Below are 121,896 nucleotides of genomic sequence, written 5' to 3'. Positions count from 1 at the left end.
CTTTGGCCTCCCACCGGCAGGTGGCACTGTGTCAGGCGGAGTGTGAATTTAGCCTCCCACCGGCAGGTGGCACTGTGCCAGGCGGGGTGTGAATTTGGCCTCCCACCGGCAGGTGGCACTGTACCAGGCGGAGTGTGACATTGGCCTCCCACCGGCAGGTGGCACTGTGCCAGGCGGAGTGTGAATTTGGCCTCCCACCGGCAGTGGTGCGACAGGCGCTGGTCTGGCCTCCGGCCGGCTGGGGGCGCTGCGTTTGGAGGGAAACTGCCGCGTCTGGAGACTGGGCCCGGGCCTCGGCCTGTGAGTCGGTGCTGGGCCCGAGAGAGAGAGAGAGCCCGGCCCCGAGAGAGAGAGAGAGCCCAGCCATGGCTCAACGGTTCCAGGCGCTGAGATGCTGCTTCTGCAAAACTTACCAGGTCCACCAGGTAAAGGGGGAGAGAGAAAGAGAGACTGGGGGAGAGAGAGAGAGAGAGGGGGGGAGCGGACGGAGAGAGGGAGGAGTGGATGGAGAGAGGGTAGCCAGATAGCCAGACAGAGTGAATACACACGCTGAAGATGGGCTGCTGAATTTTTAGTGTTTTTAGTGTTTAAAGTGGGGGAAAAAAAGGTTCATTTCAAGTTTAAAAAGGTTTTAAAGTTAAATTTAGTTCTAGTTAAGTTAGTTTAGTTTGTTTAGTTAAGTTTAAGTTTAGTTTAGTCTAGATTAAGTAAGGAAGGAAAAGACCACCAAAGAGACCACCAAAGGAAAAAAAAAACCAGAGGAAATTAGAAAAAAAAAGCCAAAGAAATAAGGGAAAAAAATAAATAAATATACAAACCAAAGAACAGCGGCCGCACGGGGCCACAGCAGCAGCAGAAGCGAGGTGACTCGGCCGCATCGGGAACCGAGGCGTGAAGGCCGCACGGAGACGCAGCGGCAGCTGGAGCGAGGAGACTCGGGGAGGCCGCTTCGGGAAACGAGGCGAATCGGGGAGGCTGCACGGAGACGCAGCGGCAGCCGGAATGAGGTGACTCGGGGAGCCCGAGCGGCGAACGACACACGGCCCGATCAGCGGCCGCAGTCCAGCACCCGAGCGACGACCGCAGTCCAGCACCCGAGCGACAGCCGCAGTCCAGCACCCGAACGGCGAACAAGGCACAGCCCGAGCGGCGGCTGGGCTAGAAAGCCGGGGAAAGGCCCGAGGAGCCAGGCCCAGAGACCTCTGAGGAGAAGGGGAGCAACCAGAAGGCTTCCAGAAGCAAACCAAGACTGTGAGTACAGGGCCCAGGGAGGGAGACTGAAGCCAGGGAAAGGCCCGAGGAGCCAGGCCGAGACAGAGGCACAGAGACCTCTGAGGGGGAGGGGAACAGCCCGAAGGCACCGGGAAACAGCGGCTCACAGACCCAGACCTGAGAAGGGTGAACCCAGAAGCCGAGGCCCAGGGACCACGGGGTCGGAGAGGGGGACCGGGAAAGTTCGCGAACAGGGAGAGGGAAACACCAAACCCGGGGCCCCAGAAAAGCTTATTCTAAGATCAACAATACTTTACCAAAAATTAGCGAATCAGAAGATCCACAACAGCCCCGCTTCCAGATTCCCCCCAACACCGCAAAAAAAGCTATAAAAGCGATCAAGCATGAGCAGATGAGAGAAAAACCAGAAACTCTTTTTGCTGACTGTTACAACAATGGGACAAAAAGTAACCTCATTTTCTACTCAGATCAGCCAGTGGCTTGGATCACAGCAATAAAATCACACTATACCAGTGTTAAGCTAGAAAATACCGCAAATGGGTCCATAACGAAAATGAACACACCAGGAGACAGTTCAACTACGACGGTCACCGCGTACAACACCGGAACAATATTAGTGCAAGGCAACCTCGACAAATTTGCAACGGCCTTCAGGACACTGAAAAAATTAACTAAGGGGGGAAGGAACAGCCCCAGAGTGGCCCGCACTCCCCCCAACATTGACAACTTACCAGGAGAAAATCTGCCTGGTCAGGAGGTGAACGAGCCACACAGTTCAAACCAGACACTAACCCCGGGGAACCACAGCCACATCGATACAACTGACAAACCCCAGCATAACTACCAGGGAGGAAGCCACACATAGTCCCCCTACCATTCCCAGCTCACCAAGAGAAGAGCAGCATAGCCAGGAAGTGAGTGAGCCCTCCAGGGCCGACCAGCCTAGCCAGGAAGTGAGTGAGCCTTCCAGGGCCGACCAGACACATACCCCGGGATCACACAGCCAGATACAACCAAAAGATAAATTTAATCAATTAGAGATAGAGATGGTTAAACTTAGAGAGGACTTCCTCAAAATGAATGACGATCAAAATCAGGAGAGGGAGAGACACAAGAGAGAGCTGAAGCTACTTGAGAAACAGGTGAATCTACTTAGGAATCAGGTGAAAGAGCTGCAGGAAAAAGAAGAGAGCCATAGAGGAGAGATAACACCATTAGACCAGCAACCAGAGGCTAGAGATAAGACAAGACAGAGCCGGACGGAACGGCTGCACTCCCACACGGAACAAAAGCAACAGACACACAATACAAGGGGTGCCACACAGACTGATCAGCATACTGATTCGCAATCTTCCCCCACCACCGTGGAACCACAAGCGGGCCGCTCACAAGAGGTATGCACACACCAGACACCCCAGCCCAGCACACACACTATGAGTCCAAGCGAAAGCCACCAGACAGTAAACACAAACAAGGCTGACGTCGTAATACTCATAGACTCAAATGGGAAATTTCTATGGGAAAAAAACGCTATTCCCTAGAAGTAAAGTAGAAAAGATCTGGTGCCCAACAACAAACAGAGCCATGGGATGGCTGACCAAAGCCAGATTAGGCTCCCCCCAACACATAATAATACACACGGGCACAAATGACCTAAAGACCCAACAGAAAGAAGTAGCAACATCGCTCAGAGCAATGATTAGGAAAGCAAGCAGTACATTTCCAAACACTAGAATCACTGTTTCCACAATATTGCCGAGAACAGACTTCAACAACAACACAATTCATGAGATAAATGCCAGCATAGCAAGAGACTGCGAATCAAACCACAACGTACACCTGGCCCAACACCCCACCCTCGATGAGGAATGTCTTTACGACCACGTCCACATCCAAAGGCAAAGAATATCGATCTTTGCTAAAGCCCTGAAGGACGTCGCTTTTAACCGGGTCCATACCCAGACTCCAAGAGGACCCCCCCCCCGACCACCAGAGATCAGCGGGGTACATATCAGGAACACTACAAGGACCACCAACACACCAACCGAGACCAGAGAGGATCCCCATGCAAAACAACAATACCAGACCTGCACCACTCCTGTCCCACAGGGGAATAGGACCGCTCCCAGCCAGACAGAGGGAGAGATGCACAGGACGTACGCAATACCTCAGACAGAAACAATCCATTAAGAGACAATAAGCAGATGTGCAGCAGCATCTACTTCCGCCTTATGGATCAAGGACTAATTAATAGAAAGAACTGTAACCAAATTGTATTAACTTTTATGGACAACTGAGGTGATTTTTTTTCCCCCACACTTAGACACGACAAACACGTACCACTCTTTAACCTATCATAGTAAAAGATCAAACTTAACATGAAATCCTTATATATTTCGACCTGGAATATCCAAGGTCTACGCTCTTCACTGCGAGAAGTGAAAAGTAGGACCCCAGAGTTCATAGATGAAACTAAAGACCTAGATATTATCATTTTACAGGAAACTTGGTATAAAGGAAAAGGACACACTGGCTGTCCCCAAGGGTACACTGAGCTAGTGGTCCCCTCCAATAAATTACCAAGTGTAACCCAAGGCAGAGACTCCGGAGGCATACTGATCTGGTTTAAAACAGAACTTAAGAATTACATCAAATTTATAAAAAAGGGCGAAAACCATATGTGGCTCAAACTTGAGAGGGAGATTATCTCAAACACCCAAGATGTTTACATTTGCGCACTTTATATCCCTCCAATCGATTCCCCGTACTTTAAAGAGGACACCTTCTCCAACATGGAGGGGGAAATTATCCAATACCAGGCCCAGGGGAACGTGTTGATCTGTGGGGACCTCAATTCAAGAACGGGCGAAGAACCAGACTTCACCAATAATCAGGGAAACAATTATGTTTTCGGGAATAACCACTTTGACATCCCTTCCCTTCCATACAGGCATAACTGCGACAAGCAGTCAAATACCAACGGAAAACAGCTACTACAGCTCTGTCGAAACCTGGGTCTGTACATTGTCAATGGTAGGTTCATAGGAGACCTCCTAGGAAGATCGACCTATTGCTCACCTCTTGGCTGCAGCACAGTAGACTATATGATTACAGACTTAGACCCATCCTCTTTCAGAGCATTCACAGTCAAACCACAAACAACACTGTCAGATCACAATCAAATTACTATGTTCCTCAAAAAGACAGAAACAAACAACATAGAAACACAACCCAGTAAACTGTACAACACCAAAAAATCGTACAGATGGGCCAAAAACGACACGGAAAAATACCAGAAAACAATTAGCAATGCATCAACTCAAGCTCTCTTAGACACACTTTCTGGATAACATATACACTCACAATAAAGAAGGCGTAAACCGGGCAGTTAGTAAACTAAACAATATTTTTGATAATTTGGCAACAAATGCAAACTTGAAAGCTCGCAAGAACAAACCAAAACAAAAAACTATGAAAAATGGTTTGACCGAGATTGCACATAACATGAGGAAAAAAACTTAGAAAAGTATCAACACCAAAAACACAGACATCCAGAAAACGAGGAACTACGCCTTACTTATTGTCAGACACTAACACAATACAGAAACACACTCAGAACCAAAAAAGAGCAATATATTAAGAATACACTCAGCTCCATGGAGGAATCCATTGATTCCAATTGTTTCTGGGAAAACTTGAAAACACTACACAAAAAACAACACGACGATTTGGCCATTCAAAATGGGGACACATGGGTAAACCACTTTGAAAAATTATACCAGAAAAACACACTAAGACCAGAGCAACACCAAATATGCAAAAAACTGGAAAAGCTAGAAATGGCCATAAAAGATAACCAAAACCCGCTGGACGCCATAATAACAGAAAAAGAACTTCTTGAAAAACTCAAGGACTGCGACCAGGAAAAGCCTGCGGGACAGACGGCATACTAAAACGAGATGATTAAACACACAGACAACACAAATGAAACTGGCTTATCCTAAAACTCTTCAACTTGGTTCTGAGTGTCGGTTATTTCCCTGACATCTGGAACAAAGGACTCATAACGCCCATATACAAAAGTGGGGACAAAATCGACCCAAACAACTATCGAGGCATCTGTGTAAACAGTAACCTGGGGAAGGTATTCTGTAGCATCATAAACAAAAGACTTATAAACTTCCTTGAGGAGCACAATGTCTTGAGTAAAAGCCAAATTGGATTCCTGCCAAACTATAGAACATCCGATCATATCTTCACCCTACAGACCCTAATTGACAAACACGTTCACCATAACAAAAGCAAAATCTACGCATGCTTTGTAGATTTCCAGAAGGCTTTCGACTCCATCTGGCAGGACGGTTTATTCCTGAAACTTATCGAAAGCGGGGTAGGAGGGAAAACATATGATGTAATTTAAATCAAGTGTATACAAACAATAAATGTGCAGTTAAAATTGGAGACAAACAAACAAAATACTTCCCACAGGGGCGGGGGGTGACGCAGGGCTCGCCAAATCTCACCGACACTCTCTAATATTTACATAAATGGATTGGCAAAACTACTTGAACAAGTCTACAGCACCCGGCCTCACCCTATATGAATCCAAGGTTAAATTCCTCCTCTATGCAGACGACCTGGTTCTAGCTGTCACCTACTAAAGAGGGGCTACAGCAAAACCTGGACCTGCTGGAGTCGTACTGCCAGACTTGGGCCCTGACAATAAATCCCCAAAAAACCAAAGTCCTTGTGTTCCAGCAAAGATCCAAACATCAGGGACCCAAAATAAATTTCACAGTAGGAACAACCAAAACTTGAACAAACCACTAACTACACCTACTTGGGCTTAAAAATCAGTTCTACGGGAAACTTCAAACTGGCTGTGAATGAACTGAAAGAGAAAGGAAGAAGGGCTTTCTATGCCATCAAAAAATCAATCCAAATAGAAATCCCAATTAGCATTTGGCTCAAAATTTTCAAATCAGTAATTGAACCAATTGCACTCTATGGCAGTGAGGTATGGGGACCGCTAACAAAACAAGAATTTGCAAAATGGGACAAACACCCAATTGAGATCCTACATGCAGAATTCTGTAAAAGTATCCTCCGGACTCAAAGGAAAACAGTAAACAATGCATGCAGGGCGGAACTAGGCCAATATCCATTAATAATCACTATCCAAAAAAGAGCCACCAAATTTTGAATCACCTACAAATGAGCAATCCCCAATGCTATCACTACGACGCCCTGAAATGCCAAGAACTGACCATAAAGAAGAATACCCTCAGTCAACTAGTCCTGGGACTCAGTGAAGTAACTACTAACAATACCCAGCCCCAGGACAGTGACAGGGTAACACAAAGAATTCGACCCAACACAATCGTCGCTAAGCAAAAGGAAAAATATCTGACATATTGGGCAGAAACAACAAAAACCCAAAGCAAACTCAATTGCTACTTGGCCCTAAACAGACAATACAACATAGCTGATTACCTGACCATGGGTAAAGGATAACAAACTGAGAAGAACCATGACAAGGTACAGACTTAGCGAACATAGCCTAGCGATCGAAAAAGGCAGACACAGGCAGACCAGGCTACCAAGAGAAGACAGGATATGCTCTCACTGCAGTCAGGGAGTAGTGGAGACAGAGATGCACTTCCTCACAGCCTGTGGAAAATATCAGGGCATCAGGGAGAATTTCTACCAAAAATTCTCACAAATATGCCCTGATTTCAGAAATCTGAATGACAACCAAAAACTCCCATTCCTACTGGGCGAGGAGAGGAGCTGTATAACACTGGCGGCACACTATGTTACAGCTTGCCATGAACAGAGGGACAACCAGTAAACTAAGAAAAGAATATATATAAACAATGCGAATGTATATTTATACACTCAGGGATATACCTGTTTATACACTGTATGAATAGAACTGCGTTTATGTGCTAAACCATAAATGTATTTTGATGCTTTGGCAACATAAGATGTAACTTATCATGCCAATAAAGCGATTTGAATTGTGAATAGTGGATGGAGAGAGGAGCTGGGAGCGGGGCAATGGATGGGGAGGGGGGAATGAATGGAGACGGGCAGAGCAGGGCTTTAGGGGACAGGGGGAGGAGCTATATGGGAATAGTGGGGCGACAGAGAACGGTGGATCGTGCTCCTTTTTCTCTCTTGCATTTGTCTACCCCTTCCCTTCTCACCCCCCCTTCCCTTCTCACCCCCCCTTCCCTTCTCACCCCCCCCTTCCCTTCTCACCCCCCCTTCCCCTTCTCACACCCCCCCTTCCCTTCTCACCCCCCCTTCCCTTCTCACCCCCCCCTTCCCTTCTCACCCCCCCTTCCCTTCTCACCCCCCCTTCCCACCCCCCTTCCCTTCTCACCCCCCCTTCCCTTCTCACCCCCCCTTTCCCTTCTCACCCCCCTTCCCTTCTCACCCCCCTTCCCTTCTCACCCCCCCTTCCCTTCTCACCCCCCTTCCCTTCTCACCCCCCCTTCCCTTCTCACCCCCCCTTCCCTTCTCACCCCCCCTTCCCTTCTCACCCCCCCTTCCCTTCTCACCCCCCCTTCCCTTCTCACCCCCCCTTCCCTTCTCACCCCCCCTTCCTTCTCACCCCCCCCTTCCCTTCTCACCCCCCCTTCCCTTCTCACCCCCCTCCCTTCTCACCCCCCCCTTCCTTCTCACCCCCCCTTCCCTTCTCACCCCCCCCTTCCCTTCTCACCCCCCCTTCCCTTCTCACCCCCCCTTCCCTTCTCACCCCCCCCTTCCCTTCTCACCCCCCCTTCCCTTCTCACCCCCCCTTCCCTTCTCACCCCCCCTCTCCCCCCTTCCCTCACCCCCCTTCCTTCTCACCCCCCCTTCCCTTCTCACCCCCCCCTTCCCTTCTCACCCCCCCTTCCCTTCTCACCCCCCTTCCCCTTCACCCCCTTCCCTTCTCCCCCTCTTCCTTCTCACCCCCCCTTCCCTTCTCACCCCCCCTTCCCTTCTCACCCCCCTTCCCTTCTCACCCCCCCTTCCCTTCTCACCCCCCCTTCCCTTCTCACCCCCCCTTCCCTTCTCACCCCCCCCTTCCCTTCTCACCCCCCTTTCCCTTTCTCACCCCCCCTTCCTTCTCACCCCCCCTTCCCTTCTCACCCCCCCTTCCCTTTCTCACCCCTCCCTCTCCCCCTTCTCACCCCCCCTTCCCCTTCTCACCCCCCCTTCCCTACCCCCTTCTCTCACCCCCCCTTCCCCTTCTCACCCCCCCTTCCCCTTCTCACCCCCCCTTCCCCTTCTCACCCCCCCTTCCCCTTCTCACCCCCCCTTCCCCTTCTCACCCCCCCTTCCCTTCTCACCCCCCCTTCCCTTCTCACCCCCCTTCCCTTCTCACCCCCCCTTCCCTTCTCACCCCCCCTTCCCTTCTCACCCCCCCTTCCCTTCTCACCCCCCTTCCCTTCTCACCCCCCCTTCCCTTCTCACCCCCCCCTTCCCTTCTAACCCCCCCTTCCCTTCCCTTCTAACCCACAATTCACAATTCAAATCGCTTTATTGGCATGATAAGGTACATCTTATGTTGCCAAAGCATCAAAATACATTTATGGTTGAACACATAAACGCGGTTCTATTCATACAGTTTATAAATATACATTCGCCTTGTTTGTATATATTCTTGTCTTAGTTTACTGGTTGTCCCTCTGTTCATGGCAAGCTGTAACATAGTGTGCCGCCAGTGTTACACAGCTTCTCTCCTCCCCCAGTAGGAAAGGGAGTTTTTGGTTGTCATTCAGATTTCTGAATTCAGGGCATATTTGGGAGAATTTTTGGTAGAAATTCTCCCTGATGTCCTGATATTTTCCACAGGCTGTGAGGAAGTGCATCTCTGTCTCAACTACTCCCAGACTGCAGTGAGAGCATATCCTGTCTTCTCTTGGCAGCCTGGTTTGCCTGTGTCTGCCTTTTTCGATCGCTAGGCTATGTTCGCTAAGTCTGTACCTTGTCAAGGTTCTTCTCAGTTTGTTATCCTTTACCATGGTCAGGTAATCAGCTATGTTGTATTGTCTGTTTAGGGCCAAGTAGCAATTGAGTTTGCTTTGGGTTTTTGTTGTTTCTGCCCAATATGTCAGATATTTTTCCTTTTGCTTAGCGACGATTGTGTTGGGTCGAATTCTTTGTGTTACCCTGTCACTGTCCTGGGACTGGTTATTGTTAGTGTTGTTAGTAGTTACTTCACTGAGTCCCAGGACTAGTTGACTGAGGGTATTTTTCTTTATGGTCAGCTCTTGGCATTTCAGGGCGTCGTAGTGATAGCATTGGGGGTTGCTCATTTGTAGGTGATTCCAAAATTTGGTGGCTCTTTTTTGGATAGTGATTATTAATGGATATTGGCCTAGTTCCGCCCTGCATGCATTGTTTACTGTTTTCCTTTGAGTCCGGAGGATACTTTTACAGAATTCTGCATGTAGAATCTCAATTGGGTGTTTGTCCCATTTTGCAAAATCTTAACATAGTAACATAGAGATAGGAACAGGAGTAGGCCATTCGGCCCTTCGAGCCTGCTCCGCCATTCAATGAGATCATGGCTGATCCTCGTCTGAGATCATAGCTGATCTTACCAGTTCAGTACCCCGTCCCCGCCTTTTCTCCGTAACCCTTAATCCCCTTAGCCTTCAGAAATATATCCAATTCTCTCTTGAAAATATTTATTGAATTAGCCTTCACAGCCCTCTGTGGCAGGGAATTCCACAGGCTCACCACTCTTTGAGTGAAGAAATTCTTCCTCATCTCTGTTTTAAATGATTTGCCTGCTATTTTTAGACTGTGGCCCCTGGTTCTGTGCTCCCTGGCCATTGGAAACATTCTCTCTGAATTCAGCCTGTCCAGGCCTGCCATAATTTTATATGTTTCGATGAGATCCCCTCTCAATCTTCTAAACTCCAGTGAGTACAAGCCCAAACTATTTAATCTCTCTTCGTAGGTCATTCCCGCCATTCCAGGTATCAGCCTGGTGAATCGCCGTTGCACTCTTTCCATGGCAAGAACATCCTTCCGCAGATGGGGCGACCAAAACTGTACACAATACTCCAGATGCGGTCTCACCAGCACCTTGTACAGCTGTAGTAAGGTATCCCTATTCCTATACTCGAACCCCCTTGATATGAAGGCCAACATACCATTTGCCTTCTTAATCGCCTGTTGCACCTGCATGCTCTCCTTCAGTGACTGGTGCACAAGAACACCCAGGTCCCTCTGCACTTCCCCATCTCCCAATCTATTGCCATTTAGATAATAATCTACCCTCCTGTTTTTACCCCCAAAGTGGATAACCTCGCATTTATCCACATTATAGTGCATCTGCCACGTATCCGCCCATTCCCCCAACCTGTCCAAATCGCACTGTAGCCTCCTGACATCCTCATCAGAGCCCACCCCTCCTCCTAGTTTAGTGTCGTCAGCGAATTTGGAAATATTGCATCCAATTCCCTGATCCAGATCATTTATATATATTGTGAACAGCTGGGGTCCCAGGACAGATCCTTGCGGCACCCCGCTGGTCACTGCCTGCCACTCTGAAAACGAGCCGTTTATTCCAACTCTCTGTTTTCTATCCGCCAGCCAGTTCTCTATCCACGTTAATACTTTGCCCCCAATCCCATGAGCCTTAATTTTGCATGACAATCTTTTGTGTGGAACCTTATCGAAGGCTTTCTGGAAGTCAAGGTACACCACATCCACTGGCTCTCCCCCATCTATTTTACCAGTTACTTCCTCAAAAAATTCCAGCAGATTAGTCAAACACGATTTACCCTTTGTAAATCCATGTTGACTCTGTCCGATCCTTTCCCCATTTGTCAAGTGCTCCGCTATTTTATCCTTAATAATGGACTCTAGCATTTTGCCCACAACCGATGTAAGGCTTACTGGTCTATAATTCCCTGCTTTCTCTCTACCCCCCTTTTTAAATATTGGGGTAACATTAGCTACCCTCCAATCCACGGGTACTGTTCCCGAGTCAATGGAGTTCCGGAAGATGATCCTTAGAGCATCTGCTATCTCCAGGGCCACCTCCTTAAGTACCCTAGGATGTAGTTTATCAGGCCCCGGGGATTTGTCGGCCTTCAGTCCCCTCAACTTACCCAACACCATATCCCTAGAGATACTAATTTCTGTCAGCTCCTCCCTCTCATTAGTCCCTATGTTTGCCGATATTCCTGGGAGGTTATTTGTGTCCTCCTTTGTGAATACAGAACCAAAGTATGAGTTTAATTGGTCTGCCATTTCCTTATTCTCCATTATATATTCTCCCGAATCGGACTGCAGGGGACCGACTTGGGATTTTACCAGTCTTTTCCTCCTGATATACCGATAAAAGCTTTTGCAGTCTGTCTTTATTTTTGCTGCAAGTTTACTTTCGTATTCTATTTTCCCCTTCCTGATTAATCCCTTTGTCCTCTTCTGCTGTATCCTGTACTGCCCCCAATCTTCCGGTCTGGTGCTTTTTTTTGCCAGTTGATATGCCCTTTTTTTTGATTTTATGCTGTCCCTAATTTCCCTCGTTATCCACGGTTGAGTCACCTTTTTAGGTTTATTTTTATGCCAAACCGGTATAAACATGTTCTGGAATTCTTCCATTCTATCTTTGAATGCTTGCCATTGTCTATCCACTGTCAATCCCCCCAGAAACACCACCCAATCAATCTTACCCAATTCCCGTCTCATACCCTCGTAATTCCCTTTATTTAAGTTCTGGACCTTAGTCTCTGATTCAATTTCCTCACTCTCCATCTCGACTGAGAGCGCGATCATATTATGATCGCTCTGACCCAAGGGGCCTCGTACAAGAAGATTGGTGATAAGTCCCTTCTCATTGCACAATACCCAGTCTAAAATGGCCTGATCTCGAGTCGGCTCCTCGACATATTGGTCCAGATAACCGTCCCGAAAACATTCCAGGAATTCCTCCTCCTCAGAATTTTTACTAATTTGGGTAGTCCAATCAATATGTAAATTAAAGTCACCCATGATGACAGCTGTGCTCTTATCGCACGCTTCTCTAATTTCCCTTTTTATGCCTTCCCTCACCTCCATATTACTATTTGGAGGCCTATATATCACACCCACTAACGTTTTTCTCCCCTTGCTATTTCTCATTTCTACCCATACAGATTCCGTTTCATCCGAGTTAATATCCTTCCTTTCCATTGCATTAATCCCCTCCTTTACCAGCAATGCTACCCCACCTCCCCTACCTTTTTGCCGATCCTTCCTAAATATTGTATATCCCTGGATGTTAAGTTCCCAGCCTTGCCCACCCTGCAGCCACGTTTCTGTAATCCCAATCAAATCATACTTGTTTACCTCTATTTCCACAACTAATTCATCCACCTTGTTCCTAATGCTTCTAGCATTAAGATACAAAGCCTTCAGGCTTGCTTTTTTCACACTCTCATTATGAATTAGTTTGGCCCTTTGTGTTTCTCTCCTTTGCTTATTGCTTCTCACCTTTCTACCATCTATTTCTGACTTCATATGACTTCCCTCTTTTCCACTACCTAGGTTCCCATCCCCCTGCCAAATTAGTTTAAATCCTCCCGAACCGTCCTAGAAAATATTACCCCGAGGACATCGGCTCCCTCACAGTTCAGGTGTAGACCGTCCCCTTGGTACAGGTCACTCCTCCCCAAGAACTGGTTCCAATGCCTCAAGAATTTAAATCCCTCTCCCTTGCACCACTGCTCAAGCCACGTATTTAGCTTATCTATCTTACTCTCTCTAATCTTATTAGCTCGTGGCACTGGTAGCAATCCAGAGATTACTACCTTTGAAGTCCTACTTTTCAATTTAGCTCCTAACTCCCTAAATTCAGCTTGTAGGACCTCCTCCCTCTTTTTACCTACATCGTTGGTACCTACATGTACCACGACAACTGGCTGATCCCCCTCCCCCTTCAGAATGCTCTGCACCCGCTCCGAGACATCCTTGACCCTTGCACCAGGGAGGCAACATACCATCTTGGAGTCTCGGTCTCGGCCACAGAAACTCCTATCTATCCCCCTTACAATTGAATCCCCTATCACTATAGCCCTATCCCTCTTTTTCCCTCCTTTCTGTGCAGCAGAGCCAATCATGGTGCCCTGAACCTGGCTGCTGGTGCCTTCCCCTGGTAAGTCATCTCCCCCAACAGTACCCAAAACGGTAAACCTGTTTTGGAGGGAGATGACCACAGGTGACTCCTGCACTACCTTCCTGCTTTTACCCTGCCTTTTGGTCACCCATTTACTGTCTGAGCTAGCCTTTACCTGCGGTGTGACCAACTCACTGAATGTGCTATCCACAACATCCTCAGCATCGCGTATGCTCCAGAGTGAGTCCATTCGCAGCTCCAGCGCCGCCATGCGGTCCGCTAGGAGCTGCAGCTGGACACACTTCCTGCACACATAGTTGTCAGAGACAGTGTCCCTGATTTCCCACATGGCACAGGAGGAGCATGACACGGGTCTGAGCTGCCCTTCCATGACTTAACCCTTACAATACCCTTTTATTTACTACGATTTAGCTTAATTATTGAATTCTACTTAGAATAAGTTTGTGAAAGTACTCACCAACCAGTCACCTACCTGTTTTCTGGTGTTGTATTTTCACTGCCGCCTCCTGTCCTGGAACCTTTTCCACCGAGGTTAGGCTCCTGAAATAAAATAAATTGAACCTACCTTTTCAACTTCCCCTAACCCCTAAAAGGTTAGAGGAGGTGGAAGGGTGGGAGACACTACACTGTAGTGTTTCGGGTTTAGCAACAGCTCCACCTATATAAGAGTTACTGGCCTCCTGCTCTCCCGACTGCACCAGCTGTGAAAGAAAAAGCCCGCGAAAGGTGAGCTTTTAAACTCACCAGTTACTGGCCTCCTGCTCTCCCGACTGCACCAGCTCACTCCCCGCTGCTGAGTTGGTACGCCTCGCCTCTCTCCGGTTTTTATACCGGTCTCACACTGCTCCCGACTGGTCTCGGGCCTCGCTGGTCGCCGGGTTTCCTGCCGAGCTCCTCCTCGCTGCTCCCACTGGTCCCGACTGTTGTGTTAGCGGTCCCCATACCTCACTGCCATAGAGTGCAATTGGTTCAATTACTGATTTGAAAATTTTGAGCCAAATGCTAATTGGGATTTCTATTTGGATTGATTTTTTTGATGGCATAGAAAGCCCTTCTTGCTTTCTCTTTCAGTTCATTCACAGCCAGTTTGAAGTTTCCTGTAGAACTGATTTTTAAGCCCAAGTATGTGTAGTGAGTGGTTTGTTCAATTTTGGTTGTTCCTACTGTGAAATTTATTTTGGGTCCCTGATGTTTGGATCTTTGCTGGAACACAAGGACTTTGGTTTTTTGGGGATTTATTGTCAGGGCCCAAGTCTGGCAGTACGACTCCAGCAGGTCCAGGTTCTGCTGTAGACCCTCCTTAGTTGGTGACAGCAGAACCAGGTCGTCTGCATAGAGGAGGAATTTAACCTTGGATTCATATAGGGTGAGGCCAGGTGCTGTAGATTGTTCAAGTAGTTTTGCCAATCCATTTATGTAAATATTAAAGAGTGTCGGTGAGATTGGCGAGCCCTGCGTCACCCCCCGCCCCTGTGGGAAGTATTTTGTTTGTTTGTCTCCAATTTTAACTGCACATTTATTGTTTGTATACATTGATTTAATTACATCATATGTTTTCCCTCCTACCCCGCTTTCGATAAGTTTCAGGAATAAACCGTCGTGCCAGATGGAGTCGAAAGCCTTCTGGAAATCTACAAAGCATGCGTAGATTTTGCTTTTGTTATGGTGAACGTGTTTGTCAATTAGGGTCTGTAGGGTGAAGATATGATCGGATGTTCTATAGTTTGGCAGGAATCCAATTTGGCTTTTACTCAAGACATTGTGCTCCTCAAGGAAGTTTATAAGTCTTTTGTTTATGATGCTACAGAATACCTTCCCCAGGTTACTGTTTACACAGATGCCTCGATAGTTGTTTGGGTCGATTTTGTCCCCACTTTTGTATCTGGGTGTTATGAGTCCTTTGTTCCAGATGTCAGGGAAATAACCGACACTCAGAACCAAGTTGAAGAGTTTTAGGATAGCTAGTTTCATTTTGTCGTCTGCGTGTTTAATCATCTCGTTTAGTATGCCGTCTGTCCCACAAGCTTTTCCTGGTCGCAGGTCCTTGAGTTTTTCAAGAAGTTCTTTTTCTGTTATTATGGCGTCTAGCGGGTTTTGGTTATCTTTTATGGCCAATTCAAGCTTTTCCAGTTTTTTGCGTATTTGGTGTTGCTCTGGTCTTAGTGTGTTTTTCTGGTATAATTTTTCAAAGTGGTTTACCCATGTGTCCCCATTTTGAATGGACAAATCGTCGTGTTGTTTTTTGTGTAGTGTTTTCAAGTTGTCCCAGAAACAATTGGAATCAATGGATTCCTCCATGGAGCTGAGTGTATTCTTAATATATTGCTCTTTTTTGGTTCTGAGTGTGTTTCTGTATTGTGTTAGTGTCTGACAATAAGTAAGGCGTAATTCCTCGTTTTCTGGATGTCTGTGTTTTTGGTTTGATATTTTTCTAAGTTTTTTCCTCGTTATGGCAATCATGGTCAAACCATTTTTCATAGTTTTTTGTTTTGGGTTTGTTCTTGCGAGCTTTCAAGTTTGCATTTGTTGCCAAATTATCAAAAATATTGTTTAGTTTACTAACTGCCCGGTTTACGCCTTCTTTATTGTGAGTGTATATGTTATCCAGAAAGGTGTCCAAGAGAGCTTGAGTTGATGCATTGCTAATTGTTTTCTGGTATTTTTCCGTGTCATTTTTGGCCTATCTGTACGATTTTTTGGTGTTGTACAGTTTACTGGGTTGTGTTTCTATGTTGTTTGTTTCTGTCTTTTTGAGGAACATAGTAATTTGATTGTGATCTGACAGTGTTGTTTGTGGTTTGACTGAATGCTCTGAAAGAGGATGGGTCTAAGTCTGTAATCATATAGTCTACTGTGCTGCAGCCAAGAGGTGAGCAATAGGTCGATCTTCCTAGGAGGTCTCCTATGAACCTACCATTGACAATGTACAGACCCAGGTTTCGACAGAGCTGTAGTAGTTGTTTTCCATTGGTATTTGACTGCTTGTCGCAGTTATGCCTGTATGGAAGGGAAGGGATGTCAAAGTGGTTATTCCCGAATACGTAATTGTTTCCCTGATTATTGGTGAAGTCTGGTTCTTCGCCCGTTCTTGAATTGAGGTCCCCACAGATCAACACATTCCCCTGGGCCTGGTATTGGATAATTTCCCCCTCCATGTTGGAGAAGGTGTCCTCTTTAAAGTACGGGTGTTTGAGATAATCTCCCTCTCAAGTTTGAGCCACATATGGTTTTCGCCCTTTTTTATAAATTTGATGTAATTCTTAAGTTCTGTTTTAAACCAGATCAGTATGCCTCCGGAGTCTCTGCCTTGGGTTACACTTGGTAATTTATTGGAGGGGACCACTAGCTCAGTGTACCCTTGGGGACAGCCAGTGTGTCCTTTTCCTTTATACCAAGTTTCCTGTAAAATGATAATATCTAGATCTTTAGTTTCTTCTATGAACTCTGTGGTCCTACTCTTCACTCCTAGCACTGAAGAGCGTAGACCTTGGATATTCCAGGTCGAAATATATAAGGATTTCATGTTAAGTTTGATCTTTTACTATGATAGGTTAAAGAGTGGTACGTGTTTGTCGTGTCTAAGTGTGGGGGAAAAAAAATCACCTCAGTTGTCCATAAAAGTTAATACAATTTGGTTACAGTTCTTTCTATTAATTAGTCCTTGATCCATAAGGCGGAAGTAGATGCTGCTGCACATCTGCTTATTGTCTCTTAATGGATTGTTTCTGTCTGAGGTATTGCGTACGTCCTGTGCATCTCTCCCTCTGTCTGGCTGGGGGCGGTCCTATTCCCCTGTGGGACAGGAGTGGTGCAGGTCTGATATTGTTGATCCTCTCTGGTCTCGGTTGGTGTGGTGGTGGTCTTTGTAGTGTTCCTGATATGTACCCCGCTGATCTCAGGTGGTCGGGGGGGGGTCCTCTTGGAGTCTGGGTATGGACCCGGTTAAAAGCGACGTCCTTCAGGGCTTTAGCAAAGATCGATATTCTTTGCCTTTGGATGTGGACGTGGTCGTAAAGACATTCCTCATCGAGGGTGGGGTGTTGGGCCAGGTGTACGTTGTGGTTTGATTTGCAGTCTCTTGCTATGCTGGCATTTATCTCATGAATTGTGTTGTTGTTGAAGTCTGTTCTCGGCAATATTGTGGAAACAGTGATTCTAGTGTTTGGAAATGTACTGCTTGCCTTCCTAATCATTGCTCTGAGCGATGTTGCTACCTCTTTCTGTTGGGTCTTTAGGTCATTTGTGCCCGTGTGTATTATTATGTGTTGGGGGGAGCCTAATCTGGCTTTGGTCAGCCATCCCATGGCTCTGTCTGTTGTTGGGCACCAAATCTTTTCTACTTTACTTCTAGGGAAGAGCTTTTTCCCCCATAGAAATTTCCCATTTGAGTCTGTGAGTATTACGACGTCAGCCTTGTTTGTGTTTACTGTCTGGTGGCTTTCGCCTGGACTCATAGTGTGTGTGCTGGGCTGGGGTGTCTGGTGTGTGCGTACCTCTTGTGAGCGGCTCGCTTGTGGTTCCACGGTGGTGGGGGAAGATTGCGAATCAGCATGCTGGTCGGTCTGTGTGGCACCCCTTGTATTGTGTGTCTGTTGCTTTTGTTCCGTGTGGGAGTGCAGCCGTTCCGTCCGGCTCTGTCTTGTCTTATCTCTAGCCTCTGGTTGCTGGTCTAATGGTGTTATCTCTCCTCTATGGCTCTCTTCTTTTTCCTGCAGCTCTTTCACCTGATTCCTAAGTAGATTCACCTGTTTCTCAAGTAGATTCAGCTCTCTCTTGTGTCTCTCCCTCTCCTGCTTTTGTTCGTCATTCAATTTGAGGAACTCCTCTCTAAGTTTCACCATCTCTATCTCTAATTGATTAAATTTATCTTTTGGTTGTATCTGGCTGTGTGATCCCTGGGTATGTGTCTGGTCGGCCCTGGAAGGCTCACTCACTTCCTGGCTAAGCTGGTCGGCCCTGGAAGGCTCACTCACTTCCTGGCTATGCTGCTCTTCTCTTGGTGAGCTGGGAATGGCAGGGGGACTATGTGTGGCTTCCTCCCTGGTAGTTATGCTGGGGTTTGTCAGTTGTATCGTGTGGCTGTGGTTCCCCGGGGTTAGTGTCTGGTTTGAACTGTGTGGCTCGTTCACCTCCTGACCAGGCAGATTTTCTCCTGGTAAGTTGTCAATGTTGGGGGGAGTGCGGGCCACTCTGAGGTTGTTCTTTCCCCTCGTAGTTAATCTTTTCAGTGCCCTGAAGGCCGTTGCAAATTTGTCGAGGTTGCACTAATATTGTTCCGGTATTGTACGCGTTGACAGTCGTGGTTGAACTGTCTCCTGGTGTGTTAATTTTCATTATGGACCCATTTGCGGTATTTTCTAGCTTAACACTGGTATAGTGTGATTTTATTGCTGTGATCCAAGCCGTTGGCTGATCTGAGTCGAAAATGAGGTTACTTTTTGTCCCATTGTTGTAACAGTCGGCAAAAAGAGTTTCTGGTTTTTCTCTCATCTGCTCATGCTTGATCGCTTTTATAGCTTTTTTTGCGGTGTTGGGGGGAATCTGGAAGCGGGGCTGTTGTGGATCTTCTGATTCGCTAATTTTTGGTAAAGTATTGTTGATCTTAGAATAAGCTTTTCTGGGGCCCCGGGTTTGGTGTTTCCCTCTCCCTGTTCGCGAACTTTCCCGGTCCCCCTCTCCGACCCCGTGGTCCCTGGGCCTCGGCTTCTGGGTTCACCCTTCTCAGGTCTGAGTCTGTGAGCCGCTGTTTCCCGGTGCCTTCGGGCTGTTCCCCTCCCCGCTGTTTCCCGGTGCCTTCGGGCTGTTCCCCTCCCCCTCAGAGGTCTCTGGGCCTCTGTCTCGGCCTGGCTCCTCGGGCCTTTCCCTGGCTTCAGTCTCCCTCCCTGGGCCCTGTACTCACAGTCTTGGTTTGCTTCTGGGAGCCTTCTGGTTGCTCCCCTTCTCCTCAGAGGTCTCTGGGCCTGGCTCCTCGGGCCTTTCCCGGGCTTTCTATCCCAGCCGCCGCTCGGGCTGTGCCTCGTTCGCCGTTCGGGTGCTGGACTGCGGCCGTCGCTCGGGTGCTGGACTGCGGCCGCTGATCGGGCCGTGTCTCGTTCGCCGCTCGGGCTCCCCGAGTCACCTCGCTCCGGCTGCCGCTGCGTCTCCGTGCGGCCTCCCCGATTCGCCTCGCCTCGTTTCCCGAAGCGGCCTCCCCGAGTCACCTCGCTCCGGCTGCGTCTCCGTGCGGCCTCCCCGATTCGCCTCACCTCGTTTCCCGAAGCGGCCTCCCCGAGTCTCCTCGCTCCGGCTGCCGCTGCGTCTCCGTGCGGCCTTCGCCGAGTCACCTCACCTCGGTTCCCGATGCGGCCGAGTCACCTCGCTTCTGCTGCTGCTGCTGTGGCCCCGTGCGGCCGCTGTTCTTTGGTTTGTATATTTCTTCCCTTATTTCTTTTTTGCTTTGGATTATTTTATTTTTTTTTTCTAATTTCCTCTGGTTTTTTTTTTCCTTTGGTGGTCTCTTTGGCGGTCTTTTCCTTCCTTACTTAATCTGGACTAAACTAAACTTAAACTTAACTAAACAAAACTAAACTAACTTAACTAGAACTAAATTTAACTTTAAAACCTTTTTAAACTTGAAATGAACCTTTTTTTCCCCCACTTTAAACACTAAAAACACTAAAAATTCAGCAGCCCATCTTCAGCGTGTGTATTCACTCTGTCTGGCTCCTCACACACCCCCCACTTCCCTTCTAACCCCCCCCTTCCCTTCTAACCCCCCCTTCCCTTCTAACCCCCCCCTTCCCTTCTAACCCCCCCTTCCCTTCTAACCCCCCCTTCCCTTCTAACCCCCCCTTCCCTTCTAACCCCCCCTTCCCTTCTAACCCCCATTCCCTTCTAACCCCCATTCCCTTCAAATCCCCTTCCCTTACACTTATCTATGAAGTGCCTTGGACCATTATTTATGTTAAAGGGGCAGTACAAGTTGCTCTAGTTCCTATCTTGTGTACAGCTCATACTAGGCCCAGGATTCAATAAGAGATTCCATCTCCGTATGGAAAGACCTTTTTATGTGAACGCAAGGCAGACCTGTTGAAGCAAAACACTGGCCGATTATGGAAATGATTCCAACACTGCTTTATTCAGCTTCATAGAATCACACAGCACAGAAGGAGGCTATTCGGCCCATTGTGCCTGTGCCGGCTCTTTGAAAGAGCTCTCCAATTAGTCCCACTCCTCTTCTTTTCCCCAATGCCCTGCAAAAATTTTCGCTTCAATTATTTATCCAGTTCCCTTTTAGGAACATAAGAATTAGGAGCAGGAGTTGGCCATTCGGCCCCTCGAGCAAGAATGGGAGTGTGTTGTGTTGACTTTCTGGCCTGTGGTTATGCCCCAGTTAAGAACAAAGAATATAAGAAATAGAAGCACGAGTAGACCATTCAGCCCCTCGAGCCTTCTCCGCCATTCAATAAGATCATGGCTGATCTTCGACCTCAACTCCACTTTCCCGCCCGATCCCCATATCCCTTGATTCCCCGAGAGTCCAAAAATCTATCGATCTCAGCCTTGAATATCCTCTGAGTGAAGAAATTTCTCCTCATCTCAGTCCTAAATGGCCGACCCCTTATCCTGAGACTGTGACCCCCTAGACCAATGTTCCCTCTATTATTTTGTTGGAGTGCGCGACCATTCAAAATACCGCACAGGCCCTTAACGGATGTGCAGTTTTTCGCATTGAGAACCCGGCTGCGCAGGAGGTGTCGAGAGCTGTACTTCCGCGCAGCTCAAAGGGAGCATTGCCCCAGGCTGTGAGTCTGAAAGTTACTATTGAACCTGCTTCCACCCGTTCAAGCAGTGCATTCCAGATCACAACAACTCGCTGCGTAAAAAAAAATCCCCCCTTTGGTTCTTCTGCCAATTACCTTAAATTCAGAACAAGTTTTTTTGCTTCATTCTCGGGATGTGGGCGTCACTGGCAAGGCCGGCATTTATTGCCCATCCCCAGTTGCCCTTTGAGAAGGGGGTGGTGAACCTCCTTCTCAAACTGCTGCAGTCCGTGTGGTGAAGGTACTCCCACGGTGCTGTTCGAGAGAGTGTGCCAGCATTTTGACCCAGCGACTATGAAGGGACATTGATTGTGGAATAATCAATTCTGATGGGCCAAATCGCCTCTTCTCGCTCAGCACTGTCTTGGCGCATGCCATGGCACAGAACCAACTCCTCGTCCGTTCCAGACCTGCCCTCCTTGTTTGTGGCAGTTCTCTGTCTCATCAGTCTCTGGCAGGGAGAGTGATCACGGCTTCCTACGGATGGAGTAGGGAACCAAATGTCATATTTCCAAGTTTGCTGACGACATGAAACTAGGTGGGATTGTGAGTTGTGAGGAGGATGCAAAGAGGCTTCAAGGCATTATAGAAAAAACAGAAAGGCAGAGTATTATTTAAATGGTGATAGATTGAGAAATGCTGATATACAAAGGGACCTGGGTGTCCTTGTACACCAGTCACTGAAAGCAAACATGCAGGTGCAGCAAACAGTTAGGAAGGTAAATGGTATGTTGGCCTTCATTACAAGAGGATTCGAGTACAGGAGCACGGATGTCTTACTACAGTTATACAGGGCCTTGGTGAGCCCACACCTGGAGTACTGTGTGCAGTTTTGGTCTCCTTACCTAAGAAAGGACATACTTGCCATAGAGGGAGTGCAGCGAAGGTTCACCAGACTGATTCCTGGGATGGCAGGACTGTCGTATGAGGAGAGATTGGGTCGACTAGGCCTGTATTCACTAGAGTTTAGAAGAATGAGAGGGGATCTCATTGAAACGCATAAAATTCTGACAGGGCTAGACAGACTGGATGCAGGGAGGATGTTTCCCCTGGCTGAGGGGTCTAGAACGAGGGGTCTCAGGATACAGGGTAGGACATTTAGGACTGAGATGAGGAGACATTTCTTCACTCAGAGGGTGGTGAACCTGTGGAATTCTCTACCACAGAAGGCTGTGGAGGTCAAGTGACTGAATATATTTAAGAAGGTGATAGATAGATTTCTAGACACACAAGGCATAAACGGGTATGGGGAGAGAGCGGGAATATGGTATTGAGATAGAGGATCAGCCATGATCATATTGAATGGCGGAGCAGGCTCGATGGGCCGAATGGCCGACTCCTGCACCTATTTTTCTATATTTCTATGAGTAGCCTGTAAAGATTGATCGTCACTTGTGGGGATCCAAACAATAGGGCACAAGGGCCTTCGGAACAACATCAAATATCCTGACATTTCAAAACTGTGTCGCAAGTCCTCTTCATTGCTAATTGGGTGGGAGGTCGGAGACAGCATGGATAAAGGGAACGCTCTCTGATTAGTGGGATCAGACTAGTGGTTTTCCCCAGGGATCTGTACTGGGGCCTCAGCTTTTCACCATATATATCATGGAAGGAGTTCAGCGAAGATTCACCAGGCTGATACCTGGGATGGCAGGAATGACGTATGAGGAGAGATTGGGTCGATTGGGTTTGTACTCGCTGGAGTTTAGAAGAATGAGAGGGGATCTCATTGAAACTTATAAAATTCTGACAGGACTGGACAGACTAGATGCAGGAAGGATGTTCCCGATGGCGGGGGAGTCCAGAACCAGGGGTCACAGTCTAAGGATAAGGGGTAAGCCATTTAGGACTGAGATGAGGAGGAATTTCTTCACCCAGAGAGTGGTGAACCTGTGGAATTCTCTACCACAGAAGGCAGTTGAGGCCAATTCATTAAATATATTCAAGAAGGAGTTGGATATATTTCTTAAGGCTAAAGGGATCAAGGGGTATGGGGAGAAAGCAGGGACAGGGTACTGAGTTTGGATGATCAGCCATGATCGCATTGAATGGCGGAGCAGGCTCGAGGGGCCGAATGGCCAACTTCTGCTCCTATCTTCTATGTTTCTATATCAGTGGTGGACGAAGGAACAGAGAGTTGGATATTCAGGTTTCCAGATGACACTGAATGGTTGAGGCGAATACTATAGATACATTTAAGGGGAGGCTAGTTAAGCATGTGAGGGAGAAGGGAATCGAGGGTTACGCTGATAGAGTTAGATGAGGAAAGACGGGAGGAGGCTCGAATGGAGCATAAAGGCCGGCATGGACTGGTTGGGCCGAATGGCCTGTTTCTGTGCCGTATATCCGATGTAATCCTATGAGCTAAGGGGCACAGTAAGTCGTGTGGATGGGAGCAGGAAGGTACAGAGGGATATAGACAGATTCAGTGAGTGCGCAAAATGGAGTTCAGTGTGGGGGAAGTGTGAGGACCTCCACTTTGGATTCAAAAAAGACAAATTGGAATATTTTCGAAATGGTGAGAGACTCGGAGCTGTGGAGGAGCAGAGAGATTTAGGGGTCCCTGTACACAAATCACTAAAGTCTAATGCACAGGTACAAAAAGTAATCAAAAAAGATAATGGAATGTTGGCCTTTATCTCGGGGTCTGGAATCCAGTTGTACAGAGCTCTGGTCAGACCCCCTCTGGAGTAACCACGTTCAGTTCTGGGCCCCGCCCCTCGGGAAGGATATCTCGGCCTCGGAGGGGGAGCAGCGCGGAGTCACCAGAGTGACACCGGGGCTAAAAGGGTTAAATTATGCAGACTGGTTGCACAGACTGAGCTTGTATTCCCATGAGTTTAGAAGATTGAGGGGCGATCTAATCGAGGTGTTTAAGATGATTAAAGGAGTTGATAGGGTAGAGAGAGAAACTATGTCCTCTGACGGGGGGGGTGGGGGGGGGGGGGGGGGGAGTCCAGAACAAGGGGCAGAACCTTAAAATTAGAGCCAGGCCGTTCAGGGGTGATGTCAGGAAGCACTTCTTCACACAAAGGGTGGTGGAAATCTGGAACACTCTCCCCCAAAAAGCTGTGGATTCTGGGGGTCAATTCAAATTTTCAAGCCTGAGGTTGACATTTTTATTAGATAAGGGTATCAAGAGATAGGGATCAAAGGCGGCTAAATTGATTGGACTTACAGATCAGCCATGATCTAATTGAATGCCCTATTCCTGTGAGCAACAGGCATCAGTATCAGGAAAATACTGGCATGGATCTGAAAATATTAATGTACAGCACAGAAACAGGCCATTCGGTCCAACTGCTCCGTGCCGGGGTTTACGCTCCACACCAGCCTCCTCCCACCCCTCTTCATCTCGCCCTATCATCCTCTATACCTTTCTCCCTCGTGTTTATCCAGCTTCCCCTTAAATGCATCTCTGCGATTCGCCTCAACCACTCCCTGTGGTAGCGAGTTCCACAGTCTCGCCGCTCTCTGGGGGAAGAAGTTTCCACAGAAGGAGGCCATTCGGCCCATCGTGCCTGTGCCAGCTCTTTGAAAGAGCTCTCCAATTAGTCCCACTCACCCCCTGCTCTTTCCCCGTAGCCCTGTAAATCTTTCCTTTTTAAGCAGAGATCCAGTTTCTTTTGGAAAGTTACTGTGGAATCTGCTTCCTTTCAGGCAGTGACTTGCTTTTTAACGTGCATTTTACTGACACGTTTAATTGGTATTGTCTGTTTTAGGTTAAAAAGAGCAAGAAGTGGAACTGCAAATTGTGTGGAGAAAAACAGTCAGTGCTGAAGGTGAGATTGCTGATTTTGTAGCACTGGGGCACAGAGTGAAGTAAGAACCTTCTTTGTACCAGAGAGGCTGCGTAATCCACTTTTATTGAAAAGTTTGGGGGAGGGGCGAGGTCCTCTATCAAAATGGCAGGAATGCCTGATTTTTCAATGACAGAATCTGACAGCACAGGAGGAGGCCATTCGGCCCATCGTGCCTGTGCCGGCTCTTTGAAAGAGCTCTCCAATTAGTCCCACTCTCCCTGCTCTTTCCCCACAGCCCTACAAATGTTTCCTTTTCAAGTATTTATCCAATTCCCTTTTGAAAGTTACTATTGAATCTGCTTCCACCGCCCTTTCAGGCAGCGCATTCCAGATCACAACGCCTTACCGTGTAGATTTTGTTTCCTCATCTCGCCTCTGGTTCTTTTGCCAGTCGCCTTAAATCTGTGTCCTCTGGTTATTGACCCTCCTGCCACTGGAAACAGTTTCTCCTTATTTACTCTTATCAAAACTCTTCATGATTTTGAACACCTCTATTAAATCTCCCCTTAACCTTCTCTGCTCTAAGGAGAACAACCCCAGCTTCTCCAGTCTCTCCACATAACTGAAGTCCCTCATCATGTTATTTAGTGGAATGTGATATCACTGGTGGGACTGAGGGGGTAAAACACACTGGGAATAATGAGCCTTCGACATTTCTCAAACAGCTAACGAGCCAGTTAACTCAAGCAAATGATGAAAAAGTTCCATAATCCAGATGGGGAGTGCACGCATTTGTGTGAGCCTCTGAAGAGTGTTCTAGACCTTTTTTCCTTTATTCCGAATGCCGCGAATGGGATCCAGAGACAGCAAATGGGATGATATGTTCCAGAGTGTGTGACATCCATGTCAGCCGTGGCTCAGTGGGTAGCACTCTCGCTTCTGAGTCACAAGGTTGCGGGTTCAAGTCCCACTCCAGACACGTGAGAACATAATCCAGGCTGACACTCCCAGTGCAGTACTGAGGGAGCGCTGCACTGTCGGAGGGTCAGTACTGAGGGAGTGCCGCACTGTCGGAGGGGCGGTACTGAGGGAGCGCTGCACTGTCGGAGGGGCAGTACTGAGGGAGCGCTGCACTGTCGGAGGGGCGGTACTGAGGGAGCGCTGCCCTGTCGGAGGGGCGGGTACTGAGGGAGCGCCGCACTGTCGGAGGGGCAGTACTGAGGGAGCGCCGCCCTGTCGGAGGGGCAGTACTGAGGGAGCGCCGCGCTGTCGGAGGGGCAGTACTGAGGGAGCGCCGCACTGTCGGAGGGGCAGTACTGAGGGAGCGCTGCACTGTCGGAGGGGCCGGATTTTGGATGAGATGTTAAACCGAGGCCTCGCCTGCTCTCTTGGATGGACACAAAAGATCCCACAGCAGTTTTTGAAGAAGAGCAGGGGTGTTCTCCCCAGTGTCCTGGGCCAATATCTTGGGTCAATTGACATCAATATAATAGATGATCTGGTCATTATCACGTTGCTGTTTGTGGGAGCTTGCTGTGCGCAAATTGGCTGCCGCGTTTCCTACATTACAACAGTGACCACACTTCAAAAGTACCTCATTGGCTATAAAACGCTTTGGGATGTCCTGAGGTGGTGAAAGGCGCTATAGAAATGCAGTTTCTCTCTCTCTGATTTTTCCCCATGATTAATGATTTGATGTGACAATCTCCCCAGGTGTATGGCCAGGGCTCGGGAGCTGACTGTCGACAACATGTACAGAAGCTGAACATGCTGCAGGGGGAGAGGATGCAGGCGATGGAAGCTGCTGTTTGGTAACCTCTCGTTATTTTCCGTCTGTCGTCTGGGCTAATTGCATAATTCATAGAATGATACAGCACAGCAGGAGGCCATTCGGCCCATCGTGCCTGTGCCGGCTCTTTGAAAGAGCTCTCCAATTAGTCCCACTCCCCCCTGCTCTTTCCCCAGAGCCCTGTAAATCAGTCCTCTTCATATACATGTCCAATTGCCTGTTGAAAGTTCCTGTGGAATCTGATTCCACCGCCCTTTCAGGCAGCACGTTCCAGATCTTAACAACTCTCTGTGTGAAGAAATTTCTCCTCATTTTCCCGTTAGTTCTTTTGCCAATTATTTTAAATCTATGACCTCTGGTTACCGACCCACTTGCCAGAGGAAATAGTTTCTTCCTACTTGCTCTATCAAAACCCCTCATAATTTTGAACACCTCAATTAAATCTCCCCAGCTTCTCCATTCTCTCCACAAAACTGAACTCCCTCATCCCTGGCATCATTCTGGTAAATCTCCTCCGCACCCTCTCCAAGGCCATGTCGTCCTTCCTAAAGTGTGATGCCCAGAATTGGCCACAATACTCATAGGATTACATAAGTTGGGGCCTAACCAGAAATAATCTTTTTCATTATCAATCTCTTCCAGACATGCTCGGGTCTGACTCCACAGGCATTAGCATCCCTCCCACTACATCCCTCCTTGCTGCGGCTAAGTTTGTTTGACTGTCCTCACCAAATAGCCGCACACCTGCACTGGATTCCAGCAAAGTGACCGGGAACCCTGATAGAGTAGACGAGAAGCATGAGCAGCCCTGACCGGGTAAGGACATAGAAACATAGAAGATAGGAGCAGGAGTAGGCCATTCGGCCCCTCGAGCCTGCTCCGCCATTCAATGCGATCATGGCTGATCATCCAATTTCAGTACCCTGTCCCTGCCTTCTCCCCATATCCCTTGATCCCTTCAGCAATATATCTAACTCCTTCTTGAATATATTTAATGAATTGGCCTCAACTGCCTTCTGTGGTAGAGAATTCCACAGGTTCACCACTCTCTGGGTGAAGAAATTCCTCCTTATCCCTGTCCTAAATGGCTTACCCCTTCTCCTTAGACTGTGACCCCTGGTTCTGGACTCTCCGGCCATCGGGAACATCCTTCCTGCATCTAGTCTTGTCTAGTCCTGTTAGAATTTTATAAGTTTCGATGAGATCCCCTCTCATTCTTCTAAACTCCAGCGAGCATAAGCCCAATCGACCCAATCTCTCCTCATACGTCATTCCTGCCATCCCAGGTATCAGCCTGGTGAATCTTCGCTGAACTCCTTCCATGGCAAGAACATCCTTCCTCTGATAAGGCGACCAAAACTGCACACAATACTCAAGGTGTGGTCTCACCAAGGCCCTGTACAACTGCAGCAAGACATCCTTGTTCCTGTACTCGAACCCTCTCGCTATGAAGGCCAACATACCATTTGCCTTCTTAACCGCCTGCTGCACCTGCATGCTTACCTTCAGCGACTGGTGCACAAGGACACCCGGGTCTCGTTGCACTTCCCCTTTTCCCAATCTATTGCCATTCAGATAATAATCTGCCTTCCAGTTTTTAACGGCAGGTTCCCCTCCTCAAGGACTTGAGTCGGGCTTTTAAAGCCATTTGGCAGCTTTCATGATGCGATAGCAAAATACTGCGGATGCTGGAAATCCGAAATAACAACAGAAAATGCTGGAAAAGCTCAGCAGGCTGGGCAACATCCGTGGAGAGAGAAACAGAGTCAACGTTTCAGGTCGAAACCCTTCGTCAGAACTGAGAGAAAAGGCAAGAAATGAAACAAAAGGCAGTCTGGGGGCTGGGAAATGGGGGAGGGGATGAAAGAAGAGACATAAAGAGATATTCAAGGTGAGACGAGATAGTAATAGGACAGGTAAAGAGACAGACAATGTGTCATGAATCAGTCATTCATGACAGAAAGACTTATGAAATAATACTGAGCGACCTGCGGGTGGCGCTGTCCAGGGAGAGTATAAATACTCGGGCACGGGCCCAGCTTGCGCAGGATATTCTTAACAGGAACTAGTGAAGGACACAACTAGACCTCCATGTTGTAAAACAGTTGATTAAAGCTTTGTTTAACGCTTAGTGCCTAGTAGTTTTCTTACATCACAATGGTTCTAGATGAAGTGTGAAATGCGCTGGCAGAGTGAAAGACAGGAGAGAGAAAAAAAAAGAAAAGTCACAAACCAAAAGTGGATAAAAAACACTTTCATGGTCAGTTTATCTGGTGCTATCCCACAAACTAGAGGGGAGATGAGGGGAAAATGTCACCCAGAGGGTGGTGGGGGTCTGGAACTCACGGCCTGAAAGGGTGTTAGAGGCAGAGACCCTCATCACATTTAGACAGTACTTGGATGTGCACCTGAAGTGCCGTAACCTACAGGGCTACGGACCAAGAGCTGGAAAGTGGGACTAGGCTGGGTAGCTCTTTTCCGACCGGCACGGACACGATGGGCCGAATGGCCTCCTTTTGTGTCGCAATTTTTCTATGAGTCTATGAAATCAGCAGAGTTGGCGAATCCAATTTCACATCTTGCCCTGGTGGGGTTTACACCCATCAGTACCTTTCCTTGTAATGTGGGGATTTTCTCTCTTTCTCGGGCAGGTCCATTGAGGAGCCCGCAGATTCCAATGATGGCTGCGATTCCCGAAGAGTTAATACGGCGAGTGAGCCGGTCAGGGAGATTGAAATGGTGGGACGGTTTCTCATTGACACATTTGCCCTGTTTGTGAGCCTGAGGCGGTATTGGAGCCTCGCAAAACCCACACCCCAGTCACCAATGTTCCCTAATTTCTTTCTTTCGCGTGCGGCCCCTTTAAATTTGTTGCGCGGTATCTTTTCCAGCAGCAACAGCTGGTGAGCGCGGCTGTGCGCCGTTGGGGGGGAACGTTGCCGGTCACTTGTAATTAGTGTTAGGCGTCCATCACTTTGAATATCAGCTGGAGGTATCATAAGAAATAGGAGCGGGTGTCTGCCATACCGCCCCTCGAGCCTGCTCCGCCACAGAGGCAGTTGAGGCCAATTCATTAAATATATTCAAGAAGGAGTTAGAAGGAGCCCTCACAGCGCCAGGGACCCGTGTTCAAATCTGGCCTCGGGCGACTGTCTGTGTGGAGTTTGCACATTCTCCCTGTGTCTGCGTGGGTTTTCTCCGGGTGCTCCGGTTTCCTCCCACAGTCCAAAGATGTGCGGGTTAGGTTGATTTGGCTATGATAAATTGACCCTTAGTGTTAGGGGATTAAATACGTGGGGTTACGGGGATAGGGTGGGATATGTGTCGGTGCAGGCTCGATGGGCCGAAATGGCCTCTATCTGCACTGTGGGGATTCTGTGATTCTGTGATATTTCTTGAGGCTAAAGGGATATGGGGAGAAGGCAGGGACAGGGTACTGAATTTGGATGATCACCCATGATCTCATTGAATGGCAGAGCAGGCTCGAGGGGCCGAATGGCCTACTCCTGCTCCTATCTTCTATGTTTCTATTCAATAAGATCATGGCTGATCTTCGACCTCAACTCCACTTTCCCGCCCAATCCCTATATCCCTTGATACCCCTAGAGTCCAAAAATCTATCGATCTCAGCCTTGAATATACTCAACGACTGAGCCTCCACAGCCCTCTGGGGTAGAGAATTCCACAGATTCACCACCCTCTGAGTGAAGAAATTCCTCCTCATCTCAGTCATAAATGGCCGACCCCTTATCCTGAGACTGTGCCCCCTGGTTCTAGACTCTCCAGCCAGGGGGAAACAACCTCTCAGCATCGACCCTGTCAGTCCCCCTCGGAATCTTGTATCTTGTGTGGAATTATCTACCACAGAAGGCAGTTGAGGCCAATTCATTAAATATATTCAAGAAGGAGTTGGATATATTTCTTAAGGCTAAAGGGATCAAAGGATATGGGGAGAAAGCAGGGACAGGGTACTGAGTTTGGATGATCAGCCATGATCTCATTGAATGGCGGAGCAGGCTCGAGGGGCCGAATGGCCGACTCCTGCTCCTATCTTCTATGTTTCTATGAGATCACCTCTCATTCTTCTAAACTCCAGAGAGTATAGGCTCAGTCTACACAATCTCTCATCATATCGTCCCTCGATGTCTCGGATGGTAAAACTAGAACTAAGCTATACTGAAGGCATTGAGAGTCGACAACATCATGTGGGACTGGCGTCCCGTGTGGGCCAGACTGGCTAAGGAGGCAGATTCCCTTCCCTGAAGGACATTCGTCATCCAGTTGGGTGTTTAATGGCAATCCATCCTTAAATTATCAGATTTATTGAATTCAGTTTCACAACTGGCCGCGCGGGCTTTGAACTCACGATCTAGTCCAGTAGCACAGCCACTAGGCTGCCGTACCCTGGCCGTTGCTGTTTGTGGGACGTTGTGCAAAGTGGCTGCTGTTTTCAGTCAATCACCAGTGCACTCCGAAAACCAAGTCTGACCTTTGAAGCAATTATTATCACGCACTAAGGTGCTTTGTAAATTTCATTATAAAGTGAGAGTATTTGAATTTGGAAATGCAGCGGTGGTTTAATGTCGCTCTTCTAATTTTGTGTCTCGCAAATTGTTTTCTGGCTCAGGCTGAGAGGCCGGCGAGCAGCCGCTGGAGTGTTTATCTGGACCAGAGACCTGTCGAAGAAGCTTCGGAGGAGCAGGGCGGAGACGGAGAGATTGTGTACACGGACAGGCAGCAGTTCCAGGCAGACAGGAGGAACGCCAGCAGGGATCGAAGGTCAGAGGGCGCAGTATCACAGCAGCCCCAGTGGGTCAGTGAGCATTCCGTCACAAGGTGGGAGGAATCGGCCGAGGTCCCTGCTCCTGGTAGCTATGCAGCGAGCCCCAGTTGGTTCTTGGGGTGGGAGCTCACTTAGTTACGATACCCCCACTATTGAGGACCTGCTGGTGTGTGGGAGGACACTAAATGAGGACGGGGGGGTGAAGCGAGGTTAGGTTGGAGTCACTCGGTTCGAAGTCTCAATGAACATAAGAAATAGGAGCAGGATTCGGCCCCTCGAGCCTGCTCCGCCATTCAATAAGATCATGGCTGATCTTCTACCTCAACTCCACTTTCCCGCCCGATCCCCATATCCCTTGATTACCTTAATATTCAAAAATCTATCGATCTCTGTCTTAAATATACTCAATGACTGAGCCTCCACAGCCCTCTGGGGTAGAGAATTCCAAATATTCACCACCCTCTGAGTGAAGAAATTCCTCCTCATCTCAGTCCTAAATGGCCGACCCCTTATTCTGAGATGGTAATCAGCCGGAGGTTTCCTTGCTCATGCTTGACCTGAAGCCTTGAGGACTCCCAGGGCCACTCCTTCCCGACTGTATACCACTGTGCCGCCACCCCTGGTGGGTCTGTCCTGCCGGTGGGACAGGACATACCCAGGGACGGTGGTGGAGGAGTTTGGGACATTGGCTGAAAGGTATGATTCTGTGAGTATGACGATGTCAGGCTGTTGCTTGACTAGTCTGTGGGACAGCTCTCCCAATTTTGGCACAAGTCCCCAGATGTTGGTGAGGAGGACTTTGCAGGGTTGACTGGGCCGGGTGTGCCGTTGCCGTGTCCGTAGCCGGTGCTGAGGTCGATGCCGGGTGGTCCGTCTGGTTTCATTCTCATTATTTTGTTTCGTAGCAGTTAGTTACAACTGAGCGACTTGCTGGGCCATTTCAGAGGGCAGTTAAGAGTCAACCACATTGCTCAAAGACTCAGCATTCACAGCCCTCTGAATTACAAAGATTCACCACCCTCTGAGTGAAGAAATTCCTCCTCATCCCAGTCCTAAATGGCCGACCCCTTATTCTGAGACTGTGACCCCTGGTTCTAGACTCCCCAGCCAGGGGAAACATCTACCCTGTCAAGCCCTGTAAGACTTTTATATGTTTCAAGTGAGGAAAATGAAAAGTACCTTTTGTGTTGGAATATTTTCTCTTATTGTTCCTAGTAAATGTAAAAGAGGATTACATAACGAGTCCAGGCTCCTGGATCCATATGGACACTGCACTGATAGCGATGGAAAGGAACCTGCTCGAAAGAAAATGAGAAGTTATCAGGTGAGAATTCAGCTGTCTGCGATGTGAAAAGCCACGTGATTGTCGCCAGGATGTCTCTGATCTATATTTGTTTAATGAAGTTGGGTCCTCGCTCTTCCTGCCCGCCATTTCAGTTGATCCAGGTGTCAGTCTAAGCCAAGAAACAAGCCCTGATCTCATTGAACAGGCTCGAGGGGCTGAAGAGCCTCCTCCAGATCCTATGTGCCATCATGGCTCAGCTGTTCCACTAGGCGGAGCACCAGACAACAGCCGGACATTCCCTCTCCGCGGCGGAATAGTCCTAAAGCTAACCGTAGGGAGGACACTGGGACCCTCCCGCAGGGATTGAGCTGAGGCCAGCACGGGAGGCTGCAAAAGGAAGTCGCTGTGCTTGGTGTTCAGGATGGGTGAGATCAAATGGGCCAAAGGATCGGCTTCATCTGGACCCACCTGTTGCATGTGATTTCCCTTTATTGCACAACAGCCTGGACCAGGCGAAGAGTGGCCATGTCTGGAGAAACCCGAGCTTGTGTCCCGACATTCTGTGGTGACAAGTGTGCTTTGCCCCTGTGAGGCGAGTGTCCCACCTCCTGACTCCACAAAGCCTTTCCACCATTTACAAGGCACAAGTCAGGAGTGTGATGGAACACTCCCCACGTGCCTGGATGAGTGCAGCTTCAACAACACTCAAGAAGCTCGACACCATCCAGGACAAAGCAGCCTGCTTGATTGGCACCCCATCCACCACCTTAAACATTCACTCCCTCCACCACCGGCACACCGTGGCTGCAGTGTGTACCATCTACAAGATGCACTGCAGCAACTCGCCAAGGCTTCTTCGGCAGCACCTCCCAAACCCGCGACCTCTTCCACCTAGAAGGACAAGGGCAGCAGGCGCATGGGAACACCGCCACCTCCAAGTTCCCCTCCAAGTCACACAGCATCCTGACTTGGAAATATATCGGCCGATCCTTCATCGTCGCTGGGTCAAAATCCTGGCACTCCCTCCCTAACAGCACTGTGGGAGCACCGTCACCACACGGACTGCAGCGGTTCAAGAAGGAGGCTCACCACCACCTTCTCAAGGGGCAATTAGGGATGGGCAATAAATGCTGGGCTTACCAGCGACGCCCACATCCCGAGAATGAATTAAAAAAATCCTGGGCTCATTTACTCTTCAGCATTTTTTTTAAAAGCTCTATTTAGTCACAGTTCATCAGAACCATCGTTGCATGTACTGATCCAGCGTGACAACAGCGCTAACTTAAACCATAGATCCAGGGAAGTTTACAGTGTGGGGTGGGGGCCATTTGGCCCATCGTGTCTGTGCTGGCCATTTGCTAGAGCGATCTAAAATAATCCCGTTGTCCCACGCTCTCCTCATGGTCTTCCATCTTCCTCTGCTTCAGATATTCATCCGGCATTCCCTTAAAAGATGCAGAGGTCTCTGCCTCAATCACTCCCCGTAACAAAGCATTCCATGCTCAAACAACCCTTTGTGTAAAGATATTTCTCATAACTTCTCTCCTCACTCTCTCAGTAATAATTTTATGTTGATGACCCTGACTCTCAAACCAGAGGACTTCACTGAGGTGTATAAAATAGCAAACCCAAAATATTCCAAATAAGTCAGAGAGTGGAACCAGAGAACATCCATTTAAATCCATGAAAGGTTCATTGAAAACCAGTAGTTGGAAAAACTGCTTTACTCAAAAACTAATGAATGTTTGGAATAATCTGCTCCATGGGTTAGTAAACGAACAAGATGGGAGAGTTAGGGTACCAGAGGGATGGGCTTCGATGGGAGAGTTAGGGTACCAGAGGGATGGGCTTTGATGGGAGAGTTAGGGTACCAGAAGGAAGGGCTTCGATGGGAGAGTTAGGGTACCAGAGGAAAGGGCTTCGATGGGAGAGTTAGGGTACCAGAGGGATGGGCTTCGATGGGAGAGTTAGGGTGCCAGAGGGATGGGCTTCGATGGGAGATTTAGGGGACTGGAGGGATGGGCTTCGATGGGAGAGCTAGGGGACTGGAGGGATAGGCTTTGATGGGAGAGTTAGGGGACTAGAGGGATGGGCTTCGATGGGAGAGTTAGGGGACTGGAGGGATGGGCTTCGATGGGAGAGTTAGGGGACTAGAGGGATGGGCTTCGATGGGAGAGTTAGGGGACTGGAGGGATGGGCTTTGATGGGAGAGTTAGTGTACTAGAGGGATGGGCTTCGATGGGAGAGTTAGGGTACTGGAGTGATGGGCTTCGATGGGAGAGTTAGGGGACTGGAGGGATGGGCTTCGATGGGAGAGTTAGGGTACTGGAGTGATGGGCTTCGATGGGAGAGTTAGGGGACTGGAGGGATGGGCTTCGATGGGAGAGTTAGGGTACTAGAGGGATGGGCTTTGATGGGAGAGTTAGGGTGCCAGAGGGATGGGCTTTGATGGGAGAGTTAGGGTGCCAGAGGGATGGGCTTCGATGGGAGAGTTAGGGTGCCAGAGGGATGGGCTTCGATGGGAGAGTTAGTGTACTGGAGGGATTCAATTCAATTCAATTTTTTTTATTTGTCATATATGCAGCAGACGTGTGTACTGCACAATGAAATGTTGATTTTTACGAGTCCTCCCAACATTGGAATAAATATGGCATAACAATGATAAAAATACTAATAGAAATACAGTAATAATAAATAAAACAACAGTAATAAATAATAAATTATTCGTTCATGAGTCTTATGGCCTGGGGGTAAAAGCTGTTTTGAAACCTGCTGGTACGAGACCGTATACTTCGGTATCTCTTACCGGACGGGAGCAGGGCGAAGAGGTTTGATGGGAGAGTTAGGGGACTGGAGGGATGGGCTTTGATGGGAGAGTTAGGGGACTGGAGGGATGGGCTTTGATGGGAGAGTTAGGGGACTGGAGGGATGGGCTTCAGTCACCTGAATGGGCCTTTCTTGTCCTTGATTTTTCTTATTATTTTTATCTTTGAGTATTTATGCCAGTATTAATCTGTGTTGCAGAAGTACGTGAATACCACGCCAAGTGAGAGCAGTGGCGGGGACCCAGAGATTGGAGATACACCAAGGAGTGATGTTTTAAGCCAGTCACAATTAGAATCCAACCCAGCGGCATGGCTGGGGGAGGAGAGCCAGCATGGCACGGCTACTTTCCCAGCCGAGAGACTGTGCGCGCAGGCCTCCAGGTGGGATCGATTCCTACCCCACGGCAGCGCAGAAGACGCTGAATTCTTCGATCAAGACAGTGTCGGCTGTGGGCCCGAGTTGCCTCCAACCTGGGAGAGGGATTCTCCTCCCTCCGACCAGCCCGCGGCATGTTCTGTCCTTGAAGATCGAGGCGATTGTACGGGTGGTTCTGCTCTTTCCGCCGGTTTTGCACTGGCTGGCGATGGTTGGCCAAGTGGAAGAGTTACAGAGGGGATGGTGGCTTGGCCACGTGCTGCTGATTATCTGGAAACTGCTGAAGGAGCCAAGGCGGCGGTGAGCTCGGCCGGACTTGCCAGTGACGCCCACAGGCCAAGCCGCTGTGCCCGTGGAGCCCTGGCGGATGTCCCGGCGCGGGAGCCTTGCCCTGCGTCCAGCCGCGGTGCTGCCAGAGATCCGCGCTCCCCGAAATTGGGACCCCCGCCCACTCTAACGCCCCGTCAACGCTCAGCTGGTGGGCCGCCCGGCATAGCTCCCGGATTACACACCAAACGCCCCAGCTCCTTTCTGTCGCTCTTTCAGACGGATGAGGATTTTGACGATCTGTGATTTTTTTTGTGGCAAGTAACGAAGGAACACCTGGCGATTTGTCTTTCAGACCAGCACGTCGTACAGGAAACTTTTTTATCCGTGACCGGCGTGCTGCCGGTTGATCAAAAAGTCCAGATTACAGAGAGGTATATTACCAAGGTACAAAAGCCCCGTACACGGCCACAGGTGCAGGAGCCTCGGTTACACGGCACTTGTGCAGGAGCCTCGGTTACATGGCCACAGATCCAGGAACCCCGGTTACACGGCACTTGTGCAGGAGCCCCGGTTACACGGCCACAGATCCAGGAGTCCCTGTTACACCACAACAGGTGCAGGAGCCCCGGTTACATGGCCACAGATCCAGGAACCCCGGTTACATGGCACTTGTGCAGGAGTCCCGGTTACACGGCCACAGATCCAGGAGTCCCTGTTGCACGGCAACAGGTGCAGGAGCCCCGGTTACACGGCCACTAATATACAGTAAAACTTACCTGAACCTACTCCTGGATTTTGCCGGTTGAGAGATTTCTGGATATTTAGGTGTCGGTTAAGAAAGAGTTTCCTGTACTATGCTCCTGTGCCATTTTTTCCACAAACTTGCATTAAACCCACCAGCGTGTTTTTAATGCCGGCGTTAATCTGAAATGAGTTCTTTAAATGAAAGTTGGGCGGAGAGATTATTTCAGGCAGTGTTTGTGAGGATCAGCAGCGGCTGGGTAGAAACCTTCCCCTCCCCGTGCCCCCAGCTATTTCTTCAGGGTACGCTCGCTGCTATAGAATTACTGGGATGTGGTGAAACTACAGCCATAGCGACAGAGATCCGTGTTCTTGCTGGGTGTCGCTCGTTGGTGGCAACTCTGGAAATAACTGGGTGAGGGTGATTATCAAACCCGCCACCTTCCTGGTTTGTACAACTCTCGTGTTTTAAGTGTCCTCAGTTCTTGACAGAGCCGTTACTTTGTGTGACGAGACACGACATTCAGTTACAGTGCATGGTTTCAGAGTCAAAGGCATAATATCCCGTCGTCCCCTGCCTGGAAATTCATTCCCAACTCATCGTTTTCTCAAGCGAGGGGAGCAGAGCGGGAACTGAAACAAACTGAGGAGTGAACCCCAGGGAAAGCACGGGGTAAAGGGCGGGTTGATTCAAAAGCGCGACTTGTTGCTGGCAACGGATTGTGGGATTTGGGTATCCACTGTGGCTCAGTGGGCAGCACTCTCACCTCTGAGTCAGAAGGTCACGGGTTCAAGTCCCACTCCAGAGACTTGAGCACAAAATCCAGGCTGACACACCCAGCGCAGTGCTGAGGGAGGTGCCGTCTTTCAGATGAGACGTTAAACCCCGAGGCCCCGTCTGCTCTCTCAAGTGGATGTGAAAGATCCTGTGACACTATTTCGAAGAAGAGCGGGGGAGTTCTCCCCGATGTCCTGGGGCCAATATTTATCCCTCAATCAACATCACTAAAACAGGTTATCTGGTCATTATCACATTGCTGTTTGTGGGAGCTTGCTGTGCGCAAATTGGCTGCTGCTTTTCCCACATTACAACAGTGACCACACTTCAAAAAAAGGTAATTAATTGGCTGTAAAGCACTTTGGGATATCCTGAGTTCGTGAAAGATACTTTATTTGGCGTTTCGGTCTTAAAAACGTGGTCCTGTAATACAGATGTCAGATGATGTTTTTATTTTTGGGGAGTTGAGTGAATTAAAACAATCTGTACAATAAATTTTTTTAATCTTTCAGGGTATCTATCGCCAGTTCTACTGTCTGAGCTTTCCTTAAAATCGAGGTGAGTGAACACAAAGCGGGGAGGACAGACATTGAATCTTACAGCACATGAGGAGGCCATTTGGCCTGTGCCGGCTCTTTGAAAGAGCTCTCCAATTTAGTCCCATAGCCCAGCATTTCCCTCATAGCCCTGTAAATCAGTGCTCTTCAACTACATGTCCAACTGCCCTTTCAAAGTTCCTCTGGAATCTGATTCCACCGCCCTTTCAGGTTGTGTGTTCCAGATCCTAACAACCCTCAGTGTGAAGACATTTCTCATCTCCCCTCTAGTTCTTTTGCCAATTATTTAAATCTGTGACCGCTGGTTACTGACCCACTTGCCAGAGAAACTCGTTTCGCCCTACTTAACTCTGTCAAAAACCCTCATAATTTTGAATATCTCATTAGGTCTCCCTTTAACCTTCTCTGCTCCAAGGAGAACAATCCCAGTCTCTCCACATAACTGAAGTCCCTCATCCCTGGTGTCAGCCTCCTCTGTACCCTCTCCAGGGCCTTGACATCCTTCCTAAAGTGTTGGTGCCCAGAATTGTACACAGTAGTGGGTGGGGAAAATGCTAGAGTCCATTATAAAAGATGTAATAGCAGAGCACTTGGAAAACAGTGGCAGGATCGGACAAAGTCAACATGGATTTACAAAAGGTAAATCGTGCTTGACTAATCAAGGTGAGACCACACCTTGAGTATTGTGTGCAGTTTTGGTTGCCTTATCTGAGGAAGGATGTTCTTGCCATGGAGGGAGTGCAGCGAAGATTCACCGGAATGATGTATGAGGAGAGATTGGGTCGATTGGGCTTGTACTCACTGGAGTTTAGAAGAATGAGGGGTTCTCATTGAAATTTATAAAATTCTAACAGGACTGGACAGACTACATGCAGGAAGGATGTTCCTGATGGCTGGGGAGTCCAGAACCAGGGGGGTCACAGTCTAAAGATAAAGGGTAAGCCATTTAGGACTGATGAGGAATTTCTTCACCCAGAGAGTGGTGAACCTGTGGAATTCTCTACCACAGAAGGCAGTTGAGGCCAATTCATTAAATAAATTCAAGGAGTTGGATATATTTCCTTAAGGCTAAAGGGATCAAGGGATATGGGGAGAAAGCAGGGACAGGGTACTGAGTTTGGATGATCAGCCATGATCTCATTAAATGGCAGAGCAGGCTCGAGGGGCCAAATGGCCTACTCCAGCTGAGCTTTAGCAGGACTTCCTTGTTTTTGTATTCAACACCCCTAATTAGCATCACGCAGGTGTGTTGCAAGCTTGATAAAAGTGGCTGGCAAGTCTGTCTATTATAGAGCCCCAAGGTCCAGGATGTGCCACTTCATGGGTTTTTAAAATGTTAACATGGAGCTGGGAATTGGTGCCGGATTCTTGGGCAGGAACTGATCCGCTAGCAACCACAGCGATGTTTATAGCAGGACCAGAGAATCATAGGTCAGCACAGATGGAGGCAATTCGGCTCGGTCCGGCTCTTTCGTAGAGTAATCCAGTTAGTCCCACTCCCTCGTTCTTTGTAGCATGAAAAGCCCGGAGCACACACTGGCTCAGCATCTGTTAGCTTGCTGGCTCAAACATTGAATGGTTATTACATTAGCCACTTTAGTGCCTATTTAAAGCTCTCCTGTGTGCGAGAGTAGAACTGGCTTCAGTTCGCTTTGTGTCCCTTTTCAATAACGTTAATTCTCCGTCATCTTGCTTTTTAAAATGCATTTTTTATTGCAGGGAATAAAGTGAAAAGTACAGACAAAAGTTCTAATCAATTATAACCTTTTAAAGTGCATTCTACAGGAGGGCTGTGCCGTTCTGGAGCCAAACACCTGTGTGCACAACACTGGGAAACTATCACAGGGAGCGGGTGGGAAGGAGAGAGAATGGCCAGAAGTTCAAATTCAAGTCGTCGTCGTGTCACCCACTACAGCGGCCGCGAGGACCCCACCCCCCCACCGCAATCTGAGGTTGGAGTCACAATCTCGGCTGCTGCTGCACTGCCGCCAGCCTCCTCTCAAAGCGATCCCAGAGAGATTGCCCTGAAGCCCCTCGGTGCCGTTCGAACACCAACTGAGTTTTACTTCTTGCTCCATCTCCCTCTCCTTCCTCCACTGCCACCCAAACATTTTTGGTCCCTCATTTATTCTAAAAAGTTACAAGGTCCTCCTTCAAATGGATTTGATTTTTCAAAATTGCTGTGTGCAGGGCTACCCCCCTCCCCTGTGCTATAAGGCAGGCCTGTGTCTACTAGTACGAGAAGCAGTAGGTTAATGGTGAGTAATATACAGTACCGTGCCACTGAAACACCGTAAATATGGCAAACTAACTTCCGTTGTACAAATCCCTCAGTTCACACTGGGGAGAGAGAGGCGGGCAGATTGTCCAATCGAACACCAATACAGTATTTTAAAGAGTGCAGTGATGGGAGTGAATCACTACAGCCCGTCTCCCACTGAGAGCTGGGACAAAACTAGTTCAATTCCTCCCATGTAGGGGATATCTTTTACCAACCAGAAAGGGAATCAAGTGACTAAAGTAATTTTTACAACTAGTAAAACCAAATCAAACTTGTGGAAGTTCTCCGCCCTCCCTCACCAAGCTGATCACCTGGGAAAAAATAGATGCTAATTAAAATGGGGGCACAGAATCTACTCAGCCCTGATGCAGCTTTCTTAAAAAGTAGAATTGTATAATCATAAGTGCGGTTACATGAGAAGGTTACAATCCATTAACAGAAAAACTCTAGCAGCTCGATAATGTTGCAAAAAAATTAGAATAATTAGGTGGTGTTGCCGGTGGATCTTTCCTCCTCCGCAGTGATTTATCGGCGAGCTGGCCCCTTCGCGGGCTGCATGGCGTCGAGTGCCGATCCAATGTCACACTGCTTGGTCTGCAAGAGCCGGGTCAGCCACCCACCTTCATCGTGGAAGCCCATGGACAGCATCTGGGACAGGGCTTCGATCAGGCAGGGCTCTGCATCTGGAAGAGAACAGGCATTAGCTCGGGGTCCTTGGCTCACAGAATAAACTTCTTTACCCAGAGAGTGGTTAGAATATGGAACTCACTATCACAAGGAGTGGTTGAGGCAAATAGCTTAATATGCATTCATGGGGTAACTAGATATGAAGGAGAAAGAGATAGGAGGATATGCTGATTTGGGGGGGCCAATGTTCCCTGTAATTTTTTGGGGGGGGTTGTGTTGGACCCCTTGGAGCGCTGCGGGTTCACACAGCTTAAAGGGAACATTGGTTTGGGGGGGGGGGGCTTGTGTGGAGCATGAATGCCAGCATAGACCAGTTGGGCCGAAAGGATTTGCAGTGCAGACCAAGCAATAGCCAGCCGCGTAGGACAAAATTAATTGATGGGATCTTACCTCAAGAAGATTCCTCTGTTACAAGAGGGGCAACACATTTAAAATAAAACTGGTAAACTATTCAAATGCACCTCCCAAACCCACAACCTCGAAGGACAAGGACAGCAGATACATGGAAACACCACCTCAGAGTTCCCCTCCAAGGCACACACCATACCGACTTGGACATTATATATATATAAAATTGGCTATTCCTTCATAATCACTGGGTCAGAATCCTGGAACCCCCCCCACAACCCAACAGCATTGTTGACGTACCTTCACCATGGACTGAAGTAGTTCAAAATGGCGGCTCACTACCACCTTCTCAAGGGCAACTAGCGACGGGCAATAATTGCCAGCCTTGCTAGTGACGCCCACATCCCGAGGATGTATTATAAAATTAAAACATTCGTTTATACACTGGTGTGATTTTAGACCAGCAGCAGGGATGTTTAAATGACCATGTTCCAGGGATACTTCAGCAAGGAAATCCATAAAAACACTGGCACTGTGTTCCATCAGTAAATGGCAGCCAATAGTTCGGGAAGGCAACTTATTGGTGCGTGTCTGATTACGCTCCTGCGAAGCGCCTGGACATGTTTTCCTACGTTAAAAGGTGCTATATAAATGCAAGTTGTTGTCTGTCCTCATTTGCTTTAATGAAACTGAGCCAGAGAGACCTGGAAGGTCACTGGTTTCAACCCCGATCTATGTGGAGTTAGCTGATCTCAACCAAAGTGAAGTGTGGAACAACTGGACTCAAACGTCTCCAATGGAGAGCAAGGCAAGAGTTTTCATTCTTGCTCACTATCCAACATGACCCAGTTGGATAGTGAGCAGGTCAGGAGAGGACATACTGGCCTTAGCTCCCTTTACTCAGGCCCAACAATGTACTTTACCCTTCGTCCTCGAGAATCTCCTGCCATTTCCCCCACAATAGCCAACTTGTGTCTGGAGAAATTTGCTAGACAAGGGTATAAACGGATATGACACCAAGGTAGGAGGATGGAGTTAAGATACAGATCAGGAGCTGAATGGCCTCCTCCTGTTCCTATCTAACAGGCTCGAGGAGCTGAATGGCCTCCTGTTCCTATCCAACAGGCTCAAGAGGCTGAATGGCCTGCTCCTGTTCCTATAGAATACGAGGCGAGGGGCAGTGGGATTTTCCCCACTAGCAGCTGGGCTGAGGCAACCCGCCCCTCACTTCTCGGGATGGGCAATTAAGTGAAACATCCCAATCACATGACCCTTGCAGCCAACAAGGACAAGCTCCTGTTGTCTGGACTGCACCGAAAGCCAGGCCACAGGGGTCAAAGTTTGAAACTGTTCCATACTTCGATCGAGATCAACTAACTCCACACAGACCAGGGTTGAAACTTGGAACCTTCCAGTTCTGCATGGCTCAAACAACTTGCATTTATATAGCACCTTAAATCATAGGAAAACATCCCCAAGGTACTTCACAGGAGTAAATCAGACAGAAATTTGGTACAGCCGAAGTTTAAATCCAACCAATATTATTTCAAGAATTACCCGGATACTATAACCCCCCCACCCCACTTACCCTGTGGAAGGTGAGGGTACACAGCTGCCTCTCTCAGTCCGGTGGGTCCCAGGTCATAGGAACCGGAGCCTTGTTGATGGTTTAAGGACTGCAGCCCCTCGAGCTCCTGCAGGTGAAGTTGCTGCATTGACTGCAGTTCACCGGTCGATGGATCAACCCCTTTTGGAGAAAGGTGAGTCCATTCCTCTTCACTATTACTGTCAACACTGGGTGCCTGTCAGGAAAGGGGAAATGCAACTCATTCTTTAAAAAATTTAAACCTGGGAGGTTAATAAATTAATAGTTCTCTGCTCTAACTGAATTTTGCAAATTAACTTGCTAACTCTTACGAAAAACATTAATATGCCCTGGTCTGAAACAGTTGGGTTAGATAATGACTCTGCCATAATGGGTCAATATATTGGCTGATACAAGAATATTAGAATTAGGAGCAGGAGTCGGCCACACGGCCCCTCGAGCCTGATCCGCCATTCAATAAGATCACGGCTGATCTTCGACCTCAACTCCACTTTCCCGCCCTTGATCCCCCTAGAGTCCAAAAATCTATCGATCTCAGCCTTGAATATACTCAACGATTCAGCATCCACAGCCCTCGGGCAGAGAATTCCAAAGATTCACAACCCTCAGTGAAGAAATTCCTCATCTCAGTCCACAATGGCCTACCCCTTATCCCGAGACTATGCCCACTAGTTCTAGACTCTCCAGCCAGGGGGAAACAACCTCTCAGCATCTACCCTGTCAATCCCCCTCAGAATCTTTTATGTTTCAATGAGATCGCCGCTCATTCTTCTAAACTCCAGAGAGTATCGGCCCATTCTACACAATCTCTTCTAATAGGACAGCCCTCTCATCCCAGGAATCAAATCTAGTGAATTATGGTGCCATCCAGCCCAGCAAGGTGCCTAGGTTTGCGCTCAGGATGGTGTAGGTTAGTTGACCTCACCAAGGCAGCATTAGGGACACGACAAGTGATATTGGTGGCCCTGGGGTGGGGATTGAACTTCTGACCTTGATCATCAGTGACCTCAACTGAAAGAACTTGCATTTCTATAGCGCCTTTCATGACCTTGCGATGTCCCAAAGCGCTTTACAGCAAATTACGTACTTTTTTTGAAGTGTAGTCACTGTTGCAATGTAGGAAACGCGGCAGCCAATTTATGCACAGCAAGATCTCACAAAGATTAATTTTTTTTTTAAATAAAGTGATGGTTGGTTGAGGGATAAATATTGGCCAGGACATGATTTTTCAGGCACGGTTAATATCATCCTTTATGATGTTCTTGTTTAAAACAACTGCATTTATATAGCTCCTTTCACGACTTGTGCACAAGAATCTAGGCTGACAATCCCAGTGCAGTGCTGAGGGAGTGCTGCACTGTCAGAGGTGCCGTCTTTCAGATGAGACGTTGAGAGCAGACGGGGCCTCGGTTTAAGTGGACATAAAAGATCCAGTGGCACTATTGGAAGAGGAGCAGGGGAGTTCTCCCCAGTGTCCTGGCCAATATTTATCCCTTAATTAATAACACTAAAACATTATCTGGTCATTATCACAGTGCTGTTAGTGGGATCTTGCGGTGTACAAATTGGCTGCTGCGTTTCCCACCTTACAACAGTGACTACACTTCAAAAATACTGCATTGGCTGTAAAGCGCTATATAAATGCAAGTCTTTCTTTCTTTGGGACATCTATAGCGCTTCACAGCCAATGAAGTGTAGTGACTGCTGCAATGTCGGAAGTTAGGGCTGCCTTGCACTGCAGTTACAGAATTCGAGCTGCAAGACTGCAGCAAAGAGCGGTGTGTGGAGCTGGGAGTGATTCCATCAGGGAGGACAATGCTTCTCTAAAACCAGCACTGGAGTAACCTCGCTCGCAGAGACTGGCCGTGAAAATGGGGAGAGGAGTAAGGGCCATATGCTCAGCTGGGGAGACCCACAGCAGGGATGGGGCAGAGGGCTGTAAACACTCCTAGGTTTTTAGGTGGGGTGGGAGAGGTTGGGGGGGGGGGGGGGGGGGGGAAGAATCCATTACACGTGGTCACAGTAGCGAGCCACATGAAAAAGGCTACTGCAAATCAGAGGTCTCCCTAGCGTAGCTCCGCAACTTTTATTTTCTTGTACGTGACTTTTATTTTGGACGAGGAGAATTGTCTGCACTTTCGTAAGGAAACTTCAGATTCAAAAATTGTTGCCATCTGCATTCAGCATTAGTTGGCCGGTGCTAGCCACGTATTTCTCCCCCTTACACCCACTCTCACCTCTTTTGTGCTCACTGCTCTTGGCAAATGCAGATACTGCACATGGTGGAGTCGTGGTTATGTTAATGGGCCAGTAACCCAGAGGCCTGGACTAATAATCTGCAGAACGGGAGTTCAAATGTAAAGTTTTGAGTTTAATAATCGGGTACTAAAAAAAAAAAAAAACTGGTCTCAGTGAGCGTGAGGCTGTCGGATTGTGTAAAAACCCAACGGGTTCACTGATGTTCCTTTAGGGAAGGAAACCTGCCGTCCTTACCCGGTCTGGGCCTCTATGTGACTCCAGTCCCACACCATCGTGGATGACTCTGAACTGCCCTCTGAAGTGGCTGAGCGAGACACTCAGTTTGTATCAAACCCGCTCCCAGCGGTTCAAGAAGGCGGCCCACCCCCACCTTCTCAGGGCATCTCGGGATGGGCAATAAACACCGGCCTGGTCAGCGACGCCCACATCCCGAGAATGAATATTTAAAAACTCGGTGTGTAGGGGGTAGAGGCCCGACTTCCTGCTCAGTGACTGTGGGTTGAATTTTTGATCTATGCTCTGTAGCGGAGTGAAGTCATTTCCTTTACCTTGGACCCCGCATTGATGGGGGTGTCAGACACAAAGGAATTCTGGTTTGTGGCCGACTGTTCCACGTCCATCAGGACCGCCTCACTCCGCTCCTGGCTGGAGTCAGTGGCTGCTCTCGGCTGGCTCTGGTCAGCAGATGATGGACTGGGATGTGCTTCGCTGCCCGCAGAGCCAGGCTGGGACTGGGGCTGGGGCTGGCTGTCCGTGGGGCACTCGGTTGCTTTGAAACGCTGGCCCCTGTGCTCGACATCAATGTCGACATCGATACCTGCAACGCAAAGCGAGAACAATTTCTGGTCTCCATATTACAAGAGAGAGAGAGACACTGGAGAAGGTGCAGAAATTATTTACTAGAATACCAGAACTGAGAGGGGATACCGATCATGAAAAATTGAACAAGGTAGGGCCAGAGAAGGCCGAGGGGTGACCTGATAGAGGTCTTTGAGATGATGAAAGGGTTCGATAGGGTAGACCTAGAGAAGATGATTCCACTTGTGGGGGAGGCCAGAACTCAGGGCCATCAATATAAGAGAGAGTCACTAATAAATCCAATAGGGAATTCAGGAGAAACTTCTTTACCCAGAGAGTGGTGAGAATGTGGAACTCGCTGCCACAGGGAGTGGTTGAGGCGAATAGTATCGATGCATTTAAGGGGAAGCTGGATAAACACGAGGGAGAAAGGAATAGGATACGCTTATGGGGCGAGATGTAGTAGGGTGGGAGGAGGCTGGTGTGGAGCAGAAACACCAGCACGGACCAGTTGGGCCGAATGGCCTGTTTCTGTGCTGTAAATACTGTGTCACACACCCGAGCACATGCAGCATGTGCAAACAAACCCTTAGATGTTCCACACCAAGGGTGGGGGGGGGGGGGGGTGGAACACTCCTCTGCCAAAAACAGTGTTTTTCCCCAGGCTGGGTGGCAAGGGGTCATCAGTGGTCGCGACGGACAAGGGGGAAAATGTCCAGGAGTTGCCTCTCCAGTGTGACCCATAGGAGGCAAATGCTAGCCTGGGGGATGGGGATCCCCAAGCTGGGAGTTCCTGCTGCCCGAGTATGATTGGGGGGGGGGGAAAAAGAGACCCGGTGTTGCAGCAGTGACTGGCACACAAGTGAGTGGAGACACACGTCTCATGGTTGGACATACATCTGCCCCCTCCCTCCCCCTGCCAGGTGGATCGGGGGGGGGGGGGGGGGGGTGCCCAATGGGGTAAGAGCAGGGGCAGCTCTGGAGGGTGCAATCGCCGCGTTACCCACCAAGGTCACGACCAGAGAAACTGCAGGGTCCAGACGCTTCCAAACTTACCCAGCGGGCTGAGCATTGCAGCCACGTTACGTCCCACGTTCTTCAGATAGTTCACGCTGGTGTCCTGCTTCGGACCCCCAGAAGCTGCGGCTGCAAAAAAAAAGGTGCAAATACAGGAGACATTCATCACCGTACACTTGGAGCAATAGTTTCTCCTCCCGTTTCATTTTAAACACTTCCACTCCAAATGCTTCACTGCAAAATATTGGCCCAGAAATTCAGGTCTCCATGGGTGAGTACGCACTGGGTGCTCGCGTGTAGCCCAATGAAAGTGCCGGTTTCCTGCATGCACTGCGCATGCGCAGGAAACCGGAACTTCCGTTCCCTTGAAGGAAGGGGTTCAGAGGTGGAACGCGTGCGCCGGAGAGGCAGCGGGTGCGCCTGGAACTTCTGTTTTTTTTAAATTTTTTATAAATACAGGTTTCTCCGGGAGGGTAAGTCTCCAGGAGCTACACATATAAAAAGCAGTCGCAAGGCCTGCATTTTACATGGTAAGTGGTGAATTAATTAAAATTAAAACTTTTTTCCACAGGTTTATTATTTTTAAATACTTTAAAGAAAGGTAAGTTTATTTTTAGCCCCGTTAGAAAATTAATTAATTTTTTCAAAAAATAACTTAAACAATCATTTAAATTTATGTAATTTAGTTTTTTTTAAATGTGATTTAAAAAAAAAATTTATTTGAAGATTTAGTGATGTTTTGGGGCTTATAGTATTTATGGTTTTGACAGCGCTTCCTGTCAATTTTATGAATGGGCATTTCCCTGCTACCATTGGCTCCCCATGGCCCACGTGATCCCAGGGGACGCATCGAACTAACTGCGCCCCTGGGATACGCAAGCACTGCGCGCCGGCAGTTGGAGGAGGCCCAGGATCGGAATCCCACGCGGGCCCACAGCTCAACGGCCGGCGCACTAGGTAAGTGCAGGTCGGGGGTTTGCACCCGCGGGAAGCCTCCGACCCGAATTTCTGGGCCATTAAACTTCTGTTTTTCCACCCACCCCTCTTTAAAAAAAGACAACAAATCTTTGCAAACAATTCAGTACCCTAGTCAAGGCAGGAATCCGATTTGTAGGGGGGGGCGAGTGGGCTTTAACAGACCATCACTGCGTTAAAAAAAAAAAAGAAGTTTCCTCATCTCCTCTCTGGTTCTTTTGCCAATTATCTTCACTCTGTGTCCTCTGGTCACCGACCCTTCTGCCACTGGAAACAGTTTCTCCTTATTTACTCGATCAAAACCCTTCATGACTTTGAACACCTCTATTAAATCTCCCCTTAACCTTCTCTGCTCCCCTGGGACTAGTCTGGTAAATCCAGCTGCAGTACTTTCTTGTTAAAAAAAAAAGTTTTAATCTGCACCTAACCCCGGCTATAGCTGGAGGGTGCCTAAGAACATAAGAAATAGGAGCAGGAGTCGGCCATTCAGCCCCTCGAGCCTGCTCCGCCATTCATAGCTGGTCTGATCTTGGCCTCAACTCCACTTTCCTGCCTGTTCCCCATAATCCTTGACTCCCCTGTAGTTCAAAAATCTATCGCTCTCGGCCTTGAATATACTCAATGACTGAGCCTCCACAGCCCTCTGGGGCAGAGAATTCCAAAGATTCACCGCCCTCCGAGTGAAGAAATTCCTCCTCATCTCAGTCTTAAATGCCTGACCAATTATCCTGAGGTTATGCCCCCTAGTTCTAGATTCCCCCAGGAGGGGAAAACATCCTCTCTGCATCCATCCAGTCAATCCCCCTCAGAATCTTGCATGTTTCAATAAGATCCCCTCTCATTCTTTTAAACTTACTGCAATTATATAGGGCCCTGGTGAGACCACACCTGGAGTATTGTGTACAGTTTTGGTCTCCTTACCGAAGGAAGGATATACTTGCCATAGAGGGAGTGCAACGAAGGTTCACCAGACTGGTTCCTTGGATGGGGGGATTGTCCTATGAGGAGAGATTGAGTAGACTAGGCCCATATTCACTAGAGTTTAGAAGAATGAGAGGTGATCTCATTGAAACATACAAAATTCTTACAGGGCTTAACAGGGTAGATGCAGGGAGGATGTTTCCCCTGGTGGGGAGTCTAGAACCAGGGGTCACAGTCTCAGGATAAGGGGTCGGCCATTTAGGACTGGGATGAGGAGGAATTTCTTCACTCAGAGGGCGGTGAATCTTTGGAATTCTCTGCCCCAGAGGGCTGTGGAGGCTCAGTCATTGAGTATATTCAAAACCGAGATCGATAGATTTTTGAATATTAAGAGATATGGGGATCGGGCGGGAAAGTGGAGTTGAGGTCGAAGATCAGCCATGATCTTATTGAATGGGGGAGCAGGCTCGAGGGTTTGAATGGCCGACTCCTGCTTATTCTTATGTTCTCACGTTCTTATGCAACTCCAATGAGTATAGGCCCAACCTGCTCAACCTTTCCTCGCAAGACAAGGCACGAAGAGATGAATTCCTCGGTGTTAGCATTCCGCACCTTAGCGACTGCTGGCGCAGACGCACTCTGACCAGCTTACCTTGCTCAGCTGGGGTCGGCTCGGCAGCTGGTGGCTGCTGTCTACCAGAGCAAGCGGCGGCGGCCTGAGCAAAGGACTCCTGCTGTGCCATAGCCCAGTGACACAGACCGGCATTTCGCTTCTTGTGAAACCACATCCCTCGGGGAAACCGCTGCTCCGGGGGAAAAGATAGAGAGAGAGAGAGAGAGAAAAAGTTAAACGGAGTTTTTTAAAAACCCGATGGGAGACGAACAACTGTAAACAAGCCCTCGGGCCAATTGTTGTGACCCAATTTTCTGATTTCGATATTTATACATAAATTGGGAACGGCAGCGCCTGAATCACTGCAGTCAGATGACAATGTACAGTGGCTCAACCTTCTTGGGCCTTTCAGCTGAACCGCAGGACACAAAGTTAAAATAATTGGCAAAAGAATCAGAAGGGAGGGGAGGAGATAGGGCGGTGGAAGCAGATTCAATAGTAACTTTCAAAAAGGGAATTGGATAAATACTTGAAGGGGAAAAATCACAGGGCTATGAGGAAAGAGCGGGGAAATTGAGACTAATTGGCGAGCTCTTTCAAAGAGCCGGCACAGACACAATGGGCCGAATGGCTTCCTGCTGTGCTGTAAGATTCTATGATTCACTTTTCCCCAGACCATACTAGTTAATTGGGGAGGTGATGCTGGGCAGAAGAGGATTCAATAATCCAAAGCATTATTACTCAGCAACAAGGCTGCTCTGTAATTAGCCAATAAGTAGTATACTTCCAGGTACATTTATCATGGCAACTCCAACTGGGTTCTGGTTCCACAGGTGGCTTCAGCCCTCACCTAAGTGGGTGCTTGGTCAGCGAGTACCACTGCCATCCCGGAGGGTCAACACTGCCATTCCCAACCAACTGTATTCTCACCCAGTATCCATCTGCATACTCCCAATGGGGGGGGGGTTCCTAAAAACTTACTAGCGGGTTCCTAAAGGAATACGAACCAAGCCCACTTTCCCCTTCCTGAGACCAGAAGACCTCCTTTCCCCACACCCACTCTGCCATAGAATGTTACAGCACAGAAGGAGGCCATTCAGCCCATCGTGCTTGTGCCGGCTCTTTGAAAGAGCTCTCCAATTAATCCCACTCCTCCTGCTCTTTCCCCACAGCCCTGCAAATGTTTCCTTTTCAAGTATTTATCCAATTCCCTTTTGAAAGTTACTATTGAATCTGCTTCCACCGCCCTTTCAGGCAGCGCATTCCAGATCACAACAACTCGCTGTGTAGATTTTGTTTCCTCCTCTCCCCTCTGGTTCTTTTGCCAATCGCCTTATATCTGTGTCCTCTGGTCACCGACCCTCCTGCCACTGGAAACAGTTTCTCCTTATTTACTCCATCAAACCCCTTCATGATTTTGAACACCTCTATTAAATCTCCCCTTAACCTTCTCTGCTCTAAGGAGAACAACCCCAGCTTCTCCACATATCTGAAGTCCCTCATCCCTGGTACCATTCTAGTAAATCTCCTCTGCACCCTCTCCAAGGCCTTGACATCTTTCCTAAAGTGTGATGCCCAGAATTAGACACAATACTCCAGCTGGGGCCTAACCAGTGGTTTTTAAAAGGTTTAGTATAACTCAGCTAGCTTAACCCAGGATCTTAACTTGTGACCTTTCGGTCATATGGCTCACTTCCTGCATTTACCTGCTGGGTCAATAGTGGGTGCACGTGGCTATAGATTTTGACGTTGCACAAGAATAGAACACAGTCTCGTGGATCTCAACCAAATTGTTATCGGACGTGCCCACAGTCAGGAAGGCCCACCGGCGGGTACGGTAATTACTTAAGGAAGTGGCCCTAGAAATAGTAGATGCATTGCTGGTCATCTTCCAAAATTCTATAGACTCTGGAACAGTACCCATGGATTGGAGGGTAGCTAATGTAACCCCACTATTTAAAATAGGGTGGTAGAGAGAAAACAGGGAATTATAGACCGGTAAGCCTGATATCGGTAGTGGGGAAAATGCAAGAGTCCATTATAAAAGATGTAATAGCAGAGCACTTGGAAAACAGTGACAGGATCGGACAAAATCAACATGGATTTACAAAAGATAAATCGTGCTTGACTAATCTACTGGAATTTTTTTAGGATGTAACTGGTAAAATAGATAAAGGGAGAACCAGTGGATGTGGTGTATTTGGACTTTCAGAAGGCTTTCGAGAAGGTCCCGCTAAGAGATTAGCGTGTAAGGTTATAGCACACAGGATTGGGGGTAAGGTACTGTCTTGGATAGAGAACTGGTTGGCAGACAGGAAGCAAAGAAAAGAATAAACTGGTCTTTTTCCGAGTGACAGGCAGTGACTAGTGGGGTACCGCAAGGATCGGTGCTGGGACCCCAGCTATTCACAATATATATAAAAATGATCTAGACGAGGGAACTAGATGTACTATCTCCAAGTTTGCAGATGACACAAAGCTGGCTGGGTGCGTGTGCTGTGAGGAGGATGCAGAGAAACTCCAGTATGATTTGGACAAGTTGCGTGATTATACTGCATTTGCCATGCATCTGCCCAATGTGGATAAATGCGAGGTTATCCACTTTGGTGGCAAAAACAGGAAGACAAGATTATTATCTGAATGGCAATAGATTGGGAAAAGGGGAAGTGCAAAGAGACCTGGGTGTCCTTGTGCACCAGTCGCTGAAGGTAAGCATGCAGGTGCAGCAGGCGGTAAAGAAGGTATGTTGGCCTTCATAGCGAGGATTCGAGTACAGGAGCAAGGATGTCTTGCTGCAGTTGTACAGGGTCTTGGTGAGACCACACCTTGAGTATTGTGTGCAGTTTTGGTCACCTGAACTGAGGAAGGATGTTCTTGCCATGGAGGGAGTGCAGCGAAGATTCACCAGACTGATACCTGGGATGGCAGGAATGACGTACGAGGAGAGATTGGGTTGATTAGGCTTATATTCACTAGAGTTTAGAAGAATGAGAGGGGATTGTGGTGTATGTGCCTTTAAGAGCCCCAGGTGTGCGTAATGCCGGTAATTGCCACTTGGGCTATATAAGCCTGTGTATTGTGTCTATCCTTTAGAAACCCCCCCCAGACTTGCTTAGTAAATACCTATGAACCAACTCCTGTCTTCAGTGTCTTTATCTACACACGGACACTACAGTGGCGACGAAGTGGAAACGGACTTACCTGCAATTCGGCAGCACCTCAAGGACATCGATTCCTCCAGCGTCCAGAAGACTCAAGGAAGTAAGAGAAACTGTGGTTTCACCAGCTGGCCAAGCTGGTGACAGGTACTGCGCTAATCCTTCCTGGGCGTCAGGCTGGAGCTCCAGCGGCGGGCTCTACAGCTGAGACAGGCAGCGAAATCGGAGGCAAGCAATAACGGACTGGGAGGGTGCACTCGAGAGACGGCCGGCGCGGCAAGCAGATCAGCGTTTAGACCTCCGTCGGGAACAAGTCTCCAACAGTGAATAAACGGAAACCACAGTAAAACAGCGTCGTTATCGGTAGCAGCGGCGGGAAAGCGCCATATCGTTGCTACAGAGAGAAAAAAAAAGCGCGGGAAGCGCCATATCTTTTCTGAAATGCCTAAATCTGGTAATATTGAGGCTTTTGATGGCGAAATAGAAGATTGGACCACATGTGGAAAGAGTAGAGGTTTATTGCACTGCAAATGGAATAGCAGATGAAAAAAAAGCTTCAGTACTTCTGAACTTAATGGGCGCGAAGACATACGGGCTGTTACGAAATTTAATCACTCCAGCCAAACCAAAGGACAAGACTTTTAAAGAAATTGTTGATACCCTGCAGGAGCATTTAAACCCAACACCGCTGCTGATAGCGGAACGATTCAAGTTCTTCAAGAGAAATCAACACAAGAATGAAAGTAACGCTGATTACCTAACCGAATTAAGAAAGCTATCAAAGTACTGCCAATTCGGAGCAGGACTATCGGATTATCTTCGAGACAAATTTGTTTGCGGTCTCTTAAGTGAAGGAACACAAAAAAGACTGCTTTCTGAAAAAGATTTAACATTGGACAAAGCTTTCAGTATGGCTGTATCATACGAAGCAGCAGCAAAAGGAGCTGCAGAGATACAACAAGAGACACAGGACTTCGGCACCCATAAAATGACACAGGAGTTCGGAAGATGTTATCGCTGCGGCAGATCCACCCATAACCAGAGGGACTGCTGGTTCAAGAGCAAAGCATGCAGGCAATGTGGTAAGATTGGACACATTGCACGGGTATGCCAATCTGGACAAAATAAATCCACTGACAGAAAACAAAAAATCAATAAAGTACAGGAAGGTACAAATGATGACGGACAATAGCTCCGAAGACCAGAATAGCGATAGCGACTCCGAAAACAAGAGACTAAGCTGTCTCAAATTACATAATGTACTTGCCAAAGAGGATTACCAAACCATTTGGGTTACCCTCACAATAGCAGGGTCCCCAGTTAAAATGGAGCTAGATATAGGATCAGCTCCAACCGCAATAAATCGACAAGATTACGAGGGGCTATTTTCGCATATACCTCTAAAAGACACAGCCATTATCTTAAAAACATATACAGGGCAGAAAGTCTACCCCAAAGGAAAAATAAGGGTGCCTGTGGTATACAACGGCAAAGAAATACAAAAGTTGTATTTATACATTCTACAAGATGGTGGTCCACCGTTGTTGGGACGTGAATGGATAAGGAAGATACGTTTAGACTGGCACTCCATTCAGGCACTGACGGTGACCAGTAAGGAAAAAAACAATGATGACATCATACCTGAACGATTAAAAGACATCTTGGCCAACGCCAAAGAAGTGTTTCAAGAGAAACTAGGAACCTTGAAAGGCATCACCGCCTCAATAAAAGTGGAAGATACAGCAATTCCAAAATTTTTTAAGGCAAGACCGGTGCCATACGCAATACGTCCGGCAGTCGAGGCAGAGCTGGAGAATTTGGAAAAGGCAGGCGTATTATCCAAAATAGATTGGAGCGAATGGGCAACACCCATCGTTCCAGTCATGAAAAAAACATTGAAAAATAACTCTGAGGAACAGAAAAAAATTCGCATCTGTAGGGACTTTAAGGTGACTGTAAACCCGATCCTTCACACGGTACAGTATCCTCTTCCGAGGATAGAAGATATTTTCACCTCACTATCCGGAGGGAAAAGTTTCACAAAAATTGACTTGGCACAGGCATATCTACAGATGGAGGTTGAGGAGACCTCTAAAAAGTATCTCACAATAAACACACACAAAGGCCTGTACCAGTACAATCGACTGGTTTTTGGAATAGCATCAGCTCCAGCTATCTGGCAAAGAGCTATGGAGCAAGTCCTGCAAGGGATTCCGGGGACTCAATGCTACCTAGACGACATCCTTATAACAGGAGAAAACGACAACGAGCACCTTGCCAATTTGGAGCAGGTGCTCACTAGGCTGAAAGAACGGGGCCTACGAGCAAATCGCCCCAAGTGTGAATTTTTCCAAAATCAGATATCATATTGTGGCCACATAATTAGTAAGGAAGGGTTGCATAAGTCACCTGAAAAAATTGAAGCAGTTATAAAAGCCCCAGCACCTGAAAATGTTTCACAATTAAGGTCATTCCTGGGATTAATAAATTACTATCATAAATTTTTACCGAACTTATCAACTATTCTACACCCTCTTAATGATCTTCTACAGACAGGAGTGATTTGGAAATGGAACGAAGACTGTAAACGTGCCTTCCATAAATGTAAAGACTTAATCACATCCGAGAAAGTTTTGGCTCATTACAACCCATCACTACCAATCAGACTGGCGTGCGATGCATCCCCTTACGGCATAGGAGCGGTATTGTCCCATAGATTCCCTGATGGCTCGGAATGGCCGATAGCTTTTGCGTCACGCTCATTGAACTCAGCTGAGCGTAACTATGCCCAGATAGACAGGGAAGCACTCAGCCTGGTATCCTCCCAGTCCAAAGATGTGCGGGTTAGGTTGATTGGCTATGATAAAAAAATTGACCCTTAGTGTTAGGGGGATTAAATAAGTGGGGTTACTGGGATATGTGTTGGTGTAGGGGTTACGGGGATCGGGTGGGATATGTGTCGGTGCAGGCTCGATGGGCCGAAATGGCCTCTATCTGCACTGTGGGGTTTCTGTGATTCTGTGATTACCTACACGGACAAAAATTTACCTTGCTGACTGACCATCAACCCCTCATCTCCATATTCAACCCTAAAAAAGGTGTCCCCATTATGACGGCACAAAGACTACAGAGGTGGTCCCTTTTTCCTAGGGGCACACCAATATAACATTGAATACAAAGGGTCAAAACAGCATGGGAATGCTGACGGTTTATCACGCCTACCGTTGCCAACGATAGAAGAGGCACCTACAGTAGACCCAGTAGAGATATTCTACTCTACCATAGTGGAATGTCTACCGGTGACAAATTCTGCCATTGAAAGGGAGACAAGAAATGACCCTACTCTCACGGGTCTACGATTTAACAGTGAAGGGATGGCCAGCACATGGCGAACCACTGTTGCCAGCATTCTCGCAAAGAAGAGAACAGCTGTCAGTGTGCCGAGGAACCTTGATGTGTGGATCCAGAGTGGTGATTCCACCCAAACTCCAGGATAAAGTGCTAAAGGAGCTTCACGAGGGGCATCTGGGTGGAGTGAAAATGAAGAACCTAGCTAGGGCGTTTGTATGGTGGCCAGGTATCGATGGAGACATCGAAGACATGACCAAGAGCTGCCTAGGATGCCAGAAGGTCCAAAATGCTCCGCCACAGGCCCCTCTACATCCATGGGAGTGGCCCTCATCTCGCTGGCAAAGGGTGCACATCGACTTTGCTGGTCCATTTATGGACTCAATGTTCTTAATCGCAGTTGATGCACACTCCAAGTGGCCGGAGGTAATAAAGATGTCCTCCACCACCACGGAAAAAACCATCACAGTATTAAGGACCATATTTGCCAGGAATGGGCTGCCGGAGCAGATATGTTCTGATAATGGACTGCAATTTGTGTCCGAAGAATTCAGAAAGTTCTTAAAAAACAATGGGGTAAAGCACTACACGTCCGCCCCATACCATCCCGCCACCAATGGATTGGCTGAAAGGTTTGTCCAGACCTTCAAGAAGGCCATCAAGGCCATGGGTAATGAAGACATAAAACTTCAGCACAAGGTGGATAACTTCTTATTTGCATATAGGAATGCAACACATATGGTTACTAACCAAACTCCCGCCATGATGTTCTACAATAGAAACCTAAGATGCCGGCTGGATTTGGTCAAGCCCAACATCCGAAGGGACGTGGAGAACCGGCAGTTTCAGGGCATGAATGAAAGGCCAACTAGGGCCTTCCAGATAGGCCAACCGGTTTTGGCCCGGGACTACCGTACCGAGAAATGGCAGCCTGGAACTATCTGCACACGATTAGGACCACTGATGTATACCGTGGACATCGGAGACAGCATAATAAGGCGCCATGCTGACCAAATCATCAAGTCATCCGAAAAGGGACAACCTACACCACCACTCTATACATCTAACGATGAAGTAGAGATACCCATATCTACCTCCGATCCGGTGATACTGGAGCCCGATGAACCCGACACTGGCCTTCAAGCCGAATCAGCCTTGCCAGAAGAACCTACTACACCACCAGAAACTACTACACCCCCGAGGCGTTACCCGGACAGAGTCAGGAAGCCTCCTGAGAGACTAACTTATAATTAATTAATACAGCAATGTATATTATTTTGCATATAACATGTAATTAATAATTACTTAAAATATGATGTACTAGTTAGCTAGAAGGGGAGGAATTGTGGTGTATGTGCCTTTAAGAGCCCCAGGTATGCGTAATGCCGGTAATTGCCACTTGGGCTATATAAGCCTGTGTATTGTGTATATCCTTCAGAAACCCCCCCCCCCCCAGACTTGCTTAGTAAATACCTATGAACCAACTCCTGTCTTCAGTGTCTTTATCTACACACGGACACTACAGGGATCTCATTGAAACTTTTAAAATTCTAACAGGACTGGACAGACTAGATGCAGGAAGGATGTTCCCGATGGCGGGGGAGTCCAGAACCAGGGGTCACAGTCTAAGGATAAGGGGTAAGCCATTTAGGACAGAGATGAGGAGGAATTTCTTCACCCAGAGAGTGGTGAACCTGTGGCATTCTCTACCACAGAAGGCAGTTGAGGCCAATTCATTAAATATATTCAAGAAGGAGTTAGATATATTTCTTAAGGCTAAAGGGATCAAGGGATAGGGGGAGAAAGCAGGGACAGGGTACTGAATTTGGATGATCAGCCATGATCTCATTGAATGGCGGAGCAGGCTCGAGGGGCCGAATGGCCTACTCCTGCTCCTATGTTTCTATGTTACTGCCCTGGCTTTAGGAAAGAGCCGGATTTGTTTACTAAAATGGACAGTCTCACCTCAAATGGATGGAAGAATTGAGGGGTCTGCAGGAGCGTCATCTCGTGTTCCTTGTGGAATCCTTTCCCCTTGCAGGTGCCGCACAGGTCATAGTCGGGACACACGGAGCACTTGTAGCGCGGACCAATCACGGGGCCGTTGCAGACATCACAGACAACGTTCGGGTGAACGGCCCCAGCGGCCTTGTCCGGGCCGTACTTGCATTCCTTCTTTTCTAGGTTTGGAAAATTGAGAGAGAGCGCGAGAGAGAGAATGTCAGTGTGTGGAGAGCCTGGTAAACAGTCCTTTAGGGACCAGCATGGCGTGACTGATGCAATGATTGAACGCTTACAGATCAGATAGGAATGGAGGATCAGGGATGGGTTAGCAACAGCGAGACGCTGCAGCTTTGCCCCTCGACTATTATCTGCCAGTGACCAATGTTTCCATTTTTTTTGGGGGTGTGGGCCCCTTTAAGGGGCTGCGCGACTCATTCAAAATTCCACACATGCGCGATTTTTCCCTATTTAAAAGCCGGTGAGCCGGCTGTGCGGGAGCTGCAGAGCGCGGCATGGCTTAAAGGGACATTGCCAGTGACCCTGATAAAAGGATTAAATCTTTTATTTTACATACCCCCTTCCCAAAATCTAAAATCACAAACAGCACGGGCACAGTAGTGTAGTGGTTGTGTGACTGGACTAATAATCCAGAGAACAGGAGTTCCAAATCCCACCACGGACAGTTTCAGAATTAGAATTCAGTGTAATAACAAAAAAATCTGGATATAAAAAACTGGTCCCAGTAACAGTGACCGTGAGGCTGTCGGATTGTGTAAAAACCCAACTGGTTCACTGATGTCCCTTTAGGGAAGGAAACCTGCCGTCCTTACCCGGTCTGGGCCTATATGTGACTCCAGTCCCACACCATCGTGGGTGACTCTGAACTGCCCTGTGAAGTGGCCGAGCGAGACACTCAGTTTGTATCAAACCCGCTCCCAGCGGTTCAAGGCGGCGGCCCACCCCCACCTTCTCAGGGCAACTCGGGATGGGCAATAAATGCCGGCCTTGCCAGCGACACCCACATTCCGAGAATAAATTTTTAAAATCCTGGTTTAGAAGATTAAATGGCCAATTGCATTACTATCCTGCAGTAGTTCACCCAAGAGAGTACTCCCTCAGTACTGCCCCTCCGACAGTGCAGCGCTCCCTCAGTACTGCCCCTCCGACAGTGCGGCGCTCCCACAGTACTGGCCCTCCGACAGTGCAGCGCTCCCTCAGTACTGTCCCTCCAACAGTGCAGCGCTCCCTCAGTACTGCCCCTCCGACAGTGCGGCGCTCCCTCAGTACTGCCCCTCCGACAGTGCGGCGCTCCCTCAGTACTGCCTGTCCGACAGTGCAGCGCTCCCTCAGTAATGCCCCTCCGACAGTGCGGCGCTCCCACAGTACTGCCCCTCTGACAGTGCAGCGCTCCCTCAGTAATGCACTGGCGTGTCAGCCTAGATTTTTGTGCTCAAATCTCTGGGGTGGGACTTGAACCCACAACCTTGTGACTCAGGGGAGGTGGAGGAATGTGATAAAAACCACACAGCAGATACCAAACAAGAGCAGTATTTGCCAAGGGTTTACTCCAGGTTAATGATTAAATGAAAACAGATCACTCCCAGCAAAGACAAGTGTTTTTTTTGGGGGGGGGGGGGGATGTGCTAGAATATTGGAATATACCCAGCTCAGAGAGTTTATATAAATAGGTTTACTGTGCCCCAACTGTGAGAATATTTCAGTCAACAGAATTTTGTGACATGGAGTACAGAGGGGTCGTTAATATTAACAACCGTCACTGCAAAGCTTTGTGTTTGAAAGAAAGACAGTCTTGCATTTATATAGCACCTTTCACGACCTCAGGACGTCCCAAAGAGCCTTACAGCCATTGAAGGTAGTTGTATCCAATTAACAGTAACTTTGTCGTCACCAGGTTCATTTGGCACATCGTTCATGTACGTCAGTGACATTTTAGGGAAGAAAAACAGGTGTTGTGCAATATTCAGCCCTCGGGTTACTGCAGGTGCTGCCGTGTTTGGATAGTTTACGATGATGCCGTTTGTGCCAAAAAGTTGGTTTTTAAAAAAAAAAAATTTAAACTATTTATTTACACCCACTGAGATCCCAGTGACAATGTGACGTGCAGCTAACGGGCTGATTTTAGCAAAGAGGGACAGGAATTCTTACCTTTGATGTAGACGCGAAAGGTTCCCTCCTGGAGGAATGACAGGGCCATCGTCAGCTCGTCATCACTGGAGAACGCAATCAGGTCCCCTTCCTCATCTGATAAAAAAAACATAAATCAGCTTGCAGATTCAATTCGGACCTTAAAGCTAGCATGCAGGTACAGCAAGCAATTAGGAAGGCAAATGGCATGTTGGCCTTTATTGCTAGGGGGTTGGAGTATAAGAGTAAGGAAGTCTTGCTACAATTGTACAGGGCCTTGGTGAGACCACACCTGGAGTACTGGGCACAGTTCTGGTCTCCTTATCTAAGGAAGGATATACTTGCCTTGGAGGCGGTGCAACGAAGGTTCACTAGATTGATTCCTGGGATGAGAGGGCTGTCCTATGAGGAGAGATTGTGTAGAATGGGCCGATACTCTCTGGAGTTTAGAAGAATGAGAGGTGATCTCATTGAAACATAAAAGATTCTGAGGGGGATTGACAGGGTAGATGCTGAGAGGTTGTTTCCCCCTGGCTGGAGAGTCTAGAATTAGGGGGCATAGTCTCAGGATAAGGGGTTGGCCATTTAAGAAAAACAACTTGCATTTATACGGCGCCTTTCACGACCTCAGGACGTCCCAAAGCACTTTACAGCCAATGAAGTACTTTTGCAGTGCAGTCACTGTCGTAAAGCAGCAGCCAATTTGCGCACAGCAAGTTCGCACAAACTTCAACGTGATAATGACCAGATGATCAGTTTTTTGGTGATGCTGATTGAGGGATAAATATTGGCCATGACACCGGGGAGAACGCCTTTACTCTTCTTTGAAACAGTGCCGTGGGATCTTTTACATCCACCTGAGAGGGCTGATGGGACTGAGATGAGGAGGGATTTCTTCACTGAGGGTGGTGAATCTTTGGAATTCTCTGCCCCAGAGGGCTGTGGAGGCTCAGTCATTGAGTATATTCAAGGCTGAGATCGATAGATTTTTGGACAAGATGGGAATCGAGGGATATGGAGATCGGGCAGGAAAGTGGAGTTGAGGTCGAAGATCAGCCATGATCTCATTGAATGGCGGAGCAGGCTCGAGGCCGAATGGTCTACGCTTGCTCCTATTTCTTATGTTCTTAAAACGTTGAAGATTAATCCTTAACCCCACATATAGGCAAAAACTCACTGCGCCTGACAAGGGTTGGGGGGGGGGGGGGGGGGCACAAGGGTAGAAAGGGGACAAAGGAAGGGGGAAAATAAAAAGCAGTCAACCCGAGTTGAACATGGGTCAGTCGGTCGCAAGAGATCGACGCATGTTCGATGGAACGGGTACCTCACGTCCCCCAGTGCGGTAACACTAATTCATTAATTAACTTATGTTTTGAGGCTGATTCCAGGAGTTAGAGGCCAGCTCACAACTCGCACCAAGTCCCGTTCACCCATCACCCGTGCTCACTGACCTACATTGGCTCCCGGTCTAGCAACGGTTTTCAAATCCTTCCCCATCTCGGTCACCTCCTCCAGACCTAAAATCCTCCGAGATCTCTGCGCGCCTCCAATTCTAGCCTCTTGAGCATCCCTGATTTTCATCGCTCCACCACTGGCGGCCGTGCCTTCAGCTGCCTGGGCCCTGAGCTCTGGAATTCCCTCCCTAAACCTCTCCCCCTCCTTTAAGACGTTCCTTAAAAAACATAACTCTTTGACCAAGCTTTTGGTCACCTGTCCTAATATCTCGTGTGGCTCGGTGTCAAATTGTTTAATGAAGCACCTTGGAACATTTTACTCTGTTGCAAGCACTATATAAATGCAAGTTGTTATGCAAGGCTCCCAGACAAAGACACACAGACAGAGACACACAGACAGACACACACATACACAGAGACAAAGACACACACACACACATACAGACAGAGACAGAGAAACACACAGACACAAATAGCAGGGGGCAGTTAAGGTGAGGAAGAAACTAGAGCTTAAGCAAAATGGCAGCTGCTCAGAGGATTCTGTACAAGACAAATATTTGGTTTTTTTATGTTGCATACTTAAAAAGCACAGCGTTTTGGATGGCAGCCGAGACTGACTGTTGGCAGTTTACAGTTATACATGGAAATCCACACTCTCTCAATCTGACAAAGACGACAAACTGCTGTTGTGGAGGTAGATGAACTTCATTGAGCAACATTTGCATTCCGAATTTTAAATCAATTCTTGCGTGGATCGCAAGTTACACTTTAAACATGCTCATAACACAAATCTGTCAACACTTTTTTTTTTAAATTTGGCTCAATTACTCATCTCACGAGCCCCATACAGCACCACTTATATTAGAAACTATTTCCTCTGGTGGGGGAAATCAAGAGCAAGGGGGACACAATCTTAAAATTTGAGCTAGGCCGAGATCAATAGATTGCGCTCCTCCAATTCTGTCCTCTTAAGCATCCCTGATTTCCATCGCTCCACCATTGGTGGCCGTGCCTTCAGTTGCCTGGGCCCCCAAGCTCTGGAATTCCCTCCCTAAACACCTCTGCCTCTCTCTTTCCCCCCCTTTAAGATGCTCCTTAAAACCTACCTCTTTGACCAAGCTTTTGGTCATCTGCCCTAATTTTGCCTTATGTGGCTCGGTGTCAAATTTTTGTTTTATAACACTCCCGTGCAGCGCCTTGGGATGTTTTACTACATTAAAAAGGTGCTATATAAATACAAGCTGTTGTTGTCAAAGGATATGGAACAGCGAGTAACTGGAGTTGAGGTGCTGATCAGCCATGATCTCACTGAATGGCAGAACAGGCTCCAGGGGCTGAATGGGATTATAGGAACAGGAGAAACCAATGGAAACCCTGCTTAAACACCTTTAGAAGGTACCAGAGAGTGAATTTCCACTCTGGAACAAGTCCATTTCTTTTGAGGCAAAAAATACCAGCAGCTATTCACAGATTTGTCTTAAAGCAAGTATGTGAGCAGGAGGAGTCAGCAGGAGTGGCGATGCTTGTGTTGGGGGTTAGTCTGTACAGGGTTAGTTTAAGTAAACTAAGAAAAGAATATATCTAAACAATGCGAATGTATATTTATACACTCAGGGATATACCTGTTTATACACTATGAATAGAACTGCGTTTATGTGCTCAACCATAAATGTATTTTGATGCTTTGGCAACATAAGATGTAACTTATCATGCCAATAAAGCGATTTGAATTGTGAATTGTGAACTGTGCAGGGGTTTCTGCATTGCTGGTGGAGTCGACAGGGGAAAGCGGGGCTCCAAAAAACAAGTGGGAACCCGAGAGAAGGTGCGCCTGGTTTTAATTCGGATTCCAGGAGTGATCTCCTCCCAGCAGCCACAGACTGGGAGAAATCCTGGTCTGCAAGCCAGCCCCATTTTAAATCCGCTCCAATTCCCAGTAAAGGTTCACTGCAGATTAGGGCAGGCGGAGGCCAAACTAACCAGACAGCAGTCGCTGTTGACGAATTCAAACGGTTTGCCAGGGAATTTCCCGGTTACAATATTAACGTGTATTTAGACAGACACAGTCTGACCCAGAAGGGAGTTTAAAGTGTGAATTTGGAGGCGGAGAATCGAGCAGAAACAGGACCCCGGAATGTCCAGCCAGCCCCCCCGCGGTTTGATGCAGCGGCCCCCCCGGGGTGGGGAGAGAGTCACAAGCGCTTACCTTTGTAATACATCTGGAAGTTCTCGGAGCGGAGGCTCTGGAACACAGAGGCCACCTTCTTGTAGAGGTGGTCGAAGCTGGTGGAGACGCCGTGGTCGACGGTAAAGCGGCGGATCTCCCGGTTTATCTCGTCTTTCCCCAGCAGGTACACCTTGACATTGAACGCCATGGCTCGGCTCGCTACTGTGTGGGCGACAGTTCACCACTTTGTGTCTCCGAGGTTCCGATCGCCTCAATTGCGCAGCAAGAAATTGACGACGACTCGCGGGACTTTCCTCTTTCTGGTAATTCAAGGCGGAGTGTCGGTGGACAGGCGGGCGCCGGCTTTATACAACACACCCCGCCCTCCAGTGCGTCGGGCAATGTTGCTCAGCCCAAATCCAACCCCCTTGCGCTCTCTCTCAGCTTTGCTCCTTCTCTGTACAAAGGTGACGTCGCTCCAGATTGCGCCGACCCACTGAAGGGGGGGACTGCGAGCACCGACGGGGAAATGGCGCAGCAGGATTAGCTTTTCCTTCCGGCTATTCCGTCACCCTTGCAGATCGAAGCACAATAACACTCACTTGTAAACTGTGTTTTGAAGTGGTGGCTATTTTACTTTCCAGAACTTACTCCTTTAAAAAGTATCCAAGGAAAGGAAATTAGGTAGAAATTCATTCAAATTTCGAAGGGGTTAGATAGGGCAGACATAAGAAACGAGCAGGAGTCGGCCATTCGGCCCCTCGAGTCTGCTCCGTCATTCAATAAGATCATGGCTGATCCGATCTTGGCCTCAACTCCACTTCCCTGCCGCTCCCCATAACCCTCGACTCCCTTATCGTTCAAAAATCTGTCTCTCTCCACCTTAAATATATTCAATGACCCAGCCTCCACAGCTCTCTGGGGCAGAGAATTCCAAAGATTCACGGCCCTCAGAGAAGAAATTCCTCCTCATCTTAGAGAAGATGTTTCCGCTTGTGGGGGAGACCAGAACTAGGGGCCAGAAATGTAAGATAGTCACTAATAAACCTAATAGGGAATTCAGGAGAAATTTCTTTACCCAGAATTATGAGGAAAGATATTTTAGCTATGAGGAAAGATTGGATCGGCTGGGGTTGTTTTCTTTGGAATGGAAGAGGCTGAGGGAAGATTTAATTGAGGTATATAAAATTATGAGGGGTCTAGATAGAGTGGATCGGAAGGACCTATTTCCCTTAGCAGAGAGGTCAATAACCAGGGGGCAGAGATTTAAAGTAATTGGTCGGAGGATTAGAGGGGAGTTGAGGAGAACTTTTTTCACCCAGAGGGTGGTGGGGGTCTGGAACTCACTGCCTGAAAGGGTGGTCGAGGCAGAGACCCTCATCACATTTAAAAAGTACTTGGATATGCGCTCCAAGTGCCGTAACCTACAGGGCTACGGACCAAGAGCTGGAAAATGGGATTAGACTGGGTAGATCTTTTCCTGCCGGCGCAGACACGATGGGCTGAATGGCTTCCTTCTGTGCCGTAAATTTTTCTATGATTCAGAGAGTGGTGAGAATGTGGAACTCGCTACCACGGGGAGTGGTTGAGGTGAATAGCATGGATGCATTTAAGGGGAAGCTTGATAAGCACATGAGTAAGAAAGGAATAGAAGGATCTGTTGACAGAGAGAGATGAAGAGCGGTGGGAGGAGGCTGGTGTGGAGCATAAACACCGGCACGGACCAGTTGGGCCGAATGACCTGTTTCTATGCTGTACTCGCTATGTTATTTCATAGAATCCTGCAGCACAGAAGGAGGCCATTCGGCCCATCATGCCTCTGCTGGCTCTTTGGTTGAGCTATCCGATTAGTCCCACTCCCCCGTTCTTTCCCCAGAAGCCCTGTGAATTTCTGTCTCACTGGGATCCAGACTGGAACAGAGAAACTACCCGTGCGCAGTCACCAACAGCTGTCACTTTTTTAGACAATATTTTCTCACATTGTTAGTCCCAGAGAATGTTTCTCTGACATCCAGTCCTAGATAAATCTTAACTTCCTCTAGCTCAACATTGGGAAATGCCACAGACTCCACTCTCTTGCCATCCTCCTCCCCGACCGCCCTCTTGGGTTAAACCAAATTGTTTGCAACCTCAGTGTCCTCTTTAACCCTGGGCTCAGCTTCAGACCCCATATCCCGTCCATCACAAACACTGCATACTTCCACCTCAACAACATTCCCACTCAAGCCTCTTCAAATGCAATATAACGTGGATAAATGTGAGGTTATCCACTTTGGTGGCAAAAACAAGAAGGCAGATTATTATTTGAATGGCAATAGATTGGGAGAAGGGGAAGTGCAAAGAGACCTGGGTGTCCTTGTGCACCAGTCGCTGAAGGTAAGCATGCAGGTGCAGCAGGCGGTTAGGAAGGCAAATGGTATGTTGGCCTTCGTAGCGAGCGGATTTGAGTACAGGAACAAGGATGTCTTGCTGCAGTTGTACAGGGCCTTGGTGAGACCACACCTTGAGTATTGTGTGCAGTTTTGGTCACCTTATCTGAGGAAGGATGTTCTTGCCATGGAGGGAGTGCAGCGGGGATTCACCAGGCTGATACCTGGGATGGCAGGAATGACGTATGAGGAGAGGTTGGGACGATTGGGCTTATACTCACTGGAGTTTAGAAGATTGAGAGGGGATCTCATTGAAACTTATAAAATTCTGTCAGACCTGGACAGACTAGATGCAGGAAGGATGTTCCCGATGGCCGGGGAGTCCAGAACCAGGGGTCATAGTCTAAGGATAAGGGGTAAACCATTTAGGACTGAGATGAGGAGGAATTTCTTCACCCAAAGAGTGGTGAACCTGTGGAATTCTCTACCACAGAAGGCAGTGGAGGCCAATTCATTAAATATATTCAAGAAGGAGTTAGAGATATTTCTTAAGGCTAAAGGGATCAAGGGGTATGGGGAGAAGGCAGGGACAGGGTACTGAATTTGGATGATGTGGTAAACCACTGTTTGTATTCCTGTTTGTCCTGTTTGTATTCCACTGTGTACATGCCTGGACATGCCTCGGCTGACTCCTCCCACAGGTCCTAGTATAAAGGTGACTGCTCCCCAGCCCTTTGTATCCTGGACCGGTCGACCACGCGAGGCAGACCTCCATTCTGTTGTTAATAAAAGCCTTTAGTTACTCTTCTAACTCTCAGTCTTTTATGAGTAATTGATAGCGCATCAGATGATCAGCCATTATCTCATTAAATGGCGGAGCAGGCTCGAGGGGCCGAATGGCCTACTCCTGCTCCTATCTTCTATGTTTCTATGTTTCGATACCGAAACTTTCATAAATGCATTTGTCACCTCCAGACTCGACTACTCCCAACACTCTCCATGCCGATCGCCAATTATCCACCCTCTATCAACTCCAATTGGTCCAAATCTCTGCTGCATGTATCTTGTCCTGCTCACCCATCACCCCCCCCACCCCATCCTCACTGATCTACATTAGCTCCCGATCCAATAATGCCTCAAGTTTAAAATCCTTGTCCTTATCTGTAAATCCCTCCACAGCATGCATTCATTCGATCTCTGCAACCTCCTCCAACCCTACATTCCCCCCACCCACCCACCTCTGTTCCTCTTACTCTGGTCTCTTACTGCCTTCATCCCACCATTCACCCACCTGGGTCCTACTCCCTCACTGAACCCTTCTGCCTCGCCACCTCTCTCCTCCTGGGAAAGCCTGCTCAACATCCAGCCCAATCTCTCCTAAGCTGGTTCGGACATTTTTCTTTTATATTAAAGGTGATGGAAGTTGTTGCACAGCCAGGACTTCCCTTATTTGTTTCTCACGTTTCAACTGAAGATGAACACAAAGGAGTGCAAGGGTAATGATCGCCGGGTGTTTGTGTGACTGGAAGGCTGTTTCCAGTGGGGCTCCGCAGGGCTCAGTACTGGGTCCCTTGCTTTTCTTGGTATTTATCAATGATTTAGGCTTCAATGTAGGGAGCATGATTAAGAAGTTTACAGATGATACAAAAATTGGCCGTGTGTTTGATAGTGAGGAAGAAAGCTGTAGACTGCAGGAAGATATCAATGGACTGGTCAGGTGGGCAGAAAAGTGACAAATGGAATTCAATCCGGAGAAGTGTGAGGTAATGCATTTGGGGAGGACAAGCAAGGCAAGGAAGACACAATAAATGGTAGGACACTGAGTAGTGTAGAGGAAAAGAGGGACCTTGGAGTGCATGTCCACAGATCCCTGAACATAGCAGGACAGGTAGATAAGGTGGTTAAGAAGGCATACGGGATACTTGCCTTTATTAGCCGAGGCATAGAATACAAGAGCAGGGAGGTTATGCTTGAACTGTATAAAACACTAGTTAGGCCACAGCTAGAATACTGCGTGCAGTTCTGGTCATCACATTACAGGAAAGATGTGATTGCATTAGAGAGGGTGCAGAGGAGATTTACAAGAATGTTGCCAGGACTGGAGAATTTTAGCTATAAAGGAAAGATTAGATAGGCTGGGGTTGTTTTCTTTGGAACAGAGGAGGCTGAGGGGGTGACTTGAATGAGTTGTATAAAATTATGAGGAGCTGAGATAGAGTGGATAGGAAGGACCTATTTCCCCTAGCAGGGTCTGGAACTCTCTGCCTGAACGGGTGGTCGAGGCAGAAACCCTCATCACATTTAAAAAGTACTTGGATATGCACTTGAAGTGCCGTAACCCACAGGGCTACGGACCAAGAGCTGGAAAGTGGGATTAGGCTGGATAGCTCTTTGTCGGCCGGCACAGACACAGTGGGTCGAAAGGCCTCCTTTTGTGCCGTGGATTTCTATGATTCTATGAGTGACCACTCTACACCACCAGGGTCTACCTATAATACATTGAGGTTGCTTGGTGTGGCACACGCTCTTTATTTGGGCTTTCCTAAGAAATTAGGAAGACAAATGGCATGTTAGCCTTTATTGCAAGGGTGTTGGAGTGTAAGAGTAAGGAAGTCTTGCTGCAATTATATAGGGCCCTGGTGAGACCACACCTGGAGTATTGTGTGCAGTTTTGGTCTCCTTACCCAAGGAAGGATATACTTGCCATAGAGGGAGTGCAACGAAGGTTCACCAGATTGATTCCTGGGATGAGAGGGCTGTCCTATGAGGAGAGATTGAGTAGAATGGGCCGATACTGTCTGGAGTTCAGAAGAATGAGAGGTGATCTCATTGCCTTCTGTTCCCTAGCCCCTAAGCTCTGGAATTCCCTCCCTAAACCTCTCCGCCTCTCTACCTCTCTTTCCTCCTTTAAGACGCTCCTTAAAACCTACCTCTTTGACCAAGCTTTTGGTCACCTGCCCTAATTTCTCCTTATGTGGCTCGGTGTCAAATTTTTTGTCTGATAATCGCTCCTGTGAAGCACCTTGGGACGTTTTACTATGTTAAAGGCGCTATATAAATACAAGTTGTTGTTGAAACATAAGATTCTGAGGGGGATTGACAGGGTAGATGCTGAGAGGTTGTTTCCCCGTGGCTGGAGAGTCTAGAACCAGGGGTCACAGTCTCAGGATAAGGGGTCGGCCATTTAGGACTGAGATGAGGAGGAATTTCGTCACTCAGAGGGTGGTGAATCTTTGGAATTCTCTGCCCCAGAGGGCTGTGGGTGCTCAGTCGATGAGTACATTCAAGGCTGAGATCGATAGGATTTTTGGATACTAAGGGTTATGGGGATCGGGTGGGAATTCTCTACCACAGAAGGCAGTTGAGGCCAATTCATTAAATATATTCAAGAAGGAGTTGGATATATTTCTTAAGGCTAAAGGGATATGGGGAGAAGGCAGGGACAGGGTACTGAATTTGGATGATCAGCCATGATCTCATTGAATGGCAGAACAGGCTCGAGGGGCCGAATGGCCTACTCCTGCTCCTATCTTCTATGTTTCTATGAAAGTGGATGTGGTGAAATAAGTCTTATAAGTATATACCTTATTCTACCTGTGTATAGTTTCCTATTTTTTGTAATCTATTATAACCCTGCTGTTTTCTTGGTTGGCCAGGAATGCTGATGTACTGTATACCACTCTGCTGTGCCATTGATTGTCCTGATCTGTTACTTTGCCCCTGGCTCCGCCTCCTAGTTCACTTCTGAGAAGCTGGTCAGAAGGCTAACATGTGTGTTCTGTTCTGTCCAGTTCTAAGCTATTAAAAGCCAACTGTTTGAGTTATAACTACCAGTCTCTGTAGCTATTTAAAGTATATCAATTTTAATAGCTTATTACTTCCAGGGATGGACAGACTCCTGAAGCCGGAGCGTCTAGACAGTGATCCACATTCGGCGGACGCATCGAAGAAATTCGCACATTGGCTCCAGTGTTTCGAACATTTCATTGCATCGCTCGATGATGGGGCCAACAAACTGGGCCTACTGACTAACCTGATACGATAGCAAAATACTGCAGATGTTGGAAATCCGAAATAACAACAGAAAATGCTGGAAAAACTCAGCAAGTCATGCAACATCCGTGGAGAGAAATTTGAGTTGACGATTCGGGTTGGACCCTTCTTCAAAACTGGAAAGGAAAGAAACTAGATCGGAGGCAGGGCTGCGATCGGACAAAAGAATAAAAGAAACAAAAGAAGTAAAAGACTGACTAACCTAGTAAGTCATCGGACTTACTCGCTAATCGAGGACGCTTCTACATACGAGGATGCATTCGCGACTCTCAAGGCCCAATACCTGAAGCCTGTTAACGAGGTGTATGCCAGGCATCTCTTGGCTACCCGCAGGCAACTACCGGAGGAATCGCTGGATGATTTTCTACAGAATCTAAAGGCCCTGGTGAAGGACTGCAACTACAAGGCCGTGACGGCCATTTTGTACCATGAAGAAGCGGTTCGCGATTCGTTTATATCGGGCCTTCGATCGAATTACATTAGGCAGAGGTTGCTTGAAAGGAACACTCTGGATCTAAAGACGGCCGTGGCTACAGCTCGATCGCTGGATGTGGCGCAGAAGAATTCCGAGACCTATGCGTCAGGCCACGCGGCCCACTCAGCCTCGTGCGTGCCGAGCGAGGAGGCGCCATCCTCTCCGCCTGGGCCTCGGACCAGCCCTACACCACGGGAGTCTCCACCCAGCCCCACCACTGCAGCGATGTCCCGCAGACCAAGATGCTACTTCTGCGGCCAGCTCAAGCACCCCAGACACAGATGTCCTGCGAGAGACGACACATGTTTCAAGTGCAAGAAACGGGGACATTTCAGCAAGGTATGTAAGGGGAATCCCGTACCTGATACAGTCTCTGCGGCCCTACACGTGGTCCCAGAATCTGATACCGTCTCAGCGGCCGCCTACGGATCTACGATAGCCTCAGTCACGGTTGACCAGTCCAGACCGCATCCACTATCAAAGCCTATGATGGACGTTAAGGTAAACGGACACCCGACGAAGTGTTTAATCGATTGCGGGAGTACTGAGAGTTTTATTCACCCTAGCCTCATCAAACCGTACTCACTAAAGGTGTACCCTACCCGGAGCAAAATCGCAATGGCATCTAAGTCCCTCACTTCGGAGGTAATCGGTTTCTGTAAAGTAACACTGACTGTTAAGGGCACAGAGTATAAAGATTTTAAACTCCTTGTGTTGCCGCAGCTCTGCGTGAAACTAATTCTAGGCCTAGATTTCCAGTGCCACCACGAGAGCGTCACACTTGCATATGGCGGATCCCAGCCCCCGCTCACAGTTTGCGGCCTCTCCACTTTAAAGATAAGCCCGCCATCCCTGTTTGCGAACCTCGCCCCAAACTGTAGACCTATCACGACCAAAAGTCGACGGTACAGTTCGGAAGATAAAAAATTTATAAAAGAAGAAGTAGGAAGGCTACAGCGGGAGGGTATCATCGAAAATAGTAATAGCCCGTGGCGTGCTCAGGTAGTGGTGGTTAAAACTAACGAAAAGAAACGGCTCGTGGTCGACTACAGCCAGACCATCAACATATATACGCAACTAGACGCTTATCCCTTGCCTCGCATCTCCGAGATGGTGAACCAGATTGCCCAGTATCGTGTATTTTCCACTATTGACTTAAAGTCTGCCTATCACCAGCTCCCCATAAAAGTAGACGACCGTCCTTATACGGCTTTTGAAGCAAATGGGCGCCTGTACCAATTCCTTAGGGTACCCTTCGGGGTCACGAATGGAGTTTCCGTTTTCCAACGGGAAATGGACCGTATGGTAGATGAGAATGCGTTGGAGGCAACGTTTCCGTACCTGGACAATGTTACTATCTGTGGACGCGACCAACAGGAGCATGACCGGAATCTCGCTAAATTTCTAGAGACTGCCCAAAAGCTAAACCTGACCTATAACGAGCACAAATGTACTTTCAACACTACTTGTCTGTGTATTCTCGGCTGTGTGGTAGAGAATGGGGTAATCGGGCCAGACCCTGAACGATTACGCCCACTTAAAGAACTACCACTGCCACATAACCCTAAGGCCTTAAGAAGGTGTCTGGGATTCTTCTCTTATTATGCTCAGTGGGTGGCCAACTATTCGGACAAAGCCCGAGCCCTTATCAAGTCGACGTCCTTCCCTCTATCAGTAGAAGCGCAGGAGGCATTCACCGACATTGAAAAGGCCGTGGTATGTGCTGTAGATGAGAGGATACCCTTCCAGGTAGAGAGCGATGCTTCTGATTTCGTGTTGGCTGCAACCCTCAACCAGGCCGGGAGACCGGTAGCCTTCTTTTCCCGTACACTACAGGGTCCTGAAGTCAGGCATTCTTCCGTTGAGAAGGAAGCACAAGCAATTATCGAGGCGGTCAGACATTGGAGACATTATCTCGCCGGCAAACGTTTCACACTCCTCACTGACCAGCGGTCTGTGGCCTTCATGTTTAACACGAAGCAGAGAGGCAAGATAAAAAATGACAAGATCCTAAGATGGCGGATAGAACTGTCCACTTACGACTACGATATTATGTACAGGCCAGGAGCACTCAACGAGCCAGCCAATGCCCTATCTCGAGGGGTATGTGCCAGCCTTAGTACTGACAAGCTCAAAAGTCTCCACGACGCACTCTGCCACCCAGGAATCACCCGATTGAATCACTTCATCAAGTCTCGCAACTTACCCTACTCCATTGAGGAGGTCCGAACGATGACCAGAGCCTGCCGCGTTTGTGCGGAATGCAAACCCCGCTTCTACAGGCCCGAACAAGCTCACCTCATTAAGGCAACTCGGCCATTCGAGCGCCTAAGCCTTGATTTCAAAGGTCCTCTCCCATCGGTTGATCGTAATGTCTATTTCCTCAACGTTACAGACGAATACTCTCGTTTCCCCTTTGCCATTCCCTGCCCGGACATGACCAGTGCTACGGTAATCAAAAGCCTCTGCAACTTATTCTGTCTGTTTGGTATGCCCAACTATATCCATAGCGACAGAGGGATGTCGTTTATGAGTGATGAGTTATGCCGGTTCTTACTATCAAAAGGGATTGCTACTAGTAGAACCACTAGCTACAACCCCCGGGGCAATGGGCAGGTTGAGAGGGAGAATGCAACAGTGTGGAAGGCAGTCGTTCTGTCTTTAAAATCGAAAGGCCTACTGACCTCTCGCTGGCAGGAAGTTCTTCCCGATGTACTGCATTCCATAAGGTCTCTGCTGTGCACCGCAACAAATGCTACTCCTCATGAGAGGATGTTCGGTTTCCCCAGGAAATCTTCCTCAGGTATTTCACTACCCGGGTGGTTGATGTCCCCGGGCACTGTACTGCTACGAAAACATGTGAGAGGTCATAAGACTGATCCCCTAGTGGAGGAAGTACAGCTCCTCCACGCCAATCCTCAGTACGCATATATCCAATACCCTGATGGACGTGAGGATACTGTTTCAATAAAGGACCTGGCTCCGGCAGGAGAAGAGAGAGAGAGCGATGCTGCTAGCGAAGATGCGGGTGTGGAGCACCGTGATGCGCCGCCTGTGGGGGTGGGATGCCCGGAGGTACAAGACGTACAAAACGTCATTTTGGAAAACCCAGCAGACGCCGGAGGAACCTGAGCAAGTCCCCCAAGAGGTTCCTCGGCCGACGCTATGTCGCTCACTACGAACTGTAAAACCCCCGGTCAGACTTAACTTATAGGAGGGGTGAATGTGGTGAAATAAGTCTTATAAGTATATACCTTATTCTACCTGTGTATAGTTTCCTATTGTAATCTATTGTAACCCTGCTGTTTTCTTGGTTGGCCAGGAATGCTGATGTACTGTATACCACTCTGCTGTGCCATTGATTGTCCTGATCTGTTACTTCGCCCCTGGCTCCGCCTCCTAGTTCACTTCTGAGAAGCTGGTCAGAAGGCTAACATGTGTGTTCTGTTCTGTCCAGTTCTAAGCTATTAAAAGCCAACTGTTTGAGTTATAACTACCAGTCTCTGTAGCTATTTAAGGTATATCAGTGGAGTTGAGGTCGAAGATCAGCCATGATCTCATTAAATGGAGGAGCAGGCTCGAGGGGCCGAATGGCCTACTCCTGCTCCTTTTTCATTCAGTGACTCATTGTCATGCCTGATAGAGGTGTTCAAAATCATGACTGGTTTTGATACAGTAAACAAGGAGAAACTGTTTCCCTGTCAGAAGGTTACAGAATAAAGGTCATTGGCAAAAGAACCAGAGGGGGAGATGAGGAGAATTATTTTTAACGCTGCGAGTTGTTCTGATCTGGAATGCGCTGCCTGGAAGAACGGTGGAAGCAGATTCAATAGTAACTTTCAAAAGGGGAATTGGATAAATACTAGAAGGGAAAACATTAGCAGGGCTATGGGGAGCGAGCAGGGGGGAGTGGGACTAATTGGAGAGCTCTTTCAAGGAGCCGGCACAGGCACGCTGGGCTGAATGGCCTCCTTCTGTGCTGTATCGTTCTATGATTCTACAGCTGCACACTTCTACTGCTATTATGGAACTTCCGAAGCCGCAGATAGCCCCTACCTACACCCACAGCGTCACGAACACTCGCTGGAGCAAATATGCTCGGTCCATAAAGCCACAGGAGATCCAGCAGTGCTTTTCTGCTTGTTCGCAGGACGTGGGGAATTCTGGCAAAGGCCGAATTTATTGCCCCATCCCTAGTAGTTTTATAACAACCGGGCATTAAGAGGCAACCACAAGGTGAGGGAACGGAGTCGTTTGTGGGCCACAGCAGCTGGGCAGCATTCCTTTCTCGAACCAGATAGGCAGCTTTTCGAGCCAGCCCACAAAATTATTCAATTCAATTTCCCAAGCAATGATTTCAAACTCTGGGTTGCTAGTCCATTGTTATAACCGCTACACTAATATTTCCATTTTCTGTTGAGGTAGGCTGGCCGGCCAGTTATCTGGGGTATTGCAGACGTGTCTGGCCCAGGTATCAGCTGGACAACTGTGCTGCCGAGGCTTGACTGTGGTTACCGTGACTCAGTCGGTCGGTAGCGCTCTCGCCTCCGAGTCAGAAGGACCAGGGGTTCAAGTCCTCATCCAGAGACTTGAGCACAAGTATCTCGGCTGACTCTTCAGTGCAGTACTGAGGGAGCGCTGCTCTGTCAGAGGCGCCGTCTTTTGGATGAGACATTAAACCATGGCCCCTTAGGTGGACGTAAAAGATCCCACGCCCACTATTTCAAAGAGCAGGGGAATTCTCACCGCACCCCCCCCCCCCCAACCCCCGGTGTCCTGGGGCCAAAATTAATCCCTCAATCATCATCACTAAAAAAAAAATGATCTGGTCATTATCACGTTGTTGTTTGTGGGAGCTTGCTGTGTGCAAATTGGCTGCTGCGTTTCCCACATTACAACAGTTACCGCACTTCAGAAAAAGTACTTCATTGGTTGTGAAGCGCTTTGGGACGCCCTGAGGTCGCGAGAGGCGCTATAGAAATGCAAGTTCTTTCTTTGACTTGGTTCCAGCCATGTCATCTTGGAGCCAACTTGATGCCAGAGAGACCTTGTATCCCAGTGCGAGTCAGTACCTTCACGAGAGAAGAGAAAAATAATAAAAGTGGACACTTTTTAATACCCTCACTTCACCAGCAGCAGATGAGCTGAGGCAGGGATGGAAACGGGTAATGTTACAGAATAATCCTGTAAGTACAATGTCCAATAATCCTGTGAGTACAATGTCCATAGAAACATAGAAGATAGGAGCAGGAGTAGGTCATTCGGCCCCTCGAGCCTGCTCCGCCATTCAATGCGATCATGGCTGATCATCCAAATTCAGTACCCTGTCCCTGCCTTCTCCCCATATCCCTTGATCCCTTTAGCCTTAAGAAATATATCCAACTCCTTCTTGAATATATTTAATGAATTGGCCTCTACTGCCTTGTGTGGTAGAGAATTCCACAGGTTCACCACTCTCTGGGTGAAGAAATTCCTCCTCATCTCTGTCCTAAATGGCCTACCCCTTATCCTTAGACTGTGACCCCTGGTTCTGGATTCCTCGACCATTGGGAACATCCTTCCTGCATCTAGTCTGTCTAGTCCTGTTAGAATTTTATAAGTTTCAATGAGATCCCCTCTCATTCTTCTAAACAACAGCGAGTATAATCCCAATCGTCCCAATCTCTCCTCATACGTCATTCCTGCCATCCCAGGTATCAGCCTGGTGAATCTTCGCTGAACTCCTTCCATGGCAAGAACATCCTTCCTCAGATAAAGCGACCAAAACTGCACACAATACTCAAGATGTGGTCTCACCAAGGCCCTGTACAACTGCAGCAAGACATCCTTGTTCCTGTACTCGAACCCTCTCGCTACGAAGGCCAACATACCATTTGCCTTCTTAACCGCCTGCTGCACCTGCATGCTTACCTTCAGCGATTGGTGCACAAGGACACCCAGGTCTCGTTGCACTTTCCCATCTCCTAATCTATTGCCATTCAGATAATAATCTGCCTTCCTGTTTTTGCCACCAAAGTGGACAACCTCACATTTATCCACGTTATATTGCATCTGCCATGCTTCTGCCCAATCACCCAACCTGTCCAAATCATCCTGTAGTTTCTCGGCATCCTCCTCACAGCACACACGCCCACCCAGCTTTGTGTCATCTGCAAATTTGGAGATATTACATCTAGTTCCCTTGTCTAGATCATTAATATATATTGTGAATAGCTGGGGTCCAAGGACTGATCCCTGCGGTACCCCACTAGTCACTACCTGCCACTCGGAAAACATAGAAACATAGAAGATAGGAGCAGGAGTAGGCCATTCGGCCCCTCTAGCCTGCTCCGCCATTCAATGCGATCGTGGCTGATGTCCAAGTTCAGTACCCGGTCCCTGCTTTCTCCCCATACCCCTTGATCCCTTTAGCCTTAAGAAATATATCCAACTTCTTCTTGAATATATTTAATGAATTGGCCTCTACTGCCTTCTGTGGTAGAGAATTCCACAGGTTCACCACTCTCTGGGTGAAGAAACTCCTCCTCATTTCTGTCCTAAAAGGCCTACCCCTTATCCTTAGACTGTGACCCCTGGTTCTGGATTCCCCGACCATTGGGAACATCCTCCCTGCATCTAGTCTGTCCAGTCCTGCCAGAATTTTATAAGTTTCAATGAGATCCCCTCTCATTCTTCTAAACTCCAGCGAGTATAAGCCCAATCGACCCAATCTCTCCTCATACGTCATTCCTGCCATCCCAGGTATCAGTCTGGTGAATCTTCGCTGCACTCCTTCCATGGCAAGAATATCCTTCCTCAGATAAGGCGACCAAAACTGCACACAATACTCACGATGTGGTCTCACCAAAAAGACCCGTTTATTCCAACTCTTTGCTTTCTATCTGCCAACCAGTTCTCTATCCAAATCAATACCTTGCCCCCAATCCCATGTGCCTTAACTTTACACGCTAATCTCTTATGCGGGACCTTATCGAAAGCCTTATGAAAGTCCAAATACACCACATCCACTGGTTCTCCCTTATCTATTTTACTAGTTACATCCTCAAATAATTCCAGTAGATTAGTCAAGCATTATTTACCTTTTGTAAATCCATGTTGACTTTGTCCAATCCTGTCACTGTTTTCCAAGTGCTCTGCTATTATATCTTTTCTAATGGACTCTAGCATTTTCACCACTACCGATGTCAGGCTTACCGGTCTGTAATTCCCCGTTTTCTCTCTACCACCTTTTTTGAATAGTGGGGTAACATTAGCTACCCTCCAATCCATGGGTACTGTTCCAGATTCCATCGAATGTTGGAAGATGATCAGCAATGCATCTACTATTTCTAGGGCCACTTCCTTAAGTACCCTAGGATGTAGATTATCAGGCCCTGGGGATTTATCGGCCTTCAATCCCATCAATTTCCTTAACACCATTTCCCGACAAATACTGATTTCTTTCAGTTCCTCCCTTTCATCAGACCCTATGTTCCCCGACATCTCTGGGAGGTTATTTGTGTCCTCCTTTGTGAAGACAGAATCAAAACCAGTCGGGACCAGCGGGAGCAGCGAGGAGGAGCTCGGCAGGAAACCCGGCGACCAGCGAGGCCCGAGACCAGTCGGGAGCAGTGTGAGACCGGTATAAAAACCGGAGAGAGGCGAGGCCCGAGACCAGTCGGGACCAGCGGGAGCAGCGAGGAGGAGCTCGGCAGGAAACCCGGCGACCAGCGAGGCCCGAGACCAGTCGGGAGCAGTGTGAGACCGGTATAAAAACCGGAGAGAGGCGAGGCCCGAGACCAGTCGGGACCAGCGGGAGCAGCGAGGAGGAGCTCGGCAGGAAACCCGGCGACCAGCGAGGCCCGAGACCAGTCGGGAGCAGTGTGAGACCGGTATAAAAACCGGAGAGAGGCGAGGCCCGAGACCAGTCGGGACCAGCGAGGAGGAGCTCGGCAGGAAACCCGGCGACCAGCGAGGCCCGAGACCAGTCGGGAGCAGTGTGAGACCGGTATAAAAACCGGAGAGAGGCGAGGCCCGAGACCAGTCGGGACCAGCGGGAGCAGCGAGGAGGAGCTCGGCAGGAAACCCGGCGACCAGCGAGGCCCGAGACCAGTCGGGAGCAGTGTGAGACCGGTATAAAAACCGGAGAGAGGCGAGGCTCGAGACCAGTCGGGACCAGCGGGAGCAGCGAGGAGGAGCTCGGCAGGAAACCCGGCGACCAGCGAGGCCCGAGACCAGTCGGGAGCAGTGTGAGACCGGTATAAAAACCAGAGAGAGGCGAGGCCCGAGACCAGTCGGGACCAGCGGGAGCAGCGAGGAGGAGCTCGGCAGGAAACCCGGCGACCAGCGAGGCCCGAGACCAGTCGGGAGAGAGCAGCAGCAGAGAGGCAGCAGTCGGCGAGACTCGGGGCCATTTAAAAAACAGCTGAGGCGGAAGTCCAGCTCTTGAGCTTTTTTTCAGAAGCGGACCTGGTGGGAAGCACCCAGGTGAAAGGTATTTAAGGAGGGTGGTGGCTTAAACCCGAGTTCCTACAGAGTAGGAACCCCCACCGCCCCCCTCCTCTAACCTAGTAGTCTTTTAGCAGCTGTCTAAAAACAGAGGTCACAAATTTTTTGGTCTCAGTTTCTTTTCAGCAGGGCAGGAACCGGGAGGAGCGGGAAGTCGGCGTAGGACCAAGGGGACACAAGACCGGGAAGTCAGCGAAAGACCAGGGAGGTAAGACTAACTGGTAAGTACTTTCCTCAAACCTTCCTAGGAAGTAAAACCAAAACTAGTGGGATTTGGTTAGTTTAAAAAGGAATAAGAGGAGTACAGTATACATTGGTCTAAGTAAGCTTCGGGAAAACAAAAGTCGATAAATAAACTAAAACTAGAAAATTAAAAGTAATATAAGGGTTAAGTCATGGCAGTAGAGCTCGGACCTGTGTCATGCTCCTCCTGTAACATGTGGGAAATCAGGGACGCTTCCTGTGTCCCTGACGACTATGTGTGCAGGAAGTGTGTCCAGCTGCAGCTCATGTGGGACCGCATGACGGCCCTTGAGCTGCAGATGGACTCACTTTGGAGCATCCACGGTTCTGAGAGGGGTGTGGATAGCACATTTAGTGAGTTGGTCACACCGCAGGTTAAGGCCAGCGTAGACAGTACATGGGTGACCAAAAGGCAGAGCAAGGGCAGGAAGGTAGTGCAGAAATCCCCTGGGGTTGTCTCCCTTAGCAACAGGTTCACCGCCTTAGGTACTGTTGTCGGGGGGGGTGACACATCGGGGGAAGGCACCAGCAGCCAGGCTCATGGCACCATGACTGGCTCTGTTGCAAAGAAGGGAGGGAAAAAGAGTGGCAGGGCTATAGTAATAGGGGATTCGATTGTAAGGGGAATAGATAGGGGTTTCTGTGGTCGCGACCGAGACTCCAGGATGGTATGTTGCCTCCCTGGTGCAAGGGTCAAGGATGTCTCGGCGCGGGTGCAGAACATTCTGGAGGGGGAGGGGGAACAGCCAGTTGTCGTGATACATGTTGGTACCAACGACGTAGCTAAAAAAAGGGAAGAGGTCCTACAAGTAGAATTTCGGGAGTTAGGAGCCAAGCTAAAAAGTAGGACCTCGAAGGTAGTAATCTCTGGATTACTACCAGTGCCACGTGCTAGTAAGAGTACAGAGAACAGGATAGTTAGGCTAAATACGTGGCTTGAGCAGTGGTGTAAGAGGGAGGGTTTTAAATTTTTGAGGCATTGGAACCAGTTTTGTGGTAGGTGTGACCTATACAAAAGGGACGGTCTACACCTGTGCAGAAATGGAACTGATGTTCTCGGGGTAATTTTTGATAAAGCAGTTCGGGAGCATTTAAACTAGTATGGCAGGGGGCTAGAAACCTATGTAGTGAAATAGAGGAAAGTGAAAGGCAGACAGAAATAAATGATAAAAGGGTGAGGAACAAAAAACAAAGGGCCAAACTAATTCATAAAAAATGTGAGCATAAAAAAAGCCTGAGGGTTTTATACCTTAATGCGAGAAGCATCAGGAACAAGGTAGATGAATTAGCTGTGGAAATAGAGGTTAATAATTATGACCTAATTGGGATTACGGAAACATGGTTGCAGGGTGAGCAGGGCTGGGAGCTTAACATACAGGGGTATTCAGTATTTAGGAAGGATCGACAAAAAAGAAAGGGAGGAGGGGTAGCATTGCTAGTAAAAGAGGGGATAAATGCAATTGAAAGGAAGGATATTAACTCAGTTAATACAGAATCTATATGGGTGGAGCTAAGAAATAGCGAGGGGCGAAAAACATTAATAGGAGTGGTATATAGGCCTCCAAATAGTAAAATAGAGGTTAGGGAGGGCATCACGAGGGAAATTAGAGAAGCGTGCAATAAGAGCACAGCTGTCATCATAGGTGACTTTAACTTACATATAGATTGGACTAGCCTAATCAGTAAAAATAATGAGGAGGAGGAATTCCTTGAGTGTTTGAGGGATGGTTATCTGGATCAATATGTCGAGGAACCAACTCGGGAACAGGCTATATTGGACTGGGTACTGTGCAATGAGAAGGGACTAATCAGTAATCTTGTTGTACGGGGACCCTTGGGTCAGAGCGATCATAACATGATCGATTTCTCACTCGAAATGGAGAGCGAAGAAATTGACTCAGAGACTAAGGTCCTGAATTTAAACAAGGGGAATTATGATGCCATGAGACGGGAACTGAGTAGGTCTGATTGGACAACGTTCCTGGGAGGACTGGAGGTAGATAAACAATGGCAAACATTTAAAGATAGAATGACAAAATTGCAAAAATTGTTTATACCAATCTGGCATAAAAGGAAATCTAAAAAGGTGACTCAACCGTGGATAACAGGGGAAATTAGAGACAGCATAAAATCCAAAGATAGGGCGTATAAAATAGCCAAAAAAAGCGCCAGAGCGGAAGATTGGGAACAGTTTAAGATAGAGCAAAGGAGGGCAAAGGGCATAATCAAGAGGGGCAAAATAGCTTACGAAAACAAGCTGGCGGAAAATATAAAAACTAACTCCAAAAGCTTTTATAAGTATATCAAAAGGAAAAGACTGGTGAAAACCAAAGTTGGTCCATTGCAGTCAGATACGGGGGAATATATAATGGGAAATAAGGAAATGGCAGATCAACTAAATGCATACTTTGGGTCAGTCTTTACGAAGGAAGACACAAAAAACCTCCCTGGGATATCGGGAAAAATAGGGACATTGGCAAAGGAGGAACTGACGCAAATCAATATCTCTAAGGATATGGTGTTAAGGAAGCTAAAGGGATTGAAGGTGGACAAATCCCCAGGGCCTGATAACATGCATCCTAGGGTACTGAAGGAGGTGGCCCTAGAGATAGCGGATGCACTAAGGATGATTTTTCAGAATTCATTAGACTCGGGAACAGTGCCGATGGATTGGAGGGTAGCTAACGTTACCCCACTATTCAAAAAGGGGGGTAGGGAAAAAGCAGGTAATTACAGACCTGTAAGCCTTACATCAGTTGTGGGCAAAATGCTGGAGTCCATCATTAAGGATGAAATAGCGGAGCACTTAGCAAATGGGGACAGGATAGGACAGAGTCAACATGGATTTACAAAGGGTAAATCGTGCTTGACTAATCTATTGGAATTTTTTGAGGGAGTAACTGGTAGAATAGATGGGGGAGAGCCAGTAGATGTGGTGTACCTGGACTTCCAAAAGGCCTTCGATAAGGTCCCACATAAAAGATTAGCATGGAAAATTGAGGCTCATGGGATAAAGGGGAAAGTTTTGGCGTGGATAGGGAACTGGCTGTCAGATAGAAAACAGAGAGTTGGAATAAACGGCTCATTTTCTGAATGGCAGGCAGTAACAAGTGGGGTACCACAGGGATCTGTCCTGGGCCCCCAGCTGTTCACAATTTACATTAATGACCTGGATCAGGGAGTCGGATGCAGCATTTCCAAATTTGCAGACGACACTAAACTAGGAGGGGGGGTGGGCTCAGAGGAAGAGACCAGGAAGCTCCAGAGCGATTTGGACAGACTGGGCGATTGGGCGGATAAATGGCAGATGCACTATAATGTGGACAAGTGCGAAGTTATCCACCTTGGGTGCAGGAACGGGAGGGCAAATTATTATTTAAATGGCAATAGATTGGGAGAGGGGGAAGTACAGAGAGACCTGGGTGTTCTTGTACACCAGTCACTGAAGGCGAGCATGCAGGTGCAACAGGCGGTCAAGAAGGCAAACGGTATGCTGGCCTTCATAGCAAAAGGGTTAGAATACAGGAACAGGGATACCTTGCTGCAGCTGTACAGGGCACTGGTGAGACCACACCTCGAGTACTGTGTACAGTTTTGGTCGCCTCATCTGAGGAAGGATGTTCTTGCCATGGAGGGGGTGCAGCGGCGATTCACCAGGCTGATACCAGGAATGGCGGGAATGACCTATGAGGAGAGACTATGTAGTTTAGGGATGTACACACTGGAGTTTAGAAGATTGAGAGGGGACCTCATAGAAGTGTATAAAATTCTGACAGGTCTAGACAGACTGGATGCAGAAGGAATGTTTCCCTTGGCGGGTGAGAACAGAACTAGAGGACATAATTTAAGGATAAGGGCTAAACCATTTAGGACAGAGATGAGGGGGAATTTCTTCACTCAGAGAGTGGTGAACCTGTGGAACTCATTGCCACAGAGGGCAGTGTACGCCAGCTCATTAAATATATTTAAGAGGGAATTAGATATATTTCTACGGGCAAAAGGGGTTAAGGGTTACGGAGAGAAGGCGGGGACGGGATACTGAATTAAAGGATCAGCCATGATCTCATCGAATGGCGGAGCAGGCACGAAGGGCCGAATGGCCTACTCCTGCTCCTATCTTCTATGTATCTATGTAAAATATGTATTTAATTGGTCTTCCAATTCTTTGTTCCCCATTATAAATTCCCCTGATTCTGACTGCAAGGGACCTACGCTTGACTTCACCAATCTTTTTCTCTTCACATATCTAGAAAAGCTTTTACAGTCAGTTTTTATGTTCCCTGCAAGCTTACTCTCATATTCTATTTTCCCTTTTTTAATTAATCCTTTTGTCCTCCTTTGTTGAATCCTAAACTGCTCCCAATCCTCAGGTTTACTGCTTTTTCTGGCCAATTTATATGTCCTCTCCTTGGATCTTATGCTATCCCTAATTTCCCTTGTTAGCCACGGTTGAGTCACCCTTTTTTGTTTTATTTTTATGCCAGACTGGGATGAACAAATTCTGTAGTTCATCCATGCGATCTTTGAATGTTTGTCATTGCCTATCCACCGTCAACCCTTTGAGTGACATTACCCAATCAATCCTACCCAACTCGCGCCTCAGACCATCGTAGTTTCCTTTATTTAAATGTCCAATAATCCTGTGAGTACAATGTCCAATAATCCTGTGAGTACAATGTCCAATACTCCTGTGAGTACAATGTCCAATAATCCTGTGGAAATAGGTGGTCTTGGTGATGGAGAGGATGTGGGGTATGAAGCTCAGCTCAGGGCCAAATTGGACGGCACGGTTGTGAATGGGGAAACCAGTGGCTGGGGAAGGGGTTGGAGTTGACGAGTAGGGAACGGAGTTTAGTGCGAGTTCAGTGGAACATAGGAGCAGGAGGAGGCCATTCAGCCCCTCGAGCCTGTTCCGCCATTCAATGTCCATTTAATGCCATTCAATTCCCATTCAATGGCTGATCTGTGACCTAACTCCATATACCCACCTTTGCCCCATATCCCTAAATACCTTTGGTTAACAGAAGGCTATCAATCTCCGATTTAACATTAACAATTGACCCAGCATCAATTGCTGTTTGCGGAAGAGAGTTCCAAACTTCTACCACCCTTTGTGTGTAGAAGTGTTTCCTAATTTCACTCCTGAAAGGTCTGGCTCTAATTTTTAGACGATGCCCCACTAGTCCTAGAATCCCCAACCAGCGGAAATAGTTTCTCTCTCTCTACCCTGTCTGTTCCCCTTACTATCTTGAAAACTTCGATCAGATCACCCCTTAACCTTCTAAATTCTAGGGACTACAACCTTAATTTGTGTAATCTCTCCTCATAACTTAACCCTTGGAGTCCGGGCAGAACAACCTACTCTTGATCCTACTTTCTGAGCTTGAGTGTGTCCCTCCTAGTTGGAGATTGTGTTGTGGGGTTCAGTATTTTACATATTTCTAAAAAGATAGGTTAATTTATAATTACATGCCATACACTCGTGGTTTTTAAACCTAACTGCGTGGAGCATCAATTGCAAATATTGACACACTCCGGAACTCCCCTTTCCTAACTTCTGAAAGACTGTACAGGTACCAGCTACCCAGAGGAAGCCAGTGCTTTCAGTGCAGCCACAGAAATGAGATGTTTGCAAATGAACAAACACAAATAGAAAAAGACAGAAACTGGTGACAGTCAGATGACCCTTAGAGACCAAAGACCCGAGCTTGGTAAACTAGCCCTTCATCCGTGCAGAACGTCAACATTTAAGACACAGGAGGGTTTCAAGAACTCTTTTGTGTCTTCACAGAGTATCCACCCCCTCTGGTGCTGGGCTGATTCGAATCCCCTGATTGCAGGTCACATGGAGCAGCTGCAGATTATTGCACTCGCTTTCATCATTGTTTGACTGCAAAACAAGCAGGACGGCTTACACATGTGTCAGTTCTACCGAGTGGTTTCGGAACATTAAGAAGTTCTCAGTGCTGCAGACTGAAGTTTACTGCAGAATTATTATTTTTTAAACTATTATGTTTGTTCTTGTTAGAAACTTCCTTTTCTGGCTCCCATGTTAGCTGACATTGTTAACGGTTCTCTCTCCACAGGTACTGTCCCCCTCTCCCTCAAATCTGCCCTCATCACCCCTCTCCTCAAAAAACCAACCCTTGACCCCTCTGTCCTTGCAAACTACCGCCCCATCTCCAACCTCCCTTTCCTCTCCAAAGTCCTTGAACGTGTTGTCGCATCCCAAATCCGTGCCCGTCTGTCCCACAACTCCATGTTTCAATCCCTCCAATCAGGTTTCCGCCCCTGCCGCAGTACTGAAACGGCTCTCATCAAAATCACAAATGACATCCTTTGTGACTGTGACAAAGGTGAACTATCCCTCTTCGTCCTTCATGACTTGTCTGCAGCCTTGTTTTCAAATCCCTCCGTGGCCTCGCCCCTTCCTATCTCTGTAATCTCCTTCAGCCCCACAACCTCCCCCCCCCCCAAGATAGCTGAGCTCCTCTAATTCTGCCCTCTTGAGCATCCCTGATTATAATCACTCAACCATTGGTGGCCGTGCCTTCTGTTGCCGAGGCCCTAAGCTTTGGAATTTCCTGTCTAAACCTCTCCGCCTCGCTACCTCTCTCTCCTCCTTTAAGACGCTCCTTAAAATCTACCTCTTTGACCATCCGAAAGACGGCATCTTGGACAGTGCAGCGCTCCCTCATTACTGGCACCGGGAGTGTCAGCCTAGATTTTTGTGCTCATGTCTCTGGAGTGGGACTTGAACTCACGACCTTCTGACTCAGAGGCGAGAATATATATTAATGATCTAGACGAGGGAACTAGATGTAATATCTCCAAGTTTGCAGATGACACAAAGCTGGGTGGGCGTGTGTGCTGTGAGGAGGATTCCGAGAAACTCCAGGATGATTTGGACAGGTTGGGAGATTGGGCAGATGCATGGCAGATGCAATATAATGTGGATAAATGCGAGGTTATCCACTTTGGCGTCAAAAACAGGAAGGCAGAGTATTATCTGAATGGCAATAGATTGGGAGAAGGGGAAATGCAACGAGACCTGGGTGTCCTTGTGCACCAGTCACTGAAGGTAAGCATGCAGGTGCAGCAGGCGGTTAAGAAGGCAAATGGTATGTTGGCCTTCGTAGCGAGAGGGTTTGAGTACAGGAACAAGGATGTCTTGCTGCAGTTGTACAGGGCCTTGGTGAGACCACATCTTGAGTATTGTGTGCAGTTTTGGTCGCCTTATCTGAGGAAGGATGTTCTTGCCATGGAGGGAGTGCAGCGAAGATTCACCAGACTGATACCTGGGATGGCAGGAATGACGTATGAGGAGAGATTGGGTCGATTGGGCTTATACTCGCTGGAGTTTAGAAGAATGAGAGGGGATCTCATTGAAACTTATAAAATTCTAACAGAACTAGACAGACTAGATGCAGGAAGGATGCTCCCGATGGTCGGGGAGTCCAGAACCAGGGGTCACAGTCTAAGGATAAGGGGTAAGCCATTTAGGACAGAGATGAGGAGGAATTTCTTCACCCAGAGAGTGGTGAACCTGTGGAATTCTCTACCACAGAAGGCAGTTGAGGCCAATTCATTAAATATATTCAAGAAGGAGTTGGATATATTTCTTAAGGCTAAAGGGATCAAGGGATGTGGGGAGAAGGCAGGGACAGGGTACTGAATTTGGATGATCAGCCATGATCTCATTGAATGGCGGAGCAGGCTCGAGGGGCCGAATGGCCTACTCCTGCTCCTATTTTCTATGTTTCTATGCTGCCCACTGAGCCACGGCTGACACCTAAATCCAGAGCTCCCCCGTGCTTCGGTCGGTAGATCCACTGCTGGACGTTACGGCGTTACGCTGAGCCCTACAGACCAGGAAGGACCCCGGTCTGATTCTGTGTTCAGTTACCTGATCTCAGATGTGACGGCACCCCTGGGCTAGAGAAGGGGAAAAGTTTCCCAGGATTCCCACTCCTGATTCCCGTCCAGCGATTCCTAATGCCCCAGTTAGAATGAGATCAGATTCAGCCGTGATCCTCCCCTAACCACCCCCCCCCCCCCATTCAATAGCTCCTCTGGGTTCACACTAGGGATGTCCTGGAGTCTCCCAGAATTAAAGATTAATCTCCCAGACACTCCCCAGGTAACCCAGGAGAAAAATCCTGTTTTGCTCCGGCCAAACCTCCTCGTTCTCTGCACTCCTCCAATTTTGGCCTCTTGCACATCCCCGATTTTAATCGCTCCGCCATTGGCGGCCGTGCCTTCAGCTGCTCAGACCCTAAGCTCTGGAATCCCCTCCCTGAACCTCTCCGCCTCTCTATCTCCTTTAAGATGCTCCTTAAATCCTACCTCCTTGACCCATGCTTTTGGTCGCCTGTCCTAATATCTGCTTATGTGGCTCGGTGTTAAACTTTTTCTGATAACGCTCCTGTGAAGCGCCTTGGGAAGTTTTACTACATTAAAGGCACTATATAAATGCAAGTTGAAGTTGGAGAGCAGATTCAACTACGATCCTCCCCTGCCGCCCCCCCATTGAATAGCTCACACTTGGGTTTGCAACGCTCCCCGGTTTGTCCTGGAGTCTCCCAGAATTAAAGATTAATCTCCCTCAGGATCCTAGGGGACCAGTTCCTTCTCCTGTTTCGCTCCAGCTCCCAGACTCAGAACATCAACAGAGACACGAGCCCAGGGTGATAGAGCGGTTTCTGGAGCACAGAGGATTGTGGGCAGGGTGACCGCCATTATCGACCTATCGCTATGGGGGTTGACGAGTCAGCCTACCAATGGCGGGAGCGCGGTGGTTGGAGTGCGGGTGGTCATGTTCCAGGAATACGGTCTAACCAGCAATGGCGTCCTTAACTCACACATGGAGAATGGCCTCGAGTGAGACACTGGCAGACTGTTGGGACCATGGCACTGCAGGAAGATATCAATAAATTGGTCAGGCGGGCAGAACAGTGGCAAATGCAATTCAATTCGGAGAAGTGTGAGGTAATGCATTTGGGGAGGGCTAACAAGGAAAGGGAATACACAATAAATGGTAGGACACTGAGTAGTGTAGAGGAACAAAGGGACCTTGGAGTGCATGTCCACAGATCTCTGAAGGTAGCAGGCCAGGTAGATAAGGTGGTTAAGAAGGCATATGGAATGCTTGCCTATATTAGCCGTGGCATAGAATACAAGAGGAGGGGGATTATGCTTCAACTGTATAAAACACTAGTTAGGCCTCAGCTAGAGTACTGCGTGCAGTTCTGGTCACCACATTACAGGAAAGATGTGATTGCACTAGAGAGGGTACAGAGGAGATTTACAAGGATGTTGCCGGGAGTAGAGAATCTTCGCTATGAGGAAAGACTGGATAGGCTGGGTCTGTTTTCCTTGGAACAGAGGAGGCTGAGGGGAGACCTTATTGAGGTGTATAAAATTATGAGGGGCATAGATAAAGTGGATAGAAAGGACCTATTTCCCTTAGCAGAGGGGTCAAAAACCAGGGGGCACAGATTTAAAGTAATTGGTGAAAGGTTTAGAGGGGATTTGAGGGGAAATTTCTTCACCCAGGGTGTTGTGGGGGTCTGGAACTCACTGCCTGAAAGGGTGGTAGAGGCAGGAACCCTAACCACATTTAAAAAGTACTTGGATGTGCACTTGGGATGCTGTAACCTGCAGGGCTACGGACCAAGAGCTGGGAAGTGGGATTAGGCTGGAGAGCTCTTTGTTGCCCGGCGCGGACACGATGGGCCGAAATGGCCTCCTTCCGTGCTGTAACTTTCTATGATTCACTGGAACCCAGTGAGCATCAGGGAACTTCAGGAGCTGAAAACAAATGTTCAATATAAATACTGCAAATGCTTAAAAGAAACTACACGCTCAACTATTTTCGCTGAAATACATTCAAATGAATGTTGCATAATGATGAATTGGCCTGACAAAAAAGACTTGCATTTCTATAGCACCTTTCCCGACCTCGGGACATCCCAAAGCGCTTTACAGCCAATGAGGTACTTTTGAAGTGTAGTCACTGTTGGAAACGCGGCAGCCAATTTGCGCACAGCAAACTCCCACAAACAGCAACGTGATAATGACCAGATAATCTGTTGTAGTGATGTTGGTTGAGGGATAAATATTGGCCCCAGGGCACCAGGGAGAACTCCCCTGCTCTTCTTTGAAATAGTGGCCGTGGGATCTTTTACGTCCACCTGAGAGAACGGACCTCATCTCATCCGAAAATGGATGTTTATGAAGACATTTTCTAGAACTTTCCTGACGTTTCTTTATGCAACTACATATTCATTGAGAAATGACGTAGTGAAGGTAATTAACCCAAATATGTACTTTAGTCACATGATTGTGTGACTCAGTGTCAGGTGATACCGTGGGGTCTCTGGGAATGGATGATGTGATGGGGATCCATCAGGGGGGACTCGGGGCTCTGGGTGCTTGTATCTTCTGAATCATTGTTGAGAGACTAATTTGCTGACTCACTACAGGGCCCAATTTTTTGTTTGCCTTTACCTGCAACATCATGCCTACAATTTCTCTCTCTTTTTAAAAAAAAGTTCTTCCAACTCCCTCCCATCCTCTGCCGAAGGCGTTGACTCTCGCTGGAGTTTAATTCCAACTCGCCAGCAGCCCTCTGGGTCACGAGGATGACGCCAGGGATCAGAGGCTTTATTGTGAGGAGAGACAAAAGAAAATGGGGTTCTTTTCATTAGAACAGAGACAGTCAAGAGGAGGTCTGATAGAGGCGTTCAAAGCTATGATAGCGGTTTTGGTAAGGTAAATTAGGAAGAACTACTTCCACAGGCTAACGAGTCGGTAACTAGGCGGTATAAATTTAAGATCACCGTCATCTGGTAGGCAGAGGCTCGTTAAGACAGGGTTAGACTCTCCCAACACTTCTCGGGGCCATTAAACTGGTGAAGTTATATAAACGGTAAGCTGTAATGTTGTATTTGCTGAATGCTCACGACAAAGGGTTAACAGCTTCTAGCAACTTCAGTCTGTAAACAAGGGCCGGTCTATGCAAAACAAAGAGCAGGAAGCTTTCAGACAACGCTTGCCTTTTCAGAAGTAAAATTTAAAGAGACAGTCCACGGGACTGACGAGAATATTTGGGGGAAAAATTCAGTTGTTTGCGCCTCCCGTTAGCGCCATAAGAGGGCACTAATGGGGCGCAAAGCAACTAGCGCCCGGGCGCGGCGATGTTTGCGCCGCTCGCGAAATTAACTAGACATTTTGTGGCGGCGCTAAACACTACCGCCACGATCTCCTGCGCCGGCAGATCGTGACGTCAGTCGAGTGTGCAACGCCCCGGTAGCGCCTTGGACCGGATATTGAGTGGCGCCCCCTGCCTTACCACCTGCCACTAGCAACGACAGGTTGAGGGGAGCGTTATGCTGTCAGAAAGGGACTGGGGGAGCGCTATTTAAAGGCGACCGCTCTCTGCCTTTTTTTGTCTGTGACATTTTTGCACCACGCATTCTGAGAGAGAGAGAGAGACTTCTGGAGAGATTCAACGCTGTGTGAAGGAGTTTTGAGTACTGAGCAGCACTTTGCAGGTTCATTTTGATTTGCCCTTCCTTGCTTCGCCAGCGCTCTGAGGTAGCGCCTCGCTCCTCGGCCTTTGCGCCTTAAGATAGGTGTGAAGCGCCTGATTTAGCGCTCCAATCACCTCCGGGGCGATAAAAGCCAAGTTTGCCGTCGGAGGCGATAATTAGCGCCAGGCGCTAAACTTTGCGCACGGCTGATAATGGCGCCCCAAACGGGGCGATACCGAAATTTTCCCCCTTTAACTCTTACACCTAGTTCCCCACTAGCATTAAATTTGTGGTAATTTGATACAGTCGTCGTGACTGAGGAATAACCCCAATAAGTGATGTTTACAATACAACAGTGACTGCACTTCAAAAGTACTTTGTTGGTTGTGAAGCGCTTCAGGATATCCTGAGATTGTGAAAGGCGCGATATAAACACAAGTTCTGAAAAAGGGTTAGACCCGAAACGTCGACTCTGTTTCTCTCTCCACGGATGTTGCCTGGCCTGCTGAGTTTTTCCAGCATTTTCTGTTGTTATTTCCTTTCTTTCTTTCTTTTACCTGGAATTTATAAGCTGTTCGATCCTGAAAATGAAATACAAGAATCCATTGAAAAAAAGAAAGACTTGCATTTCTCCAGCACCTTTGACAAACTCAGGACGTCTCAAAGCGCTTTACAGCCAATGAAGTACTTTTGAAATGCAGTCACTTTTGTAATGTAGGAAACACGGCAGCCAATTTGCGCACAGCAAGCTCCCACAAGCAGCAATGTGAAAATGACCAGATCATCTGTTTTTTTTTCGTGATGTTGATTGAGGGATAAAATTTGGCCAGGACACTGGGGAGAACTCCCCCGCTCCACTTCGATACAGTGCCGTGGGATCTTTTACATCCACCTGAGGGAGCAGACGGGGCCTCGGTTTAACGTCTCATCCCAAAATGGATGTTTATGAAGACATTTTCTAGAACTTTCCTGACGTTTCTGAATCAGTTTCTTTATGCAACTACATATTCAGTGAGAAATGATGTAGTGAATGTAATTAACCCAAATGTGTACTTTAGTCAAATGATTGTGCGACTCAGTGTCAGGTGATACCATGGGGACTCTGGGAATGGATGATGTGATCATTTAAAGTCTCATCCGAAAGATGGCACCTCCGACAGTGCAGCGCTCCCTCAGTACTGCCCCTCCGACAGTGCGGCGCTCCCTCAGTACTGCCCCTCCGACAGTGCGGCGCTTCCTCAATACTGCCCCTCCGACAGTGCAGTGCTCGCTCAGTACTGCCCCTCCGACAGTGCAGCACTCCCTCAGTACTGCCCCTCCGACAGTGCACCGCTCCCTCAGTACTGCCCCTCCGACAGTGCAGCGCTCCCTCAGTACTGTCCCTCTGACAGTGCACCGCTCCCTCAGTACTGCCCCTCTGACAGTGCGGCACTCCCTCAGTACTGCCCCTCCGACAGTGCAGCACTCCCTCAGTACTGCCCCTCCGACAGTGCAGCACTCCCTCAGTACTGCCCCTCCGACAGTGCAGTACTCCCTCAGTACTGCCCCTCCGACAGTGCAGTACTCCCTCAGTACTGCCCCTCTGACAGTGCAGTACTCCCTCAGTACTGCCCCTCCGACAGTGCAGCACTCCCTCAGTACTGCCCCTCCGACAGTGCAGTACTCCCTCAGTACTGCCCCTCCGACAGTGCAGCACTCCCTCAGTACTGCCCCTCTGACAGTGCGGCGCTCCCTCAGTACTGCCCCTCTGACAGTGCGGCGCTCCCTCAGTACTGCACTGGAGTGTCAGCCTAGATTTCTGTGCCAAGTCCCTGGAGTGGAACTTGAAACCACAACCTTCTGACTCAGAGGCGAGGGTGCTGCCCACTGAGCCACGGCTGAAGAAGGGACAGTAACTGGAGTCCATCATTAAGGAAGTGATAGCAGGACATTTAGAAAATCATCATACAGTCAAGCAAAGTCAGCATGGTTTTATGAAAGGGAAATCATGTTTGACAAATTTGCTGGAGTTCTTTGAGGATGTAATGAGCAGTGTGGATAAAGGGGAACCAGTAGATGTCGTGTATTTGGATTTCCAGAAGGCATTCGATAAGGTGCCACATAAAAGGTTACTACACAAGATAAGAGCTCACGGGATTGGGGGTAATATATTAGCATGGATAGAGGATTGGCTAACTAACAGAAAACAGAGAGTCGGGATAAATGGGTCATTTTCAGGTTGGCAAACTATAACTAGTGGGGTGCCGCAGGGATCGGTGCTGGGGCCTCAACTATTTACTATCTATATTAATGACTTGGATGAAGGGACCGAGTGTAATGTAGCCAAATTTGCTGATGATACAAAGATAGGTAGGAAAGCAAATTGTGTGGAGGACACAAAGAATCTCCAAAGGGATATAGATGGGCTCAGTGAGTGGGCAAAAATCTGGCAGATGGAGTTTAATGTGGGAAAATGCAAGGTTATCCACTTTGGTAGGAAAAATAAAAAAGCAAATTATTATTTAAATGGAGAGAGATTACAAAATGCTGAGGTACAGAGGGATCGGGGGGTCCTTCCACATGAATCACAAAAAGTTAGCATGCAGGCACAGAAAGTAATTAGGAAGGCAAATGGAGTGTTGGCCTTTATTGCAAAGGGAATGGAGTATAAAAGTAAGCAGATAACATTCGTACCAGGCAATGACTATCTCCAACAAGCAAGAGTCTAACCACCGCCCCTTGACATTCAATGGCATTGCCATCGCCGAAACCCCCACCATCAACATCCTGGGGGTTACCATTGACCAGAAACTTAACTGGACCAGCCACATAAATACTGTGGCAACAAGAGCAGGTCAGAGGCTGGGAATTCTGCGGCGAGTGTCTCACCACCTGACTCCCCAAAGCCTTTCCACCATCTACAAGGCACAAGTCAGGAGTGTGATGGAATACTCTCCACTTGCCTGGATGAGTGCAGCTCCAACAACACTCAAGAAGCTCGGCACCATCCAGGACAAAGCAGCCCGCTTGATTGGCACCCCATCCACCACCTTAAACATTCACTCCCTCCACCACCGGCGTACCATGGCTGCAGTGTGTACCATCTACAAGATGCACTGCAGCAACTCGCCAAGGCTTCTTCGGCAGCACCTCCCAAACCTGCGACCTCTTCCACCTAGAAGGACAAGGGCAGCAGGCGCACGGGAACACCACCACCTCCAAGTTCCCCTCCAAGTCATACACCATCCTGACTTAGAAGTATATCACTGATCCTTCATCGTCGCTGGGTCAAAATCCCGGAACTCCCTCCCTAACAGCACTGTGGGAGCACCTTCACCACACGGACTGCAGCGGTTCAAGAAGGCGGTTCACCACCACCTTCTCGAGGGCAATTAGGGATCGGCAATAAATGCCAGCCTTGCCAGCGACGCCCACATCCCATAAACGAATAAAAAAAAAAGTCCTGTTACAACTGTATAGGGAATTGGTGAGACCACATCTGGAGTACCGCGTACAGTTTTAGTCTCATAACATAAGAACATAAGAAATAGGAGCAGGAGTAGGCCAATTGGCCCCTCGAGCCCACTCCGCCATTCAATAAGATCATGGCTGATCTGCTCCTAACCTCAAATCTACTATCACTCTCCATCCCACCCGAACCCATGTGATCTCCCGGGAGAGGCGAAAAACCAGATTTTAAAAAAAACCAATGGCCAATTTGGGAGAAAAAAATCTGGGAAATTCCTCTCCGACCCATCTAGGCAATCGAAACTCGTCCAGGAGATCACTCTGTCCCTGTATTTTCTACAGTACTTACCTTCTGTAAAGGCGATCTCCACCCCAGCCAGGAACAGGAATAAAACCATCTCCTGAAATCTAACACAGAATTAGAACGCAAGAAGTAGGAGCAGAACCAGGCTACACGGCCCCTGGGCCCGCTCCACTACCCACAGGGCCATGACCATACCGAACCTAGACTCATGTCCAATTTCCTGCCCGCTCCCCGTAACCCTTAATTCCCTTTACTTCGAGGAAACTATCTATTTCTGCTTTAAATTTATTTAATGATGTAGCTTCCACAGCTTTCTGGGGCAGCAAATTCCACAAACCTACCACCCTCTGAGTGAAGAAGTTTCTCCTCATCTCAGTTTTGAAAGAGCAGCCCCTTATTCTAAGATTATGCCCCTAGTTCTAGTTTCACCCATCATTGGGAACATCCTCACCGCATCCACCCAATCAAGCCCCTTCACAATCTTATATGTTTCAATAAGATCGCCTCTCATTCTTCTGAACTCCAATGAGTAGAGTCCCAATCTACTCAACCTCTCCTCATATGACCACCCCCTCATCCCCGGGATTAACCGAGTGAACCTTCTTTGTACTGACTCGAGAGCAAGTATGTCTTTTCTTAAGTATGGACACCAAAACTGTATGTAGTATTCCAGGTGCGGTCTCACCAATACCTTGTACAACTGCAGCAATACCTCCCTGTTTTTATATTCTATCCCCCTAGCAATAAAAGCCAACATTCCATTGGCCTTCTTGATCACTTGCTGCACCTGCATACTAACTTTTTGAGTTTCATGCACCAGGACCCCCAGATCCCTTTGTACTACAGTACTTTCCAGTTTCTTGCCATTAAGATAATAACTTGCTCTATGATTTTTCCTGCCAAAGTGCATAACCTCACACTTTCCAGTATTGTATTCCATCTGCCAAATCTCTGCCCACTTATTTAGCCTGTCTATGTCCCTTTGCAGGTTTTTTATGTCCTCCTTACTCACTACTTTCCCTTCCATCTTTGTATCATCTGCAAACTTTGATATGTTACACTCGGTCCCCTCCTCCAAATCGTTAATATAGATTGTAAAGAGTTGGGGACCCAGCACTGACCCCTGCGGAACACCACTAGTTACTGATTGCCAGTCTGAGAACGAACCATTTATCCCAACTCTCTGCTTTCTGTTAGAGAGCCAATCCTCCACCCACGCCAGAATATTACCCCCAATCCCGTGATTTTTTATCTTGAGCAATAATCTTTTGTGTGGCACCTTGTCAAATGCCTTTTGGAAGTCTAAATATACTACGTCCACTGGTTCCCCTTCATCCACCCTGTATGTTACTTCCTCAAAGAACTCAAGCAAATTTGTCAAACATGACTTCCCCTTCATGAAACCATGCTGAGTTTGTCCTATTAAATTATGTTTATCCAAATGTCCCGTTACTGTCTCCTTAATAATGGACTCTAACATTTTACCAACCACAGATGTTAGGCTAACAGGTCTATAGTTTCCAGCCTTCTGCCTACTACCCTTTTTAAATAAGGGTGTTACATTAGCACTTTTCCAATCTGCCGGGACCTTTGCTGAGTCCAGGGAGTTTTGGAAAATTATTACCAATACATCCACAATCCCTAACGCCACTTCCCTCAAGACCCTAGGATGTAAGCCATCAGGTCCAGGGGATTTATCCGCCTTGAGTCTCATTATTTTACCAAGTACCACTTCCTTAGTGATTTTAATCGTATTTAGCTCCTCCCCCCCTCGAGCCCCCTGTTTGTCCAGTGTTGGGATATTCTTAGTGTCCTCTACCGTAAAGACTGATACAAATTATTTGTTCAGCGTTTTTGCCATCTCCATGTTTCCCACCATTAATTTCCCGATCTCATCCTCTAAGGGACCAACATTTACTTTAGCCACCCTTTTTCTTTTTATATGACTATAGAAACTTTTGCTATCTGTTTTTATATTTTTTGCTAATTTACTTTCATAATCTATCTTCCCTTTCTTAATCAATCTTTTAGTTATTTTTTGCTGTCTTTTAAAGACTTCCCAATCTTCTATCCTCCCACTAGATTTGGCTACCTTATATGCCCTTGTTTTTAGTCGGATACTATCCTTAATTACTTTACTTAGCCACGGATGGCTATCTTTTCTTTTACACCCTTTTTTCCTCAGTGGAATATATATTTTTTGGAAGTTGTAAAATAACTCCTTAAATGTACACCACTGATCATGTACCGTCTTACCCTTTAATCTATTTTCCCAGTCCACTCGAATCAATTCCGCTCTCATACCTTCATAGTCTCCTTTATTCAAGCTCAGCACGCTTGTTTGAGATCCAACCTTCTCACCCTCTAATTGAATATGGAATTCAACCATGTTATGGTCACTCATTCCAATGGGATCCTTTACTAGGACATTTTTAATTAATCCTGTCTCATTACACAGTACTAAATCTAAGGTTGCTTGCCCCCTGGTCGGTTCAGTTACATACTGCTCAAGAAACCCATCCCTAATACACTCAATGAACTCATCCTCAAGGCAGCCCTGCCCAATTTGATTTGTCCAGTTAATATGATAGTTAAAATCCCCCATAATTATAGCTGTTCCCTTATTACAAGCCTCAACTATTTCCTGATTAATACTCCGTCCAACAGAGTTGCAACTGTTCGGAGGCCTATAGACTACGCCCACTAGTGTTTTTTTCCCCTTATTATTCCTTATCTCCACCCAAACTGTTTCACTATCCTGCTCCTTTGACCCAGTATCATTTCTCTGTATTATAGTGATTCCTTCTTTTATTAACATAGCCACCCCACCTCCCCTCCCTTCCTGCCTGTCCTTCCTGATTGTTAAATAACCTGGTATGTTTAATTCCCAGTCATGGTCACCCTGCAGCCATGTTTCTGTAATGGCTACAAGATCATACCCATATGTAGTTATTTGTGCCGTTAACTCATTCATTTTGTTACGAATGCTACGTGCATTCAGATAAAGAACTTTCAAATATGTTTTATGACACTTAGGCCTAGAAATTCAGTTGGGCGCGCCAGCCGTTAGCGCCTTAGGAGGAGTAGATCTCGAGCGCTAGGCGCTTATCGCCCGGGCGCAGCGCGATCTGCGCCTCTCCCCAACTTCAGGACACATTTAGCGCCGGCGCAAAGTCTTAGCGCGCGCCCTGCTGCGCACGCAGATCATGACGTCATTTAATAGTGCAACGCCCTTTGTGCGCCCCAAACCGGAACTTCACTCGCGCCGGCCCATTGTGCGCCGGGCGGCCCGAGCGACTGTGAAGTGGAACGGTACACAGCCCAGCCGGGCCGCGGGGAGCGCAAATTAAAGGGCACTTACCCAGCAGTATAAAGGCCAGCCATTTTGCAGCATTCACTCTTGTGCAACGGTTTTTTGGACAGAGACCAAGGAGGAGAGTTTACTGGTTTGGACCAACACTTGGACAGGTATTTTTGGCTCAGGCCAGAGCTTACCAATTATCTTTGCCTTCATTCAGAGCTCAGTGTTTGCCAGCATATAATGGGGGTTGCATTGGGTGGCAACGCTGAATTTCAGCCTTATGCCAGAAGGGCTTACAGACGCCGTGAGAGAGTGGCAGCCCTGGCTAGACGCAGAGGGGGCAACAGGCGTCGCCAACTGAGGCCTTACCCACGCAGGGTATACCGCCAGCAGACCTCCTATCTGACCATGTCTGCCGCGATGTGTGTTAGGAGGCTGCGATTCCGAAGGGAGGTGGTTGCAGACATCTGCCGGCTGCTTCAGAGAGATCTGCAGCCACAGCTGATGCGCAGGACGTCTCTGTCGGTGGCAGTGAAGGTGACGGTGGCTCTCAACTTCTATGCCTCCGGCTCCTTCCAATCCGCTACTGGGGACATCGCTAACATCTCCCAGTTCGCCGTGCATTGCTGCATCCGCCAGGTGACCGAAGCCCTTTTCAGAAGGAGACATCAATTCATCTCCTTCCCCATGACCCTGGACAAGCAGCAGCAGCGTGCAGTGGGGTTTGCAAGAATAGCGGGCTTCCCCATGGTGCAGGGCGCCATTGACTGCACGCATGTGGCTTTGCGGGCACCTCTTGAGCATGCCGAGGATTACCGCAACCGGAAGGGCTACCATTCCCTCAATGTACAGCTGGTGTGTGACCACAGGCAGCGCATCCTAGCTGTCAATGCCCGCTTTCCAGGCAGCAGCCACGATGCCTTTATCCTGCGACAGACAACTGTGGCTGACATGTTCCAGGCACAGCCTCCCCCAAGAGGATGGCTTATCGGGGACAAAGGCTATCCTTTGTGTACCTGGCTCATGACCCCGCTCCGCGCGCCCACGACCCCTGCTGAAGAGGCATACAACGAGAGCCATCAAGCGACGAGGAACCTCATAGAACAAACAATCGGCGTGCTCAAGCAACGGTTCCGCTGTCTCGATCGCTCCGGGGGAGCCCTCCAGTATTCGCAGGATCGAGTCTCCCAATTCGTCGTCGTTTGCTGCATGCTGCACAACCTGGCTATCCGCAGGACTCGGGCACTGCCACCTCACATTGGACCACCACCTCAGGAGGAGGAGCAGGAGGAGCATGAGGACGACGAGTACCAGCCCAGGAGGGACGCACAAGGTCCAAGGGCCGCCCGTCGGCGGCTTATTGAACGTCACTTCTAGGCCCCCTGTCAGGGAATGGCTTGTGCCAATGATAGAACATGATTGCAGCCGCTCCGCAAGCCCTCAGCCGGTTAAGGCAACAAACACTTCAAAGATCAAACATGGACAATGTGAATAAATAAAATGCTTTATTGTACAAACTCTGGGCCCTTCCCACATGAAAACCAAAAACAGACGAAACCCCCAAAAAACACTCAAACACATTACTCGCTCCCACAACCTGGAGAGGATTAACAAAATAGGGCAACTAAAATGGCCGTCATTCTCGGCCTTCGTCCAAAACAAACATCACATCATCGGCCTTCAAAAAACAAACATCCAATTCTCGGCCTCAAGAAACAAACACAAATGGCCACACATTCGACTATTTGGCCTGCTAGGGCGATGCCTTGGCCATCTTTGGGTGGCCCCTGCCCGCCCTGCTGCTCCGCCTCAAAGTAAGGCCATTGGCTGCTGCAAGGCTGGGGGCAGGCTCCTGAGGGGCACATGTCGTGACGGCAGATGCCCTTGGGGGTCGGCCTAGTCGAGGTCTGGCCGTCGAGCGGGCAGCTGTTGATTGCTGCAGCTGCGGCTGGCCAGCATCAGTTGCTGCAGCAGCTCCTGGCAGCTCCACTGGGGGAGTGGCAGTGGCGGCTGGAGGAATGGCGGCAAGCTGGCGGATGGCAGGCGCTCGCTGGTCACCTGAGACACTGGCACTCGCCCGGGCCAGCACTGCAGCATGCGCACCAATCTGCCGAGGGACAGACCGCTGTGCTGCTGCAGCGCGCCGGGTGCCCTGGCGATGCCTGGCTGACACAGCGAGTGTGGCAGCAGTGAGTGCCTGTGTTGACCTGTTCACTGACCGCATCAGAGCAGCCAGTGACTGGACGGCACCACTGATCACCTGGCCAGTCGCTGACAGAGCTGTCCCGAATTCCGCCCGACTCGCTGCCTGATCTGCCCGGTATTCCGCCCGACTGGTGGCCTCTGAGGGCCCGAACTCGGCCACACTCCGAGAGAGGGAATCGATGGACTCAGGCAACCGTGCCACTGCCGCCATGAGCTCCGTGTGCCGGCGCTCCGAGTCCGCGGACAAGTCTTCGAGGCGTTCCATCTCCTCGGCGAAGAGCATCTCCTGACTGGAGGCCGGACTCTCCCTCTGGGGAGAAGGCCGCCGAGCTGGCCGACCCTTCCTGCGTTGCTGGAGGCCGCTGGGCCCAGCAATTGGACTCCCCTCCGACGCATCCCCCCTCTGGGGAGAAGGCCGCCGAGCTTCCACCCCCCTCCCGCCTTTCTGCAGCCCGCAGGTCCCAGGAGCTCCCCTCCCCTTCGACACTTCCGCCACGCTGCCCTCCAGGGAAGACGTGTCCCCTACATTGGCCTGGGTGGCTGCGGCTGAGGGTTCCCCTGATGGGCCGCCTTCCTCTTGCTCCTCCTCCTGCTCCTCTTCAGAGGGTCTGTCACTGGCAAGTTGAGGGACCTCCTCTTGACCATCTGAAAGCAGGAAGGCACAAGAGTAGCTTTAGAGTGAGGAGAGAGCGTCAGTGCGGGATGCATGAGTGGTGGCATTCAGCGCATTGGTCGGACAGTGGCAAAGGATGTAGATCTGATGCGCAAGTGGGACGAGAGAGGTGCAAAAGGTGATGTCCTTACCATTGCTGCCCAGAACAGGGTCGGCATCTCCACATGCAACGGGCCCAATCACCCGGCCACCCATGAGGCGCTCCACGCGATGTTGCAGGTCGGTGAGTGGCTGGATATGGGGTCGGCCTCCCCCGGTCGCAGTCCGGCTCTTGCGATTATTCGCCAGCTTCGCCTGCAAGAGAAAGGACGGCCTCTAAGTACAGTGTGTCGCCGTGATCTTGTGTGCACTGCCTCCCACGGTGGAATATCCTGGCCAGTGTGTCGCCATGATCTGGTGTGCAATGCCTCCCATGGTGGAATAGCTTGGCCAGTGTGTTAAGTGCAGAATGTGCAATTGATGCTCATGCCTGTCCCATAGCTGCTGGATGAAGGCTGGCCATTAGAGCTTTCAGGTCCCTTTGCCCATAATGTGAGGTGCACATGCAAGGATGAGGAGGTCACTGGAAAGGGTACTCACCCTGACAATGCGTGTGAGGTCATTTAACTTTTTGCGGCATTGGGCACCGGTCCTGGGGACGTCGCTGTTGGCTGACAGCTTGCTGGCGACATGCCTCCAGGCTCTCCTGTAGACGCGGACCGTCGCCTTCTTGCCATTGTCCGGGTACAAAACATGGCGCCTCTTCTCCACAGCAGCAAGCAGCACACTCAGATCACGCTCTGAGAAGCGCTGCGCACGTTCACGGGCCTTCTCCATGTCTTCAGGCGCTATTTGGGTCCAGCAGCAGTGTTCAGGCCTAGCTGGAGGGCTCCACTATCCAGGGCGTGGCAGCAGACACAGTCGACCCTTCCCCCTTAAGAGCTGGCCGGCGCCAGGGTGTCTGCTGTCAATCACGAGATGGCCGCACCTCGGCGCTATCGATCACCACCTCCGGCTTAGCACCCAAAGAGAGGCGTCCAGCAGCAGTTTTAGCGCTCGCCCGAACTCCTAGGGCGAAGCTAATGAATATCGGAGAAGTGGCATCGATTTGGTGGCGGCCGCAAACTTTAGCGGACGCCCCACTTTAGCGCCCCAAAAGTGGCGTCAATGAATTTCTAGGCCTTAGTTCCTGTTTTTTCCCCTTTTGCTACTTTACCTTTTACTCCATACCTTCTGTCCCTTCCTGACACATTCTGTTTTTTAATTCCCCCACTGCTACCTAAGTCTATGACCTTCTCCGTTGTCATTTCTATTATTTGCTCTCTAGAAACCTCCCCCCCACTAATTAGTTTAAAGCCCTCTCTACAGCCCTAGTTATATGATTCGCCAGGACTCTAGTCCCAGCACTGGCCAAGTGGAGTCCGTCCCAACGGAACAGCTCCCTCCTGTCCCAGTACTGGTGCCAGTGTCCCAAGAAGCAAAACCCATTTCTCCCACACCAGTCTTTGAGCCACGCATTTAACTCTTTAATTTTATTTATCCTAGCCTTATTTAAGGAAGGATATACGTGCATTGCAGCCAGTTCAGAGAAGGTTCACAAGGTTGATTCCGGAGATGAAGGGGTTATCTTATGAAGAATGTAGAATTCGCAAAATTAATATTGTATTATAAGGGTCCTCTGGCAGAAGAGGCCATGATTTTTAAAAGACTGTTTTAAAAGAAGCCCAGAAAAGGGACACACAAAATGGCCACCAGACCCCGTGACTAGCTTATTGGGACACTTTAAAATGGTTCCTGCTGTCCCCAGACAGCCTTTGTGGATTCAACCCACAGTAAGTTCTGGAAGCCGTTTCTGAGAAAACGAAACCAGACTTTAACACATACATAAAGATTGGATGCAGATCCAGTCAGATCGGCCTGTAGATAAAGGCCATCTAAATATTTACCCAGACAAAGGGGAACAGTTCCATATTCATAAAGAATGCATCAAGGACCCGTTAAAGACATCAAGAAGACATTAAAACATTACCAAGTCATTCCAGACCAGAGATGGCCATCACCGGCCATCCCGAAAGCAGTTTAAATAGAATAACTACCCCGCTGTGCCATAAGCCCGCCAAAAGTTAAACAAAGACTAACCTTGATCTAGGCGGGAGATAAGGCCTCAATTGAGAAGTATAATTGGAGACACCCGGGGTAGCGAAAAAAAAAGCTTCATCTTAGATATTGGGAAGAGAGAGGTTCCTTTTCTTCATCATCTTCGTAGGACCTTCGGTAATAGCCGTTACCTTCGATAGCAGCTGGAGTTCGGAGAAGAAGACGGTTCGGGTCGACATCCCGCCCCGGGGTAATCATCGGGATATCGTCGACAAACCCCGGGCCATTTGATGAGACGAAACTACCGAAGAAACCTATATGAAAGCCGGCTAGGGGCTTCCAACCGTGATCAAGCAGATGATCTCCGCCGACATACAGGCCTATCAGTGTCCAGCCTGTCCGTGACCTTCACCTCGAGAGAGAGAGAGAGAGAGAGAGAGGTGTGGCGCAGCCCGCTGTGGCTCCACTGACCACGAGGAAACAGGACGCCTGAGGGGATCAAAACGCAGACCTGTTTCGAAACTCTATACTTTTCCAACTGGATTGGTGAGCATGTTTCTGGCCCTTCATAATCAGATCTAGGTAGGGTAAAGGGGGTGGTCATTTTGGGTATAATTAACATGAGTTGTTGTCCCTCGATGTTCCGTGTGTTTCCCCAATTTCATAATGACTGTTGTAAGGTATAAATATGCCTGTATCTATTTTAGCTAGTATTGTATTGTTATGATTTGTTTTCCCCTCCCATGTACCCTCTCATTTGCTTGCATTTGATTTGTTTTTCCATATGCAATAAAATTCCATTTTGATTAATTAAACTTGGTCTATAAAAGAGTCTTCTCTGCATTGTAGTTCCTGCACCTAAGTCCAGTGTCTAGAACCTAAGGGGCGAGTGGGTCGAACCACTCAAGGTTTTACTGTGCAAAAGAGAGAGGCCTCTGGCGAGAGAAACCTCAGCGATCTCAGAGAGAAAACCCCTTACAAGAAAGGTTGAGCAGGTTGGGCCTATACTCATTGGAGTTTAGAAGAATGAGAGGAGAACATAAGAAATAGGAGCAGGAACAGGCTACTTGGCCCCTCATAAGAACATAAGAACATAAGAAATAGGAGCAGGAGTAGGCCAATTGGCCCCTCGAGCCTGCTCCGCCATTCAATAAGATCATGGCTGATCTGATCCTAACCGCCAATCCACTATGACAGGACTATCTCCTGAATCGAACAGCATTAGACACACGAAAACAGGAGCAGGATCAGGCTACACGGCCCCTGGGCCCGCTCCGCTACCCACAGGGCCATGACCTATCCGAACCTAGACTCATGTCCAAATTCCTGCCCGCTCCCCGTAACCCTTAATTCCCTTTTCTACTAGGAAACTGTCTATTTCTGTTTTAAATTTATGTAATGATGTAGCTTCGACAGCTTTTTGGGGCAGCATATTCCATGGACCTACCACCCTCTGAGTGAAGTAGTTCCTCCTCATCTCAGTTTTGAAAGAGCAGCCCCTTATTCTAAGACTATGCCCCCTAGTTCTAGTTTCACCCATCATCTGGAACATCCTCCCTGCATCCACCCGATCCAACCCCTTCATAATCTTATATGTTTCAATAAGATCGCCTCTCATTCTTCTGAACTCCAATGAGTAGAGTCCCAATCTACTCAACCTCTCCTCATATGCCCATCCCCTCATCCCCGGGATTAATTGAGTGAACCTTCTTTGTACTGACTCGAGAGCAAGTATGTCCTTTCTTAAGTATGGACACCAAAACTGTATGCAGTATTCCAGGTGCGGTCTCACCAATACTTTGTACAACTGAAGCAATACCTCCCTATTTTTATATTCTATCCCCCTAGCAATGAAAGCCAACATTCCATTGGCCTTCTTAATCACTTGCTGCACCTGCATACTAACCTTTTGAGTTTCGTGCACCAGGACCCCCAGATCCCTTTGTACTTCAGTACTTTCAAGTTTCTTGCCATTAAGATAATAACTTGCTCTACGATTTTTTCTGCCAAAGTGCATAACCTCACACTTTCCAGTATTGTATTCCATCTGCCAAATCTCTGCCCACTTACTTAGCCTGTCTATGTCCCCTTGCAGGTTTTTTATGTCCTCCTCACTCACTACTTTCCCTCCCATCTTAGTATCATCTGCAAACTTTGACGTGTTACACTCGGTCCCCTCCTCCAAATCGTTAATATAGATTGTAAAGAGTTGGGGACCCAGCACTGACCCCTGCGGAACACCACTGGTTACTGATTGCCAGTCTGAATATGAACCATTTATCCCAACTCTCTGCCTTCTGTTAGATAGCCAATCCTCTATCCATGCCAGAATATTACCCCCAATCCCGTGATTTTTTATCTTAAGCAATAATCTTTTGTGTGGCACCTTGTCAAATGCCTTTTGGAAGTCTAAATACACTACGTCCACTGGTTCACCTTTATCCACCCTATATGTTACTTCCTCAAAGAACTCCAGCAAATTTGTCAAACATGACTTCCCCTTCATAAAACCATGCTGACTTTGTCTTATTAAATTATGATTATCCAAATGTCCTGTTACTGTCTCCTTAATAATGGACTCCAAAATTTTACCTACCACAGGTGTTAGGCTAACCGGTCTATAGTTTCCAGCCTTCTGTCTACTGCCCTTTTTAAATAAGGGTGTTACATTAGCAGTTTTCCAGTCTGCCGGGACCTTTGCTGAGTCCAGGGAGTTTTGGAAGATTATTACCAATGCATCCACAATCCCTACCGCCACTTCCCTCAAAACCCTGGGATGTAAGCCATCAGGTCCAGGTGATTTATCCGCCTTGAGTCCCATTATTTTACCAAGTACTACTTCCTTAGTGATTTTAACCGTATTTAGCTCCTCCCCCCCTATAGCCCCCTGCTTGTCAAGTGTTGGGATATTCTTGGTGTCCTCTACTGTAAAGACTGATACAAAATATTCATTCAGTGTTTTTGCCATCTCCATATTTCCCACCATTAATTTCCCAGTCTCATCCTCTAAGGGACCAACATTTACTTTAGCCACCCTTTTTCTTTTTATATAACTATAAAAACTCTTACTATCTGTCTTTATATTTTTTGCTAATTTACTTTCATATTCTATCTTCCCTTTCTTAATCAATCTTTTTGTTATTTTTTGCTGTCTTTTAAAGTTTTCCCAATCCTCTATCCTCCCACTAGATTTGGCTACCTTATATGCCCTTGTTTTTAGTCGAATACTATCCTTAATTTCTTTACTTAGCCACGGATGGCTGTCTTTTCTTTTACACCCTTTTTTTCTCAGTGGAATATACTTTTTTTGGAATTTGTAAAATAACTCCTTAAATGTACACCACTGATCATGTATCGTCTTATCCTTTAACCTATTTTCCCAATCCACTTTACTCAATTCCGCTCTCATACCTTCATAGTCTCCTTTATTCAAGCTTAGCATGCTTGTTTGAGATACAGCCTCCTCACCCTCTAACTGAATATGGAATTCAACCATGTTATGGTCACTCATTCCAAGGGGATCCTTTACTAGGACATTTTTAATTAATCCTGTCTCGTTACACAGGACCAGATCTAAGGTTGCTTGCCCCCTGGTTGGTTCAGTTACATACTGCTCAAGAAACCCATCCCTAATACACTCAATGAACTCATCCTCAAGGCAGCCCTGCCCAATTTGATTCGTCCAATTTATATGATAGTTAAAATCCCCCATAATTATAGATGTTCCCTTATTACAAGCCTCAACTATTTCCTGATTGATGCTCCGTCCAACCGAGTTGCGACTGTTCGGAGGCCTATATACTACACCCACTAGTGTTTTTTTCCCCTTATTATTCCTTATCTCCACCCAAACTGTTTCATTATCCTGATCCTTTGACCCAATATCATTTCTCTGTATTACAGTGATTCCTTCCTTTATTAACATAGCCACCCCACCTCCCCTTCCTTCCTGCCTGTCCTTCCTGATTGTTAAATAACCTGGTATGTTTAATTCCCAGGCATTGTCACCCTGCAGCCATGTTTCTGTAATGGCCACAAGATCATACCCATATGTAGCTATTTGTGCCTTTAACTCGTCTATTTTGTTACGAATGCTACGTGCATTCAGATAGAGAACTTTCAAATATGTTTTGTGACACTTAGTTCCTGCTATTGCCCTTTTTATTACTTTACCTTTTACTCCACACCTTCTACCCCTTCCTGACATGCTCTGGTTTTTAATTTCCCCACTGCTACCTAAGTCTTTGACCTTCTCTGTTGTCATTTTTATTATTTGCTCTCTAGGAACCTCCCCCCCACTAGTTAGTTTAAAGCCCTCTCTACAGCCCTAGTTATATGATCCGCCAGGACTCTAGTCCCAGCACTGGCCAAGTGAAGCCCGTCCCAACGGAACAGCTCCCTCCTGTCCCAGTACTGGTGCCAGTGTCCCAGGAAGCAAAACCCATTTCTCCCACACCAGTCTTTGAGCCACGCATTTAACTCTCTTATTTTATTTGTCCCAGCCAAATTCGCTCGTGGCTCAGGTAATAATCCAGAGATTATTACCCTTGTGGTTCTGCTTTTTAATTTGGCCCCTAGCTGCTCAAACTCCCTCAGCAGAACCTCCTTCCTTGTCCTATCTATGTCGTTGGTACCAACATGGACCACGACAACTGGATCCTCCCCCTCCCACTCCAAGTTTCTGTCCAGCCCAGAGGAGATGTCCTTAACCCTGGCACCGGGTAGGCAACACAGCCTACGGGACTCTCGCTCTTGGCTGCAGAGAACTCTATCTATCCCCCTAATAATACTATCCCCTACCACTACAACATTTCTATTTACTCCCCCCTCTTGAATGGCCCCCCTCTCCACGGTGCTGTGGCCAGGTTGCTCATCCTCCCTGCAGCCCCTGCTTCCGTCTCCACAGGGAGTAAGAAGCTCGAACCTGTTGGACAAGAGCAAGGGCTGCGGCTCCTCCAACACTACCTTCTGGATCCCCGTACCTGCCTCACTCGTGGTCACACCGTCCTGTCCCTGACCATGGGCTACATCTGAATTAATTAACTTCATAGGTGTGACCACCTCCTGAAACACAGAGTCCAGGTACTTCTCCCCCTCCCTGATGTGTCGCAGTATCTGAAGCTCAGACTCCAGCTCATCAACACGGAGCTGGAGATCCTGTGGCAGCAGACACTTGTCACAGATGTAATCACCGTTAGCCTCAATGGGGTCTACCGGCTCCCACATCTCGCAACAGTAACACATCATCTGCTCCATTCTATGTAATTAATTATAAAAAATTTTATTTAATTAATTGGATTTAGATTAAATCAATCCCTCTAAATTACACCAGTTTAATGGTTAACCAACTGTCTCCCTTACAGCACAGACCCAAGAAAAAAACCGCCGAATTTAAGCTTGTAATAAAAAGAAGAAATACTCACCAACCAATCCAACCAATCACTTACCTGCTTCCTGGTGACGTCACTCTTGGATTATTTTTTACCTCTCTCCTCTGCTGTTGATTTGGTACGCCTCTGGTCGCTGCCGCTGGTTTTTATGCCGGGTTATAGCTCCTCCTCCTGACCTCGCTGCTCACTCCTAGGTCTGATGCTGGTCTCGGGCCTCTGGTCGCTGCCGCTGGTTTTTATGCCGGGTTATAGCTCCTCCTCCTGACCTCGCTGCTCACTCCTAGGTCTGATGCTGGTCTCGGGCCTCTGGTCGCTGCCGCTGGTTTTTATGCCGGGTTATAGCTCCTCCTCCTGACCTCGCTGCTCACTCCTAGGTCCGATGCTGGTCTCGGGCCTCTGGTCGCTGCCGCTGGTTTTTATGCCGGGTTATAGCTCCTCCTCCTGACCTCGCTGCTCACTCCTAGGTCCGATGCTGGTCTCGGGCCTCTGGTCGCTGCCGCTGGTTTTTATGCCGGGTTATAGCTCCTCCTCCTGACCTCGCTGCTCACTCCTAGGTCCGATGCTGGTCTCGGGCCTCTGGTCGCTGCCGCTGGTTTTTATGCCGGGTTATAGCTCCTCCTCCTGACCTCGCTGCTCACTCCTAGGTCCGATGCTGGTCTCGGGCCTCTGGTCGCTGCCGCTGGTTTTTATGCCGGGTTATAGCTCCTCCTCCTGACCTCGCTGCTCACTCCTAGGTCCGATGCTGGTCTCGGGCCTCTGGTCGCTGCCGCTGGTTTTTATGCCGGGTTATAGCTCCTCCTCCTGACCTCGCTGCTCACTCCTAGGTCCGATGCTGGTCTCGGGCCTCTGGTCGCTGCCGCTGGTTTTTATGCCGGGTTATAGCTCCTCCTCCTGACCTCGCTGCTCACTCCTAGGTCTGATGCTGGTCTCGGGCCTCTGGTCGCTGCCGCTGGTTTTTATGCCGGGTTATAGCTCCTCCTCCTGACCTCACTGTTCACTCCTAGGTCCGATGCTGGTCTCGGGCCTCTGGTCGCTGCCGCTGGTTTTTATGCCGGGTTATAGCTCCTCCTCCTGACCTCGCTGCTCACTCCTAGGTCCGATGCTGGTCTCGGGCCTCTGGTCGCTGCCGCTGGTTTTTATGCCGGGTTATAGCTCCTCCTCCTGACCTCGCTGCTCACTCCTAGGTCCGATGCTGGTCTCGGGCCTCTGGTCGCTGCCGCTGGTTTTTATGCCGGGTTATAGCTCCTCCTCCTGACCTCGCTGCTCACTCCTAGGTCCGATGCTGGTCTCGAGCCTGCTCCGCCATTCAATAAGATCATGGCTGATCTTGGGCTCAAAGGCACTTCCCTGCCCGCTCCCCATAACCCTTCACTCCCTTATCTTGCAAAAATCTGTCTATCTCCACCTTAAATGTATTTAATGACCCAGCCTCCACAGCTCTCTGGGGCAGAGAATTCCACAGATTTATGACCCTCTGAGCGAAGAAATTCCTCCTCGTCTCAGTTCTAAAAGGGCGACCCTTTATTCTGAAACTGTGGAACCGAGTTCTAGATTTCCCCACGAGGGGAAACATCCTCTCTGCATCTACCCTGTCGAGCCCCCTCAGTATCTTATATGTTTCGACAAGTTCACCTCTCATTCTTCTAAATTCCAATGAGTATAGGCCCAGCCTGCTCAACCTTTCCTCATAAGTCAACCCCCTCATCCCTGGAATTAACCGAGTGAATCGTCTCTGAACTGCCTCCAATGTAAATATATCCCTCCTTAAATAAAGAGACCAAAACTGTACGCAGTACTCAAGGTGTGGTCTCACCAACGCCCTGTACAGTTGTAGCAGGACTTCCCTGCTTTTATACTCCAACCCCCTTGCAATAAAGGCCAACATTCCATTTGCCTTTTTGATTACTTGCTGTACCTGCATGCTAACTTTTTGTGTTTCATGCACAAGGACCCCAGGTCCCTCTGAACTGTAGCATTTTGTAATCTCTCTCCATTTAAATAATAGTTTGCTTTTTTATTTTCCTACCAAAGTGGATAACCTCGCACTTTCCCACATTATACTTCATCTGCCAAATGTTTGTCCACTCACCTAGCCTGTCTATATCCCTTTGCAGATTCTTTGAGTCCTCTGCACAACTCGCTTTCCCACCCATCTTTGTATCATCCGCAAACTTGGCTACATTACACTCGATCCTTTCATCCAAGTCATTAATGTAGATTGTAAATAGTTGGGGCCCCAGCACCGATCCTTGTGGCACCCCACTAGTTACCCACTAGGAGACCTTATTGAATCATATAAGATTCTGAGGGGGACGTGACAGGGTAGATGCAGAGAGGATGTTTCCCCTCGTGGGGGAATCTAGAACTCGGGGGCATCATTTCAGAATAAGGGGACACCCTTTTAAATCGGAAATGAGGAGGAATTTCTTCTCTCAGAGGGTCGTGAATCTGTGGAATTCTCTTCCCCAGAGAGCTGTGGAGGCTGGGTCACTGAATATATTTAAGGTGGAGATGGACAGATTTTTGAACGATAAGGGAGTCGAGGGTTATGGGGAGCGGGCAGTGAAGTGAAGTTGAGGCCAAGATCAGATCAGCCATGATCTCATTGAATGGCGGAGCAGGCTCGAGGGGCCAAATGGCCGACTCCTGCTCCTACGTCTTATGTTCTTATGTCTCATATCTTATGTAACTGCTCAGATCTAGGGAGAGGTGGTCAGAAAGTTATCAATGTACAAAATGATACTTCTGGGGAGTCTGAAAGTGAAAAAGCGTAGCAACCCAAATTAGCTCGCACACCCTCGTCAATGTATTTCCATACTCAAAAGTTACACATAGAGCTTACAAAAAAAGAGAACAGAGATAGCGTGAGAGGAGGCAGAGTATAAGGAATGAAGACAGTAGCTAGCTACCTGGAGACAGAGCTCCAAAACAAGGAAACAGAAATCCAGAAAAAGGAATGAATGTCATAATAATTACCGCCATAGACAGAAGAGTTAACCAAATATTGACTGCAGGTAGAGCATCTTGACCAACAAAGGTCCAAGAAGTCACAAGTTAACGTGAATAGAATCATACAGCACAGAAGGAGGCTATTTGGCCCATCGTGCCTGTGCCGGCTCTTTGAACGAGCTCTCCAATTAGTCCCACTCCCCCCTGCTCGCTCCCCATAGCCCTGCAAAATTTTCCCCTTTTAAGTATTTATCCAATTCCCTTTTGAAAGATACTATTAAATCTACTTTCAACACCCTTTCAGGAAGTGCATTTCAGATCACAAAATCTCGCCACGTAAAAAAAATTCTCATCTCCCCTTTTGTTCTTTTGCCAATTACCCTAAATCCATGTCCTCTGGTCACCGACCCTCCTGCCAGTGGAAACCGTTTCTCCCTCTGTACCCTTTCAAAACCCTCACAATTTTGAACAGCTCTATTAAATCTCCCCTTAACCTTCACTGTTCCAAGGAGAGCGATCCCAGTTTCTCCACATAACTGAAGTCCCTCATCCCTGGTACCGTTCTAGTAAATCTCTTCTGCACCCTCTCCAAAGCCTCGACATCTTTCCTAAAGTGCGATGCCCAGAATCAGACACAATACACAAGCTGGGGCCTAACCAGTGTTTTATAAAGGTTTAGCATAATTTCCTTGCTTTCATACTCTATGCCTCTATTAATAAAGCCAAGGATTGCATATGTTTTTTTTTACAACCTCTCAACCTGTCCTGCCACCTTCAAAGATTTGTGTATGTGAACCCCCAGGATTCTCTGTTCCTGCACCCTCTTTTAACATTGTACCATTTAGTTTATATTGCCTCTCCTCATTTTTCCTACCAAAATGAGGAAAGGAAATATACAGTACAAGGCATCTTAGAAACAACCAAGGGCTGGATTTTGCCAGCCCCGGGGAGGCGGGTTTGGAGGCTGGACTGCCGGGAAAATGGCAGAATATTGCCAGGAGGCGGGTAGCCGTCCTTGGAGACGGGAAGGGATTACAGCCACTTAACTGCCTGTTAACAGGTAGTTAACAGGCAGAAAATAGGATTCTCCCCTTTTTGCCCACACAAGTGCAGGCTTCCTGAAGGCTCCGAAACCCGCCAGGGTCACCGAGGCGAGTAGTGGGTCTGCGGGGGTCGGAGGGGTCCAAATGTGTACTGTGGAGGTAGGTGATGGGTGCAAGTGTGGAGCGGTGAGTATCTGAGGTAAGTGGAAAGTGTTAGTAAAAGTGTACTTACCTTTGTTTCTTCCTGCAGGCTTCAATCATTGGGGGTGCGGAGAGTCTCAGACCTCCGCGACAGAGGTGACAGACGGCCGCTGCATTCTCCAATGCAACAACCATCTAATTTCTGCAAAAGAAAGAGGTTTGATGAGGTCAAGAACTCATCAAACTACAGAGAATGTCAGTGTGTGACAGCTTCACAGAGCTGTCAAACGATGACAATTCATCTGTCAAAAATTTTTGACAGATGAAACGTCATAGGTTGACGTTCTCTGTAACCGACTTTTCCTTAATTGGTCAATCAAGGGAAAATAGCGTGGGTTGGCCAGACGTTGATGGAGGTGGGACTGAAACCCGACAAGTGGGAGTCCCGCCTCCAAAAGCTCCCCATTGGAAAATTCCAGCCCCAAGTGATGGAACAGGTACAGACCGATGAGAGGATTCACCTGCATCCTTCTCCGGTACTATGTGTCCGGTACAGTGTCAGCTGTGGCTCAGTGGGTAGCACTCTCACCTCTGAGTCAGAGGTTTGTGGGTTCAAGTCCCCACTCCAGGTACTTAAGCACAAAAATCTAGGCTGACACTCCAGTACAGTGTCGAGGGAGCGCTGCACTGTCAGAGGTGCCGCCTTTCAGATGAGACGTTAAATCGAGGTCCCGCCTGTTCTCTCGGGGACATAAAAGATCCCACAGCCACTATTTCGAAGAAGAGCAGGGGAGTTCTCCCTGGTGTCCTAGCCAATATTTATCACTCAATCAACATAAGTAAAAAACTGATTATCTGGTCATAGAATCTTAGAAATGTACAGCACAGAAGGAGGCCATTCGGCCCATCTTGTCCGCGCCGGACAACAAAGAGCTAGCCAGCCTAATCCCACTTTCCAGCTCTTGGTCCGTAGCCCTGTAGGTTACGGCACTTCAAGTGCACGTACAAGCATTTTTTAAAAGTGGTGAGGGTTTCTGCCTCTACCATCCTTTTCAGGCAGTGAGTTCCAGACCCCCACCACCCTCTGGGTGAAGAAATTTCCCCTCAAAACCCCTCTAATCCTTCTACCAATTACTTTAAATCTATGCCTCCCTCTGCTAAGGGAAATAGGTCCTTCCTGTCCACCCTATCTAGGCCCCTCATAGTTTTATACCCATATAATCACATTGCTGTTTGTGGGATCTTGCTGTGTGCAAATTGGCTGCTGCGTTTCCCACATTACAACAGTGACTACACCTCAAAAAGTACTTCATTGGCTGTAAAGCGCTTTGGGAAGTCCGGTATTCGTGAAAGGCGCTATATAAATGCAAGTCTTTCTTTATCATAGAGAATAGATTATCACCTACCCTTCTACAGTGATCGCGTGGGAGCAGAGGATTTAAATGGTCACTATAGTGTAGCACATCCTCTCACTGGGTATTAATATGCAAGAGGTTTATATGTCCGAGGTTAAAATTCCGATTTGACTGAAGATTTCCTGTGCGCATCCCCGATTTCCATCGCTCCACCACTGGCGGCTGAATAGCCTCCTCCTGTTCCTATGTTCTCCAAAGAAATTGAGTGGATAAAAGCAACACCTGTCTACAGACTGTGTGCTGGGTTTATGAAGTAACACATAAAAGAAAAGAAAGACTGGCATTTCTGTAGCATCTTTCATAACCTCAGCACGTCCCAAAGTGCTTTGCAGCCAATGAAGCACACAGCAAGCTCCCACAAACAATAATGTGGATAATGACCAGATAATCTGTTTTAGTGATGTTGATTGAGGGATAAATATTGGCCCCAGGACACCGGGGAGAACTCCCCTGCTCTTCTTCGAAATAGTGCTATGGGATCTTTTACGTCCCACCTGAGAGGGCAGACGCGGGCTCGGATTAACGTCTCATCTGAAAGACGGCACTTCCGACAGTGCAGTGCTCCCTCAGTACTGCCCCTCTGACAGTGCAGCGCTCCCTCAGTACTGCCCCTCTGACAGTGCAGCGCTCCCTCAGTACTGCCCCACCGACAGTGCAGCGCTCCCTCAGTACTGCCCCTCTGACAGTGCAGCGCTCCCTCAGTACTGCCCATCTGACAGTGCAGCGCTCCCTCAGTACTGCCCCTCCGACAGTGCAGCGCTCCCTCAGGACTGCCCCTCCGACAGTGCAGCGCTCCCTCAGGACTGCCCCTCCGACAGTGCAGCGCTCCCTCAGTACTGCCCCTCCGACAGTACAGCGCTCCCTCAGTACTGCCCCTCTGACAGCGCTGCACTCCCTCAGTACTGCCCCTCATACAGTGCAGCCCTCCCTCAGTACTGCCCCTCCAACAGTGCAGCGCTCCCTCAGTACTGCCCCTCCAACAGTGCAGCGCTCCCTCAGTACTGCCTCTCCGACAGTGCGGCGCTCCTTCAGTACCGCCCCTCCGACAGTGCAGCACTCCCTCAGTACCACCCCTCCGACAGTGCAGCACTCCCTCAGGAGTGCCCCTCCGACAGTGCGGCGCTCCCTCAGTACTGCCCCTCCGACAGTGCAGCTCTCCCTCAGTACTGCCCCTCCGACAGTGCGGCGCTCCCTCAGTACTGCCAACTCCGAAACTGCAGCACTCTCTCAGTACTGCCCCTCCGACAGTGCAGCGCTCCCTCAGTACCGCCCCTCCGACAGTGCAGCGCTCCCTCAGTACCGCCCCTCCGACAGTGCAGCACTCCCTCAGTACCACCCCTCCGACAGTGCAGCACTCCCTCAGTACTGCCCCTCTGACAGTGCGGTGCTCCCTCAGTACTGCCCCTCCGACAGTGCAGCATTCCCTCAGTACTGCCCCTCCGACAGTGCAGCAGTCCCTCAGTACTGCACCTCCGACAGTGCTGCGCTCCCTCAGTACTGCCCCTCCGACAGTGCAGCGCTCCCTCAGTATTGACCCTCTGACAGTGCTGCACTCCCTCAGTACTGCCCCTCTGACAGTGCTGCACGCCCTCAGTACTGCCGCTCCAACTGTGCAGCACTCCCTCAGTACTGCCCCTCTGACAGTGCTGCACTCCCTCAGTACTGCCCCTCTGGCAGTGCAGCACTCCCTCAGTACTGCCCCTCCGACAGTGCTGCACTCCCTCAGTACTGCCCCTCCGACAATGCTGCGCTCCCTCAGTACCGCCCCGCCAACAGTGCAGCACTCCCTCAGGAATGCACCTCCGACAGTGCGGCACTCCCTCAGTACTGCCCCTCCGACAGTGCAGCGCTCCCTCAGTGCTGCCCCTCCGACAGTGCAGCTCTCCCTCAGTACTGCCCCTCCGACAGGGCAGCGCTCCCTCAGTACTGCCACTCCGACAGTGCAGGGCTCCCTCAGTACTGCCCCTCCGACAGTGCAGCAGTCCCTCAGTACTGCCCCTCCGACAGTGCTGCGCTCACTCAGTACTGCCCCTCCGACAGTGCAGCGCTCCCTCAGTACTGCCCCTCCGACAGTGCGGCGCTCCCTCAGTACTGCCAACTCCGAAACTGCAGCGCTCTCTCAGTACTGCCCCTCCGACAGTGCAGTGCTCCCTCAGTACCGCCCCTCCGACAGTGCAGCACTCCCTCAGTACCACCCCTCCGACAGTGCAGCACTCCCTCAGGAGTGCCCCTCCGACAGTGCGGCGCTCCCTCAGTACTGCCCCTCCGACAGTGCAGCTCTCCCTCAGTACTGCCCCTCCGACAGTGCGGCGCTCCCTCAGTACTGCCAACTCCGAAACTGCAGCGCTCTCTCAGTACTGCCCCTCCGACAGTGCGGCGCTCCCTCAGTACTGCCCCTCCGACAGTGTAGCTCTCCCTCAGTACTGCTCCTCCGACAGGGCAGCGCTCCCTCAGTACTGCCACTCCGACAGTGCAGCGCTCCCTCAGTACTGCCCCTCCGACAGTGCGGCGCTCCCTCAGTACTGCCCCTCCGACAGTGCTGCACTCCCTCAGTACTGCCCCTCCGACAGTGCAGCGCTCCCTAAGTACCGCCCCTCCGACAGTGCTGCGCTCACTCAGTACCGCCCCTCCGACAGTGCAGCACTCCCTCAGTACCGCCCCTCCGACAGTGCAGCACTCCCTCAGTACTGCCCCTCCGACAGTGCAGCTCTCCCTCAGTACTGCCCCTCCGACAGTGCGGCAATCCCTCAGTACTGCCCCTCCGACAGTACGGCGCTCCCTCAGTACTGCCCCTCCGACAGTGCGGCGCTCCCTCAGTACTGCCCCTCCGACAGTGCAGCATTCCCTCAGTGCTGCCCCTCCGACAGTGCTGCACTCCCTCAGTACTGCCCCTCCGACAGTGCAGCAGTCCCTCAGTACTGCCCCTCCGACAGTGCTGCGCTCACTCAGTACTGCCCCTCCGACAGTGCAGCGCTCCCTCAGTACTGCCCCTCCGACAGTGTAGCGCTCCCTCAGTACTGACCCTCTGATAGTGCTGCACTCCCTCAGTACTGCCCCTCTGACAGTGCTGCACGCCCTCAGTACTGCCGCTCCAACAGTGCAGCACTCCCTCAGTACTGCCCCTCTGACAGTGTGGCGCTCCCTCAGTACTGCCAACTCCGAAACTGCAGCGCTCTCCCAGTACTGCCCCTCCGACAGTGCAGCGCTCCCTCAGTACCGCCCCTCCAACAGTGCAGCGCTCCCTCAGTACTGCCCCTCCGACAGTGCGGCGCTCCCTCAGTATTGCCCCTCCGACAGTGCAGCATTCCCTCAGTACTGCCCCTCCGACAGTGCTGCACTCCCTCAGTACTGCCCCTCCGACAGTGCAGCAGTCCCTCAGTACTGCCCCTCTGACAGTGCTGCGCTCCCTCAGTACTGCCACTCCGACAGTGCAGCGCTCCCTCAGTACTGCCCCTCTGACAGTGCAGCGCTCCCTCAGGACTGCCCCTCCGACAGTGCAGCGCTCCCTCAGTACCGCCCCTCTGACAGTGCTGCACTCCCTCAGTACTTCCCCTCCGACAATGCAGCGCTCCCTCAGTACTGGCCCTCCAACAGTGCAGCGCTCCCTCAGTACCGCCTCTCCGACAGTGCGGCGCTCCTTCAGTACTGCCCCTCCGACAGTGCGGCGCTCCCTCAGTACTGCCCCTCCGACAGTGCGGCGCTCCCTCAGTACTGCCTCTCCGACAGTGCGGCGCTCCTTCAGTACTGCCCCTCCGACAGTGCGGCGCTCCCTCAGTACTGCCAACTCTGAAACTGCAGCGCTCTCTCAGTACTGCCCCTCCGACAGTGCAGCACTCCCTCAGTACCGCCCCTCCGACAGTGCAGCACTCCCTCAGTACTGCCCCTCCGACAGTGCTGCACTCCCTCAGTACTGCCCCTCCGACAGTGCTGCACTCCCTCAGTACTGCCCCTCCGACAATGCAGCGTTCCCTCAGTACCGCCCCTCCGACAGTACGGCACTCCCTCAGTACTGCCCCTCCGACAGTGCAGCGCTCACTTAGTACTGACCCTCCGACAGTGCAGCACTCCCTCAGTACTGCCCCTCCGACAGTGCGGCGCTCCCTCAGTACTGCCCCACCGACAGTGCTGCACTCCCTCAGTACTGCCCCTCCGACAGTACGGCACTCCCTCAGTACTGCCCCTCCGACAGTGCAGCGCTCACTTAGTACTGACCCTCCGACAGTGCAGCACTCCCTCAGTACCGCCCCTCCGACAGTGCAGGGCTCCCTCAGCACTGCCCCTCCGACAGTGCTGCGCTCCCTCAGTACTGCCCCTCCGACAGTGCGGCACACCCTCAGTACTGCCCCTCTGACAGTGCAGCACTCCCTCAGTACTGCCCCTCCGACAGTGCAGCGTTCCCTCAGTACTGCCCCTCCGACAGTGCGGCGCTCCCTCAGTACTGCCAACTCCGAAACTGCAGCGCTCTCCCAGTACTGCCCCTCCGACAGTGCAGCGCTCCCTCAGTACCGCCCCTCCGACAGTGCAGCGCTCCCTCAGTACCGCCCCTCCGACAGTGCAGCGCTCCCTCAGTACTGCCCCTCCGACAGTGCTGCACTCCCTCAGTACTGCCCCTCCGACAGTGCTGCACTCCCTCAGTACTGCCCCTCCGACAATGCAGCGCTCCCTCAGTACCGCCCCTCCAACAGTGCAGCACTCCCTCAGTACTGCACCTCCGACAGTACGGCACTCCCTCAGTACTGCCCCTCCGACAGTGCAGCGCTCATTTAGTACTGACCCTCCGACAGTGCAGCACTCCCTCAGTACTGCCCCTCCGACAGTGCGGCGCTCCCTCAGTACTGCCCCTCCGACAGTGCAGCTCTCCCTCAGTACTGCCCCTCCGACAGTGCGGCGGTCCCTCAGTACTGCCGCTCCAACAGTGCGGCTCTCCCTCAGTACTGCACCTCCGACAGTGCGGCGCTCCCTCAGTACTGCCCCTCCGACAGTGCGGCGCTCCCTCAGTGCTGCCCCTCCGACAGTACGGCGCTCCCTCAGTACTTCCCCTCCGACAGTGCGGCGCTCCCTCAGTACTGCCCGTCCGACAGTGCAGCATTCCCTCAGTACTGCCCCTCCGACAGTGCTGCACTCCCTCAGTACTGCCCCTCCGGCAGTGCAGCGCTCCCTCAGTACTGCCCCTCCGACAGTGCAGCGCTCCCTCAGTACTGCCTCTCCGACAGTGCGGCGCTCCCTCAGTACTGCCCCTCCGACAGTGCGGCGCTCCCTCAGTACTGCCCCTCCGACAGTGCGGCGCTCCCTCAGTACTGCCCCTCCGACAGTGCAGCACTCCCTCAGTACTGCCCCTCCGACAGTGTGGCGCTCCCTCAGTACTGCCCCTCCGACAGTGTGGCGCTCCGTCAGTACTGCCCCTCCGACAGTGCAGCACTCCCTCAGTACTGCCCCTCCGACAGTGCAGCGCTCCCTCAGTACTGCCCCTCCGACAGTGCAGCACTCCCTCAGTACTGCCCCTCCGACAGTGCGGCGCTCCCTCAGTACTGCCCCTCCGACAGTGCAGCACTCCCTCAGTACTGCCCCTCCGACAGTGCGGCTCTCCCTCAGTACTGCACCTCCGACAGTGCGGCGCTCCCTCAGTATTGCCCCTCCGACAGTGCAGCATTCCCTCAGTACTGCCCCTCCGACAGTGCGGCGCTCCCTCAGTACTGCCTCTCCGACAGTGCGGCGCTCCTTCAGTACTGCCCCTCCGACAGTGCGGCGCTCCCTCAGTACTGCCAACTCTGAAACTGCAGCGCTCTCTCAGTACTGCCCCTCCAACAGTGCAGCGCTCCCTCAGTACCGCCCCTCCGACAGTGCAGCGCTCCCTCAGTACGGCCCCTCCGACAGTGCAGCGCTCCCTCAGTACCGCCCCTCCAACAGTGCAGCACTCCCTCAGTACCGCCCCTCCGACAGTGCAGCACTCCCTCAGTACTGCCCCTCCGACAGTGCTGCACTCCCTCAGTACTGCCCCTCCGACAGTGCTGCACTCCCTCAGTACTGCCCCTCCGACAATGCAGCGTTCCCTCAGTACCGCCCCTCCGACAGTACGGCACTCCCTCAGTACTGCCCCTCCGACAGTGCAGCGCTCACTTAGTACTGACCCTCCGACAGTGCAGCACTCCCTCAGTACTGCCCCTCCGACAGTGCGGCGCTCCCTCAGTACTGCCCCACCGACAGTGCTGCACTCCCTCAGCACCGCCCCTCCGACAGTGCAGGGCTCCCTCAGCACTGCCCCTCCGACAATGCTGCGCTCCCTCAGTACTGCCCCTCCGACAGTGCGGCACACCCTCAGTACTGCCCCTCTGACAGTGCAGCACTCCCTCAGTACTGCCCCTCCAACAGTGCAGCGTTCCCTCAGTACTGCCCCTCCGACAGTGCGGCGCTCCCTCAGTACTGCCAACTCCGAAACTGCAGCGCTCTCCCAGTACTGCCCCTCCGACAGTGCAGCGCTCCCTCAGTACCGCCCCTCCGACAGTGCAGCGCTCCCTCAGTACCGCCCCTCCGACAGTGCAGCACTCCCTCAGTACTGCCCCTCCGACAGTGCTGCACTCCCTCAGTACTGCCCCTCCGACAGTGCTGCACTCCCTCATTACTGCCCCTCCGACAATGCAGCGCTCCCTCAGTACCGCCCCTCCAACAGTGCAGCACTCCCTCAGTACTGCACCTCCGACAGTACGGCACTCCCTCAGTACTGCCCCTCCGACAGTGCAGCGCTCATTTAGTACTGACCCTCCGACAGTGCAGCACTCCCTCAGTACTGCCCCTCCGACAGTGCGGCGCTCCCTCAGTACTGCCCCTCCGACAGTGCAGCTCTCCCTCAGTACTGCCCCTCCGACAGTGCGGCGGTCCCTCAGTACTGCCGCTCCAACAGTGCGGCTCTCCCTCAGTACTGCACCTCCGACAGTGCGGCGCTCCCTCAGTACTGCCCCTCCGACAGTGCGGCGCTCCCTCAGTGCTGCCCCTCCGACAGTACGGCGCTCCCTCAGTACTTCCCCTCCGACAGTGCTGCACTCCCTCAGTACTGCCCCTCCGACAGTGCAGCAGTCCCTCAGTACTGCACCTCCGACAGTGCTGCGCTCCCTCAGTACTGCCCCTCCGACAGTGCGGCGCTCCCTCAGTCCTGCCTCTCCGACAGTGCGGCGCTCCCTCAGTACCGCCCCTCCGACAGTACGGCGCTCCCTCAGTACTGCCCCTCTGACAGTGCGGCGCTCCCTCAGTACTGCCCCTCCGACAGTGCAGCATTCCCTCAGTACTGCCCCTCCGACAGTGCTGCACTCCCTCAGTACTGCCCCTCCGGCAGTGCAGCGCTCCCTCAGTACTGCCCCTCCGACAGTGCAGCGCTCCCTCAGTACTGCCTCTCCGACAGTGCGGCGCTCCCTCAGTACTGCCCCTCCGACAGTGCGGCGCTCCCTCAGTACTGCCCCTCCGACAGTGCGGCGCTCCCTCAGTACTGCCCCTCCGACAGTGCAGCACTCCCTCAGTACTGCCCCTCCGACAGTGTGGCGCTCCCTCAGTACTGCCCCTCCGACAGTGCGGCGCTCCGTCAGTACTGCCCCTCCGACAGTGCAGCACTCCCTCAGTACTGCCCCTCCGACAGTGCAGCGCTCCCTCAGTACTGCCCCTCCGACAGTGCAGCACTCCCTCAGTACTGCCCCTCCGACAGTGCGGCGCTCC

At 49.1% G+C, this 121,896-nt stretch overlaps 2 protein-coding genes across 2 annotated transcripts; one reads left to right on the top strand and one right to left on the bottom strand.

Moving 5' to 3' along the window:
* Nucleotides 1-231: 231 nt before the first annotated feature.
* Nucleotides 232-40,764, top strand: mrnip (MRN complex interacting protein). Its single transcript, XM_085996043.1, has 7 exons — nucleotides 232-425; nucleotides 24,885-24,944; nucleotides 26,619-26,716; nucleotides 29,346-29,433; nucleotides 31,322-31,473; nucleotides 32,693-32,801; nucleotides 35,787-40,764. The coding sequence occupies exons 1-7, from the start codon at nucleotides 366-368 to the stop codon at nucleotides 36,534-36,536; spliced, it is 1,317 nt and encodes a 438-aa protein (XP_085852169.1). The 5' UTR covers nucleotides 232-365; the 3' UTR covers nucleotides 36,537-40,764.
* Nucleotides 39,999-64,680, bottom strand: sqstm1 (sequestosome 1). The gene is made up of 8 exons (XM_085996042.1): nucleotides 64,130-64,680; nucleotides 60,491-60,586; nucleotides 58,286-58,500; nucleotides 49,854-50,004; nucleotides 47,345-47,434; nucleotides 46,039-46,307; nucleotides 43,214-43,427; nucleotides 39,999-41,273 (listed from the first exon to the last, which is right to left on the bottom strand). The coding sequence occupies exons 1-8, from the start codon at nucleotides 64,296-64,298 to the stop codon at nucleotides 41,116-41,118; spliced, it is 1,362 nt and encodes a 453-aa protein (XP_085852168.1). The 5' UTR covers nucleotides 64,299-64,680; the 3' UTR covers nucleotides 39,999-41,115.
* Nucleotides 64,681-121,896: the final 57,216 nt, after the last annotated feature.

Source organism: Somniosus microcephalus, chromosome 8 (genome assembly GCF_052327205.1).
Source record: "Somniosus microcephalus isolate GS21.2 chromosome 8, FLI_Smic_1.0, whole genome shotgun sequence".
In the NCBI taxonomy this organism is placed as follows: domain Eukaryota; kingdom Metazoa; phylum Chordata; class Chondrichthyes; order Squaliformes; family Somniosidae; genus Somniosus; species Somniosus microcephalus.
The sequence above is the reverse complement of the archived record's forward strand: the minus strand, read 5'-3'. Positions and strand labels throughout refer to the sequence as shown.

Bases quoted from the DNA above. Each gene is read 5' to 3' on its own strand.
- mrnip (XM_085996043.1), top strand. From the start codon at position 366: ATGGCTCAACGGTTCCAGGCGCTGAGATGCTGCTTCTGCAAAACTTAC. The intron at 426-24,884 runs GTAAAGGGGGAG...TGTCTGTTTTAG, and splicing joins AAACTTACCAGGTCCACCAG to GTTAAAAAGAGCAAGAAGTG. The intron at 24,945-26,618 runs GTGAGATTGCTG...CAATCTCCCCAG, and splicing joins AAAAACAGTCAGTGCTGAAG to GTGTATGGCCAGGGCTCGGG.
- sqstm1 (XM_085996042.1), bottom strand. From the start codon at position 64,298: ATGGCGTTCAATGTCAAGGTGTACCTGCTGGGGAAAGACGAGATAAAC. The intron at 47,435-49,853 runs GTAAGCTGGTCA...TTTTTTTTGCAG, and splicing joins GCCGACCCCAGCTGAGCAAG to CCGCAGCTTCTGGGGGTCCG. The intron at 41,274-43,213 runs GTAAGTGGGGTG...GTTCTCTTCCAG, and splicing joins GTACCCTCACCTTCCACAGG to ATGCAGAGCCCTGCCTGATC.